Consider the following 144,046-nt stretch of genomic DNA (forward strand, 5'->3'; position numbering starts at 1 on the left):
CAAATGACAAATGGAAATATAACACGTATTTATGGATGGGAAGACTAAATATTGTTAAGATGGCAATACTTGGATAAAGAAATGTGGTACATAGACAAAACAGAAGAAAATTCTGTCATTTGCAACGATATAAATGAACCTGGATGTAAAATAAGCCAGGCAAGAAAAACAAACACCAAATGATTTGATTTATATGTGGAATCTATCTAATGAAGTCAAACGTATACAAGCAGAGAGTAGCATGAGGGTTACCAAGGGCTAGGGGAAGAGAGGACTGGGGATATGTTGGTTAAAGGATACACAATTTCAGATAGACAGGAGGAATTAGTTCAAGAGATCAATTGTACAACATGATGGCTATGATTAAAAAGAATGCACTGTACACTAGAAAACTGCTAAAAGAGATGTCAAGTGTTCTAACCACAAAAATGATAAATATATGAGGTAATGCATATATTAATTAGCTTGATTTAGCCATTCCACAATGTATATTCCAAAACACCATGTTGTACACCATAAATACATATAATTTTGTAATTAAAATAATTCAAAAATAAATAACTTTTTTTAAAAGGTAGCAATACTCCCCAAAGAAATCTACATATTCAATGCAATCCCTATCAAAATTCCAGTGGATTCATTGTTGAAATAAAAATAAAATTTCTAAAAGTCAAATGGCATTTCAAGAGACACTGAATAGCCAAAAAAATTAGAAAATTGAAGGACTCAAAATTTTAGGTTCAAAACTTACTACAAAGTTACAGCAATCAAAAACAACATGGTACTAATGTAAAGATAAAAATACAAATTAATGGGATACAATTGAGATTCCAGAAATAAACTGATAAATTTTTGATCAACTGATTTTTGAAAGGGCTGCCAAAAACATTCAATGGGGAAACTAGAATCACTTCAACAAATGATGTTGGGACAATTGCATAGCCACATGCAAAACTGTTTACAATGCAGTTGGACCGTTACCTCACACCATATACAAAATATATACAAAAATTAAGTCAAAGTTGATCAGAGTTCTCAATATAAGAGACAAAAATATAAAACTATTAAAAGAAAACCTAAGGGTATATTTTGTATGACTTTGGATTTAATAATGGATTCTTAAATATGACACTAAAAACACAAACAACAAAAAATAGACAAATTGGACTTCAAACCTTCAACTTTTGCACATGAAAAATATTTTATCAATAAATTTATAAGAAAAACCACACAATTACAGAAAATATTTGCAAGTCATATATGTGGTTAAGTGTCAAATAACCAGACTTTATAAAGATCTCCTTCAACTTAGCAAAAACAAAACAAAACAAAAAACATCAACTCTATTAAAAAATGGAGCAAAGGATTTCAGCAGACTTTTACCCAAAGAAGATATATAAATGGCAAATACATACACGAAAAGATGCTCACCATCATTATTCATTAAGAAAAATACAAATCAAAACCATAATGAATTACTACCTCATAGCCACTAAGCTGGCTATAATTTTAAAAATCAGAAAATAAGCAATGGTAAAGATGTGGAGAGATTGGAACCCTTCTATATTACTGGTTAAAGTGTAAAATGATGCAGCCACTGTGTAAACAACTCTTCCTCAATAACTTAAACTTAGAATCTCCTTGTTTCCCAGTAATTCCAATCCTAGATATACTTTTGAGAGAATTGAAAAGTGGTGTTCAAACAAAAGCTTGTACATGAATGCTCATAGCAGTAATATTCACAATAGTCCAAAGGTGAAAACAATCTAAATGTCCACCACTGGAACAGTGAATAAGCACAATATATTAAAATATGCCCATTCACTGGAATATTATTCAGCCATAAAAAGCAATGAAGTACTAATATATGTTAAAACATGGATGAACCGAAGATATCCTAAGTGAAATGCAAAAAGAACAAAGCTGGAGGCATTATGTTACCAGACTTCAAAATATACTATAAGGCTTTTATGAACAAAACAGCATGGTATGGGTACAGAAACAGAGACATAGACCAATGGAACAGAATAGATAGCCCAGAAATAATGCCACACACCCATAATCATCTGGTCTTTGAAAAAGTAAACAAAAACAAGAAATGGGGGAAGGACTCCCTATTCAATAAATGGTGCTGGGATAGCTGGCTAGCAATATGCAGAAGATTGAAACAGGACCTGTTCCTTATACCATACACAAAAATCAACTCAACATGGATTAAAGACCTAAATGTAAAATCTAAAACTATAAAAACCTGGAAGACAACCTAGGAAATGCCATTCTGGACATAGGACCCGGCAAAGATTTCATGATGAAGATGCCAAAAGCAATTACAACATAAACAACGTTAGACAAATAGGGCCTAATTAAACTAAAGAGCTTCTGCATAGCAAAAGAAACTAGCAACAGAGTTAACAGGCAACCTACAGAATTAACAGGCAACCTACAGAATAGGAGAAAATATTTTCAAACTACACATCCAACAAAAGTCAATGTCCAGAGTCTATAAATGACTGCAACAAATCAACAAGCAACAAACAAACAATCCCATTAACAACGGGCAAAGAACATAAATACACATTTTTTTAAAAAAGACACACACATGACTAACAAGCATATGAAAAAGTGCTCATCATCACTAATCATTACAGAATGCAAATCAAAATCACCATGAGATACCATCTCACATCAGTAAGAATGGCTATTATTAGAAAGCAATGCTGGCGAGGTTGCTGAGAAAAAAGAATACTTATACACTGCTGTTGAGAATGTAAATTAGTTCAGCCATTGTGGGAAGCAGTTTGGCAATTTCTCAAAGAGCTCAAAGTAGAATTACCATTCCACCCAGCAATCCCATTATTGGGATTATAGCCAAAGGAATATAAATCATTCTACCATACAGATAGATGCATGCGTATGTTCATCACAGTACTATTCACAATAGCAAAGATGTGGAATCAATCTAAATGGCCATCAGTGGTAGACTGGATAAAGAAAATGTGGTACATATACACCATGGAATACTATGCAGTCATAAAAGAAGAATGAGATCATTTCCTTTGCAGCAACATGGATGGTGCTGGAGGCCATTATCCTAAGCAAACTAATGCAGGAACAGAAAACCAAATACCACATGTTCCCACTTATAAGTGGGAACTAAACATGTGAGTACATATGGAAACAAATAATGGAACAACAGACAGCAGGGCCTACTTGAGGATGGAAGAAAGAAGGAAGGTGAGGATAGAAAAACTACCTTATTAGGTACTATGCTTATTACTTGGATGGCAAAATAATCTGCACACCAAACCCCATGGCATGCAACTTACCTATATAACAAATATGCACAAGTACCTCTGAACCTAAAGGAAAATTTTTAAAAAGAAAATATGCTTTGTGGAAGAATCAGACATAAAGATCACACATTGTATTACATTTATATAAAATATCCAGACTGAGAAGATCACAGGCTTTCCCCTCAGGCTGTTGCAAACAGAACATGGTTAGCTAATCAATGAAGGACTATTTTGGCACAGAGCCAATTGTGAAAAGTGGGAGAGGTGACTCTTTAAAAAATTATAATTGACACATAATAATTGCACATATTTATGTATTACAACATGATGTTTTGATACATGTATATATTATGTAATGATAAAATCACAGTAATTACCATTATCCATCACCTTAAACATTTATTATTTCTTTGTAATGAGAATGTTCAAAGACCTATTTTCTAATTATTTTGAAATATACAATGCGTTATTGTTAACTCTAATCATACTACTATGTAATAGAACACCAGAACTTATTCCTTCTAACTGTAGCTTCATACCTGTTGACCAATCTCTTCCCACCACCTCCCCTACATTTTTTTAGTGTGCAATTTTCAACAACAAAAATTCATGATGTATACAATGAAACAGGAAAGGACATAACCAATTCAAAGGATAAAAATGAAATGACAAAAGCAATCCCTGAGGAAGCACAGGCATAAAACTAGTCAAAAGACTTTAAAACTGTCATAAATATGCTCAAAGAACTGAAGGAAAACAGATAAAAAACTAAAGCTTTCAGGAAAACAACATATAAAGAACAAGAATATCAACAAAGAGAAATTATTTTTTAAAAAAGAAAAAATAAAAATTCTGGAATTGGAAAATATAATGACCATATTGATTGAAATATTTGCTAAGGGGTTCAACAGCAAATTTGAGTATGCAGAAGAAAGAATTGGTGAACTTGAAGAGAAGACATTGGGAAATTATCAAGTCTAAGAAGCAGAAAGAAAAAAGACAGGAGAAAGTGAATAGAGCCTAAGGAAGTTATGAGACATGATCAAGTGGACCAGTATATACATTGTGGTAGTTCAAAAGGAGAGAAAAAGAGATAAAGGCTATATAAAAAAATAATGGCAGAGAATTTCCTATATTTGAGGAAGAACATGAATAATCAAATCCAAGAAGCTCAACAAACTCCAAAAAGGAAAAACCCAAAAAGACCCACATTGAGACATATTACAATCAAATTGTCGAAAGATAAAGAGAGAATGTTGAAAGCAACAAAAGATACTCATACATAGCAAAGACCCTAAATGAAATTATTAGGTGATTTCTCAGCAGAAGCCTTAGAGGACAGAAGGCATGAATTAGAAAAGAGCAAGTAAATTACCTCTGTTTGGTGATATTAATAATATAATCTTATACCTAGAAATCCCTTAAGACTTTATCCAGACTCCTAGATTTGATAAATAAATTCAGTAAAGTTTCAGGATACACAATGAATATACAAAAATCAATTGCATTTCTATATAGCAATAACAATCAATCTGGAAACCAAATCAAGAAGTAAATCTGAACTACAATAGCTAAAAAAAAAAATAACTGGGAGTATATTTAATCAAGCAGGTGAAAGATATCTACAAGAAAACCTACAAAACACTCATGATAAAAATCATAGATGACACAAGCAAATAGAAAAACATCTCATGCTCATGAATTGGAATAATCAAAATCATTAAAATGACCATACTACCCAATGCAATCTACAGATACAATGCAAATCTTACCAAAATACCATCATTTTTCACAGAAATTAGAAAAAATAATCCTAAAATCTATATGGAACCAAGAAAGAGCCTAAATAGCCAAATCAATTCTAAACAAAAAGAACAAAGCTGGAGGCATCACATTACCTGACTTCAAATTATACTGCAAGCCTATAGTAACAAAAACAACATAATACTCACATAAAAATATAAATATAGTTCAATGTATATAAGCTCAAAAATAAAGCCACATAACATACCTAATGCCAACTGATTTTTAACAAAGTCAACAAAAACATACACTGGAGAAAGGACTCCCTATTCAATAAATGGTTCTGGGATAAATGGATTGCCATGTGCAGAAGAATGAAACTGGATCCCTATCTTTCACCATACGCAGAAATCAACTCAAGGTGGATTCAAGATTTAAAGGTAAGACTGGAAACTATTAAAATACTAGAAAAAACCTAGGAAAACACTCTTCCGGACATTAGCCTTGGCAAAGTATTTATGACTGAGACCTCTAAATCATAGGAACAAAAACAAAAGTAGGCAAATGGGAGTTAATTAAACTAAAAGCTTCTGCACAGCAAAATAAATCATCAACAGAATGAATGGACAATCTGATGTATGAGAGAAAATATATGCAAAATATGCAACTGACAAAGGACTAACATTCAGAATCTATGAGGAACTCAAACATTTCAATAAGAAAACAATAAATACCCCATTAAATAGTGGGCAAAAGACATGAGTAGATATTTTCCAAAAGAAGACATAGAAATTACCAATAAGCATAGGAAAAAATGCTCAACATCACTAATCATCAGGGAAATGCAAATTAAAACCACAATGAGATATCATCTCACACCAGTCAGAATAATGGCTATTATTAAAAAGTTAAAAAAAAACATATATTGGTGAGGATGTGGAGGAAAGGAAACACTTATATACTGTTAATGGGAATGTAAATTATTAAAACCTCAATAGAAATCAGTGTGGAGATTTCTTAAAGAACTAAAAATAGAACTACAATTTGATCCAACAATCTCATTACTGGGTATGTATCTGAAAGAAAAGAAATTATTATACCAAAATGATAACTGCACTTATATGTTTATTGCCACACTATTCACAGTAGCAAAGATATGGAATCAACCTAAATGTTCATCAATGAATGAGTGGATAAAGAAAAAAAAAATATATATATATATATCTCCCATGGAATACAACTTAGTTAAAAAAAATTAAATCATGTCTTGCAGTAGTGTGGATGGAACTAGAGACCATTGTCTTAAGTGAAATTACTCAGAAACAGAAAGTCAAATACCACATGTTGTTACTTATAAATGGGAGCTAAGTGATGCCTACACAGGAATATAGAAAGTGGAATAATAGATATTGGAGGTTCAGGAGGGTGGAAGTGTTGAAGGAGGGTGAGGGATGAAAAATTACTTAATGGATGCAATGTATACCATTGGGTTGATGGCTTCACTAAAAGCTCAGACTTCACCACTATGCAATATATTCATGTAACAAAACTGCACTTGTATTCCTTAAATCTATAATTTAAAAAATGGAGGTCTATGAACTGGCCACAAATAATTCAAAATAATCATGTTAAAGATGCTCAGCAAGCTACAAGAAAACAAAGATAGAAAATGAAACAAAAATCAGAAAAAATAATAAATAAATAATATCAGATGCTCAACAAAGAGATAGAAATTATAAAAGGAACCAAACACATATCCTGGAGCTGAAGAATACAGTGTCTGAACTGAAAAATTCAATAGAGAGCTTCAACAGCAAGCTCAATCAATCAGATGAAAGAATCAGTGAATTCAAAAACAGGTTATTTGAAATTATCCAATCAAAGAAACAATATAAAAATACAATTAAAATTAGTAGGCTGGTTTGAGTGCAGTGATGCTTACAACTAATTGATCACATCCAATTACAGATTTCTTTGCTCTTTCTGTACTCCCAGTGCTTCACTTGACTAGCCTTTAAAGAAAAAAAAAGTAAAGAAAGACTATGGGATATATGGGACATCATCAGAGGAATAAATATACACATTATGGAACTCAAAGAAGGGTAAGAGAAAGAGAAAGGGCAGATAGTTTATTTAAAGAAATAATGGCTGAAAACTTCCCACTTATGGTGAGGCAAATGGACATCCAAATTCATGAAGTCCAAAGGACTCCAAATATGTTGAATGTAAAGAGGTCTATGGAGATAGATATTATAATTAAATTATCAAAAGTCAAAGATAAGGAGAGAATTTTGAAAACAGCAAAAGAAACATGAGTCATCACATATAAGAGAATGTCCACACAATTGAGTGGATTTCTCAGCAAATAAGAAAATGTCCATACAATTGAGTGGATTTCTCAGCAAATAAGAAAATGTCCATACAATTGAGTGGATTTCTCAGCAAAAACCTTTCAGGCCAGGAAACAGTGTGATGCTATATTAAAAGTGCTGAAAGAAATTTAAAAATAAAGGAGAGGATGGGTGCAGTGGCTAACATCTGTAATCCTAGCACTTTAGGAGGCCGAGGTGGGCAGGTCACCTGAGTTCAGGAGTTCGAGACCAGCCTGGCCAACATGGCAAAACCCCATCTATACTAAAAATACAAAAATTAGCTGGGCACGGTGGCACATGCCTGTAATCCCAGCTACTCAGAAGGCTGAGGCAGGAGAATCGCTTAAACTCAGGAGGTGGAGGTTGCAGTGAGCCGAGATTGCACCACGGCACTCCAGCCTGGGTGACAGACACCATCTCAAAAAAAAAAAAAAAAGGAGAGCAAACACTTTCTGAGAAAAACAGAAATAGAAACTGAGGGGGTTTGTCAGCAATAGCACTTCCTTACAAGAAGTGATAAAGGGGCTGGGTGCGGTGGCTCATGCTTGTAATCCCAGCACTATGGGAGGCCAAGGTGGGTGGATCACTTGAGGTCAGGAGTTCGAGACCAGCCTGGCCAACATGGCAAAAACCCATCTCTACTAAAAGTACAAAAATTAGCCAAGCCTGCCAAGATCGTGCTACCGCACTCCAGCCTGGGTGACTGAGTGAGATTCCATCTCAAAAAAAAAAAAAAAAAAAAGCTAAACAGATACTTGTTGAAAGCATATGAAAATATAAGTCTCACTAGTAAAGCTAAATATACAAATACATAATCATTTCACTGTAGCAGTAGTGCATAAAACACATTAAATCCTAGAATATAACCATAAAAGTTTGTTAATGGATACACAATATAAAAAGAATTAAATTTTGGCTTCAATAACATAACATTTGGGTACAGGAGAGAATAAAAAGTATAGCGTTTTCACATGCAATTAAAGTTTAGTTATTATCAGCATAAAATAGATTTTTACAAGTAAATGAAATTTTGTGTAGTCTCATGATAACTACAAAGAAAAAAACCGATAGTAGATACAAAAAAAATACAAAACAATTCAAAGAATATCACTACAAAAATCCACTAATCATAAAGTAAGATTTCAAGAGAGGAAGATTAGACGAAAATGATTACAAAACACACAGAAAACAATTAACAAAGTGGCAATAATAAGTCCCTATCTATCGATAGCTACTTTAAATGTAAATGCATTAAATGCACAAATCCAAAGATATAGAATGGCTTAATGTGAAAAAACAAACCCAAAACCTGTCTATGTGCTGTTGACAAAAGACTCCTTTAGATTTAAGAACACATATAGGCTGAAAGTAAGAGGACAGAAGAAGACATTCCATGCAAACAGTAACCAAAAGAGAGCAGGAGTTGTTATACTTACATTAGATAAAATAGGTTATAAGTTGAAAACTGTCAGAAAAGATAAAAAGGTTATTACATAGTGATAAAGAATTGATTCAATAGGAATATATAACAATTACAAATATATATGCATCCAATATCAGAGTAACAATATGGTAAAGAATTGATTCAAAAGGAATATATTACAATTACAAACATATGTGCATCCAATATCAGAGTAACAATTTGAGTATATATGTGTGTGTGCATGCACATGTGTTTATATCAAACATTTATAGATCTGAAAAGAAGGAATACATAGAGGACTTCAATATCCCAGTTTAAATAATAGAAAAAACAAACAGACATAAAATTAATAAGGAAATGGCAGACTGCAACTTTATAGGTCAAATGGACCTAACAGACATGTACAGAACATTCCTTCCACCTGCTATGGACTGAATGTTTGTGTCCCCCCAAAATTCATTATCGAAACCTAATTCCCATGTGAAGATATTTGGAGGTGGAGCCTTTGTGAGGTGATTAGGTGATGAGGTTGGAGCCAGCAAGAATGGCATTAGTGCCCTTATAAAATACATTCTCACCCCTTCTGCCATGTAAGGACACAGTGAAAGGACAGGTATATGTGAACAAGGAAGCAGGCTCTCACCAGACACTGAATCAGCTAGTGCCTTGATTTTGGATGTCCCAGCCTGCAGAACTGTTAGAAACAAATTTCGGTTGTCTGCAAACCATCTAGTCTATGGTATTTTGTTATAGCCACCTGACTGGACTAAGACACTACCAATCAGCAATAAGATACACATTCTTCTCAAGTGCATCCTATACACTCTCCAGGGAAGATTACATTCTTGGTCACAAAACAAGTCTCAACAAATTTAAAAATATTAAGATCATTCCAAATACCTTTTCTGACCCCAGGGGAATCTAACTAGCAATCAATAACAAAAGAGAAATGGAAAAATTCACAAATATGTGAAAATTATACAGCACATTCTTGAACAACCATTAAATCAAAGAAAAAACCCAAAGGAAAGTTAGAAATTATCTTGAGAGAAAAGAAAACAAAAATACAACTCAACAAAACTTATTAGATGCAAAGAAGTGCCAAGAGAGAAGTTTATAGTGGTAAACACCAATATTAAACAAGGAAAAAAAATGTTAATAACCTAACTTTATACCTAAAAGGACTAGAAAATAACAAACAAAGCCCAAAGTTAACAGGAGGAAGAAAATAACAAAGATGAGAGCAGAAATAAATAGAAGACGAAAAACAATAGAAAAAAATTAATGAAACAAAGAGATGATTTATTGAAAAGATAAGGTCCACAAACACCTGGAACTATGAAGAAAGAGAGGATTCAAATAAATAAAATCAGAAATCAAAAAGAGTACATTGTAAACAATGCTACAGAAATTTTTAAAAGATCATAAACGATTATTATGAACAATTATAACCAAGAAATTAGATAACCTAGAAGAAAAGGATAAATTCATAGAAACATACATCCTACCAAACTTGAATCTAGAAGAAAAAAGAAAGCCTGGCCACAACAAAAAACAAATAATGAGACTAAATCAGTAATCATAAATCTCCCAAAAACACACGACCAGCTGGCTTCACAAATGAAATCTACCAAATATTTAAAGAAGAAACAATATCAATCACTCTTAAAGTCTTTCAAAAAAATAGAAGAAATAGCACTTCCAAACTCCTTTTATTAGGCCAGCATTGCCCTGATACCAAAGCCAGATAAAGACACCACCAGAAAACTACAGGCCAATATCCCTGATGAACAAGAGTACATATATCCTGAATAAAATATTAGCAAACCAAATTCAACAGCAAAATAAAAGTATTATATACCACACCCAGGTGTTCTTTATCCCTGTGATGTAAGAATGTTTTAACATATGCAAATCAATATAATACATCACATTAACAGAATGCAGGGGGAAAAGCACATGATCATCTCAATAGATGTAATAAAAGCCTTTGAAAAAAAACTCAACAACCTTTTTTCTTTTTTTTTTTACTTTTTCAATTTTACATTCTGCAATACATGTGCAGAACGTGCAGGTTTGTTACATAGGTATACGTGTGCTGTGGTGCTTTGCTGCACCTATTAACCCGTCATATAGGTTTTAAGCCCCGCATGCATTAGGTATTTGTCCTAATGCTCTCCCTCCCCTTACTCCGCATCCCCCAACAGGCCCCAGTGTGTGTTCTTCCCCTCCCTGTGTCCATGTGTTCTCTTTGTTCAACTCCCACTTATGAGTGAGAACATGCGGTGTTTGGTTTTCTTTTCCTGTCAACACCCTTTAAAGATTTTTTAAAAACTCTCAATAAATGAGTTATAGAAGGAACTTACCTTAGCACAATGAAGACTGTATATGAAAAGCTCACAGCTAACAACATGCTCAATGGTGAAGAGCTAAAAGCTTTCCTGTAAGATCTGGAACAAGTCAAGGAGGTCCACTTTCACACCTTCTATTCAAAATAGTATTGGAAGTCCCAGCTAAAACTACTTGGCAAGAAAAAGAAATAAAAGCCATTCAAATCAGAAGTGAAATTATCTCTGTTTGAAGATGACATGATTTTGTGTAGAAAACACTAACTCTGCAAAAACTCTGCAAAATATTTGTTAGAACTAATAAATAAATGTAGTAAAGTTGCAGGATACAAAATCATCATATGAAAATCAGTTGTATTTCTATACAGTAACAATGAATTATTCAAAAAGAAAATTAAGACAAAATTTCTATTTATAATAGCATCAAAAAGAATAAAATACTTAGGAAAAAACTTAACCAAGGAAATGAAGGACCTGTACATTGCAAACTATAAAACATGGATGAAACAAATTGAAGCACAAACAAATAAATAGAAAGATATATCATGTTTGTGGATTAAAAAATAATATTAAATGTCTGAATAGAGAACCCAGAAATAAGCTCACACATATACTGTCAATTGATCTTCAACAAGGGTGCCAAGAATATGTAATGGGTAAAAGATAATCCACTTTTGATACTTGCTGGGAAAACTGGACCCTTATCTTACACTATGTGCAAAATTCAACTCAAAATGAATTAAAGGTGTTAACATAAGATTGGAAACTATAAAACTCATGGACTAAAACATAAGGGAAAATCTTCTTGACATTGTCTGAGCCAATAATTTTTTTAACCCAAAAGCACAGACAACAAAAGTAAAAATGTCAAATGGAATTACATCAAACTAAGAAGCTCCTGCACAGCAAAGGAAATAATCAACAAAATGAAAAGTCAAACTACAGAATGAGAGAAAATATTTGCAAACCATATGTCTGATAAAGGGTTAATATCCAAAACACATAAGGAGCACCTACAACTTAATAGAAAAAAAGTCACCTGCTTTAAAAATAGACAAAGAAACTGAATAGATATTTCTCCAAGTAAGACATAGCAATGGCCAGCAAGTATATGAAAAGGCATTCGGCATCACTAATCCTCAGGACGATGTAAATAAAAACTACAATGAGCTATCACCTCATACGTGTTACAATAGCTATTATCAAAAAAAGGAAAGATACGTGTTTTCAAGAATACTGTCGATAGTGATGTAAATTGGTGCAGCCATTATTGAAAACAGCATGGAGGTTTCTCTAAAAATTTAAAATAGAACTACCATATAATCCAGCAATGCTACTTCTGAGTATATATCCAAAGTAAATGAAATCAATATCTTAAAGCAATATCTGCATCCCATGTTAATTGCAGCATTATTCACAATAGCCAAGATATGAATCAACCTAAGTGTTTGCTGATGGATAAATATATAAAGAAAATGTGATTATATGCAATCATGTGCCACGTAATGATGTTTCAGTTAATGATAGACCATATATGTGGTGGTGGTCCCATAGGATTATAATACTGTATTTTAACTGCGCCTTTTCCATGTTTAGATACACAAATACTTATCATTGTGTTACAATTGCCTATAATATTCAGTACAGTAGTGCACTGTACAGCTTTGTAGCCTAGGAGCAATAAGCTATAACATAAAGCCTAGACGTGTAATAGGCTATACCATCTAGGTTTGTGTAAGAACACTCTATGCTGTCTGCACAATGACAAAATCATCTAACGACACATTTCTCAGAATGTATCACCATCGTTCTCAATGCATGACTATATATATATATATATATATGTATATATATATACATTTTCTATAAAATAAAATATTATTAACCTTAAAAGTAAGAAATTCTGCCATTTGCAACAACATGGATGAACCGGGAGAACTTTATGCTAAGTGAAATAATTGAAGTACAGAAAGACAAAAGCTTTATGATCTTACTTATATGTGGAATCTAAAAATGTTAAACTCACAGAAGCAAAGAGTAAAATGGTGGTTGCCAGGGGCTGGAAATGAAGTGGGGAGATGTTGGTCAAAGGGTACAAAGTTTCAGTTAAGCAGGATGAATAAATTCTGCATTTCTAATGTAAATCATGATGACAATGATCAATAATACCCTGTTGTATATTCAATTTTGTTGAGACAGTAGATCTCAAATATTCTTCTCACAAGAGAACTATGTGTGATGAAAAATATGTTAATTAGCTTGATTATGGTAATCATTTCACAACGTATATCAAAACATCATATTCTACACCATAAATATATACAATTTTTATTTGTTAATATGGGTGGGGGAAAGAGAAAATATTGTCTAAACATACATTAGAATATTATTAGGCCTTTAAAGAGAAGGAAATCCTGCCATTTGTGACAACATGGATGAACCTAGAGGACATTATGCTAAGTGAAATAAGTCAAACACGGATGGACAAATACCATATGATATCATTTTGATGAGAAATCTAAAATAGTCAAACTCATAGAAGCAGAGTGTAAAATGGTGGTTGCCAGCAGGTAGGAAGAGAAGGAAATGGGAGATATTAATTAAAGGGTACAAAGTCTCAGTTATGCAAGATGAGTAAGCCCTAAAGATCTCTTCCTCACTATGCCTATAGTTAAAAATACCATATTTTATTGTTTAAAACTCCTTAAATGGTAGATTTCATGTTTTCTTTTCATACGCATACAGACAAAATAACAAAGAGGAGAAGGAAATTTTGAGAAGCGATGAATATGTTTATGGCATAGATTTTGGTGATGGTTTCATGATTGTATACTCATCTCCAAACTCATGAAGTCGTATATATCAAATATATATAGCATTTTGTATGTTAATCATGCCTCAATAAAGTAGTTTAATAAAAAAGAGGGTGGAGACATATTAACCAGTGAAATATAATAGAGTGCTAATAAATAAACCTTTGCATATATGGTCAAATGATTTTCAACGAGAGTGTCAAGATCATTAAGTGGGGTAAACGCAAACTTTTCAACAAAAGGTGCTGTGAAAGCTAGATATCTACTTGTAAAAACATGAAGTTGGACCTTTACCTAACACCATATACAAAAATTAACTGAAATGGATCAAAAGCTTATGCATAAGAGCTAAAACTATAAAAACCCTTAGTGAAATATAGTGGAAAAGCTTTATAAAATTTTCTTTAAAATTTCATAAAAATCACAATTTTTTAAATTCTACTTTTCTAATTGACTAAATGATACAGTCCATTTAAAAGACTGCCACCCTCTCATTTAAAGCTTATGCAGAGAAGCCTTCTTAAACCATGCCAGACCAGACGTTTCTCCCCCAAAAAGATAGAGCCCTAGCCCATGCAAGGGCTATCCACTGACAACTCAATGTGCAGTGTAAAGTGCTCTGGGTTCAGTGAGTCCTATCTGTCCCCTGACATAGTTGGCATCTACTGTTGTTTGATGCTAGTGAGCTTGAGCATTTGATTTCCTGGGACTGTTGACTGCTATTAATTGTCTGTTTACCACATAATTCTATGTACACGCCCAAAGGGAAGAGGGAACCCAGAGGCTGATTCTTGGGAGAACATCGGGTGAAACAAGTCTAAAAACTTTCCTTCAAGGTCTGAGTAAATTCTAAAAGGGGAGAATGATGTAGTGTCTGTGTAAAATATTAAAAATTTAGCATAACATTGCCCCAAAAAGGAGAAACAGTAGTTTACCCATCAACATAAAATGCATGAGTTATGAAGTATAATAATAACTTGGCGGTTGATAAAATTCATTTTCAAATTATGTTTAATTAAGAAATTAATATATACATCATGAAATGTAAGAATGGGAGTAATTGGTTTACAATAGACTAGAAATAAAATTACCAAATAAAGCACAAAACCAAAACTGTCTCCAAATTGTGAAAAGCAGCCCAAACTACTCACAAAATTTTACATGATTTTCTCTACTAATTCTTAATTGTATCAAACTCATAAATAATGGCTCAAATCATTTAATTTCTATCAATTTGACCATTGTGTAATTTCACCAATAGACTAAAAGACTGCTTAGAGAATGCTCAACAAATTACAAGGCATCTCCGGCCCAATAAAGGTCAACACTTCACAAACAAGTGTATTTATTTTTTTCCAGGATACGTCCAGAAATGGTTCCTAACTTTTGGTTGTATCAAGAATACTAGACATTTTGGAATAAGAGCACTGCCCCTCCCCCATCTCTACCTCAAACCCCACTTCCTCAGCTGAATGTCATGCCCTGTTGTAGGATGATTTGTAGCCTTGGTCATTTCTTTATGTATTTGGCCATCTAATGGTGAGCTTCTGATGCTGCTGTTGAGCATCTCCTTCATGTACAAGCCCAAAGATAGTGAGGAAATAACTATCTGAGTATGGGACTACAGTTAGATAAAGACCAGAACTCTCTTTGCTGGAGTGTAGGTGCACTCCCCTGCTGTAAGGGGAGGATGACATAGCAGTGACTGAGTGTAAACAGTAGTCACAATAGGAATGTAGGTGGCTTCATTGCCAGAGCAAAGTTATTCCTTCAGGATGTGAACAACACTCTTTTTTTCTGAGCACCCATCATTTGAGGTGAATGGATGGTGGAGGCCTATCTCAATTCCAAAATTGTCTTGATGAGTCACTTCTTTGAAAGTCAAATAAAATCTGGGAATTCTAGAACTGAAAAGTATAGTAAGGGAATCAATTCTGTAAGGAATAAGTCTTCATTAAAAAGTACTGCATGGTCTTGGGCTGAGGGGAGCTCTGTAGGAGAAAGGGGGCTGTCATGGTCAGTATGTCAACCAAGGGTAACAGTGCCCTACTAAGAATAGTACCCTCACTCTCCAAATCAGTTCTCATCTATACAAACTCTGAGGTGCTCCCAATATTCATCAGGACAGTACTTACATAAGCGTTTCTACAGAAATTATGTTTCTCCATCATTATGCCTACAGGAAGTGGCACATCTTGTTAATTTGTTGATGTTAAGTTAGTCCTTATGTCTTCCTTGAAATTTCAACAGAAATGATTATCATCTGGATTTTTTTTTTCTCGAGATAGAATCTCGCTCTGTCACCCAGGCTGGAGCGAAGTTGCACAATCTTGGCTCACCGCAACCTCTGCCTCCCGGTTCAAGTGATTCTGGTGCCTCAGCCTCCCGAGTAGCTGGGACTACAGGCGTGCACCACCACATCTGGCTAATTTTTTCGTATTTTTAGTAGAGACGGGGTTTCGCCATGTTGGCCAGGCTGTTCTCGAACTCCTGACCTCAGGTGATCCACCCACCTAGGCCTCCCAAAGTGCTGGGAATCCAGGCGTGAGCCACCGCGCCCAGCCACCTTTGCCCATTTTCGATCCTCTTTATTACTATAGTCGGGCTTCTATTTTATCTCGCCATACAGGGGTTTTCCTAATTTGTTACAAACAGGTCTCTGATACTGCAACCAATTCAGAGTCCTTTTTATTAACACAGTCAAACCCCTCTGCCAGCTCCAACCAGATAAATGTCTTCACCACCATCATTACAGGCAAGTCTTTGGACAGCCCCATCCCCGTCAAGTCCTTCTTATGATTGGCAGGCTTCTAGTTAACCCCATCTATAACCAAGGTTCTTCTATTCTTTATTCAAAGGCTTCTGTTCATTCCCTCTCAACCCAGGGTATTTCTTTTCCGTAGAAGCAGGCCTCTAGGCAGTTCCACCCACGTAAAAGTTGTTCTCATTTCTGTTGGTGAATCCCTGCCTATACTACAGGATCTTTCTCTGCAAGGAGTTCTTTATTCGTCTGAGTACACACCAGGTCCTTCCATTAAGCACACGGGCAGTTCTATGCTCAATCTTACCAACACCAGAGTGGTATTCTCATATTGGGAGGCATCTTAGTAGGCCTGCCCATGGCAATTATGTATTTTCTATTTATAGGCAGTCCACTGGACAGCCCTTCCCACATAAGGGTCCTCTATCGTACAAGCCGACATATGGGTGAACCACCCACTGTAGAGTACCTCGCATTTCTATTGGCAGGCTTCCAGTTGGCTCCACCCAGCATCATAATGTCTCTTTTTCATAGGTCAGTTCACTCACATAAGTTACTATGTAATACAGGAAGGCCTGTGGAGAGCTGCGCCCTGTGAGCGTGGTACTCTTTTGCGATGGCGGATGGTCGCATGTGTCGCCATAATAGGGTATTTCCCTTCTCTTGAGGCAGTCTTCTGGTCAATTCTGCAACATCAGGGTCCTTATCATCACTACAGGTAGGCTTTTGGTAATCACCACCTATGCCTGAATCCTCTCCTCAATACAAGTAATTCCTCTGGTAGATTCCGATAACCTACAACTTGATTTTTTTCACCAAACAGTTCTCCTGAACTGCGCTCAGTCTTCCTACAAAAGATTTTTTTTTTTTTGAGATGGAGTTTTGCTCTTGTCGCCCAGGCTGGAGTGCAATGGCACAATCTTGGCTCACTGCAACCTACGCCTCCCGGGTTCAAGAAATTCTCTTGCCTCGACCTCCCGAGTAGCTGGGATTACAGGCGCACGCCACCATGCCTGGCTGATTTTTGTATTTTTAGTAGAGGCGTGGTTTCACCATGTTGGCCAGGCTGGTCTCGAACTTCTGACCACAGGTGATCCGCCCAAAGTGCCTCGGCCTCCAAAAGTGCTGGGATTACAGGCATGAGCCGCCACGCCCGGCTTTTTTTAATTATTATTATTTTTAAAGCTACATAGTGCTCCTTAGTATAGTTTTTATGCTATTTAAGTCCCCTGTTACCATCCACATTGATGGATATTTTAACTATTTTCAGCATTTCAAGCAGTAGTGTGGGGCGCACCCTCTCCTGTTTCCTTAATCATAGTTACAAGTGTTTTCTAGAATACATGCCTGGAAGTAAAAACGTCAGAAACTTAAGGTACTCAAATTATAACTTGTAATAAACACTGACAAACTGCCTTTAACATGGTTGTACCAGTTTACACTCTTGCAACTAGTGGATGAGAGTATTTCCTTCCATTCTTGTCAAAGCTCGATGTTATTGTTTGCATGCTTTTGTGTGTGTGTGTGTGTGTGTGTGTGTGTGTGTGTGTGTTTTGCCAAAATGATGGATGCGAATTGGTATCTCATAATTGATGTATTTTTCCACATTACAGCCTCAATTGAAACTCCCTGTGAACTCCTCCCTAATCCTATTCTCTTTTCTCCCTTGGCATGGTTTTACACTTTCCCTATTTATTTTTAAATAATTAAAATAGTATTGTTTTGCAGCCTTTAAAGTTTCATTTAAATGATGGCATATGGTATATATTCATTTGCTTTTTTCATTCAAAATTTTCTTTTTGAAATTAATTCATATTGAAATGTGTAGCTTGGTTTACATGCTAATATTATAGTCTATTGCATATCCTTATATTTGCTATGGACATTAGGCTGTTAGCTATTTTTCATTTGTTTTGCCATTTCAAACAGTGCTGTTTTTCTGCTATATTTCTCAGTGTGCACATGTGAAAGAATTTCTCTAGAATATAACCTAAAAATAGAATCCCCAGGTTGTAAGTTTTAAGTATCTTTTAATTTACTAGCTATTTCTAATCTGATGGTGTGTAACATAACCTTATTTTGTTTTAATTTGCGTTTTTCTGATTACTATTGAGGTTGAGCATCTTTTGTGTTTTCTTGGCCATTTGGGGTTTTTCTTCTGTGAACTAGCCTTTTCATATCCTTTGCCTATTCTACTGTGTTATTTGTTCTTTTCTTGTTGATACACTGGAATTCCTCTTGTGTTCTTGTTTTATGTGTCTCATAAATCTTCCTGCAGTCTGTAGTGGCTTGTTTTTACCCTTTGTTTGTTACTTCTGTCTGTATGTGTGTCCATGAGTTTTAAGTTTTATGTAATCCATTTTTTTAATATTTCTAAGAAATTCTTCTCTACTCCAAGGACACAATCGTATTTATTCCCCTGTATTCTAAAGAATACCAGTTTTAGGCTGGGCATGGTGGCCCACGCCTGCAATCCCAGCACTTTGGGAGGCTGAGGCAGGCAGATCAATTTGAGCTCAGCAGTTCGAGACCAGCCTGAGCAACATGGCGAAAGCCTATCTCCACAAAAATTACAAAAATTAGCCAGGTGTGGTGGCACACACCTGTGGTCCCAGCTACTCGGGAGGCTGAGGTGGGAGGATTGCTTGAGCCTGGGAGGCAGGGGCTGCAATGAGTCTAGATCACCACTCCAGCCTGGGTGACAGAGTGAGACCTGGTCTCAAAAAATTAATTAATTAATTAATTAATTAATTAAAATTACAAATATCAGTTTTGATTTTCACATTTAGGTCTTATTCATTCAATAAATATTTATTGAGCCAGGGATTCTTCTGGGCACTGGGAATACTTCATCAAAACAAATGAAGAAATATAGGCAAAAATCTCAGTCTTTTTTTTTTTTTTTTGAGATGGTGTCTCTCTCTGTCACCCAGGCTATTTTTTTTTTTTTTTTTTTTGAGGTGGTGTCTCTCTCTGTCACCCAGGCTAGAGTGCAGTGGCGTGATCTCGGCATCTCGGCTCACTGCAAACTCCACCTCCTGGGTTCAAGCAATTCTCATGCCTCAGCCTCCCAAATAGCTGGGATTACAGGTGCTCGCCACCACGCCTGGCTAATTTTTGTGTTTTTAATAGAGACGGGGTTTCACTATGTTGGCCAGGCTGGTCTGGAACTCCTGACCTCAAGTGATCTGCCCGTCTCTGCCTTCCAGAGTGCTGGGATTACAGGCGTGAGCCACCGTGCCCGACCAAAAATTTCAGTCTTTACTGACCTTACAGTCTGTTGAACAAGACCATTAAATAATAGAATAGTGTATCATTTTAGGGAATAAGTGCTAAGGAGAAAAAGAGGGATAGAGAGTACAGATGATGCGGTTTGTTTCTGGACTCCTTTGTCTCTTTGGGCCTTCCCTTTGTTAATAACAGAGTTTTAATTTACTATAGCTTTATAATAAGTATAGGTGCCTAGTAGAACAAATCTCCTAATTGTATTTTCTGTAATATGTCTTAGATATTCTAGGGCTTCTGTTCCCCTCTGTAATATTGAGGATCAACTTGAAAAGTTGTTTTAACACTCTTTCTGGAATTTTGATTGGAATGCTATTCCATTTTTAAAGTAAAATGCAGAATGTTGATATCTTTATGAAACTGAGAATTTCATTATATTAGCATGGTATATCTATTCATTTATTAAGACCATATTTTATGTCTTTTATGAAGGTTTGTTAAGTTTGTTGGGTTTTTAATATTTTTGGTGAAAGACATCATTTGTAATGTGTTTTATTTTTGATTACAATTGTTCATTTGTAGCTATAAATACCTTTCTAAATGTCATTTTACTGCATCTCACAAGTTTCAGAATATAGTCTGTTCATTGCTGTTTAGGTTTGAATATCTTGTAATTTTCATTTTGAACTCTTCTTTAACAAATGAGATTTTAAAGAATGGTTTTTGATTGGGAGGCTGAGATGGGCGGATCAACTGAGGGCAGGAGTTAGAGACCAGCCTGCCCAACATGGGGAAACTCCGTCTCTACTAAAAATACAAGAAATTAGCTGGGCGTGGTGGCAGGCGCTTGTAATCCCAGCTGCTCGGGAGGCTGAGGCAGGAGAATCGCTTGAACCTGGGAAGCGGAGGTTGTGGTGAGCCGAGATTGCGTCACTGCACTCCAGCCTGGGCGACAAGAGCGAAACTCCATCTCAAAAAAAAAAAAAAAAAAAAAAAAAAAAAAAAGTTTTAGAAATTTGTAAGCATTTTTTCTTATTTTTACTATATTTCATAGTTAATTGCATTGTGATCAAAGAAAGTGAATATGTTACAGATTATTTGAAATTTTTAAGACATGGTAAATTTTGCAAATTCTTGAAAAAAATGAGATTATTTCTGGGGTGCAGGTTTTTATATATAGGTTAATCTTTAATTTTATTGGGGTTTATTTATTGGGACTTTTTAATTTATATGGGTTTGTTTCTTGACTCTATTTTTCCTTTGGGCCTTTTGTTTTCCCTTTATAATAACGGTCTTAATTTACTGTAGCTTTATAATAAGACTTGGTGTTTGGTAGGAAATATTGCTCCACTGTATTTTCTTTAATATGCTTTAGGGTATTCTAGGGCTTTTGTTCTCCCCTATAATATTGAGGATCAATTTGAAAAGGATTCCCATTCTTCTTATTTTTTCTCTGTTTCTAATATAATAGAGGAGAGTGTAATTATGTCTTTTTTGTAGATTCATAAATGTCAACTCGTAATTCTGTCGGTTTTTGTTTTATCTGTTTTGTTGCTACCTGGAGACATGCATCCAAGTCCATGATGCACTGTTTCTTTTATTATTTTGGAGTGTCCCTCTATTGATGCTTTTTGCCTTTAATTATATTTTCTCCAATATTTAATTTCTTGATGTTTTTTCTTTTAGATGTAGCTCTTAGAAATACTATATAGCTCGATTATTTAAAAATGATTCTGGTTATCTTGTCTTTATTAGATGAAGTTAACTTTTTTCATTATTATGTTTATGAATAGATTTTGACTCATTTTTACTATTTTGGGGGGTTTTCAGTTTGTTCGTTTTTTTTTTTCAAGACAAGGTCTTGCTCTGTCGCTCAGGCTGGAATGCAATGGCGCAATCATGGCTCACTGCAGCCTTGACCTTTTGGGGCACAAGCGATTTTCCCACCTCTGCCTGGCAAGTAGCTGAGACTACAGGCACATGCCACCACACCTGGCTAAGTTTTGTATTTCTGGTAGAGCTGGAGTCTCGCCATGTTGTCCAGGTTAGTCTTGAACTCCTGGCTCAAGTGATCCGCCTGCCTTGGCCTCCCAAAGTGGGAGGATTACAGGCGTGAGCCACTGCGCCTGGCCAGGTTTTCAGTTTAACATCACTTTTCTTGGCTTCTTTGTCCCTCATTTCCTCTGGTGCTTTGGATGCTGCAGATTATATTCTTACTGTGTTTGTCTTTAGATTTTTTAGATGTACACACAATTAATTTTTCTAACAAAATCTTTGGTTACTCAATATTTCCTATCCTTTTAACTATTGCAAAAGCCTTAGTATTCTGGAACTACCCATTGAACCCCTACTTATTATTTTTGGACACAGTTTTGTTTTTCTTTACCCTTTTAAACACACAAAAAATCAGTTATAATTTTATAGTCATAATAAACATAGTCTGTTAGTTTCTTTCTTCATTGTTGTTTCTCTTTCCCCTATATTTTCCCTCTGGCTTCACTGCTCATATTAAAAAACATTGTTTACCTGTGAGTGTAGTGATGATCTTTGGTTAACTCTAATGACGGAAAATGTCTTTATTTTGCTTTCACACTTGAATAATTGAGTACAAACTTATGAGTGACAGTTATTTTACTTCAACGTTTATAAGTATTTCTAGTATCCATTGTTTTTTGCCCTCAGTCTAGTTGATCTTCCTTTAGAATAAAGCTTTTTCCCCTCTAGTGGCTCTTAAGATTGTTGCTTTATTATGATTTATTATTAATGTCATATAATTCTTTTTACATAAAGTGCAAACACAAGCACAACTAATCTGTGATGATAGACAACAGAAAGTAGTTACAAGGGTGAGTGAAGTTTGGAAAGGGGATGAGAAAATCCTCTGGGGTGAAAGAAATGTTCCACTTCTCATGCTGGATGGTAGTTACATGGGTATAAATAATTGTCGAAGTTGATGAAATTGAATATGTACATTCTATGCATTTTAATGTATTTGAATTATTTCTAATTTTTAATGCTGTAGGGCTTCAGCAATTTATGGCAAACTTCTTGCAAAAAGCTCTCAGCATCCTCTGAGGCAGAGCCAATTGCTCAAACATCACGTTGTACCAAAGGTCCCAGAAGAGTTCATATGAAGCATTTGGCGATTATTTCAAAGGAATGAAGCATGGCATCTATACCTTCATCTTCTCTAAATTGCACAGCTAGGTTTGAATTTTAAAAAATTTCCAGTGTTATTGTTTTATTGCAGATGAGCCAGCAGTTCTGTGTCTGCACAGTAGCTTTATCAGTTAAAGTCTTATCAGCAATAGCCTACTCCTGACAATATCTACAATTTTCTCACTGCTGTGGGGCAATAGCTATAATTCTCTTTTCTATAGCTAGGCACACAGATAAGATACATCTGAAGTCTGTATACTAATGGTTATAAAACAAAGCTTGAGCATCTCTATGGCATATTGCACTTGAAATAATCTTGGAAATAATGAGGGAAAATTATTTTAGATAAGAAAGATATCAAAGACAGAAAATACCTGTGGCTTCTTGGAGATTATGAAAGCTGGCACACCTCAAGCAGTACCCAACTCAGCACCACTGCCATTGTATCGAGCACCCACCTTCCCTGACGCTTTATTCTTGATATTATAAGGTTTTATTCAGTGTGTCGTGGAGTGTGTTGACTTGTATTTACCCTGTTCAGTGGACTTTTTAATTTGAGAACTCATGTCTTTCTTCAAATCTGGAAAGTCATTAGCGATTTCTCCTCATTATTAATCCTTTATAATTCTCTATATATTCTTTTGAAACTTTTATTAGATGAATGTTGGAGTTTCTCAGTATACCTTCAATTTCTCTTCACTATTCTTTTGTATTTATATATACATACATATTTTTTATTTTACTTTAAGTTCTGGGATATATGTGCAGAACGTGCAGGTTTGTTACACAGGTATACATGTGCCATAGTGGTTTGCTGCACCTGTCAACCCGTCATATAGGTTTTAAGCCCCGCATGCATTAAATATTTGCTTTAATGCTCTCCCTCTCCTTGACCCCCACCCCACAACAGGCCCCAGTGTGTGATGTTCCCCTTCCTGTGTCCATTTGTTCTCATTGTTCAACTTCCACTTATCAGTGAGAACTTGTGGTGTGGTTTTCTGTTCCTGTGTTAGTTTGCTGAGAATGATGGTTTCCAGCTTGAACCATGTCCATGCAAAGGACATGAACTCATTCTTTTTTTATGGCTGTATAGGATTCCATGGTGTATATATTTCACATTTTCTTTATCCAGTCTATCATTGATGGGCATTCGGGTTGGATCCAAGTCTTTGCTATTGTAAATAGTGGTGCAATAAACATATGTGTGCCTGTGTCTTTATAGTAGAATGATTTGTAATCCTTTGGGTATATACCCAGTAGTGGCATTCTTGGGTCAAATGGTATCTGTGGTTCTAGATCCTCGAGGAATTGCCACACTGTCTTCCACAGTAGTTGAACTAATTTACATTCCGACCAACAGTGTAAAAGCGTTCCTATTTCTCCACAGCCTTGCCAACATCTGTTGTTTCCTGACTTTTTAACGATCACCATTCTAACTGGCGTGAGATGGTATCTCATTCTGATTTTGATTTGCATTTCTTTAATGACCAGTGATCATGAGCATTTTTTCATAAGTTTGTTGGCCACATAAATGTCTTCTTTTGAGAAGTGTCTGTTCATATCCTTCACCCACTTTTTGATGGGGTTGTTTTTCTGTTGTAAATTTGTTTAAGATGCCTCTAGAGTCTGGATACTAGACCTTTGTCAGATGAGTAGATTGCAAAAATTTTCTCCCATTCTGTACGTTGCCTATTCACTCTGATGATAGTTTAGTTTGCTTTGCAGAAGCTCTTTAGTTTAGTTTAAATCCCATTTGTCAATTTTGGCTTTTTTGCAATTGCTTTTGGTGTTTTAGTCATGAAGTCCTTGCCCATGCCTATGTCCTGAATGGTATTGTCTAGGTTTTCTTCTAGGGTTTTTATGGTTTTAGGTTTTACCTTTAAGCCTTTAATCCATCTTGAGTTAATTTCTGTATAAGGTGTAAGGAAGGGGTCCAGTTTCTGTTTTCTGCATATGGCTAGCCCGTTTTCCCAGCACCGTTTATTAAATAGGAAATCTTTCCCCATTGCTTGTTTTCATCAGGTTTGTCGAAGACCAGATGGTTGTAAATGTGTGGTGTTATTTCTGAGGCCTCTATTCTGTTCCATTGGTCTACATATCTGTTTTGGTACCAGTACCATGCTGTTTTGGTTCTGTAGCCTCATGGTATAGTTTGAAGACAGGTGGCGTGATGCCTCCAGCTTTTCTTTTTGCTTAGGATTATCTTGGCTATACGGGCTCTTTTTTGGTTCCATATTAAATTTAAAGTAGGTTTTTCTAGTTCTGTGAAGAAAGTCATTGGTAGCTTTATGGGAATGGGAATAGCATTGAATCTATAAATTACTTTGGGCAGTATGGCCATTTTCATGATATTGATTCTTCCTATCCATGAGCATGGAAGTCTTTTTCATTTGTTTCTCTCTTATTTTCTTGAGCAGTGGTTTGTAGTTCTCCTTGAAGAGGTCTTTCACGTACCTTGTAAGTTGTATTCCTAGGTATTTCATTCTCTTTGTAGCAATTGTGAATGGGCGTTCACTCATGATTTGTCTCTCTGTTTATCTAATGTTGGTGTATAGGAATCCTTGTGATTTTTGCACACTGATTTTGTATCCTGAGACTTTGCTGAAGTTGCTTATCAGCTTAAGCAGTTTTTGGGCTGAGATTATGGGGCATTCTAAATATAAAATCATGTCATCTGCAAACAAAGACAATTTGACTTCCTCTCTTCCTATTTGAATACCATTTATTTCTTTCTCTTACCTGATTTCCCTGGCCAGAACTTTCAATACTATGTTGAATAGGAGTGGTGAGAAAGGGCGTCCTTGTCTTGTGCCGGTTTTCAAAGGGAATGCTTCCAGTTTTTGCCCATTCAGTATGATATGGGCTGTGGGTTTCCAACAAACAGCTTTTATTATTTTGAGATATTTTCCATTAATCTCTAGTTTATTGAGAGTTTTTAGCATGAAGGGGTTTTGAATTTTATTGAAGGCCTTTTCTGCATCTATTGAGATAATCATGTGGTTTTTGTCATTGTTTCTGTCTATGTGATGGATTACATTTATTGATTTGCATATGTTGAACCAGCCTTGCATCACAGGAATGAAGCCGATTGACTGTGGTGGATAAGCTTTTTGATGTGCTGGTGGATTCATTTTGCCAGTATTTTACTGAGGATTTTCACATCGGTGTTCATCAGGGATATTGGCCTGAAATTTTCTTGTTTTGTTGTGTCTCTGCCAGGTTTTCATATCAAGATGATACTGGCCTCATAAAATGAGTTAGGGAGGAGTCCCTTTTTTTCCATTGTTTGGAATAGTTTTAGAAGGAATGGTACAAGCCCCTCTTTATACCTCTGGTAGAATTCGGCTGTGAATTGGTCTTGTCCTGGGCTTTTTTTTATTGGTAGGCTATTAATTACTGCATCAATTTCAGAACTTGTTATTGATCTATTCAAGGATTCAACTTCTTCCTGGTTTAGTTTTGGAAGGATGTATGTGTCCAGGAATTTATCCATTTCTTCTAGATTTTCTAGTTTATTTGCATAGATGTGTTTATAGCATTCTCTGATGGTAGTTCGTATTTCTGTGGGATTGGTGGTGATATCTCCTTTATCATTTTTTATTGTGTCTATTTGATTCTTCTCTCTTTTCTTCTTTATTGGTCTAGCTAGCAGTCTGTTTTGTTAACCTTTTCAAAAAACCAGCTTCTGGATTCATTTTTTTTTTTTGAAGGGTTTTTCGTGTCTCTATCTCCTTCAGTTCTGCTGTGATCTTAGTTATTTCTTGTCTTCTGCTAGCTTTTGAATTTGTTTGCTCTTGCTTTCCTATTTCTTTTAATTTTGATGTTCAGATGTCTATTTCATATATTTCCAGCTTTCTGATGTAGGCATTTGGTGCTATAAATTTCCCACTTAACACTGCTTTAGCTGTGTCCCAGAGATTCTGGTACTTTTTCTCTTTGTTCTCATTGGTTTAAAGAACTTCTTTATTTCTGCCTCAGTTTCATTATTTACCCAGTAGTCATTCAGGAGCAAGTTGTTCATTTTCCATGTAGTTGTGCAGTTTTGAGGGAGTTTCTTAATCCTGAGTTCTAAATTGATTCCACTGCAGTCTGAGAGACTGATCGATATGATTTCCATTCTTTTGCATTTGGTGAGGAGTGTTTTACTTCAAATTATGTGATCAATTTTAGAATAAGTGCTATGTGGTGCTGAGAAGAATGTATATTCTGTCAATTTGAGGTGGAGAGTTCAGTAGATGTCTGTTAGTGTTGCTTGTTTCAGAGCCGAGTTCAAGTCCTGTATATCCTTGTAAATTTTCTCTCATTGATCTGTCTAATACTGACAGTGGGGTGTTAAAGTCTCCGACTATTATTGTGTGGGAGTCTCTTTGTAGGACTCAAAGAACTTTCTTTATGAATCTGGGTGCTCCTGTATTGGGTGCATATACATTTAGGTTAGTTAGCTCCCCTTGTTGTATTGATCCTTTTACCATTATATAATGCCCTTCTTTGTCTTTTTTGATGTTTGTTGGTTTAAAGTCTGTTTTATCAGAGACTACAATGGCAACCCCTGCTTTCTTTTGCTTTACATTTGCTTGGTAAATCTTCCTCCATCCCTTTATTTCGAGCCTACTTGTGTCTTTGCACGTGAGATTGGTCTCCTGAATACAGCACACCGATGGGTGTTGACTCTGTATCCTATTTGCCAGTCTGTATCTTTTAATTGGGACCTTTAGCCCATTTACATTTCAGATTAATATTGTAATGTGTGAATTTGATCCTGTCATTATGATACTAACTGGTTATTTTACACATTATTTGATGTAGGTTCTTCATAATGTCATTGGTCTTTATATTTTGGTGTGTTTATCCAGTGGGTGGTACTGGTTTTTCCTTTCCATATTTAGTGCTTCCTTCAGGAGCTCTTGTAAGGCAGGCTTGGTGGTGACAAAATCGCTCAGTATTTGCTTGTCTGGAAAGGATTATTTTTTCTCCTTTGCATATAAAGCTTAGTTTAGCTGGATATGAAATTCTGGGTTGAAAATTCTTTTCTTTAAGAATGTTGAATATTCGTCCCCCACTCTGTTCCAGCTTGTAGAGTTTCTGCAGAGAGATCTGCTGTTAGTCTGATTGGCTTGCCTTTGTAGGTAACCTGACCTTTCTCTCTGGCTGCCATGAACAGTTTTTCCTTTGTTTCAACCTTGGTGAATCTGATGACTATGTGTCTTGGAATTGATCTTCTTGAGAAGTATGTTAGTGGTGTTCTCTGTATTTCCTGAATTTGAATGTTGGCCTGTCTTGCCAGTTAGGGGAAGTTCTCTTGGATAATATCCTGAAGTGTGTTTTCCAACTTTGTTCCATTCTCCCTGTCACTTCAGGTACACCAATCTATTGTAGGTTTGGTCTTTTCACATATTCCCGTATTTCCTGGAGGCTTTGTTCATTCCTTTTCATTCTTTTTTTTCTAATCTTGTCTTCATGCCTTATTTCAGTAAGTTAATCTTCAATCTTTGATATTCTTTCTTCCACTCAATTGATTTGGCTATTGATACTTGTGTATGCTTCACGAAGTTCTCGTACTGTGTTTTTCAGCTCCATCAGGTCATTTATGTTTCTCTCTAAACTGGTTATTCTAGTTAGCAGTTCCTGTAACCTTTTATGAAGGTTCTTAGCTTCCTTGCATTGAATTAGAACATGCTCTTTTAGCTCAGAAGAGTTTGTTATTACCCACCTTCCAAAGCCTACCTCTGTCAGTTCATCAAACTGATTCTCCATCCAGTTTTGGTCTCTTGCTGGAGAGGAGTTGCAATCATTCGGAGGAGAAAAGGCATTCTGGTTTTTGGAATTTTCAGCGTTTTGTGCTGGTTTTTCCTCATCTTCATGGATTTATCTACCTTTGATCTTTGAGGCTGATGACCTTTGGATGTGGTTTTTGTTTCAGGGTTCTTTATGTTGATGTTGTTTTCTGTATCTTTTTCTTCTAACAGAAGAAATTTGTTGGAGGTCCACTCCAGACCCTTTTTGCCTGGGTATCACCAGTGGTGGCTGCAAAGCAGCAAAGATTGCTGCCTGCTCCTTCCTCTGGAAGCTCCATCCCTGCAGGGTACTGCCCTGATGCCAGCCGGAGCTCTCCTGTATGAGGTGTCTGTCGACCCGTTTTGGGAGGTCTCTCCCCATCAGGAGGCAGGGGGGTCAGGGATCCACTTGAGGAGGCAGTCTGTCCCTTAGCAGAGCTTGAGCACTGCACTGGGAGAATCCTCCTTGTCAGTATCAGCTGCTCTCATCAGAGCTGGCAGGCAGGAGCTTAAGTCTGCTGAAGCTATGCCCACAGCTGTCCCTTCTTCACGTGCTCTATCCCAGGGAGATGGGAGTTTTTTCTATAAGCCCCTGACTTGGGCTACTGCCTTTCTTTCAGAGATGTCCTGCCTAGTGAGGAGGAATCTAGAGAGGCAGTCTGGCCACAGCCCCTTGCCAGGCTGTGGTGAATTCTGCCCAGTCCAAACATCCTGGCTTCCTTAGCACTGTCAGGGGAAAACCACCTACTCAAGCCTCAGTAATGGCGGATGCTCCTCCTTTCACTAAGCTCGATCATCCCAGGTAGACTTCAGACTGCTGTGATGGCAGTGAGAATTTCAAGCCAGTGGTTCTTAGCTTGCTGGCTCTGTAAAAGTGGGACCCCCCTGAGTGAGACCAGTTGGCTCCCTGGCTTCAAACCCCTTTCCAGGGGAGTGAATGGTTCTGTCTTGCTGGGGTTCCAGGTGCCACTGGGGTACAACAAAAAAAATCCTCCTTCTTCTAGTTTGGTGTCTGCCCAAACAGCCGCTCAGTTTTGTGCTTGAAACCTAGGTCCCTGATGGTGTAGGCATATGAGGGAATCTCCTGATATGCAGATTGCAAAAACTGTGAGAAAAGTGTAGTATCCGGGTCGGATAGCACATTCCCTTGCGGCTTCCCTTGGCTGGGGGAGGGAGGTCCCCAGATCGTTGCATTTCTTGGGTGAGACGATGCCCCACCCTGCTTCCACTCTCCCTCTTTGGGCTGCACCCACTTCCTAACCAGTCCCAATGTGATGAACATGGTACTTCAGTTGGAAATGCAGAAATCACCTGCCTTCCTTGTTGGTCTCTCTGGGAGCTGCAGACCAGAGCTGTTCCTACTTGGCCATCTTCTCAAAGGCACTTATTTTTATATTTTTATGACTACTGCATGTTGGATGTTCTTTAGTACTCTATCTTCCAATTAACCAATTTACTCTTTGACCATGTCCAACTGAGTTTGTCTCATCTATTGCATTCTTTAAATTTCAGTGACATTTTGTATTCAACATTTTTAATTGCTTTTTTATTTCTATCTGTATTGCTTTCCTTGCATATATTTTATTATATTCACTCTTTGTTGCTTTGACTATACTGACCATACTTATTTTATTATCCAGGTGGCTGTATAACATTATTGTTTTCTCGAGTGAATTCATTACCTAATTTTTCTTGTCATTAAATTTCTTCATGTATTTTTGGGATTTTGGTTTTCTGCCTGATTTGAATGGATAGTTTTGGTTCTCCACCTCTTGCCTACCTTTATTCATTAGCCTGTGTTCCCTCAACCCTTTCTAGAGGCTTTTTGGTTGCTTTCTCTCAGCACTCCAGGCTTCAATCCACTACCACATTTCAGAATGAAAGTTCTGAGTTACTGTCTCATGATGTTACAGAGAATACTACAGATCCAGTAGAATCAGTTACAATAGCTAGTGGGCTTGGCCCAAATTCTGGTTGCAAGGTTTCATCAGTGATGATCTTCTTTCCTAGACCTACAGTTTGCCAGGGTTTGGCAGCAATACTTTTTTAGCTTCTTTTCACAAGCAGAGGTAGTCCCTAGGATGGGGCTAGAATGCCACTGAATTTTGGTCTCCTTTCTTCCCCCACCAATAAAAAAAAATAAAAACTAAAAAATAAAACTCTGAACTTTCAATTCCTGCTTGAAAATCCAGAGTCCAGCAATCCAATGGCTTAGTTTCACTCATTATTTTGCTTTTTTCTTGTCTAGTAAGATGCTTTTTTTCCTTATATTTTGAGCTTGATTTTTTTATGGTCTATCTATCTGTGTAATTTTATTCCTTATATATTTGGAGCAAAAAGAAGAGGGTTCCTAAAGTGTATTAAATCAGCGTACCAAATTGACCTGGCCATAATATGTGTTTAATATATGTATGTTGGTGTGACTTGTCCTGAGAATAACAAAAAGCAGCTGAGATTATGTGAAACGTGTACTGGACCTAAAATCCTGACTCTACTCTCTGTATTCTGTATGTTCCTGACATGCCATTTAATTCATATTGCAGAATAGATTCATTACATTAAGCTGTGCAAAACTTGACCCAGGATATAGCCATCTCCGCAAGGTTTTTATCTGATTTTATGTTTTCTTTTTTTTTGCAGACAGTCTCCTTCCCCTTTCCAGGCACTTGAGGCTGAACCCTTGGAAAGAAAAACAAGCAGTAAGTGACAATTAACAAGGGGTTATTGCCTTTTAAAGCATCTCAGAACACTTGATAAAAAGTATTCCAAATAAAAAGGTAATTTTCTCCCGCAAATTCAAAACTCTCGAAGCCTTGGAATAAAGTAAGACTCCAAATTTTGTTGGATTGAGGATTTTAGTTCAAATCGCAGCTCCTAAAGGATTAAAATTCAATCTGAAGACTCCCAAGTAAGCTTTCCATGCATAGTTATTAAAATCAATCCTCTTTGTTTGTCACTATCATTTCTGTGTGATATATTCAAGTTTAAGAACCAGTGTTGCCCTTAGAATAACATAACATAATAAAAGTTTACATTTATGGAACACTATAATTGTCAAACACTAAACTTAGACCTTGATATACACGATACATAAATTAATGATACACATTAAAGTATTTCTTTTGATATTCTCAATAACTCATTGAGGTAGGACTTTTTATTATCTTCATTTTACAGATGAAGAAGCTTAGTAAGGTGTGGCAGAAACAAGTTGGTGAGTCTATTAGCAATCACTTATTCCAATAGCCTACTTTAGTTTGCTACATGCACAGCTACTTCAAACATAACATTTCCAGAATTGAACTATTTCATTTTTGGTGCGTGTGAGAATGCTGAAGAGTTCTCCAGAAACTCGAAAAGTTAATCTGATTGCTAAAGAGAAAAGCTAAAGAAAATAGTGTTAACATAATAAATCCTTTCATAGATTCTTGGGTGTCCAGTGGCTTTTGTACATGGATATAAATACTTACTACTACTTGTTCTTTGCCTACTGCTCAATTTTATGAAATTCGAATAACTTATAAACAAAGATTTTAAAACTAATTTTTATTGACCATCTAAACATTGGTTACCAATTTGATGAATTAAATTTCCTAAAAGTTTTAAACTGCAATTACAAATTTGACGTGGCCTTTTCTGAAACACTTCAAACAGCTTGACTGGTATATGAAATCTACACAAATACAATGATTAAAAATATATCCATGCACTTACATTTAAAGTTACTCTAAAATATGAACACCACAGGTTTAATTTATTTCCTCTTTATTTCCAGCCTTGCATATTTTTCTTCCTTGGACTAACTTATTTTATCTTCCCAGGATTTTAGTAATTTTGTTCCTTTTTACATTTTCCTAGGGTTTCAATAATCTTAGCCAACTGAGAGGAAAAGAGAAATACCATTTCAGACATGCCAAGGTAACAGAATACAGGTTACCGGGTAAATTGATTCTTGGGGCAAGGGGATCATAAGACATGATTGGGTAGTTCAAAATGATTTAACCATAAGGTATTGGCTGAAGTCCTTTTGATAACAATTTTTAATTTATTATCTCATGGTACTAATTCCCTGTCTGTCACACAGAGGTTTGGTTTTGTTTGTTTGTTTTTTGTTTTTTTGTTTGTTTTTGCAACTTGTCTTTAACAAAAATGAAGCATTCTTTAATTTATACATGTTTGGTAGTATCCATTATCCTGTCCTGTCTTCTTGCCATATTTACCTAATCTAAGGTTTATGTATTCCTTATTAATATTTTGTTATAATTATTAGGACTTTTGAAAGGATTCATTTTTTAGAAGGTAAGGGATTGAGTTTTCTTAGGTAGTTCTTTTCTTTTTTTTCTTTTTTATTTTTTTTGAGACAAAGTCTTGCTCTGCCACCAGGCTCGAGTGCAGTGGTGCAATCTCCGCTCACTGCAACCTCCGCCTCTCAGGTTCAAGTGATTCTCCTGCCTCAGCCTCTCGAGTAGCTGGGACTGCAGGTGTGTGCCACCACGCCCAGCTAATTTTGTATTTTTAGTAGAGACGGGGTTTCACTGTGTTGGTTGGGATGGTCTCGATCTCTTGACCTCGTGATCAACTTGCATTGGCCTTCCAAAGTGCTGGAGTTATAGGTGTGAGGCACTGTGCCCAGCTGGTAGTTCCTTTCTTTAAGTCATGTTGTTAATAATCTTGCAACACCCTATTGGACCTATTTCTACGTGATTATTACTTGTGACCATCAGTATTAATCTGTCTTACTAGTTCTTGGTATACGTGGTGGCTGGTCTTTGTGTGAATTAGAATAAAGATGTCCTGTCTAGGAGGATACAGTTTAGCCACATGGTGACCGAATGGCTCCTCTGAGTGAATTAAAAAGAGATACCACTTTGGGATTGACACAGCCCCAGAACCAGAGTACATGGTTTGGAAAACAGAGCTCAGGCTGAATTTCATGCTATCTGGTTGGGCACTGTATTAGTCAGGGTTCACTAGAGGGACAGAACTAATAGGAGATATATATATATATATATATATATATATATATATATATATATAAAGGAGATATATATGGATATATATGGATATATATAAAGGACATATATATGGATATATATATAAAGGACATATATATGGATATATATATAAAGGACATATATATGGATATATATATAAAGGACATATATATGGATATATATATAAAGGACATATATATGGATATATATATAAAGGACATATATATGGATATATATATAAATGATATATATATGGATATATATAAAGGATATATATATGGATATATATGGATATATATATAAAGGATATATATATGGATATATATAAAGGATATATATATGGATATATATAAAAGAATATATGGATATATATATGGATATATATGGATATATATATGGATAATATATGGATATATATGGATATATATATGGCGATATATATGTGGAGATATATACATGGAGATATATATATGGAGATATATACGTGGAGATATATACGGAGATATATACGGAGATATATATACGGAGATATATATAAGGAGATATATATATGGAGATATATATATGGAGATATATATTATGGAGATATATATATGGAGATATATATTATGGATATATATATGGAGATATATATTATGAAGATACATATATAAAGGATATATATATGTGGAGATATATATATAAAGGATATATATATGTGGAGATATATATATAAAGGATATATATGTGGAGATATATATATAAAGGATATATATATGTGGATATATATATATAAAGGATATATATATGTGGATATATATATATATAAAGGATATATATATGTGGATATATATATAAAGGATATATATATGTGGAGATATTTATATAAAGGATATATATATGTGGAGATATTTATATAAAGGATATATATATGTGGAGATATATATAAAGGATATATATATGTGGAGATATATATATAAAGGATATATATAAGTGGAGATATAGATATAAAGGATATATATATGTGGAGATATAGATATAAAGGATATATATATGTGGAGATATAGATATAAAGGATATATATGTGGAGATATATATATATAAAGGATATATATATGTGGATTTATATATATAAAGGATATATATATGTGGATTTATATATATAAAGGATATATATGTGGATTTATATATAAAGGATATACATATGCGGATTTATATATAAAGGATATACATATGTGGATTTATATATATACAGGATATACATATATGGATTTATATATATAAAGGATATATATATGTGGATTTATATATATAAAGGATATACATATGTGGATATATATATAAAGGATATACATATGTGGATTTATATATATAAAGGATACACATATGTGGATATATATATAAAGGATATACATATGTGGATATATATATAAAGGATATACATATGTGGATATATATATAAAGGATATACATATGTGGATATATATATATAAAGGATATACATATGTGGATATATATATAAAGGATATACATATGTGGATATATATATATAAAGGATATACATATGTGGATATATATATAAAGGATATACATATGTGGATATGTACATAAAGGATATACATATGTGGATATATATATAAAGGATATATATATGTGGATATATATATATGGGATATATGAACTTTAAAGTAGTTTTTTCCAATTCTGTGAAGAAAGTCGTTGGTAGCTTGATGGGGATGGCATTGAATCTGTAAATTACCTTGGGCAGTATGGCCATTTTCACCATATTGATTCTTCCTACCCATGAGCATGGAATGTTCTTACATTTGTTTGTATCCTCTTTTATTTCCTTGAGCAGTGGTTTGTAGTTCTCCTTGAAGAGGTCCTTCACATCCCTTGTAAGTTGGATTCCTAGGTATTTTATTCTCTTTGAAGCAATTGTGAATGGGAGTTCACTCATGATTTGGCTCTCTGTTTGTCTGTTGTTGGTGTATAAGAATGCTTGTGATTTTTGCACATTGATTTTGTATCCTGAGACTTTGCTGAAGTTGCTTATCAGCTTAAGGAGATTTTGGGCTGAGACAATGGGGTTTTCTAGATATACAATCATGTCATCTGCAAACAGGGACAATTTGACTTCCTCTTTTCCTAATTGAATACCCTTTATTTCCTTCTCCTGCCTAATTGCCCTGGCCAGAACTTCCAACACTACGTTGAATAGGAGTGGTGAGAGAGGGCATCCCTGTCTTGTGCCAGTTTTCAAAGGGAATGCTTCCAGTTTTTGCCCATTCAGTATGATATTGGCTGTGGGTTTGTCATAGATAGCTCTTATTATTTTGAAATATGTCCCATCAATACCTAATTTATTGAGAGTTTTTAGCATGAAGGGTTGTTGAATTTTGTCAAAGGCTTTTTCTGCATCTATTGAGATAATCATGTGGTTTTTGTCTTTGGTTCTGTTTATATGCTAGATTACATTTGTTGATTTGCGTATATTGAACCAGCCTTGCATCCCAGGGATGAAGCCCACTTGATCATGGTGGATAAGCTTTTTGATGTGCTGCTGGATTCGGTTTGCCAGTATTTTGTTGAGGATTTTTGCATCAATGTTCATCAAGGATATTGGTCTAAAATTCTCTTTTTTGGTTGTGTCTCTGCCCGGCTTTGGTATCAGGATGATGCTGGCCTCATAAAATGAATTAGGGAGGATTCCCTCTTTTTCTATTGATTGGAATAGTTTCAGAAAGAATGGTACCAGTTCCTCCTTGTACCTCTGGTAGAATTCGGCTGTGAATCCATCTGGTCCTGGACTTTTTTTGGTTGGTAAGCTATTGATTATTGCCACAATTTCAGATCCTGTTATTGGTCTTTTCAGATATTCAACTTCTTCCTGGTTTAGTCTTGGGAAAGTGCATGTGTCGAGGAATTTATCCATTTCTTCTAGATTTTCTAGTTTATTTGCATAGAGGTGTTTGTAGTATTCTCTGATGGTAGTTCGTATTTCTGTGGGATTGGTGGTGATATCCCCTTTATCATTTTTTATTGCGTCTATTATGTGGATATATATATATCAGGGATGTATATATGTGGATATATATATAAGGGATATATATATAAGGGATATATATGTGGATATATATAAAGGATATATATATGTGGATGGATATATATAAAGGATATATATGTGGATATATATAAATAAAGGATATATATGTGGATATATCTATATAAAGTATATATAAATGTGGATATATCTATATAAAGGATTTATAAATGTGGATATATCTATATAAAGGATAAATATAAATGTGGATATATATATAAAGGATAAATATAAATATGGATTATATATATAAAGGATAAATATAAATATGGATATATATAAAGGATAAATATATATATGGATATATATAAAAGATATATATATAAAGGATATATATGTATATATGTAAAGGATATATATGTATATGGATATATATATATAAAGCATATATATGGATATGGGTATTATATATAAAGGATATATATATAAAGCATATATATATGGATATATATGTAAAGGATATATATATGGATACATACATATAAAGGATATATATGGATATATATAAAGGATATATATATAATATATATACATATATAAAAGATATATATGTATATGGATATATATAAAAGATATATATGTATATGGATATATATATAAAGGATATATATGTTTATGGATATATATAAAGGATATATATGGATATGTATATAAAGGATATATATATATCGATAGATATATAAAGGATATATATATGGATAGATATATAAAGTATATATATATATAAAGGACATATACATATCGTTTATATCCTTTATATATATAAATATATATCCTTTATATATCCTTTTTATATATATATCCTTTATGTATATATTCTTTATATATATCCTTTATATATATATCCTTTATATATGTGTATATATATCCTTTATATATATATATCCTTTATATATATATCCTTTATATATGTATATATATATCCTTTATATATGTACATATATGTCCTTTATATACATATATAGAGCTCCAGAGGGAGGAACGATGCCAGCAGGAAACAACAACGAATCCATTCAACTGGAAGTTAAGATTGCCACCTGGACACTTTGGGCTCCTCCTATCTTTAAGTCAACAGGCTAAGAAGGGAGTTACAGTGTTGGCTGGGGTGACAGAGCTGGACTATCCTATATATATGTATCCTTTTATATATATATATCCTTTATATATATATATATATCCTTTATATATATATATATATCCTTTATATATATATCCTTTATATGTATGTATATCCTTTATATATACATCCTTTATATATATATATCCTTTATATATATATCCTTTATATATATAATATATATCCTTTATATATATAATATATATCCTTTATATATATATAATATATATATATGGAAATTTATTATTTACTCAGACGATCGCAAGGTCCCACAATAGGCCATCTGCAAGCTGAGGGGTAAGGAGAGCCAGACGGAGTCCGACAATTGAAGAACTTGGAGTCTGATGTTCAAGGGCAGGAAGCATCCAGCATGGGAGAAAGATGTAGGCTGGGAGGCTAAGCCAGTCTATTCTTTTTATGTTTTTCTGCCTGCTTTATATTCTAGCTGAGCTGGCAGCTGATTAGATGGTGCCCACCCAGATTAAGGGTAGGTCTGTCTTTCCTAGCCCACTGACTCAAATGTTAACCTCCTTTGTCAACACCCTCACAGGCACACCCAGGATCAGTACTTTGCATCCTTCAGTCCAATCACGTTGATACTCAGTGTTAACCATCACAAGTCCACCCTTTGTCAACTTGAGCCCATACACATCTCCTGAGATCATACATAATCTTCAAATTAAAACAAAAATAAGGTCATAATTATGACTAACATAATACCACTATCCTTTGTACACCTGAAAAGGCACCAATCCCCAACCCAAACACTATTACATAAAGTTAACAGTACTTAAACGCTGATATGAAGTCAATAAATCTTATGTCACATGAGAAAGGAAAAAGGAAATAAAATTAAGATATTTTCTTAGTACAAGTGTATACATGCACAAACATGTTTTTAACAAAAGAAGGAGGAAATACCCATGACAATTACAGTCCTCATTTCTGCAGCTGGTCATGTGGTCATAGCTGGTACTGATGACTACCTCCTTCTACTACCCATTCTTTATTCCCTTTACCTTTAGCAAGCACCTCAGCAGGTCATGGGTTTTTTTCCTGGTGGAGTGACCCAAACCTTCATTCCCGAAGGTCTGGGCCATTTATAGTCCTGCCTGGATTTGGCTGTTGTTGTTTCCCATTGACCTTAATCATGGGGCATAGTAATACTAAGAGATGCCCTAATGGATCTCTTGTATTCCATACATACACTTCCTTACCTCCGTTGTGGAGTAAAAGACTGATTTCATCTTGATAGTCCGGGTCTGTCACCCCAACCAACACTGTAACTCCCTTCTTATCCTGTTGACTTAAAGATAGGAGGAGCCCAAAGTGTCCAGGTGGCAATCTTAACTTCCAGTTGAATGGATTTAATGTTGTGTCTCCTGGTGGCATTGTTCCTCCCTCTGGAGCTAAGACCTCTAGACCAGCAGAATGTAATGTCATGGGAACAGGAAGAAAAAATTTTGCTAGTGGATTATTAGGTGTCATGGTAAGTGGTGCCACTTCTGCTTCCACCACTTGATTCCTGGACCCATGAATCCTGGCTGTGGGAGAAACTATCATATATTGGACGCTGATTCAGAGTATACATGGCCTTCTGGAGAACTTTGCTGCAGGCTTGCAAAGTATTGTCACCTAGTTGGCATTGTAATTGTGACTTCAAAAGGCCATTCCACCATTCCATCAATCCAGCTGCTTCAGGATGATGAGGAACATGGTAAGGCCAGTGAATTCCGTGAGCATGAGCCCACTGCTGCACTTCTTTAGCCGTAAAGTGAGTGCCTCGGTCAGAGGCAGTGCTGTGTGGAATACCATGATGGTGAATAAGGCATTCTGTGAGCCCACGGATGGTAGTCCTGGCAGAAGCATTGGGTGCAGGATAGGAAAACCCATATCTGGAGTAAGTGTTTATTTCAGTGAGGACAAATCTCTGCCGTTTCCATGATGGAAGAAGTCCAATATAATCAACCTGCCACCAGATAACTGGCTGATCACCCCAAAGAATGATGCCATATTGAGGGTTCAGTGTTGGTTTCTGCTGCTGGCAAATTGGGCACTCAGCAGTGGCAGTAGCCAGGTCAGCCATGGTGAGTGGAAATTCATATTGCTGAGCCCATGCATAACCTCCATCCCTGCCACCACGGCCACATTGTTCATAGGCTCATTGGGCGATGACAGGGGTGGCTGGGGAAAGAGGCTGAGTGGTGTCCACAGAACAGGTCATCCTAGTCACTTGATTGTTAAAATCCTCCTTTGCTGAGGTCACCTGTTGTTGAGCACTCACATGGGATACAAATATCTTCACAGTTTTTGACCACTCAGGTCCATCCACATACCTCTTCTCCAAATTTTTTGTCACCAATTTTCCAGTCATGCTTCTTCCAACTCCCTGACCATCCAGCCAAACGATTGGTACACCCCATGAATCAGTGTATAATCCCACATCTGGCCATTTCTCCTTCCATGCAAAGTGCACAACCAGTTACACTGCTCGAAGTTCTGCCCACTGTGAAGATTTCCCTTCACCGGTGTTCTTCAGGGATGTCCTAGAAAGTGGCTGTAGTGCTGCAGCTGTCCACTTTCAGGTGGTTCCTGCATATCATGCAGAACCATCTATGAACCAGGTTCTAGTCTTCTCTTCCTGTGTCAACTGATCATAGGGAACTCTCCTTGAGGCCATTGGTGCAGGCTTGGGGAGAGAAGGCAGGGTGGCAGGAGTGGAGACCATGGGCATTTGAACCACTTCCTCATGTAACTTACTTGTGCCTTCAGGATCTGCTCAAGCCCAATCACGAATATACTTCTTCCATTTGATGATGGAATGCTGCTGTGTACAACCCACTTTATGGCTAGATGGGTCAGAAAGCACCCAGTTAATGATAGGCAGTTCAGGTCACATGGTGACTTGATGACCCAGAGTCAAATGTTCACTTTCCACCAAAGCCCAGTAACAGGTCAAAAGGAGAGTAGTTATCTACAGAAGATGGCAGGGCCTTGCTCCAAAATCCTGGTGGCTTCCACTGTGATTCATCTATGAGGGCCTGCCAATGGCTCCAAACAGCATCCCTGTCTGCCACTGACACCTCAAGCACCATTGGATCTGCTGGGTCCTATGGCCCAAGTGGCAGAGCAGCTTGCACAGCAGCCTAGACCTGTTGCAGAGCCTTCTCCTATTCTGCCTCCCACTCAAAACTGGAAGCCTTTTGGGTCACTGGATAAATGAGCTGGAGTACCACACCCAAATGAGGAATGTGTTGCCTCCAAAATCCAAAGAGGCTCACTAGGCGCTGCGCTTCTTCTTGGTTGTAGGAGGGGCCAAATGCAGCTACTTATCCTTCACCTTAGAAGGAATATCTCGACAGGTCCCATACCACTGGACTCCTAGAAATTTTACTGAGACAGAAGGTCCCTGAATTTTAGTCAGATTTATTTCTCATACTCTAGCACTCCAAAGTCTCACCAATAAGTCCACTGTGTTTGCTACTTCTTGCCCACTGGATCTAATCAGCATAATGTCATCAATATAATGGACCAGTGTGATATCTTGCGGAAGTGAAAAGTGATCAAGGTCTCTTCAAATAAGATTATGACACAAAGCCAGAAAGTCAATATACCCCTGAGGTACGACAGTAAAGGTATATTTCTGGCCTTGCCAGCTGAAGGCATATTGCTTCTGGTAGGCCTTATGGACAGGAATGGAGAAAAAAGCATTTGTCAAGTCAGTGGCCGCATACCAGGTACCAGGAGATGTGTTAATTTGCTCAACCAATGAAACCACATCTGGTACAGCAGCTTCAATTGGAGTCACCACTTGGTTAAGCCTACTATTATCCACTGTCACTCTCCAAGATCAATCTGTCTTCTGCACAAAACAAATGGGAGAGTTGAATGGGGATGTGGTGGGAATCACCACTCCTGTGTCTTTCAAGTCCTTGATGGTGGCACTAATGTCCACAATCCCTCCAGGGATGCGATATTGTTTTTGGTTTACTATCTTTCTAGGTAGAGGCAGCTCTAATGGCTTCCATTTGGCCTTTCCCACCATAATACCCCTCACCCTACCAGTCAGGGAGCCAATGTAGGGGTTTTGCCAGCTGCTAAGTATGTGTATACCAATTATACACTCTGGCACTGGGGAAATGACCACAGGATGAGTCCGGGAACCCACTGGACCCACTGTAAATCGGACCTGAGCTAAAACTCCATTAATTACCTGACATCCATAAGCCCCTACTTTAACTGGAAGACCACAATGACGTTTTCGGTCCCACAAAATCAATGTCAGCTCAGAGCCAGTTTCCAGTAGTCCCCAAAATGTCTGATCATTTCCGTTTCTTCAATGCACAGTTACCCTGGTAAAAGGCCGGAGGTCTCCTTGCGGAAGGATGGGAGAAAGATTAACAGCATAAATTGTCAGTAGTGTAATGGGGTCCTTCCTCAAGGGGACTCGGCCTCCTCTTCATTCAAGGGGTTCGGGTCTGTAAACTGGCTCAAGTCTAGAAATTGATTGAGAGGCCGTGATTTTCTGTTTTCATAATTCAAATTAGTCTTTTGTCCATTCGACCTAGAAGTTTTCTGCTTATATAAATTAAGTAGGAATGCAGTAGGCTTCCCATCAATTTCACTTCTAGAACACCATGATTAATTAGCCAATGCCAGAGCGCTCTCTGTCTCCCCACCTCTCTGTCTCGCTATATATATATATATATACACACACACACACACACACACACACATGCACAAAGGGGAGTTTACTAAGTATTAATTCACACTATCACAAGCCCCACAATAGGCCGTCTGCAAGCTGAGGAGCAAGGAGAGCCAGACCGAGTCCCAAAACTGAAGAACTTGGAGTCTGATGTTCTAGGGCAGGAAGCATCCAGCATGGGAGAAAGATGTAGCCTGGAAGATTGGGTCAGTCTAGTCTTTTTATGTTTTTCTGCCTGCTTTATATTCTAGCCACACTGGCAGCTGATTAGATGGTGCCCTCCCAGATTAAGGGTGGGTCTGCCTTTCCCAGCCCACTGACTCAAATGTTAATCTCCTTTGTCAGCACCCTCACAGATACACCCAGGATCAATAATTTGCATCCTTCAATCCAATCAAGTTGACATTCAGTATTAACCATCACAGGCACCCTTGGGCTGCATGCAACCTATACAACTATACACAGCAGCCATTGGTATTGTACCTGTTTTTCTGGAACCACATATAGCTTACTCATCGTTTTTCCTGTATTCTTTCCTGATTGCCCATTGATGGAAACAAGTACATATCTATGCTTTACAAAAGACATATACTTAAAATGAAAAAAAGTACCCATGAATATTTAGCAGTTTCATATATAAAAGCAACAAATCTTAAATATCCTATGGCATTTTTTTTTTCATTACAAGTACCTTTTTTTCTTTTTTTTATAAGAGAAAAGGTCTTATTCCACTGACCAGGCTCGAGTGTAGTGGTGCCATCACAGCTCACTGCAGCATTGAACTCTTGGGCTGAAGCAATCTTCACACCTCAGGATTCTGAGTAGCTAGAACTACAGGCGCATGCCATCATGCACAGCTGATTTTTTAAAAAATTATAGAGGCAGAGTCTCACTCTGTTGCCCAGGCTGGTCTCAGACATTTGGCTCCAAGCAATCCTCCTGCCTTGGCCTCTCAAAGCACTGGAATTACAGGCATGAGCCACTGCACCCAGCCCACAACTACCCTACCTTTTTTATTTTTAGGAGTATCATCATGTACTTACAGCATTTAACAGACTAAAATAGTTTCAATTAATCATAGCATATGTGGTAAAATAAAAAGTTACAATTTGGCAGTGAGAGCCCCTTTAAGGTGACTTTTCATCCTTTCAACACTGCTCCTGACATTCTTGAAAGAATTTTTATTGTAACAAGAGTCTTTATTAATATTGCTGACTTTTTTCTGCCCAAAAATGTGTATCAGCTACACTCCTTATCAGTCCTTTGAGTGGGGACCAAAATCTGGGCACAGGAATGCTTTTGAAAATTGAAGGCAGGTAACAGCACTGCTTCTACTGCTGCTCCTGTTGTTGGGTGTATTAGTCCGTTCTCACACTGCTATAAAGAACTACCTGAGATTGGATAACTTATAAAGAAAAGAGGTTTAGTTGATTCACAGTTCCACAGGCTGTACAGGAGGCATGGCTGGGGAGGCCTCAGGAAACTTACAGTTATGGCAGAAGGTGAAGGGGAAGCCAGCACATCTTCACATGACAGCAGGAGAGAGAGAGAGCAAAGGGGGAAGTGCTACACACTTTCAAAAAAACAGATCTTGTGAGAACTCAATATCATGAGAACAGCAAGGGAGAAATTCATCCCCATTATACAATCACCTCCCACCCTGTCCTTCCTCCAACATTGGATTACAATTCAACATGAGGTTTAGGTGGGGGACAGAGCCAAATCATACCATTGGGACTGCGTGTGTGTGTGTGTGTATGTGTATAAGAGAGCAAGCATAAGCATGCCCATGCTGAAGAGGTGTTTCTAAGGTCATTATGAGTTCCCACCACTTTTTCCAACTTATTATGTTGTTGTGCCATTTTTTGCTTATAACATATGGTTTCATCAACCGCTGACATTTTTGCCTATATCAACACTCGGGATAGGTTGGGACCTGGGAAACAGGCTACCCACAAATATGAGTTTCAGTACTTTTCCAGAACATGTGCAAAATGTCCCTGTCTCCTTTCCTGGAGCACACTTAAGCAAGATTGGGTTCTAACATGTGTTTGAGATTAACGGAGGCCATCTTTTGATGGTTAACATCTTACTCTAAAACTCATATAGTTTTATGGGTTTTGCTTTGTATAGTACATATACTGTGTTGAATGTGTACCTGGTTGGCATGTGCTAGCCTGTTCTCCATATCTCTGCTTCTGGGTAACATGTCTTTTAAGCTTAAATAATATCTTCCATGAGATCCCTTTTGATTCCTATTATCTGGGTTAAGTTGTTCCTCTCTATGTTCTTCTATTGAAGTATCTAATACTCATCACACTGTATTTTAACCTTTTGTTTACTTCTCTGTCTTTCCGCATTACTCTGTGATATCCTCTTGGGTTGTGTCTTACTCATCTGCCAGACCTATTACATACTTCTTGGAACATGGTGGATGCTCAATACGTAAATATTGAATGTTACTAAATGAGGCCCAAAGAAACAATACACAGTGATAACTTGGTTTTACTAGCCAATATCTAAGGATTGGAGCACTCTCCCAGGTGAAGATGGAGGAGAAATTCTGTAACACTAGAGCCCCCATTTAAGGAATAAAAGACTGCTGAGCACTAAAATGCTTCCAGGCTCTCCATGGTTGGCATAATAAGCTAAATATTTCAAGTTAATCTCCTGCTTTTCCAAGATCAGTGCCCCACTGGAAGGAGATCCATTAATTCCCTATGGGGAGATGGAAGCAGCGTTTTTATTAGAGAAGGCTTTCTGTTGTCTTAAAAGATGAGTAGAGGTTAGTTAAGTCAAGGCAATGGGTAGTAAGCCATTTTAAGCGAATGTTTTTGAGCAAAGGGACATGAGAAAAAAACGGGTGTGTGGTGAAGATCCCAGCATTTCAGTACTTTTTGGACGTGAAGTATGAAGCAAGAAAGCTAGGGTGTTAAGTTACCCTGGAAAGGTAAGCAGGGGTGAGATTTTGGAGGGCCTTTTATGTTGCATTAAGTTATAAGATTTTATGTTATAACACCAAAATAGAGAAGATTGGTATAGTTAGTAAAAGCTTGTGTTCTGCAGTCAGGTTGCCTATGTTTGAAAGTCAGCTCTGGCCTTTACTAGCTCTGTGACTTAGGCTTTTTTGTGCCTTATGTTTTTTACTCTGTAAAGGAAGAATAATAAGAGTACCTACTTCATAGGATTATTTTGAAGATTTGAGTTAGAGTGCTTACAGCATTCTGTAATAATTAACAGTTGGTACAACTGTTGTGTTGTTTTTTGTATTTATGCTGTAGAAAGACAACTCAGGCCACTTGTATGAAAGATTAGAGTAGAAGAGAACCAGAGTATGGAAACAATATGGAGATTAAAGTGCCTCTCCAATAGCTCCCATTGACATTTGCTGGATATGTTTGCAACATAGTCCTATGTAGTGATTTTAATGATATCGCATAGTTTACACATGGATTTTGTGCAAACTGAATTAAAGGAAACCTTGCCATTTTATTTTTCTTACAAATGTCCTGGGTGTGAACTTACTGGAAATAGAAGCTCTGGGGCTTTCAGGACCTTGCATACTGTGGCTAAATTTTGGTCCTACTGTTCAGAGTATAGTTCAGAACTCATTTCCTAAGAAGGTGACCTGGAGAGAGGAAAGCCAGCTGTTTCCCAGAAAAGGATTGAAAACGGCAGCAAGGTTAGATTCTAGTATCAGTATGAGAATAATAGAGGACATGTTCTGATAGTTACCATCTTACTATAAAACTCAGGTTGCACATATTATTGCCTGTTGTATATCGTATGTTGAGTATGATCAAGAGGCAATGCGTATAGTGAAAATAAAAGATCTGGGCTGTGGATCTAGCTCTCCTACTTACTCATGTCTGTATATCTCAGTTGCCATGTCTGTGACATGAGGTTAATAATACCATGTTATCTTGCAGGGCTGTGATGAAAATCAGTTGAGATCATCTATGTGAAAGCACTTAACCGAAATCCAAAGGCACTCGATGAATGAAATGATTTTTAAAACCATTAAGGAAGACTCAGAAATATAATGTGATCTATACATATGTTTTTCCCTTCCTTAAATGAACTCATCAAGGGTTTAAATATGTGCCAGATGATCACCTATTATGCAAGTCACCGTAGTTTGCACATAATTCAGTTTATGATTCCTCTTGAAGTGACTTTCTGCTTCCAATCAAAGCTCAAGAATTCCACCTAAAAATGTTTTTCTGCTCAAAAGCTCCTTTTTATTATTTCCATGTTTTGAGCCTTGTTCCAGAAAGCTGAGGTTTCTCCAGGTCTGACCACTAATCAGTGAGACATTGGTGCCTCTTTCTTCAGTGCTTCTAGCAGGCCTACTGATAAGCTCCCTAGATGAGATACACTGCATAAAAAATTGATGCCCAAACGACAGCTTTAAGTGCCTGCTAGATATCTGTTCTTTCAGAAGTCTCTCTCCACCTATCTCTCCAGTAAAGATGGACTTAAAACTAAAAGACTGTGAATTTTGGTACAGTCTCCATGGCCAGGTCCCAGGGCTGCTGGACTGGGACATGAGGAATGAGTTATTTCTGCCTTGTACCACAGACCAGTGCTCTTTAGCTGAGCAAATCCTTGCCAAATACAGAGTCGGAGTAATGAAGCCCCCAGAAATGCCTCAGAAGAGGATATCCAGTCCTGATGGAGATGGTCCTCCCTGTGAACCCAATCTGTGGATGTGGGTGAACCCCAATATCGTGTGCCCCCTTGGCAGCCAGGAGGCCCCAAAGCCCAGTGGAAAAGAGGATCTGACAAACATTTCTCCTTTCCCTCAGCCCCCACAAAAAGACGAAGGGTCTAACTGCTCAGAGGACAAAGTGGTAGAGTCTCTGCCATCTTCCTCCAGTGAGCAGTTTCCTTTACAGAAGCAGGGTATCCATTCCCCCAGTGACTTTGAGCTCACAGAAGAGGAGGCTGAGGAACAAGACGACAACTCCCTCCAGTCCCCTGAAATGAAATGTTTCCAGAGCCAGAAACTATGGCAAATCGACAGCCAACAGAAGTCCTGGCAAAGGCCCCCTCTCAATTGTAGCCACCTTATTGCCCTAGCCTTAAGAAACAACCCCCACTGTGGCCTCAGTGTGCAGGAGATCTACAATTTCACCCGACAGCATTTCCCCTTTTTCTGGACAGCTCCGGATGGCTGGAAGAGCACCATTCATTACAACCTCTGCTTCCTGGACAGCTTTGAGAAGGTGCCAGACAGCCTTAAGGATGAAGATAATGCAAGACCTCGCTCTTGCCTTTGGAAGCTCACTAAGGAGGGGCACCGCCGCTTTTGGGAGGAGACTCGTGCCTTAGCCTTTGCTCAAAGGGAGAGAATCCAAGAGTGCATGAGTCAGCCAGAGTTGTTGACCTCTCTCTTTGATCTTTGAAATGCCATTGCTCCCTTTTGGAACACCGCCTCCCTTACTGTGCCTACTTATCCCCTGACATTCATTAATCTCTAAACTTACCCAGCCTGGTTGGTGCCAAGTCTGTCTTTAGCTACTGTTACAATAATGGTGTTAAGTAAAGTTAGAGGTGGGTACAGGGGAGACAGAACTTAAATCCAGGTGGAGAGTCATGGAAAGTCGCACGAGGAGAGTGGCTGTCGTTCCAAATTTTGAGCAAAGGAAAAGAAATCCTAGAAACAATGGCATAGAAACTAAGGAAAGAAGGGTGTGTTTTGTGAAAGAAAGGAATTTTGTTTATAGAGAGTATTTTCACACATGAAAGTGAACAGTGGAATATAAAGCATAAAAGGTAGGATGGAGCCGAGCCATGGAGAACCTCGAGTGCCATGTGAAGAGAATTTGACTTGTGATGAAGAATCAAGTTTCCCCCTCTACCATTCATCAGCTACATCTCCTTTTTAAGTAACCCATTTTATCCTTCAGAACCTCACTTTTCTATTTCTGGCCCTGGACTTCTAAGCCTTGTTTCTTTGTCATCCAATTCCAATACTGACAAATAATTCTAAACAGCTACTTTTAGTTTGTATGTTTAATGTCCTGTGAAATATTCCTGTATTAACCCCAAGCCTTTTGATGATAAAGCTTTATTTTCTATTATTTTTAGTTCTCAAGATTTTATTGAGGATATGCTAATGTGTCAAGGTCCATCTTAGATGCTGAGGATAAAAAGCTGAGGGATACTAGTGGGAGACATATTTATAATGTAAATATGATGAAACAGATGTGAGAAATTGACATGGAAATGGGGAGACATTCTTCCTGGGAAAGACATGAAAGGGCATTGGAAAAAATACATTTTGAGCTAGTTTTGAAGAATAAATGGCAAACTGGAGTACAGGCATTACAGAGACAACAATGTGAACAAAGTGGATGGAGTATTTGGGGGAATGGCATGAAGTTCAGTGTGACTTAACTACATGAGGACCGTGAGTGACTAAGAGAAAACTATTAGGTGTTTGGACTTCATCTTGTGGGTTTTTAGGAGCCAAGAGACATCAGTGGAGTTTTGCTAAAAAACAAAAAAAGAAACAAGCCAGCAGCAACAACAAACACTACAGCATTTGTTTTTCTAATTTCAAAATTATCTTTAACATCTTTTTTATGCAAATAAACTTTTGTTTATCAGATTTAAGCATAGCTTTTTGCTTCAATGATATTAACATATATCCAGGAGAAAATAGATTTTTAGGTATAAATTTAGTTGCAAAACCTTCATAATGGGGGTACAAAAACGCCTGTAAGCTACAAAAGCAATTAATTCAATATAATTGTAACTATTTTCAAAGTTCACATTTTTGTAATGATGTATTATACCTCATACAAAATTGTATATTTAGGTTAAATCACAAAACAACATATGCAAACAGTATTTTTTGAAAAAATTTGTAAATGCTACTTCTGTATCATAAGGCAAAGACCAAGTTAACAGAATACCTTGGAATTAATAAAATATTCTGCATATAAGTAGTCACCAGTTGCTTCTCATTTTTCTCCCAGATTAACACTTACTAGTAAAAGAGCTGGATGCGAAATTAATGAGACTATTTTTATCACAAACTACACTTCTAATATGCCTAGTCTGTAAACTTCTCAAACAAGGCAAGCTTTCATTTTTAGAACTAGACCTGGATTTTTCTGCTGCAACCTGGTACCTCTGAGCTTTGAACTCTATTCAGTATTTTCTGATCCTTATTTCTGCTCTCTGGTTGCATGAAAAAAAGCAGTGGCTGGATATGGTGCTTCTTCAGTAATGTCATGATCCAGATATACCTTCAGAGGAACTTTTTTAAAAAATTATAAATTGCTGTAATCGAGTGCAAAATAAAGGAAACTTGAGTTGCTTCATTCAGCTTCCAATTTCTGGGAGGCTTAAGAATCATAAGAATTCTGGATAACAAAAGAAAATAAGACTGTGTTTATAGAGCTTGTTCTGCCGTATTTTTTCTTAATGATTGCTATTTTATTGTTGCTTTTCCTGTTACATGTGATGTATGCATCAGGTGTTAAAAGGTACAATACTTTCTACAACTGAGCACCTTTTTCTGTAACTGAACAAGCAAAGAAATTACACTGAACATCTGCATCTGGCAGTATGTTTTGGAAAAATGACTAAAAATGGGTTTAAATTTAACACTATTAAATCACATCTAATATTTGATACTACACGATTCAATACAGCTACAAAATACAATTATACAAAATATGTTAACATCAAAGAATACAACTAAAATTAAGATAGCAAACAAAACCTATATAACTTCTTTTTATAGGAAAATATTTTTGAAGTATGCATGTAGCTGCCCATTCTTTTAAAGAAAATGTACTGCAAGCAAACTTATCAAACTCCAGAAAAATCACACATAGCATTACTAAGCATATCCCCCAAAAGTGTACAATATGCACATTCGGAAAACACAAAATTTAAAAAATTGTAAACAACAGGTGAGCTTCGTATTTACAACAATGTGAAAAGAAGTCCCATTTTTAACACTGTTGTATAAAGAATTGTCTTTATATGAAGACCAAATCTACGTTTGATTGGTGTACCTGAAAGTGATGGGGAGAATGGAACGAAGTTGGAAAACACTCTTCAGGATATTATCCAGGAGAACTTCCTCAACTTAGCAAGGCAAGCCAACATTCAAATTCAGGAAATACAGAGAACACCACAAAGATACGCCAGGAGAAGAGGAACCTCAAGACACATAATGGCCAGATTCACCAAGGTTGAAATGAAGGAAAAAATGTTAAGGGCAGCCAGAGAGAAAGGTCGGGCTACTGACAAAGGAAAGCCCATCAGACTAACAGCAGAACCATCGGCAGAAACACTATAAGCCAGAAGAGAGTGGGGGCCAATATTAAACATTCTTAAAGAAAAGACTTTTCAACCCAGAATTTCATATCCAGCCAAACTAAGCTTCAAACTAAGCTGAGAGATTTTGTCACCAGCAGGCCTGCCTTATAAGAGCTCCTGAAGGAAGCACTAAACATGGAAAGAAACAACTGGTACAAGCCACTGCAAAAACATGCCAATTTGTAAAGACCATCAATGCTAGAAAGAAACTGCACCAACTAACGGGCAAAATAACCAGCTAACATCATAATGACAGGATCAAATTCACACATAACAATATTAACTGATGAGTCAAGACCCATCAGTGTGCTGTATTCAGGAGACCCAACTCACGTGCAAAGACACACATAGGCTAAAAATAAAAGGATGGAGGAAGATCTACCAAGCAAATGGAAAGCAAAAAAAGCAGGGGTTGCAATCCTAGTCTCTGATAAAACAGACTTTAAACCAACAAAGATCAAAAGAGACGAAGAAGACCATTACATAAAGGTAAAGGGAACAATTCAACAAGAAGAGCTAACTATCCTAAATATGTATGCACCAAATACAGGAGCACCCAGATTCATAAAACAAGTCCTTAGAGACCTACAAAGAGACTTAGACTCCCACACAATAATAATGGGAGAATTTAACACCCCACTGTCAACATTAGACAGATCAACGAGACAGAAGGTCAACAAGGATATCCAGGACTTGAACTCAGCTCTGAAACAAGCAGACCTAATAGACATCTACAGAACTCTCCATCCCAATTTAACAGAATATACATTCTTCTCAGAACCACATTGCCCTTATTCCAAAATTGACCACATAGTTGGAAGTAAAGCACTCCTTAACAAATGTAAAAGAACAGAAATCACGACCAACTGTCTCTCAGACCACAGTGCAATCAAATTAGAACTCAGGATTAAGAAACCCACTCTAAACCACACAACCACATGGAAACTGAACGACCTGCCACTGAATGACTACTCAGTAAATAACGAAATGAAGGCAGAAATAAAGATGTTCTTTGAAAACAATGACAACGATGACAACATATCAGAATCTCTGGGATACATTTAAAGTAGTATGTAGAGGGAAATTTATAGCACTAAATGCCCACAAGAGAAAGCAGGAAAGATCTAAAATTGACACCCTAAAATCACAATTAAAAGAACTAGAGAAGAAAGAGCAAACAAATTCAAAAGCTAACAGAAGGCGAGAAATTAAGATCAGAGCAGAACTGAAGGAGATAGAGATACAAGAAAACCTGCCAAAAATCAATGAATCCAGTAGCTGGTTTTTTGAAAAGATCAACAACACTGATAGACTACTAGCAAGACTAATAAAGAAGAAAAGAGAGAAGAATCAAATAGACACAATAAAAAATGATAAAGGGGATATCACCACCAATCCCACAGAAATAGAAACTACCATCAGAGAATACTGTAAACACCTCTATGCCAATAAACTAGAAAATCTAGAAGAAATGGATAAATTCCTGGACACATACACCCTCCCAAGACTAAACCAGGAAGAAGTTGAATCACTGAATAGACCAATAAGAGGCTCTGAAATTAAGGCAATAATTAATAGCCTACCAACCAAAACAAGTCGAGGGCCACACGGATTCACAGCTGAATTCTACCAGAGGTACAAAGAGGAGCTGGTACCATTCCTTCTGAAACTATTCCAATCAATAGAAAAAGAGGGAATCCTCCCTAACTCATTTTGTGAGGCCAGCATTATCCTGATACCAAAGCCTGGCAGAGGAACTAGAAAAAGAGACTTTTAATCCAATATCCATGATAAACATTAATGAGAAAATCCCCAATAAAATACTGGCAAACTGAATCCAGCAGCACATCAAAAAGCTTATCCACCATGATCAAGTGGGCTTCATCCCTGGGATGCAAGGCTGGTTCAACACATGCAAATCAATAAACATAATCCATCACAAAAAAAGAATCAACGACAAAAACCACATGATTATCTCAATAGATGCAGAAAAGGCCTTTGACAAAATTCAACAGCCCTTCATGCTAAAAACTCTCAATAAACTAGGTATTGATGGAACGTATTTCAAAATAATAAGAGCTATTTATGACAAACCCATAGTCAATATCATACTGAATGGAGAAAAACTGAAGTCATTCCCTTTGAAAACTGGCACAAGGCAGGGATGCCCTCTCTCACCACTCCTATTCAACATAGTGTTGGAAGTTCTGTCCAGGGCAATCAGGCAGGAGAAAGAAATAAAGGGTATTCAATTAGGAAAAGAGGAAGTCAAATTGTCCCTGTTTGCAGATGACATGATTGTATATTTAGAAAACCCCATCTTCTCAGCCCCAAATCTCCTTAAGCTGATAAGCAACTTCAGCAAAGTCTCAGGACACAAAATCAATGTGCAAAAATCATAAGCATTCCTATACACCAGTAACAGACAAACAGCCAAATCATGAGTGAACTCCCATTCACAATTGCTTCAAAGAGAATAAAATACCTAGGAATGTAACTTACAAGGGACGTGAAGGACCTCTTCAAGGAGAACTACAAACCACTTCTCAACAAAATAAAAGAGGACAAAAACAATGGAAGAACATTCCATGCTCATGGATAGGAAGAATCAATATCTTGAAAGTGGCCATAATGCCCAAGGCAATTTATAGATTCAATGCCATCGCCATCAAACTACCAATGACTTTCTTCACAGAATTGGAAAAAAACTACTTTAAAGTTCATATGGAACCAAAAAAGAGCCTGCATTGCCAAGACAATCCTAAGCCGAAAGAACAAAGCTGGAGGCATCACGCTACCTGACTTCAATCTATACTACAAGGCTACAGTAACCAAAACATCATGGTACTGGTACCAAAACAGAGATATAGACCAATGGAACAGAACAGAGGCCTCAGAAATAACAACTCACATATACAACCACCTGTCTTTGACAAACCTGGCCATAAAAAGAAATGGGGAAATGATTCCCTATTTAATAAAAGGTGCTGGGAAAACTGGCTAGTCATATGTAGAAAGCTGAAACTCGATCCCTTCCTTACACCTTATACAAAAATTAATTAAACATTAGACCTAAAGCCATGAAAACCCTAGAAGAAAACCTGGGCAATACCATTCAGGACATAGGCAAGAGCAAAGACTTCATGACTAAAACACCAAAAGAAATGGCAACAAAAGCCAAAATAGACAAATGGGATCTAATTAAACTAAAGAGTTTCTGCACAGCAAAAGAAACTACCATCAGATTGAACAGGCAACCTACAGAATGGGAGAAAATTTTTGCAATCTACCCATCTGACATAGGGCTAATATCCAGATCCAGAATCTACAAAGAATTTAAACAAATTTACAAGAAAAAAACAACCACATCAAAAAGTGGGCAAAGGACATGAATAGACAGTTCTCAAAAGAATACATTTATGCAGCCTCATCATCACTGGTCATCAGAGTAATGCAAATCAGAACCACAATGTGATACCATCTCACACCAGTTAGAATGGCAATCATTAAAAAGTCAGGAGACAACAGATGCTGGAGAAGTTGTGGAGAAATAGGAATGCTTTTACACTGTTGGTGGGAGTGTAAATTATTTCAACCATTGTGGTAGATAGTGTGGCGATTCCTCAAGGATCTAGAACTAGAAATACCATTTGATCCAGTGATCCCATTACTGTGTATATACCCAAAGGATTATGAATCATGCTACTATAAAGACACATGCACATGTATGTTTATTGCAGCACTCCTCACAATAGCAAAGACTTGGAACCAACCCAAATGTCCATCAGTGATAGACTGGATTAAGAAAATGTGGCACATATACACCATGGAATACTATGCAGCCATAAAAAAGGATGAGTTCATGTCCTTCGCAGGGACATGGATGCAGCTGGAAACCATCATTCTCAGGAAACTATCACAAGGACAAAAAACCAAACACTGCATGTTCTCACTCATAGGTAGGAATTGAACAATGAGAACACATAGACACAGGAAGGGGAACATCACACACTGGGGCCTGTCAGGGGGTGTGGGGCTGGGGGAGGGATAGCATTAGGAGAAATATCTAATGTAAATGATGAATTGATGGGTGCAACAAACCAACATGGCACATGTATACCTATGTATCAAACCTTCACATTGTGCACATGTACCCTAGAACTTATAGTACAATAATAAAAAAAGAAATTAATTCTAGACAAAGGAAAGACTATAACCTTCCTAAGAATACGGTTGAGGCTGCTTCAACAGGCTCCTGGAAATAGAGTGAAAGCTATCTTTCAATGTAAATGGTCTAATGGAATGGTTCAGCAGTGTAGAGTGAAAGCATTTAGGTAATTTCTTCCCTAAATATGGAGTGCTTCCTTGAAATTCCGAAGCTCTTCTAATTAACAGTCAGCAATTTGGAAAATATGTGTAAAAGATACTTTTGTCGACTACTCATGAATTAGGACGTTATGGTCTTTGAACTTTAAATTGTATCATCTGATGTCTCAAGGCAGAAACCTGTAATATGTAACCTATGATAGGGTTAGAGATGATTCTATCATATGTGCCTTCAATCTAATTACACACAGTAGCTCATGAAGACTGACAGGAAGACAGGGAGCATGCTTAGCACAGGCATCTTATACCCACCTTGAACATCACTGACCTACATGCATGCTCCCTACTACATCAGCCACAGAAACCTGACTGTCTCTTGCCATTTTATTATTCAGTCACTCAAGGGTTCACTGCAGAAAGGATTTAAAATGCAATTATTCTTTAAGAGCCAGAGAATTTAAAATTTAACAAAATCCAAGAACAGTCATTTGGGTCTTCATACAGGAAAGAAAACATCAAGCAGGTTGCTCACTTAGGAACCATGAAATCTCAACTCAGATATTATAACCGGAGTGAAATTGATTGTTAGGAAAAATCATAACTTTGTATTCTATCCAACAGAACATGAAAATACGGAAATCAACCTTGAAACAGATTTTAATATACCTGATTTGCGTTTACTATTTTCAATAACAGAAAAAGATGGGTGTAGAATTTATGGAATTCACCCAAAATCTCACAAATTGTGTTAGATCTGGTACTAGAACCTCCTTCAGTACTCAGCATATTTCACACAAAGTGGTATTACAAATGTATTATATATTTATTAAAAGCAGAAATTAGAAAATAATCTGAAAATTGTTAGCTGTTGGTTATAGTCACAAGTAAGAAAATGCTTTCATATTTGATGATTCAATATGGCTTTGACCCCATTTGTTTCTGTATCTGATAGCGTTTAAGTCTTCCAGTCAGGCATTTGGGGTCGGAACAACTTTTCAAAGAAAGCCTGCATTTGAATTGTGTTTTTAAAGGGGCAGTAATATTCTCTCTTTTTATTATCAAAAGTATAGTATTGTGAAAAACAGAAAGCATGTAATTTTGCCTCTTAATGGATAGCATACCTCCTTCTGGCATTTTAAATTACTCTAAATTTAGCAGAATTTTCTCCTGGACATCAGGACCATCTCTGCATTCATCCCCAGTCTTTGACTCAGACATCTCCTGGAGATCAGTTTCCAGGTCAGGCACTAAAAAATACAAAGATTCTTGATTGAAGCAGGCAAACAAGAAAGGCAAATAAGGAAATGATAGTATTCTTTTCCTCAGCGTTATGAAATAAAAGCCCGTGGACTACTGTGCTAATAAATGTCATGTAAAGATGTCACACTTTTGTTTTCCTGTATTATAAGATCTTATCTTAAATGACAGTCTGAGGATAAATCACACCACACCTACATTTCGCATACTTTACCATTGTGTATTATGAACAGTGAATATCGACTAAGAAATCTGAAGTCTGGATAAATTTTAATCATAAATGAAATGCAATTTTCTAAAAGATTAGATCAATGTATTTGGCTGCTTATGAGAAATCTTACAATTGAACTCCCATCCCTTGTTGAGGTAACTTGAAAATTATTTGGATAAAGTTAGTTAACGTTATGCTTAGGTTCAAGGGCCCTATATGTAACTTTATATAAATGAATCACATTTAGAATAATGTACCAAAATAACAGGAAACTAACTGTCTTCCAGTGAGGGCACAGGAAATTGAGTGCAAAGAAATTAGTGGTCATCATTGACAGTTATATTCTGGAAACCTCTTAACAATGAATTGCTAAAATAATCCACGTCCCAAATTCTGCCAATGTTTAGTGTGAAAATGGTATCCACTGAGTAAACAACTTCTGATTCAACTTATGGTACTTTGAGTTTTCTAATTATGAAAATGCTTCGGAAACTTTTAAAAGCCCCTTCAAAATCATACTAATATAGCGACCTGTATGCCAGTGTCCTGAATTATCCACCTTTTACCAAACATCCTGAAAAAATACCAATCAAAGGATACCACTCTAAGAGTGGCTGTCATTTATTGAGCTCTTTTCTGGAGTTGCTATTCTGCTTCATTGGACTGTGTTTTGTCCTGAGCCAATACTGAAGTACCTTACAGTACACACACATTCAAAAAGTATCTTAAGCAAAACCACTGACCTTTCTTATTACAACATGGATAACACAAACCTTGGGACAAAATATGAATTTTGTCTCCATGAGTCAAGGGTTCTTGGTAAACCTCAATCCCTGAGCCTCAATTTTCCTATTTATAAAATGGGGCTAACATCCCTATGCAAATGGGCTTTATTCAGGGTGTTACAAGGTAGGATGACTTGGCACTCTACATGCTATTAAAGGGTGTTTATAGCACTGTTGATGCAATGGCTTAGAAGATCATAAAGCAACATTCTAAGAAGAACACATTAAACAAGTGAAATACTGCATATTTTTATACATAAAATTAAACTGCTTCATCTGATTTAGCAAGGACTATATTTTCAAGCATACAAAATACATCCTGAAGAAAAAGAAAATATTCGTTACATCCAGGGACTGCATGAAGCTGCAAACTATACCCTTTGCTTTTCCAGCGAACTTTCAGCAAGTGTTTGAGATCCTTTCCTAATGTTTTCTTTCCTCCTGTTACTGGTCATGACGTAAGGCATGATGCACACATAGGCCTCCTCCCCACCATAGACATTCTTTCTTTCCCTTCCCAGCACCTTGAATCTCAGCTGCACCCTGATCTTCTCTCTCCTGACCAGGTGTAGGATCCCAACTTTCAGTGGGTGGTTCTTGTGGTTGAGGCTCCTCATCACTGGGCTCCTGGGACCATGGCTGCATGTGTACAAATAAAAAGTTTTGTTATCAATACATGTCAATAATGTAAATATACAGAATACATAGATATTTCTGATCATAAGTAAGTCTAAAGACATTTCTCCAACACTATTCCATGTACTTATTATTCATAAAGTTATTCTTCCCACAGAGAGGTTACTCTAAGACAGAATTACCCTCAAGGGCTTTGGAAAGTGATTTAATCTATGTTGGGATGGATGTGTGCAATCTGTTATGAATAAGCATACGGAGGAAGTCATGGGCAAAATCTGGGGAACACAGGGTTATCCATCCAGGCAAAACCAGAATGTATGCCAGGTACAGTGGCTCTGGCCCGTAATCCCAGCACTTTGGGAGGCCGAGGCAGGTGCATTCCCTGAGCTGAGGAGTTTGAGACCAGCCTGGGCAACACGGTAAAACCCTGTCCCCCGTCTCTAGTAAAATACAAAATGAAATTAGCTGGACATGGAGGCATGCGCCTGTAGTCCCAGCTACTCAGGAGGCTGAGGCAGGAGAATTGCTTGAACCCGGGAGGCAGAAGCTGCAGTCGCCAAGCCTGGGCGACAAAGCAAGACTTCGTCTCCAAACAAACAAACAAACAAAAACAACAACCAAAAAAACAAAACAAAAAACAGAACATAATCCTCTTGGATTGGTCTTTCCTTCATGAGATGCCATGATCATTGTTTATCAGCTTGGAAGACCTTTAACAGTGTATATATACTAGTTCAACAACACTATCACAAAAAGAAATTTCTGCTAATAGAAAACAACGAATGTTAAAGCACTCACAAGCATAGGCCTAATCAGCTCAGGAGTTTGTAAACTTCATCTTGGTCTAGGCCTACATGTTGATCTTCCTCACCAGATTATATTTCACTCTGCAAAGAGAATACAAAAATACTGTGATTGGGAAAATGGACTTGAGAGGATAGCTATATTTGAGCACTTCCATGGCCAAATGTTAACTTGTCATTTTTTTAAAGTTTGGAAATACTTTGAAGGTAAGTCCCAGGGCAAGTATAACTTTGTGTGCCTTCTGAATAGAATGCTTGCACAGTCACTTAAGGTGGTGAAGCTAGCCAAGTAATGCCTTAAGGCTCCTGGCAAGAGTCACTGGATATCTCTGATGTGGTTTGAGGCATTTCTGGGACTCAGATACCTCCAACAGCACCCACAACACGTGCCCCATTTTAACCCGATCCCCTTCGCACCAAGGCCCTCCTTCCTTCCTAGTTGTGGCCCTGACAAAAAAGAAGGCCCCTGGCTGTGGCGCCATGTGAAAAGGATGAAGACCTCCAGGCCCTTCTCCCTCTGAGTCTCCCTCCCCCTGATGACCCTCTGGAAGCCTGCTGGCTCCTCCTCACCCTCACTCACACTTCAACTCCCAGTTGGATTGGCCTGTGGACCTACCTGCTGCATCTCAGTAGGAGAGAAAGAATCCAGACCTCAGGAACTTGACCTCACAGCTCCAGGGAATTCACCACGTGGGCGAACGGGTAGAGTAGAAGACGCCCAGTGAACATGCGCACTGAGGTGGGCGCCCAAAGAGCATGCACAGTGAGATGTGTGCTTGCCTTAAGGGCTGTGGTGTCCCTCCTTGTTCCCCCTACCCCTGCTCTTTCCTCCATCGCTTCCTAGGACCCCACTAAGGACTTTGGAATCCATCCTCCCTTGTGTGTTTTTTTTATGCCTCTGAGACTCAAATATCTCAATATCACCATTCAAAACTCACTCTGTGTTCACCTGACCCTCCTGCCCTCTATGGCCCTTGTTCCTCCCTTGTCTGGGCCCCTCAAGGGAGCAAGTGCATGGTGGTGTTGCTGACTTCTAGTAGAAGGATGAGGATCTCTATCAGGCCGTGGACCAAGTGGCCCAACCCATAGGAAGTCTGCTCACTTTCCCTCATGTTCACTCACACTCAACTTTTGGGAGGACTGATCTATGGACCTATCTGATGTGTTATAGTTAGCAAGAAATAAGTCACAACATTTCCTCCCACAGCTCTGCAGGGACAGAAGGCAGAGAGCATGGCCCACAGGGAACAGGAATTTGCATAGGAAGGGACATGCACATTGAGCCAGGGACTTTCAGGGAATGCCAGAGTTTTCCCTCTGTCACCATGATAGCAGCAGCCACTGCCATCATACTGGCTGCAGCAGGGAAGCCCAGCAAGAGCTGCATGCTCTGTGGAGCCAGCAAAAGCCAGGGACAAGTGGGATCCCCACCTTTTACAAGTTGGGGAGGGAGCCCCTGGGTGCCCCTGCAGCCACCCAAACTGCAGTTGAAGACCCAGACTTCTGGCTCTATGGAGCAGGCAGGATCCCTGCCCTCCTGGGTGCAGCTGTAGCCACTGGATCCATGGCTGCAGACCCAGGAGCTGGGGACAAGTGGGAGCCCCAACCCTTCAGAGTTGGCGGGTCAGGAGCTCCTTGGGTGCAGCTGCAACTCCCCTCCAAGGCGCAGGACCCAGGTGTGTCTGCAGCCTGCACTCTCTGAAGCCTGGGAAGGCCCCCACTGTCCCTGGGGAGCAGGGAACAGGGGACACTGTCCCTGGGGAGCAGGCTCAGAGGTGTCTGCTCCCACTACCTGGTCTCTCCCTGCTCCCAGCACCCACTATGATTTCAGAGCAGGTTGTGGGCTGAGCCCCTGCACTCTCACAGCTCAGATGGGCTTGCACATGGGCAGGTCAGCCCTGGAATGCCAGCCCCCTGCCACCTCAGACCCCTCCAGAATTTGGGTGCCAAGAAACATGAGAGGGGAAGCCAAGGGGGTGCTGAGGGCAGCTGGGTAGTGCTCTGCAGGTGCGAGCAGCCTGGGCACCATGGACTGCAGTGGGAGGCAGACAGGGTCCAGAGCAGAAGGGGGTGGTCCTAGGTAAGGCCCCACCTTCAGGCCAGGGATGGGCCAGGCTGCCAATCCCAGAGACCAGAGTATGGACTTGTGGTGCCTTTTCTAGGCCCACCCATGGACTAATGTACATGCACTTTCTCCCCTCTGAGGTCCGTAAATGCCTGGGACTCAGCCAGAGCAGGGCAGAGGATGGGAGACAATGGGACAACCAGCTGCAGAGAGGAGCTACCCTCTCCAGGGCCTCCTCTCTGCTGAGAGCTGCAGATGTTGGAAAGACCTGCCTGCAGAGAGGAGACACACTCTTCAGGGCCTCCTCTCTGCTGAGAGCTGAACACTTGACCTGACGACCTGCCTAAAGAGGAGCTACTGACTGTGGATCTCCTCTGAGCTGTTCTAACACTCAATAAAGCTCCTCTTTGTCTTGTTTACCCTCCACTTGTTTGCATACCTTATTCTTCCCGGATGCATTAACAAGAACTTGAACAAAGGTGCCACCAGACACAGAGGTTTCCAGCCAGAAAATTGACTGCCCAAAGATCCCATATAACCCGTACCCACATCCACAGGGCATTTTTTAGTAAAAAAAAAAAAAAGGAGGGGGGACTTAAGAGAGCTTTTGTTTCTTTGCCCAATCTCCTGCATTGAGAAACACTGGAAACACGCAGTCCCACGTCATCCTTAGTGGAGGATATATTTCTTTTGTGACAGAAATAAGGAATTTTATGTCTGTATTTACACGTGCTTTTTTCTAAGGATATTGCTCTGTTGCCAAGGCTGGAGGGCAGTAGTATGACCATACCTTTCTATGCAGCCTCCAACTCCTGGGCTCAAACAGTCCTCATGCTGCAGTCTCCCAAGTGGGTGGTACTACAGGTGTGGACACACCTGGGCAATTGATTCATTTATTTTTAGAGAGTGGTCTCACTATGTTGTCAATGCCAGTCTCAAATTCCTGGGCTCAAGCGATCCTCCCACCTTGGCCAATTTTTATACATGGTTTGATTAATGACTTTTTTCTGTGGTTCTGAGTTTTCTGCCATGCTTCCAGTAATGTAACAATAAAAGATCTTACAGGACAATAGTCCTACTGCATTTTATTTATTTATTATTATTATTATTATTATTATTATTATACTTTAAGTTTTAAGGTACATCAGACTAACAATTATTACACGTCAGATTTTATGTCACCATTATGCTTAAATGACACATTGACCAAGACATAAAATGAAAGATTCTGAGATTTTGATATTTTTAACAAATCAACTTGAGAAATATACAATCATGGAATATCAGGAAAATTCTCCCCTTGAAGCTCATGCAGGATAGGTGAGCCCCAAAGTTGGAGCTTATTCCAGGAGAGTTCTTGGCTTTGCCTTGGAGAGAATTTAAGCATGAGCTGGTGGTGTTATACAGCAATACTTTTACTGAACAGTATGACTCCTTTCTGAACAGGGCTAACCCACAGGCAGTGAGCCAGCAGGCAGCAACCTATGGGCTCTTGACAACTGTATTTATATTCATGTATACTCACTTTCAGTTCCATGTAAAGGGGTGGGTTAATGCAAATTGAAGGGTGAGTTATTTAGAACTGTCTAGTAATGCAGGGAGGCAGAGGAGGGTGAACTTCTGGTTCATTGCCATGGCAGTTGTAAACTGTCATGGCGCTGGTGGGAGTATCATGTGCTAGTGAGCAATGAGGGCAGCTAAAGATTGTGATCATCTCTATCTGCGGGTTCATGTGGGTTCCTTCACCCTATCCTGTGGGGACCATGATTTAAGTCCTGTCAGGACCTGGAATTAAATCCTGTGTGTCTTCTACTTCAAAACTACAAGAGAATGCAGGAGTTTCTTTCTCATTAAAATCAGGTATCCCTTTAGTCATTCCAAGCATATTTTTTATTGCATGCAGCCATTCAAAGTTTGCTTTTTCACAAATGCTTAGCCTAAATCTTCTATTCAGCTTCAGTTTCAGCTTAGGATGTTTAGGAAGACCAAGTAGCCAAATTCTATGCCAACAAGATTTCTGGCATCCCTATACTACTTTGTGATCCTGCTAATTCTTATGTGACCACAATATCTAACCAATAACACATCATCAGTACTATAAACAAGCCATAACATTTGGAGTCATGGTTATCATGTGAACTTTCTCCTTCAATAATAGGTAATATTTTTAGATGTAACTTTGAATAAAAATCTATTTATATGATTAATATATTGATATACTGCTAGTCAGTGAAGGTACAAATGTATATTAATCATCGATAGAGTAATAATCTGCCATAATTAATGATAATTGTAAAAACTCCTAATATTATGTGTAGAAACAAAGAATAGTCTTTCAGATGAGTAGTTAGGACATAGATTGAGAGTTCAATAAAAAGAGAGCATACGTAAGTTAGAAAATATCTGGAAGAATGTTATATTCTTCTTGATTAGACCCATGTTTATATAAATGTATGCATTATAACATAAATATGTATTTACATTGATACAAATTCTTGGTAAACATAGTGAAAAACATTCATTTATATCATGTTTTTAATGTTGCTTGTTGAAAAATTACAAAACACAGAAAATCATAAACAAAAATCTCAGCAATGGGAGATTTATAAAAGTGCCCATTTAACTGCAGCATTATTAAGAATATCCATGGGTATTCCTTGTTTATTCAAAAATAAGTGTTTTCTAACTTGATGGAGAAAGTTTCAATTCAAATGTTGCTTTATTTTTCATTCTGAAATTACTAGAAATTGCATAAGTGTTTCTATATCCTTATAGTTTGAACTGTTTTGGTGCTAATTTTTCATTTTATTCTTATATTTATTTATCATGTTATATCCATACTGTTTTAAATTTTTTCATCTCAAAAGTTTTTGTGTGTACCAAGAATATTAACTCTGTCACGTTATATAAAGAATAATTTTTCTGTTGATACATTGTTTCAAAATTGTTTATACCTTTCATTATTTTTTCTTCTTTAAAAATGTTTACTTAACAACTAATAATTACACATATTTATGGGGAACAGTGTGATAATTTGATATATGTATACAATTTAAGATATGGGTGAGTTATAAAAGGGACTGGATAGATGTGCAACAAATTATTTACCTCACATTGTGAAATTGTGGCTGTTAGTTTTTATTCTGCTAGTCCACATTTTATAATTTTCTATAAAAAGCATCTACTACTTTTTAATCAGAAAAGAAATATTTTACATCAAGAAAATTAATATTAAATTCCTTTAGAGAGAATATACAGTCACAAATCTTTGATAAAATAAATAGCAATATGCTATTTACTTTATTATGGTGAACTTCTGGTTCATTGCCATGGCATTTATAAACTATCATAGCGCTAGTGGGAATGTCCCATGCTAATAAGCAATGAGGGCAGCCAGAAATCACCCTCACAGCCACCTGCTGGTTTCTGCCAGTTTCACTATCAGATCCTGTTTGGATCAGATCCTGTTTTAGTCAGTAGGGTTATGACCAGAAAACAAGTCCTGCTGGTCTCCTACCTCACGTACATGTTTGTGTATTCACATGAGCCTTGGGCCAAGTTCCCCTGACTGAAACTATGGTATCATAAAGCTGGATGATTTCTTGAGGGGATATAGTAAGATAAGAAAGTAATCCATACTTTTCAATCTGTGAGTAAATAAATTAAATAATGGATGAAAAAATGTATACAATAATGCAAAGCAGAATAATACATATTAAATTAATATGAAGTTGCAGCAAATTTTTCTTTATCAGACCCAATAATAAATATTTCAGTCTTTGTAGGCCATGTAGTTTCTGTGTCATATTGTTGTGTTTTTTAGAAATAATACTTTAAAATGTAAAAAGAAAAAAATGCTTATTCAAAAGCTATGCAAAAATAAGCCACAGGCTGGAATTAGCTTTCAAGCCACAGACAGCTAGCCACTGGATTATCTTTAATTCAAATATTTGAATACTGTATTTTTGTACCAGTAGTCAAAATATTAACAAAGGAGAGTTATACCCCAAGTAAGATTTTGAAAGTCTCAAGAGAAAGTCACTCTAGCCCTGAAAATGAGAAAAAGCCTAATAATCTGAAAGAATACAGGGGATTTTTAAGATCATGATCTAAAAAAGACCATCAGGGTAACAAGGCAGCCATGGGAACTGATACAAAAGGGTGACTAGTCCCTCTAAGGAGAGATGAGGCACACAAACTGTGTCACCTCTGGCAGAAAATGTGTGGAAGAAGTGGCAATCATAAAAGTGGGTAAGAAGGAAACAACTGAAAATGTAACAAATTCATAAAGGCCAAACATATGCAATTGAGAGAGCTGGAATCCCTGGAAGTCTCAGAGACAAGTGGAATTCACATCCACAGGCAGAGTGAGATCCTGTCTCAAAAAAAATTGTCTGAGTTTATAAGACTGGATAAAAAAGCAAGAACGAAAATAACAGATGCTGGTGAGTTTGTGTAGAAAAAGCAACACTTGGCACCCTGCGAGTTGGAGTATAAATTAGTTCAACCGTTGTGGAAAGGAGTGTGGCGATTACTCAAAGATCTAAGAATAGAAATACCATTTTGATGCAGCAATCCCATTGCTGGGACTCTACCCAAAGGAATAAAAATCTTTCTATTATAAAGACATATGCACATGTATGGTCATTGCAGTACTATTCACAATAACAAAGACATGGGATTAACCTAAATGCCCATCAATAGTAGACTGGATAAAGAAAATGTGGTACATATACACCATGGAATACTATGCAGCCATTTAAAAAAGCGAGATCATATCCTTTGCAGGAACATGAATGGAGCTGGAGGGCATTATTGTTAGCAAACTAATGCAAGAAATGAAAACTAAATACCACATAGTCTCACTTATAAGTGGGAACTAAATGATGAGAACACACAGACACATAGAGGGGAAAAACACACACTGGGGCCTATTGGAGGGTAGAGGGTGGGAGGAAGAAGAAGATCAGAAAAATATTTAATGAGTACTGGGCTTAATACCTGAGTGATGAAATAATCTGTACAGCAAACCCCTGTGACACAAGTTTACCTAGGTAACAAACCTGCACATGCACCTCTCAACACAAAATAAAAGTTTCAAAAAAAATCACGAAAAATTGTGAAATATTCTGATCTTTCTATTGAGAAAAAAAATCAGTTCATTTCTTTTTATTAAGGAAGGAAGGAAGGAAAGAAAGGAGGGAAGGAAGGATGGAGGGAGGAGAGAAGGAGAAGAAAACAGAAAAGAAAAACAGGGCTGAACAAATGTGTCTGTGTCTACCTGATAAGAAGGCACTTTGAGCAACTTGAGTGAGAAGTAACATAAATCAGAGGATCACAAACAGCCTTTGAAAAGTTATTCTGGCTGGTTTTTCTGAGCGATTCAATCCTGCCTTGGGTTCCATTGAATCCATGTATTGTCCTGAAGGGTACCTCTTCCCTGGATTAACAGCCCAGCTGAGGACCAACAGAGACTGGTTAGTTTAGGAAAAAAGGAAAAGGAAAATACAGAAGACCAACATATTCCCCTCCCCCATGATATTGTTCTCCTTTTTACGTTTCCCACTCAATCTACAGAAGGATATTTGAACACCAAAATGTCAAAGCTAAGAGAGCTCTGAGAGACCAACCAATATTGTCATTTTTCAAAGAACTTTTAGCCAGAGAACACTTTTGTAAAATGAAGTTTTATCCAAAACCCTACTGCAGAAAATGGGGGGATAAAATGATATTTTTATACAAATATATCGCTTTAGTTTCAAGTTATCTTTCTATAAAGGCTGTCAAAGAGTTTGATTGAGGTTCTTTTGCAGAACCTAACAAATTATTCTGTGGATTTCTGCATAACACTTCAGTTCTATATTAACTTCTGCATCTAATTTTTTGGTATTATAATTGTTGTGGCACAGCTGCAAGAAGATCTTGATTTTTACAATATATTTATCAGTAATCTGTATCTTGAAAAAACCCCACTTTAAAAATAAATAAGTTATAAGTAAAGGATAGAAGAAGATATAACCCCACAAATATGAATCAAATAAAAACTGGAGGTATTAAATTAATAACTCACAAAGCACATTTTATAGTGGAGATTATTACAAGAGACAAAGTGGGACATTACATAATAATCATAGAGAGGTGCATTGATTCAGAAGACAGAAACACCATGAGTATGTATGCACCTTTGAAATACATGAGGGAAAAAACCAATACATCAGAAAGAAGAAATAGACACATATGCATTTATAGTAGAAGACTTCAACATTCCTCCCAGCAATTGGTAGGAAACGTGTACCAAAAAAAAAACCCCAGGATATATAAATGCAAAAGGCTTAAACAACATTATCAAACAACTTGGACTAATTGATATTCATAGAACAACAGCAGAATGCACGTTCTTCTCAAGTGCTCATGGAATGTTCACCAAGATAAACCATATTATGGGCCAAAAAACAAATTTCAGCAAATTCAACAGGAGTGAAATCTTATAAAACATGTTTTGTGACCACAAAAGGATTGAAATAGAAACTAGTTGTAGAAAGATACCTGGAATCCATGAAATATTGGAAATTAAACAACACTTTTAAGTAATGCAGGGATAAAAGAAGAAATTGTAGGGAAAATTTTAAAATGAAAACGAAACATATCAAACTTTGCAAGATGAAACTAAAGCATAGCGGGGAGATGTATACCATTCAATACTCACATCAGAAAGGAAGAAAAGTCTTAAATTGGCCAGGCGCGGTCAGGCGCGGTGGCTCACACCTGTAATCCCAGCACTTTGGGAGGCTGAGATAAGAGGATTGCTTGAGGCCAGGAGGTCAAGACCAGCCTGGTCAACACAAGGAGACCCTATCTCTAATTTTTAAAAAAAAAAAATGCATCATAGAACTAAATGTAAAAGCTAATGTTACAACACTTCTAGAAGAAAATTTATGAGGATCTGTGGCATCATGTTAGACAAAGATAGATAGGATACAAAAAGCACAAACTATGAAATAAAAAATTCATACTGTTTTTAAATTTATATACCTATGTCCAATCATTACCCAGTGACTACTTACTTCTCAAAGCATTATACAAATCAAAGGAAGAGGTCACTAGAGGTCTAATTGCCTAGACAAATTTCCATGCAGATTTTTCCCACAAGATCATGATGACTAAACCCCACCATAGCATTTAGGTTCCTTGAGTCCCTGAAGAGCTGAAGAGATAATCCAAAGATCAGCCAAGGGGTCAAAGGTAGTCTTGACGTTGTATCTCTGGAACACGCTCCAGGAAAATGTGGGAACAGCAACAATATTAACAGCAAAAAAAATAACAGCTAGAATTGATTGGAAACTTACTATATGCCAGGAACTGTTCTGACAACTGTACTTGTCTTCACATAGTCAGTGCTCTAAACTGCCTGCAAGAAGTAGATGACTTTACTAGTACTATTTCCAAAGAACTAATGGAGAAAGGAGGCAAGAGATGTTAAGTAGTTTTCTCAGTGTCACCCAGCAGTGAGTGCTGGAGCCGCGTGGGTCAGAGGCATCATGAAAACATCTACTATGCTTACATATTTATGCAATCAAGGACAAGACCCAAAGGCAACTGCAAAATATTTATAATTTTACAGCAAGGAACTGTACAGTGAATGGAAATTTGATTTCTTCAGAAATCATTTAGAGATGGAGGCTTGAAAGGACTAGTCTGGGTATCATTTGGAGATGGTGTCCTGAGAGCATCATTAGAGTAACAGGCAGCATGTGAGTGTTGGTCTCCTCACTTGAAGATCCTGAGTTTATACATCAGAGAACACTCCAAACCTGTCCCTTCTGTACCTTCACAAAGGAGAAAGAAGCTGTGTGGCTGGGAAAGGAGACTATTCCCCTCCTCTAGTAGTTCTCAAACAAGTTTCTATGAAAGTTGGAACCCAGAATCTTTTAAAAATGCAGGCTCCAGGATTCACACCCAATGAATCTCATGTAGTGTGGCCATAATGGTGCCCTAGGATCTGGGAATTTACCGCCCAGCCTAGGGAACTTTCAGAAACCTTATTAAATCCCTTAGGTAGCAAGACTGTGTGCACTCTTGCTACCCACTCTTCCCAGGGCAGACAGGAGGTTTAGAAGAGCAACCTCAGAGCACACAGGAACTCAGGATAAATGAACACAGTGTGAGTCACCATAACGGTAAGGCAGTGCATCTTATGAGAAGACCTTGCAACTCCTACTGGCCTTTCTCCCTGAAGGACTCAGTTTATCTCAAATCCCTTCTCCTCATGGGTAGTGGATGGAGGGGTGTCAGGAAATGACCTTTTAGATCACAAAAGGGCATAGGCTATTCTCAAGGACCATTGAACACATTGGATGGGAGGTGATGAAAGCTATGGTCCCCCTCCCACCAGCCTTGGTTTCATTCTTCATGTCCTTCCATGGGAACCTGGAGCAATGTCAGGACTTAAGGCCAATGTCTTCCCTTCACTAACAGACTCCAGCCCTTCACCTGAGGAGTTCGTCTCCCCTCTCCTCCCTTCAGCTGTCCTTCTCCTGGTCTCATCTGCGAACCCACAGCAGATAGCTGTCCTTAGCAGCCTGACGACCTAGCCTGGCCCCTTCCTCCTGTGTCCCAGCCTGGAGAGGGCTGTCCTCGCCGAGGGGAAGGACACCAGTCCCAGGATCCCAGAGCCATGACTACTACAGAACCATCCTGAGCATCAATGTCCCATGGCAGTGGTTGACCTGTGAAATGAAGCTCCACCACACACCCCAGCTGGCCCTGAAATACTTCCTTTTCTTTTTGTCTTATTTGAGACAAGGTCTCATTGTTGCTCAGCTTGGAGTGCAGTGGAGAAATCATAGATCACGACAGCCTCCCATCTCGGCCTCCCAAGTAGATGGGATCTCCCTATGTTTTGCAGGCTGATTGCGAACTCCTGGGCTCAAGCAGTCCTCGCACCTCGACCTCCCAATGTGCTGGGATTAGAGGGCTGAGCCACCTCTCTTGGTCCTGAAAAACTTTCTTATCACAGAAAGTAAGACAGAGGAGGAAGGTGCCTGCAACCCCTCCTGGGGAACATTGTGTTCTTTTCCATGGTAGAGAGCTATTTACTCTGTATTGACCACAACATTCCTATTCTTTTGATGTAAATAAGAAGATTGAGGGTACTTCCTTTCAGTCCTAAATATGTAATTTATAACTAGAATATCATTGCCTATTTTGGGACATTTAGGAAATTTTTGAGGGCAGCTTTGGTTGTTGGAATGATTGGCAGAGGCTACTGTCATTTGGGGACTGAGTGTTACAGGGAGGCAAATGACTTTTTCCAGAGTCTTAAATAAACCGGATTTTCCATATATGTCACTCCCTGTAAACTGAGAAAAGCTTGTAAATGTTGCTTCATCTGGGAACTCACAAAGACTTATTGACTGCTTTGGCAATCACATCACTGCAGAGCATTCCATTCTTAGATTGCACTCTGACACAACATACCAGTATCAATTTGTTTTGTAGCTCTGCATGCCTGGGGTAAACAATGAGGGGAATCCAACTTACCTACTAAAGGGATTGTTTCCAGGATGAGCTGTTAGTTGATGGGGAAAATCAAGCGGGAGATGTTGGTAGTGTGATCTCTCATGAGTTTGGTGAACACACCAGCTATGCCTGTTGCTGTTACTGCACTGAAGTTCTCTTTGCAGGTGTATCTCCCTCACCAGGCTCTCTGGTCTCTTCTGGAAGGCTGGAAACATACTCAGTAGATCCCTGTGTCTTCAGGATGAGATAGTTGACCTCACAGGCATAAGGGAGTCAGGGAACACTTGTGGAATTGTAGTGATCTCTACATGGTTGGAAGAACAAACCCTGAGTCACAGTGATGAGCCACATGGATGTCAGTCTGTACAGGGTGGGAGGAGAATGCCACAGGCCTCTGTCTTAGGAGCCATGCAGCAGAGTGAGACCAACCTGCAGTACTGATCTCAGTTATGCCCTTTAAGGGTCCCAGATGTAAGCAGCCTATTAGTTAAGGCTCCCTGTGTGTGTGTGTGTGTGTGTGTGCACGCGCGCGTGCATGCAGAGAAAGAGAGAGAGAGAACTTGATTTTGAGGAAGTGGATCATGCAAATATGGGGGCTGGAAAGTACAAACCTTGCAGAGCAGGATGTCAGGCTGGAGTCCCATGGCAGAGGTGATACGATCACTCAAATTTAAGGGCAGTGTAGAGGCAGAATTTCTTCATCTTGAGGAGAACTTCGGTCTTCTTTTCTGAAAGCCTTCAAGTGACTGGATGAGGCCCACCCATATTGTAGAGGGCAATTAAGTTTACCCAGTGTCTGTTTATTTAACTGTAGTCTCAGCTGAAAAACACCCTCAGAGAGACACCTACCCTGGACAAAGTGAACAATTTTGTCTCGATCGTGACTGAGCCAAGTTGACAAACCAGATTTCCCATCATAGCCATCTTATACAAATCCTATTAATTGTGAAGGTCTATCTGACAAAGGCAGGTGACTTCCTAACTAAGATTCTATATTAACCTTTTTTGTCCAGCCCAAGCCTCTATTTCAGGCCCGGTACAATTCTGACCAGGAAGCTGAGGCTGATGTAAATGCCTTCCAGGGTTCAGGCAGGGTCAGGATAGTCAGGGTGCACATGCAAGTACAATCCCAGAGGGCACAATTGATACCCCTGGACTCTAAGAGTTTACCCTTGTTAGGGTACCCCCAGCAGGATGTACATTAGTTAGGCAGGAGCTGGCCAAGGCTCCCAATGTGGCCTCCCACTGTGTGACCTTTCCCTCTGGGGTTTCTTATCCAGTCCAAACAATTCATTTGCATCTTTGGTTTAGGGGAACTGTCAGAAGGCAGTCAGTTCAGGGTAGTCATTGACACAAGTTCCTCCACTTCAAAAGCGTGGATGACATCCCCAGGTGTTGTGCCTGGGATGATCAGGAGCTGGGTTGCCCCTGCTGTCCCATAGTTGCAGCTGTGTTAGGTGTGATCTTGGGTTTAGTATTCAGTGTGATTTCAACCTTGGCCACAGGGTATGACTGTGGTCTCCTCACAGGCAGAGAGACCCACCATCTGTGCTGTCACTGAGTACCTCTGATTCAGTGTCATACTGTGAGACTAGGACACAGTGCTGACACAATGCCGATCTTACTTTTGCTGTGTATGCAAGCAATCAACCACTTGGATCAATTTGGGCTCATTTTCTTCTTACCGGCCAATCTATGGATATGCGACAAGGCAAACTAACAACAGCACTGGTGAACCTTGTAGCCATGTTAGCCACAGCAGGGCTGTTTAGGAAATGCTTGAGCAATTGACACACTATTGTACTGAATTGTGTGTAGTGTTGCCTGGCCAGAACATTGACTAATTCCTCCTGGCATCACACGGAGCAAGAAGCAGTTTTCAGCACATACCATTGACTTAGGTTTGGCCTTTTCAGTTGGGTATTCACAAACAGACTTTAGAATTCATTCTACATCTGATACAATTAATTAACGTATTTATTTAAATCAAATAAGTTTTGGAAGCCAAATGCATTTTAAAAGGTAGCTTGGTATTTTTACTTGCATTCCAAAAACAGTTATTACTTTATTATAGATGTAGTTGTAAATGTAAATTGAATGAAAAAATAGATTTTGAACAAAAAGCAGAAATGTAACTAGTAAACCAAATTTGTCTGCAATGTAATGCTTACTTCCTCTATTATTTCATTTATTCTTCATAGCAAGTATTTAGTGTAAATATTCTAATTTCTACTTTAGAAATGGGGAAACTGTCCCACAGGATATAAGTATCTTGCCCACCCTCTCAAGGCCAGTGCGTGAGAGGCAGGATAGAAACCCATGGCTATTTCATGCCATAGCCTATAAAGAGACAATATTGCTAGGACCCAAGTCATCTCTCATCAGCAAGTTGCCCTGGTTACTTTCCCCTGTCTACTACCTAGGCCCTAATTCTTTCATCCAGCTCTGCAGCCTAGGAACTTCTCACAAACTTTGTGGCAAATGGGATCCCCTACATTTAATCTCACTTTTTATTTGAATCCTAGCTTTTCAGTCCTTTTGGATAAAAAAAATTTTACAATCTCTGTAATAGGGAGAAATAATTGCTTATTATAATTTCCTTCCCCTCCTTAAGCAGTATGGATTCTGAGTAGGGTCCTTTGTTGCAGAATTCTCTTTGTGGCTATGAAGATACAAATGGAGCTCAGAGTTGAAATTCCTGTATTACGTATAGTAAGAGGGGTATCAGGCTGGATGTAGGAAGCTTCAGGGGCTTCTGAATGAGATGTGGTGACTGTCAGACTGATGGAGTTTTATGTAGATGAAAAATAAGGTTTGCATGTAATACTATGCAGCCATAAAAAAGAATGAGATCAAGTCCTTTGCAGGGACATGGATGAAGCTGGAAGTCATCATCCTCAGCAAACTAATACAGGAACAGAGAACAAAACACCGCATGTTCTCACTCATAAGTGGGAGTTGAACAATGAGAACACATGGACACAGGGAGGGGAACAACACACACTGGGGCCTGTTGGGGGGTCAGGGGCAAGGGGAGCGAGAGCATTAGGACAAATATCTAATGCGTGCAGGGCTTAAAACCTAGATGATGGGTTGATAGGTGCAGCAAACCACATGGCACATGTATACCTGTGTGACAAATCTGCACATTCTGCACATGTATCCTGGAACTTAAAGTAAAATTAAAAAAAAAAACGAAAAGTTATTTAAAGAGGAAGCAGAATTTCTTTTAGAAATACAGAAGACGAAGCTCAGCAGCCTAACTACATTAAAGAAGGCTTCATAGAGAAGGTAACACCTGAGCAGAATAAGGGAGCATAAATGGGAGTTACTCAAGTAAAGAAAGAGGGGTAAGCACATTCCGGGCAGAGAAGACAACATATATATATACAGACAGGGAGGAATAAAATAGCATTGTATGTGGTTGAGAAGTATGAGCAGTCCTTGACAATAGAATGTAAAATGAAAGGTGGAAAGTGGTGGTGATTGAAACTAGAAAGATCATAGGAGGGTGGAAAAGAGGAAATTTTGTATGTCGTGTTGAAAACTTGGAATATATCATACAGAAATATAAAATCAGTGCTAAGTTTTGAGTGATGGGGTTCAGGATACACTACCCCAGAATATGGGGGTATTTAGAAAACAGCAGAAACAGGAAGGTAGCTCTCACCTTCCCCCAACTCTTCTTCCCTGAAGCAGGTCATAAAATCCTCAGTTGACAGGTGCTGTCTCTATACCCAGAGGAAATGAACATCTGTATATCTCCAAAAACACAAGGTCACTGACAGCAGTCTAAACAAACAGGCATAGCTGAGTTCTCCCCAGTTAACTATCATTAGATCATGCGTTTTTATCCAATCATACTTCTCCATCACAATGCACTTCTCCATCAAATCTAGAATAAATATACACAAGTTTTCCTGCTTCTTTGTGTTTTCCTTTCCCGATGTAAAACTTATATTAAATAAATGTGTGTACTATTCTAAAAAAAAAAAATGAGGTTTGGTGCTTCTCCTTCCCTGGCTCTTAATAACTTTTAAAGAAAGGTCAGATGTGTTTGCAGGAGACGTTGTGGCATTTTCCATAGGGAATGAGGCATCAGTTCTTCTCTCCATGCTCCCACAAACTATTCCAAATGACTTTAGTATTCAAGTTATATTGTTCTGTAGCACAATAAAATAGGTATGTTATCATTACTTTTTAAAATGTTTTTGTACCAATGGTTTCATCTCGGAACGCTTGTTAGCTCTATGTGCCATATTTTGGAAAACCCCTCCTTCAATAAAAGAACAAAGCCTTTCATCTTTAACAATGAAAAAATATACATCTTATATATTAACACAGATTTATATAAAAAATGAGATTACCACTAAAGTCAACATATACAACACCAGTTCTACATTCAATGCTGTCAGAAACATTTGCTTTGAGAAAGCGCAGACTGTGAACTTAGAACTTGAATCCCCATATCTGCTTCTTACTAGAGTCATTTATTGTAAATTTTATGAAAACTCTGACTCACCTTTTTAAAGGATTAAATGAGGTCAGAAACAATGAAACATAGCTCAGAGAAGTGGCTAATGGATAACACATACTATATAAATGTGACTTATTATTATTCTTGTTTTTCTTAAAGAACTCAATAAATGGAGCTATTGTCATAAATATACACACCTTTGGTTATTCAACCCATTCACAACCACATACCACAGATCAAAATCATGTAGGCAGGCCCAGCACAGTGGCTCCCACCTGTTATCCCAGGATGTTTGGAGGCCAAGGAGGGAGGATCACTTGAGCCCACGAGTTCAAGATGAGCCTGGGGAACACAGCGAGAACCCATCTCTTAAAAAATTTATGTAGGCAAATTAATAGAATTGCAACTTTTAACTTTTTTTGTACAGAGGTTAATATCAGTACAGAAAAAGGAGCAGGTAGTTTTCAGAGTGACAGCATCATTAGAGGCATCACTGGAGGAAAGACAGCCACCTTATAATGTTGGGAGCCAAAAGTCTGAGAGTAGTGACCAACTCAACATTCCACTGGAGGCTATATGATCAAACAGCAAACTGCACCTGCCACCAGAAGGTATGCTGAAGGAAGTCACTCCCTGGTGCCGTGCTCCTTGAGGTTATCTACTGGAACATCTGGAGCCTACTGTTCAAAGAATGCAGACATGGAGGCCTGCACTAAGTCAAGCAGCTGACTGACAACCACCCACTTCTCCCTATCTCCTTTACTCAATAAATACGAAGGGTTTAGAAGCTCAGGGCCCTTGTTCACTAAAAGCAAGGAGCCCCTGACCCCTTCTTCCAAACATACTCTTTTGTCTTTGTCTTTATGCCCGTGTTCATCCTCCTTTGTTCAGTCCAGCAAGGTCTGCAGCATTATAAAGTTCAAAGGCATGGGAACCTAGAGCTGCCCCTTCTGTCTTTCTTTTAAGTAAGGTCCAAAGGTGAAAAGGAGATTCAATCCAGAAACAAAAGAACATGGTAAAGGCTATCCCCAAGTTATTCAGTCTTGCAGAAATTTCAGTTTCAGAGAATAGAAAGAGGACTTATATCCCAATTCATTTCATGAAGATAGTGTAACCTAGATACCAAAGTCCAACAGAGAGAATACAGATGCCCCTGACTTATGATGCTCCCACTTAAAATTTTACAGCTTTACAATGGCAGATAAAAGAAATGCGTTCAGTGGAAACAGTACTTTGAGTAGCCATATAACCATTATGTTTTTCACTTCTAGGATAGTATTCAATAAATTACATGAGATATTCAAAGTTATGATAAAATAGACTTTGTGTTAGATGATTTTGCACAACTGTAGGCTAGCGTTAAGTGTTCTGGGCACATTTAAGGTAGGCTAAGCTAAGCTGTGATGTTTGCTAAGTTAGGTGTACTGAATGCCTTTTCAACTTACAAAATTTTCAATAAATTATCAATTTATTGGGACATAATTCTATGATAACTTGAGAAGCAGCTCTACATAAAATAAAAATATAGGCTAATGTCACTTCTGAGAACACACATACAAATCCTAAACAAATTAGTAATACATAGATTATTCAAAAAGGATAATGTGTCATGACCCAATGTTCCCCCTAGGAATGCAACGTTGGTTTAAACATAGCAACTTACCAATGTAATTCACAATGTTAACAGATTAATAAAGGAAAAAGTCCTGTAATCACCTACACGGATGCATTACAAGTGCTTCATGAAACTCAACATATATTCAAGATAGTCTTAGCAAATGGAAAATAGAATGGAACTTCCTATTCTAATAAAATGTATCTATTTTAAAAAGCACAGCAAACATGGTAAAATGTTAAAAAAAATTTCCAGTACCTACTAGGTATAAGAGAAGGATGGCCACAATTACTGGTTCTAATCAGCATTGTATTGGGTGGGTCCGTCCGATGTTGTGAAATAGGAAAAAGGAAAAAGTATACTGTTTGAAATGTCAGAAACAAGCTGTTGTTATTCAAAGATGATATGATTGTGTATGTTGAAAATCAGAAAGGACTTAGAGATAAATTTGGAGTAAGGATATTTAGCAAGGTTAGTGCATAGAAAATCAATATACAAACATGATACCTGTGGGTTGAGTGGAAGAAAAAAGTGTTTTCTCTGTTCTTGCCCTACAGCCAGTAACATGAACGACTTCTGTGACCAAATACATGGGGGATTTTCTCCACACACCAGGCAAGCAATCAGTTTTGCAGCATACACCAGCTGGGTATCTTCTCATTCAACTCCAATAGGATGTACCTGGAGATAGCATCAGATCGCACAGGTTGAGGGCTCAGTCCCACAAGAGGGCCCTGCCAATTGCCTCAAGCCCTAGGTTGTTTTACTGTGTTTGTGACCCACCAGTTATAAATTGAATTTCCCATGACTCCTACTCGGGTTCAATTAACTTGCTAAAGCATCTCACGACTCAGGGAAACATATACGTTTATGGGTTGATTAAAACAAGGTATTAGGGCTGGGCACGGTGGCTCACCCCTGTAATCCCAGCACTTTGGGAGGCTGAGGCAGGCAAATCATGAGGTCAGGAGATGGAGACCATCCTGGCCAAAATGGTGAAATCCTGTCTCTACTAAAAATACAAAAATTAGCTGGGTGTGGTGGCACGTGCTTGTAATCCCAGCTACTTGGGAGGCAGAGGCAGGAGAATCTCTTGAACCTGGGAGGCGGAGGTTGCAGTGAGCCAAGATTGCACCACTGCACTCCAGCATGGCGACAGAGTGAGAGTCCATCTCGAACAAAACAAAACAAAACAAAAAAACAAAAACAAAACAACAACAACAACCAAAAAAAACCCAGGATATTAGAAAGGATGCAGTTAAAGAGATGCATAGGATAAGGAAAGGGTTAATGGGCAGGGAGCCATGCCCTCTGTGGAAATGCTATCCTCCATGTGTGCAGCTATCCAGAGGCTCTCTGAACCCTGTCCTTTTGGGTTTTCATGGAGGTTTCCATTATGCAGGCATGATCGATTAAACCACTGGCTGGCCATTGGTAATCAACTTAACCTTCAGCTCCTCTCCCTTTCCTGAAGGTTTCCTGAAAGTCCCAGCCCTCTAATCTCCCATCATAAAGCTACCTAGGGGCTGCTAGGCATCAGTCATCTCATTAGCATACAAAAAGACATCACTTTGTGGAGATTCTAAAAATATTAAGAGTTGTATGCTAGTATACAGGGTAGAGGACCAAATATATATTTATATATTTCATAATATCACAAGTGTGTATACCAGTGTAATCAGAATACAAAATTTCAAAAATGATACTTTTCCTTTTTTTTTTTGAACAGAGTCTCACTGTCACCCAGGCTGGAGTTGCAGTGGCCTGAACATAACTACCTGCATCCTTGACCTCCTAAGTTCAAGAGATCCTCTCACCTTAACCTCAAGAGTAGCTGGGACTAAGGCTACATGTGTACATGCATACATTCATGCATTCATTCACTTATTTTTGGAGTGAGGGGATCTCACTATGTTGCCCAAGCTGTTGTCAGTTTCCTGGGCTCACGAAATCCTCCTGCCTCAGCATCCCAAAGTGCTGAGATTACAGGCTTGAGCCACCACACCCGGCCACCATTTTCAATAGTTTCAAATATTTTGGAATAAAATGAACAAAAGATGTGCAAGACTTCTTTGGAGAGAGCTGCAAAAGTTTATTTAGATATTTTTAAGTCAAATATCTTAGATAAAAACAGTTTGTGTTGTTTCAGCTTGTCTTTGTTTAAACTTGTGGTTGCCTGTCACCTATAATAGAAACATAACAGGAGGGAACATTAGTAGCAGAACTGTATTCAGATGACATTAAAAGTATGTGAAGGACACCAAAGTTTTGGTTTTATACCGTGGATTAAACCAGAAGCCTAAGAGTAACCTGATGGCTAACATTAGTTAAACCTCTGTAGAGACTTGAAGATAGGCTTCCAAGTATATACATTAGCAACATTTTTAAAACACCCTGCTTCCTGTAGTTCAAATAAACCAAAAACTGTCCAACTTCAGAACACATTAAATCAAGTGAACCTGTTAAAAGGTGTCTGAAGTGAAAAGCAAACACTGTATAGTTTTAATAAAAATATAACCAACACACAACAAACCTAAGAAATAAAAGGAATTTACAAACAATGTATAATGTAATGTAATGTTTTGGCTTGAAATAATAGCCTGGATGTTCAACAAGCTCCTGGGAAACAGTTAATGTCACATTAGGAATTGCATAAGTGCAGTGAATGGAAAGCCCAGTACTGCATTTGTTTTTTCTCTGTTGCACACAAGTGCAAAAATGTTGCTTGGGGCTAGTTTACCTTCTGTGGTCTTTCAGGTATGGTAACCATTTGTCCAAGATTTTCACCTATCATCCTGATATCAATATGAAGAGTCTCTCTTTTTATACTTGAAAGTATTCCCGTTGGTAAAATAAAATCTTACATGGTCAGATTCGGTTTCACCTATCACTATTATTTTTAACATCAAAATGGGAAAGAGATATATATCATGAACAGTGGGGCAAAAGAAAAAAAAGAAATGGAGGGAGAGGAAAACAGAAAAGGAGAGTAAAATATCTGGAAAAGCCAAATATTTGTTTCTAAAAGTTGTGTTTTTGAGGGATAAGTGGTAAGTTTCAGAAGTTCTTCCACAGTTTTTGTGATGTTTAGATATTCAGGTATTACTGGAATAGATTAACTAATGTATGTGTCCCTAGCATATCAATCATTTCATTCATATTTTGAAAATATTAGAGTTCAAGAATGTATTCACTTTTGATTATACCATATATTCAGTATCTGTTAGGGTCTTGTTCATATTCCATGTTGAGCTTTTTCCATTTTCTTCAAGAGTATGTAAACTATTATGCTATTCACAGGTATTTTTCAAAAGAACAATCTTTTAAATTTATTACTTTTGGATTACATTTCCTTTTACTAATGATTCATAGCTGTCTTTTAGTAAGTACCTCTTTTCCCTTAGATTTATTCTATTGCTCTTTATTATTTTCATTTTTTATTACTTTCCTTTCTCATGTAATTTGCTAACTATTTTAACAAGATAATCATTTAAGACTATAAGCTTCCTAAGAATGAAATTGAGGCTTGTTCAACGGGCTCCTGGAAATAACTGAAAACTATCTTTCAATGTAAATAGTCTAATGGAATGGTTCAGAAGTGTAGAGTAAAATCATTTAGGTAATTTCTTCCATAAACATGGAATACTTCCTATAAATTCAGAAGCTCTTCTGATTAACAGTCGCCAAGTTGAAAAATGTGTGGAAAAGATACTCTCATCAAGCAAGTTGCCCACTCGTTTTCTCTCTTTCCTTTTTTTTTTTTTTTTTTTTTTTTTTTGACAGAGTCTTGCTCTGTCGCCAGACTGTAGTGCAATAGTGCGATTTCGGCTCACTGCAACCTCTGCCTCCCAGGTTCAAGCGATACTCCTGCCTCAGCCTCCCTAGTAGCTGGGACTACAGGCATGCGCCACCACGCCCAGCTAATTTTTGTATTTTTAGTAGAGACGGGGTTTCACCATGTTGGCCAGGATGGTCTCGATCTCTTGACCTTCTGATCTGCCCTCCTCAGTCTCCCAAAGTGCTGGGATTACAGGCGTGAGCCACTGCGCCCGGCCTGCCCACTCATTTTCTTAGGAACCATGAAATTTCAACTCAGATATTATAACTGGAGTGAAACTGATTGTTATGAAAAACAAGTCATATCTTTGTATTCTATCCAACAGAACATGAGGATACAGAAATCAACTTTGAAACAGATTTTAAATATCTTATTTGCATTTACTATTTTCAATAACAGCAAAAGATGGGTGTAGAATTTATGGAATTCATCCAGAATCTCACGAATAATGTCAGAGCTGGTACTAGAATCTGCTTAGGGTGCTCAGGATATTTCACACAAACTGGTATTAGAAATGCATTATGTATTTGTTAAAAGCAGAAATGAGAAAATAATCTGAAAATTGTTAGTTGTTGGGTATAATCAGAAGTAAGAATATGCTTTCATATTTGATGATTCAATATGGCTTTGACCCAATTTGTGTCTGTATCTGACAGTGTTTAAGTCTTGCGGTCAGGCAACTGGAGTCTGAACAACCTTTCAAAGAAAGTCTGCATTTGAACTCTGATTTTAAAGGGGTAGTAATGTTCTCTCTTACTATCAAAAGTATAATATTGTGGAAAACAGAAAGCATATAATTTTGCATCTAAATGGATAGCATACCTCCTTCTGGCATTTTAAATTGCTCTGATTTTGGCAGAATCTTCCCCTTGTCATCGGGACCATCTCTGCATTCATCCCCAGTCTTTGACTGAGACAGCTCCTGGAGATCAGTTTCCGGGTCAGGTACTTAAAAATACAAAGGTTATCGACTGAAGCAGGCAAACAAGAAAGATAAATAAGGAAATGATAATATTCTTTTCCTCAGCGTTATGAAATAAAAGGCTGTAGGCTACTGTGGTAATAAATGTGATGCAAAGATGTCCCACCTTTGTTTTCCTGTATTATAAAATCTTATCTTAAATGACAATCTGAGGAAAAATCAGACCACACTTACATTTCCTATACTTTACCATTGTGTATTATAAACAGTGAGTATCAGCTGTCTAGGAAATCTAAAGACTGCTCAATGGATAGCATTTTAATCATAACTTAAATGTAATTTTCTGAAAGATTAGATGAATGTATTGGTAAGCCTATGACAAATCTTACAGTCCTGACACTCATCACCTGTTGAGGTAACTTGAAAATTTTTTGGTTAAAATTAAACAAACTTAGGTCCAAAGGCCCTATATGTAACTTTCCATAAATTAATCCCATTCAGAAAAAAATACCAAATACAACAGCAAAATCACTGTCTTCCATGAGAGTACAGGAACTTGAGTGAAAAAAAATTAATGGGTATTGTTGACAGTCATATTCTGGAAACCCCTTAACAGTGAATTGCTAAAATAATCCATGACCCAAATTCTGTCAATGTTTAACTTCAAAATGCTATCTGTTGAGGAAATAATTTCTGTTTCATGATAATCTTATCATATTTTGAGTTTTCTAATTATAAAAGTATTTAAACAACCGTTAAAAAGTCCCTTAAAATCATACTAATATAGCTACCTGTATGCCAATGTCCTAAATTATCCAACTTTTACCAAACATACTGTCAAAAATACAGAGCAAAAGAAACAGCGGCTGTCATTCATTGAGCTCTTTTCTGGAGTTACTATCCTGCTTCACTGAACTGTGTTTTGTCCTGAGCCAATACCGAAGTACCTTACAGTAGAGACACATTCGAGTATGAACATTTTAAGCAAAATAATTCACATTTTCTAACACAGTTGGTAGGAAGAACACAAACCTTGGAATGAAATATGAATTCCTTCTCCATGAGTCAAGTGTTCTTGGTAAGCCTCCATTTCAGAGCCTCAGTTTTCTTACTTATAAAATGGGGCTAATATCCCTATGCAAATGGGCTTTATTCAGGATGTTATAAGGTAGGGTGACTTGGCATTCTACATGCTATTAAAGGGTGCATACAATACTGTGGACACCACAGCTGAGAAGATCAGACAACATTCTAAGAAGATCAAACTAGTGAAATTTTGTACACCACATTAAAGAGTTTCATCTGATTTAGCAAGGACTGTATTTTCAAGCATGCAAAATAAACATCGAAGAAAAAGAGAAGATTCATCGTATCCAGGGACGGCATGAAGCTGCAAACTGTACTCTTCACTTTTCCAGCCAACTTTGAGCAAGTGGTTGAGATCCTTTCCTAATGTTTTCTTTCCTCCTGTTACTGTTTATGGCATAATGCATGATGCACATATAGGCCTCTCCTGCCCACCCCCCAACCATAGATATTCTTTCTTTCTCTTCCCAGCACCTTGAATCTCAGCTGCACCCCTGATCTTCTCTCTCCTCACCAGGTGTAGGATCCCGACTTTCAGTTGGTGGTTCCTCTTGCTGAGGTTCCTCATCACTGGGCTCCTGGAACCAGGGGTGTGTGTGTGCAGATAATTTATCAATACATTTCAATAATATAAATATACAGAATACATAGACATTTCTGATCATAAGTCTAAAGACATTTCTCCAGCACTCTTCCACATACTTATACATCATAAAGTTACTCTTCCCACAGAGAGGTTACTCTAAGACAGTTGCCCTCAAGGGCTCTGGAAACTGTTTTAATCTATGTTGGGATGAATGTGTGTAATCTTTTGCAAATAAGCATGAGAAGGAAATCGTGGGCAAAATCTGGGGAACACAAGATCATCCATCCAGACAACAGAAGAACTTAATCCTCTTGGATTAGTCTTTCCTTCATGAGATGCCATGATCATTTTTATCAGCATGGAAGACCTTTATTGGTGAATCCATACTGGTTCAACAACAATTACAAAACATAGTTTTGTAACAACAAGTTACAAAAATAACTTTCTGCTAATAGAAAACATCAAAGGTTAAGACACTCACCAGCATAGGCCCAATCAGCTCAGGAGGTGGTACGCTTCTCCTTGGTCTAGGCCTATATGTTGATCTTACTCTCCAAATCATATTTCACACTGCAAACAGAATACTGTGAATTGGTAAATGCACTTGAAAGGACAGCTATATTTGACCATTTCCATGACCAAATGTTAACTTGTCATTTTTTTAAAGTTTGTAAATACTTTCGAACTAAGTCTCAGGGTAAGTGTAAGTATGTGTGCCTTCCAAATGCTCGCAAAGTCACTTAAGTTGGTCAAGCTAGCTGAGCAATGTCTCATAGCTCCTGGCAAAAGACACAGGATATTTCCGATGAGGTTTGGTTTCACAACTGAACTCTCCTCCGTGGAGGCATTTAGGAAAATACAGCCAGAGAATTAAAACTGCAGTGACCACGACTTTTGTCACCACCCATTTGCTAGGCCCATTTCCCCCCAAAATCAAGTTTTGTTGGAACACAGAGCCCCACCCATTCAAATCTCCACAGTGGAGTTGAGAAGTTGCCACACAGCACTGGGCCCTCCTCACTGTACACCTCTGCCAGGCGTTCTACAGACCTCAGGGCCATGGTCACCAACCTGCAGTGTTCCCAGTTCCCTTCCTTAATGCCCACCCCGCTCCTTCCTGGGTCGCCACGGAGGAGTCTGGAATCTGTCCTCTGTCGAGGGTTTCAGGGACTCAGATACCTGCCCCAGCACCCCCAGCACTCACCCCATCTTCATCTGACCCCTCTCAACTACTCGGTCCACCTTCTTCCCTCGTTCTGACCCTACCACAACAAGGCCCACAGCGGTGCCACCTCACGAGAAGAAGGACGAGCACTTTGAGACCCTTCGGCCTCTGAGGCCACGTACCACCCTGCCCCACACTCAGGACGGCCGCTGGCTCCTCCTCACACTCACTCACACTTCAAGCCCTGGGAGGACTGGCCTGTGGACCTACCGGCTGCGTCTCAGCAGGACAGAAAAAGTCCCGACAGCAGGAACGCGATCCTCAAGCCTTCACAGCTCCCTGGCGTTCACCACATGGGCAAAGGGGCCGAGGGGAAAATGCCCAGTGAACATGCGCAGTGAGGTCGGTGCCTGCCTGGTGGGCTGTGGCACCCCTCCTCGCCCCACCCCATCCCGCACCGCGCAGTCCTCTGCCTTCTCCCAGGTTTCCGCTGAAGACTTCGGAATGTGTCTTCTGTGGGCGGTTTCATATGCCTCCGGGACTCAAATACCACAAATAGTTTCCCCCTTCAAAACTCACTCCATGTTCACTAGGTCCTCCTCCCCTCTATGGCCCTCCTTCCTCCCCTGTCTGGGACCCCCACGACAGCAAGGCCATGGCTGTGTCACCACCTGTTAGGAGAGGGACAGGAACCTCAAGGACCTCCCCGTCGGAGGCCATAGACCGCGCCGCGGGCTCCTCCTCACAGTCTCTCCCACTTCAACTCTGGGAAGACTGATCTTCGGACTTACTGGCTGACTCCTAGTCAGCAGCACAGAAGGAAGTCATGATGTCTCCTTGCACAGCTCTGCAGGGACAGAAGGCAGACAGCAAGGCACATGGACAAGGGACTTGGGCAGCAAGGGATGTGCACACTGAGTCAGGCACATGCAAGGCCAGCCGGGGTTTTCCCTCTCTCCCCAGGCTCACATCCCTAAGGTGTTTGTAGTAGAAGGAAAGGGACTAAGAGGCTTTGTTCTCTCTCTTGCCCTACCATTCTCATGCATCCAGAAACACTGGGAACAGACAGTCCCATGTCACCATTAGTGGAGGATGTGGCTCAGAAAGACCTTTTGTGACAGAAATAAATTACTTTAATATCTCTATTTATACATGCTTTTTTCTCATTTATATATGCATGGGTGCCTGCCATGTTGCAGGAAATATCTGGGATGCTGGAAATGTGAAGACCAACGAACCACACGTGGTATGTTCCATGGAGGCTACCACACTGTGGTGGGGAAGACAGACAGTTAAACTGAACAGCAGTTGAACTGCAAAGGAGAAACACGGGGAACAGACCCAGGGGAGTAAAGAACAATTAATGTAGTGGCCAAGAAGCAAGGGAGAAAACAACACAATTTCTCAAGAAGATAATATTTCTCCATTGCCTTTGCACCTTTTTTGAAAATGAGTTTATCATGTCTGTGAACCTATTGCTGGACTCCATTCTGATCTGTTGATTTTTCCCCAGTACCACATTCTCTGGATTACTATAGAATTAGCATGACTCTTGATATTAGGTAGTGTGAGTTCCCCAAAGTTATAGTTCAGAATCGTTTTGGCTGTTCTGATTCATTTTCCTTTCTATGTCATTTTGAAAAATGACTCTAATGAAGTGGGTTGTATAAATTCATGCAGTTTCCCTTTGAAGGGCAGCAGATAAATGTGTTAGTGGCTACAGGAGGACATGGGGGAAGAAGGTGAGTTCCCCCTTAGCTTGGGGAATTATCCCATTTAGAGGGAGCAGTTGGTGGTTCAGGAGAGAGGAATGATCATTGTAGGAACAAAGCCCCTGAGAAGGTGAGAGGCATGGGATCCTGAGCTGAGGTGAGGGGCTGGCATCAGTTAGGAGCATTTGTATGCAGAAAGGCGGTGGAGAATGCCAGGGCAAGCATGGGCAAACTGGGTTTGGGAAGCTCTAAGAGTTCCCAGCAGATCGCTTCTCTCCTCTGAATGAATCATTATAGGAGGTCATTCAAATGGAGGAGAGTTTGTAGCATTGTGTGGGTGTTTATATAACTATAGAGAAAGTTTCTGTCATCTCAGAGAATACATCCATCATCATGAACAGAATATTCCTAGAAATATGAATGTTGAAGGTGCTTCTGGTGAGCACTCAGACAGGAATGGGGAACACGTTATTGGAAACATGTGGACACATAGTCCTTGTAAGAAAGTAGCAGAGAATTTGGCTAGAATGCATTCTCTTAGATGCAAATTAGAACTTGTAAGTGATGAAATTGTATATGTAGCTAAGAACATTTCTAAGCAAAGTATTGAAGTTGTGGCCTGGTTTCTCCTTGCTGCTGGTTGCAAAATGCAAGGGAGGAGAAATAAATCAACGACAGAACTGCTGAGCAAAAAGGAATCAGCCCTTGATTATTTAGAAGATTCTCAGCCTATCCAGATAGCAAGCTCTGGAAATAGGGCCAAGGGTGTAGTGGGACAACTGATTGCTAAAGAGATGAGGTATGTGAGTCGTGGATCCAGTCAACCATCTCAGCAGAATGCAGAGAAGGAGATGCATTTATCCAGGAAAGATCTGTGGAGGACTCAGGGTCTGTTGGCATGGATACCATGAATTACATCAGAGGCCAACATGTTTTGAGGATTTTATACCAAAAGAAGCACAGCCAGCCTGGAATAAAAGAAACAGAAATGGGACAAAATAAAGGAAGAGTGACTTTGAGAGGAGAGCTACAGATGCAGAGGCTGGCAAGCTGCCACTGCCTCTGTAGGCCCAGAGAGCAGCGACCTGGGGAACAGGAATACAGACACTTCCTCCTGAGCTCCAGATGGCAGAGCCACCTCCTCGATTTCAGGGAACAGGGCTTCTGCCCAGGGTCGAGGGAGCAGGGCTAACACTCAGGTCCAAGAAGGCAGAGATGCCACCACACTAGGCCCAGAGGACACAGCATCAAGCCAAAGAGGACCATTCTGAAGCCTTAAAATCTCATGGAATTTGCCCTGCTAGGTTTCAGACTTGCTTGTTCCCCACGACTCCTTTTCTTCTTCCATCTTCTCCATTTTGGAATGGGAATGTTTCTCCTATGCCTGCACCTTCATGCTGTTTGGAAGCAGATAATGTCTTGTCTGGTTTCACAAGTTCACAGATGGAAAAAATTTTGTCCTAGGATACAACATACTCTGAATCTCACCGTTTCCTGATTTTGATGATATTTGAATGAGATTTGAGATTTAGAGCTGATGCTAGAAAGAATTTCGAGGATGTTGAGATGAAGTGAATGCATTTTAGATGTGAAAGGACATGAATTTTGAGGTGCCAGATCATGGATTTTTACATGTTAAATTATATCCCCTTCAGAAATTTATTCATGCATAAAACATAGATACTGTACTGTTCCAGACCACAATAAACAAGTCACACACATTTTTTGGTTTCCTAGTGCATATAAACGTGATGTTTATAGTATGTTCTCACTCATAAGTGGGAACTAAGCTATGTGGATGCAAAGGCATAAGAATGATACGATGGACTTCGAGGACTCAGGGGAAAGGGTGGGATGGGGGGTGAAGGATAAAGGACTACAAATTGGGTTCAGTGTATACTGCTCGGGTGATGGCTGCACCAAAATCTCACAAATCACCACTAGAGATCTTACTCATATAACCAAATAACACCTGTTCCCCAAAAACCTATTGAAATAAAATATTTTTAAAATAATAAAAAAAAAAATAAAAGTGAAGTTTACACTACCCTATAGTCTGTTAACTGTGCAATAGTACTATGTCAAAAAAAGTACAATGTATCAAGCTTTCTGTATATGTTTGCTACCTTAATTGGAAAATACTGTATTGCTAAAACATGCTAAAGACCATCTGAGCCTTCACTGAGTTGTAACTTTTGGGCTGGTAGAGGGTCTTGCCTGGATGTACATGGCTGCTGACTGACTAGGGTGCTGGTTGTTGAAAGTTGGGTGGCTGTGTCAATTTATTTTCTTTTTTATTTACTTTTTAACAAGCTAATACTACATGGAAGGCTGTGGCAATTTCTTAAAATAAGTCAACAATGAAATTTCCTCCATTGATGGACTCTTCCTTTCACGAAAGATTTCTCCGTAACAGACAATGCTGCTTGATAGCATTTTACCTAAAGTAGAACTCCTTTATAAATTGGAGTCAGATCTCTCAAATCCTGCCATTACCTAATCAACTCATCCTTTGCTGTCATTTCCACAGTGTTCACAGCATCTTCACTGGGAGTAGATTTCATCGCAAGAAACTATTCTCTTCATTCATCCATAAGAAGCAACTCCTCACAGGTTAAAGTTTTATCATGAGATGGCAGCAGTTGAGTCACCTCTTCACGCTCCACCCTTGTTCTCTTGCTGTTTCCACCATGTCGGCAGGTACTTCATCCACTGGAGCCATGAACCCCTCAAAACCACCCATGAGGGAATACACGGTCTGCTGTCGTTATGAGGAGTTTTCTTTACGTGTCATTTAGATCCAAATAGTCCATGGTACCATTCAGTTCATCTATATGTTGCTGACTTTTTTCCATTGGTTCTGTCTGATTTGATTATGTATTTTAAAGCTTTGTAGTTGAGTTCTGTGCAAAAAAGAGGTAATATAGCAGGTCTGAAACTACTATCCTTAGAAAGGCCAGCTTGCAAGACTGGCCCTTGCCTGGCATCTGTGAACTTGATTTTGGGATGTTTCCCACCATTATCCATCTGATAAGAGTGGTTTACTCATCCGAAACTGTTTGTTCAAGAAGTATGTTTTGTGCTGAACACCAGCTTCCCTTCTGAGTATCTGAAATGTTGTTGCCTGTTAGGCAGAGAGTGCCTTTGTGACAAGTCCCTAGTAAAAACCTGGGGCACTGAGTTTCTAATGAGCTTCCCTGGTAGATAACATTTTACGCATGTTGTCATGATTCATTGCTGGAGAGACAAATTGTGTGACTCCATTGGGAAGGGACTCTTGGCAGCTTTTGCTGGTTCCCACCAGACTTTGCCCAGTGGCCTTTCCCCATTACTGATTTAGCTCAGTATTCTTTTGCTGTAATAAGTCTTAGTCATGAGCACACCTATACATTGGGTCCTCATAGACAATCACTGGAAGTGAGGGTGGTCTTGGGGATCCCTGACACACTGGCAGCAACAGTGTGATTCACCAGCAAGACCCTGACTCACTAAAATATGTTGAAAGAATTCTTTGAATAAAGAATGAAGAAGCAGACATGACGAAGCTGTAACACCTGGGAGACTGTGGATTTGCCCATAATAGGAAGCAGCAGCCGAGCTCTTTTGTCTGTTGTGAAAAATACATGTACTCACAGCATTTCACAGTAATCCCTCCAATGGCAAGAGAGTTGGCCCACTGGATCCCTGCACCGCTGTTCTATGCTGAATAATGCAGTGGCGAGGAGGGGGTGGGGGAGGTGCAGCCAGGTGCTGCCTTTGGCTTTTGTTTTCTCCTTCAGGCAGAAGGAGAAAGTACTAGAATGTTGCCAAAGCTGAATTTTGAGTAGGCAAAAATCCTGAAAGTTTGATTGCTCTTTCCTCCAAGTGGAAGAGAAAAAATCAGTTTTCTGGGCTGGAGCAAAGACTTAGATAAAGGAAAAAAGGGGAGGGGGCAAACAGGCCAGGTGCAGTGGCTCACACCTGTAATCCCAGCACTTTGGGAGTCTGAAGCAGGACAATCACTTGAAGCCAGGAGTTTGAGACCAGCGTGGACAACATAGCGAGACCTCACATCTACAAAATTTTAAAAATTAGTTTAGCATGGTGGCACGCATATGTAGTCCCAGCTACTGGGGAGGCTGAGGCAGGAGGATCACTGGACTGCAGAAGGTAGAGGCTGCAGTGAGCTGTTATAATGCCACTACACTCCAATCTGGGTGAGGCAGCAAGACTTTGTCTCAAAAAAATAAATTCATTGGTAACCTAGTAAAAGACCAATGATATGAATATTTTCTGAGCTAAGTCATGAGAAGATGGTATCAATTTATTCAGTTCCAGAGTCAGAGGAAATGGACAATAGGGAAAGATAGTGGAGTGTGGAGGGGAGGTGAAGGTGTGCGGGGCAGGGAGAGAGGTCTGGGGCAGACAGGGTTGAGGAATAATGGGGAAGAGCAGAAAGCAGAAGTTCAGAGATCTGATAATAGAAGTTCACACTTCTGGATACTTACTCTAAGCCATATGTTTTAGCGCACTTTCTTTCTCTCTCTCTCTCTCTCCGTTTATGTGTGTATATATATACTATATTTTAAAATTATATATATATGTATATATAATAACAGTCAGTTAGTGCTCATAGCAACACTGTCAGGTGTGTGTTACAAATGTTATCATCTCTCATTATGGAATAGGAAACAGAGACACGTTAAGAGACTAAGGAACATGCCCAAAGTCACCTCGCCAGCAAGGGCAGAGTCAGATTGGTACCCAGGCTGGAGAGGGGTGTACAGACACATGCAATCCGACCCTGACACTCTAAAATGCGCTGCAGTGTGGAATGGTCCTCCAGATCACAAGACAGGTGAAAGTGTCCAGCAGCATTTATGATATGACATTATCTGCTTGTGGATTGAACATGAGGTCTCTTGACTGTGTTTGATAATACAGGGTGATGAGTCAATACCAGGAAAGCACAAAGGCAGTATCTGGTCCATATTAAGCTTTCTGTATGTGTTTGCTACCATGGATGTTAGCAGCAACATCCCTGTCACTGTCATTATGGGAAATAGCTTTGGTATAATATTAAACAAAACAACAGATGCAGTTTTTTATTATTATTTTATTTTAAGTTCTGGGATACATGTGCAGAATGTGCAGTTTTGTTACATACGTATACACATGCCATGGTGGTTTGCTGCACCTATCAGCCCGTCATCTACATTAGGTATTTCTCTTAATGCTATGCCTCCCCTAACCCCCGACCTCCCGACAGGTCCCAGTGTCTGATGTTCCTCTCCCCGTGTCCATGTGTTCTCTTTGTTCAACTCCCACTTATGAGTGAGAACATGCAGTGATTGATTTGCTGTTCCTGACTTAGTTTGCTGAGAATGATGGTCTCCACCTTCATCCATGTCCCTGCAAAGGACATGAACTCATCTTTTTTGTGGCTGCATAGTATTCCATGGTGTATATGTGCCCCATTTTCTTTATCCAGTCTATCATTGATGGGCATTTGGGTTGGTTCCAAGTCTTTGCTATTGTGAACAGTGCCGCAATAAACATCTGTGTGCATATGTCTTTATGGTAGAATGATTTATAACCCTTTGAGTATATACCCAGTAATGGGATTGCTGGCGCAAATGACATTTCTGATTCTAGATCCTTGAGGAATCACCACACTGTCTTCCACAATGGTTGAAATAATTTACACTCCCTCCAACAGTATAAAAGCGTTCCTATTTCTCCACATCCTCTCCAGAATCTGTTGTTTCCTGACTTTTTAATGATCACCATTCTAACTGGCATGAGATGGTATCTCATTGTGGTTTTGATTTGCATTTCTCTAATGACCAGTGATCACGAGCGTTTTTTCATATGTTTGTTGGCTGCATAAATGTCTTCTTTTGAGAAGTGTCTGTTTATGTCTTTTGCCCACATTTTGATGGGGTTGTTTGTCTTTTTCTTGTAAATTTGTTTAAGTTCTTTGTAGATTCTGGATAATAGTCCTTTGTCAGATGGATAGATTACAAAAATCTTCTCCCATTCTCTAGGTTGCCTGTTCACTCTGATGATGGTTTCATTTGATGTGCAGAAGCTCTTTAGTTTAATTAGATCCCATTTGTCAATTTTGGCTTTTGTTGCCATTGCTTTTAGTGTTTTAGTCATGAAGTCTTTGCCCATGCCTATGTCCTTAATGGTATTGCCTAGGTTTTATTCTAGGGTTTTTATGGTTTTAGGTCTTACATTAAAGTCTTTAATCCATCTTGAGTTAATTTTTGTATAAGGTGTAAGGAAGGGATCCAGTTTCAGTTTTCTGCATATGGCTAGCCAGTTTTCCCAACACCATTTATTAAATAGGGAATCCTATCCCCATTGCTTGTTTTTGTCAGGTGTGTCAAAGATCGGATCGTTGTAGATGTGTGGCATTATTTCTGAGGCCTCTGTTCTGTTCCATTGGTCTATATAGCTCTTTTGGTACCAGTACCATGCTGTTTTGGTTACTGTAGCCTTGTGGTATAGTTTGAAGTCAGATAGTGTGATGCCTCCAGATTTGTTCTTTTTGCTTAGGATTGTCTTGGCTATACAGGCTGTTTTTTTGGTTCCATATGAAATTTAAAGTAGTTTTTTCTAATTCTGTGAGGAAAGTCAATGGTAACTTGATGGGGATAACATTGAATCTATAAATTACTCTGGGCAGTATGGCCATTTTCACCATATTGATTCTTCCTATCCATGACCATGGAATGTTTTTCCATTTGTTTATATCCTTTCTTGTTTCCTTGAGCAGTGGTTTGTAGTTCTCCTTGAAAAGGTCCTTCACATCCCACGTAAGTTGTATTCCTGGGTATTTTATTCTCTTTGTAGCCATTGGGAATGAGAGTTCACTCATTATTTGGCTCTCTGGTTGTCTATTATTAGTGCATAGGAATGTTTGTGATTTTTCCACATTGATTTTGTATCCTGAGATTTTGCTGAAGTTGCTTGTCAGCTTAAGGAGATTTTGGGCTGAGACCATAGGGTTTTCTAAATATACAATCATGTCATCTGCAAACAGAGACAATTTGACTTCCTCCCCTTTTATTTGAATACCCTTTATTTCTTTCTCTTGCCTGATTGCCCTGGCCAGAACTTCCAACATTATGTTGAATAGGAGTGGTGAGAGAGGGTATCTTTGTCTTGTGCCAGAATAAAACCGATTTCTTTGAGAAATTGCCAAGCTGCTTTCCACAATGGCTGAACTAATTTACATTCCCACCAGCAGTGTATAAGCAAGCATTCCCTTTTCTCTGCAACCTCGTCAGCATCTGTTATTTTTTTACTTTTATTATAGCCATTCTGACTGGTGTGAGATGGTATCTTAATGTGATTTTCGTTTGCACTTCTCTGAATGATTAGTGATGTGCATTTTTTCATTTGTTGGCTGTATGAATGTCTTCTTTTTAAAAGTGTCTATTCGCGTCCTTTGCCCAGTTTTAAAGGGTTGTTTGTTTTTCACTTGTAAATTTATTTAAGTTCCTTATAGATTCTGGATAGTACACCTTTGTCAGGTGCATCGTTTGCAAATATTTTCTCCCATTCTTTAGGTTGTCTGCCTCTTGATTATTTCTTTTATTGTGCAGAAGCTCTTTAGTGCAATTAGGTTTCACTTGCCAACTTGTGTTTTTGTTGAAATTGCTTTTGGACTCTTCATCATTTAATAAAGTTTCAGGATACAAAATCAGTGTACAAAAATTAGTAGCATTTCTATACACCAATAATGTCCAAGCTGAAAGCCAAATCAAAATACAATTCCATTCACAATAGCCACAAAAAATCATAGGAATACAGCTAATCAGGGAGGTGAAATATCTCTAAAACAAAAATTACAAAACACAGCTGAAGGAAATCAGAGATGACATAAACAAATGGAAAAACATTCCGTGTTCATTGGTAGGAGTATCAGTATTGTTAAAATGGCCATAATACCCAAAGTAATTTACAAATTCAATGCAATCCTATCAAACTACCAATTACATTTTTTACAGAATTAGAACAAAGTATTCTAAAATTCATATGGAACCAAAACAGAGTTGGAATAGCCAAAGCAATCCCAAGCAAAAAGAACAAAGCTGGAGGCATCACACTACCTGAATTCAAACTATACTACAAGGATACAGTAACCAAAACAGCATGGTACTGGTACAAAAACAGACACATGGGCCAATAGAACAAGTTATGGAGCCCAGAAATAAAGTCACACACCTACAACCATCTAATCTTCAACAAAGCTGACAATGACAAGCAATGAGGACAGTACTCCTTATTCAATAAATGATATTGGGATAACTGGCTAGCCATATGCAGAAGATTGAAACTGGACCCTTCTTGACACCATATGCAAAAATCAACTCAAGGTGGACTAAATACTTAAATATGAAACCTAAAACTATGAAAATCCTAGAAGAAAACCTGGGAAATGTCATTCTCAAAAAAGGACCTGGCAAAGATTTCATGACAAAGTTTGGATTTCTTTTTCAGACAGTTTGCTATTCCAGTGTAGACACAGTACTAATTTTTGTACATTGATGTTGTCTCTTGCAAATTTCTAAATACACCGATTAATTCTAATAGTTTTTTGGTGGCATCTTTACAGTGTTCTATGTATATGATAATATTATCTACAAATAGGAATTATTGGACTTCTTCCTTTTTAATTTAAATGCCTTATATTTCCTCTTCTTACCTAAATGCTCTGGCTAGAACATACAGTACTATGCTGAATCAAGTGATGAAAATGGGTATCCTTGTCTTGTTCCAAATCTCAGAGAAAAAGTTTCAATTTTTTCCCATTCAGTATGGTGTTAGCTGTAAGTGTGTCATATATGGCCTTTATGGTATTGAGGTATGTTTCTACTATACCTAGTTTTTTAGGGTTTTTATCATGAAGATATGTTGAACTTTAATGCTTTCCAGCATCTTGAAATGATGTCATCATTTTTGTCCTTGCTTCTGTTAATGTGATATATCACATTTATTGATTTTCTTTTTTATATATACTTTAAGTTCTGGGTTACATGTGCAGAATGTGCAGTTTTGTTATACTGGTATACATGTGCCATGATGGTCTGCTGCACCCATCATCCCATCACCTACATTAGGTATATCTCCTAAAGTCATCCCTCACCTAGCCTCCCACCCCCCACAGGCCCCAGTGTGTGATGTTCCCCTCCTTGTGTCTGTGTGTTCTTACTGTTCAACTCCCACTTATGAGTGAGAACATGCAGTGTTTGGTTTTCTGATCTTGTGATAATTTGCTGAGAATGATGGTTTCCAGCTTAATCCATGCCCCTGCAAAGGACGTGAACTCATCCTTTCTTATGGCTGCATAGTATTCCATAGTGTATATATGCCACAATTTCTTTATCCAGTCTGTCATTAATGGGCATTTGGGTTGGTTCCAACTCTTTGCTATTGTAAATAGTGCCACAATAAACATATGTGTACAAGTGTTTTTATCATAGAATGATTTATAATCCTTTGGGTATATGCCAAGTAATGGAATTGCTGGGTCAAATGGTATTCCTAGCTCTAGATCGCTGAGGAATCACCACACGGTCTTCAACAATGGTTGAACTAATTTACACTCCCACCAACACTGTAAAAGCATTCCTATTTTTCCACAACCTCTCCAGCATCTGTGCTTTCCTGACTTTTTAATGATCACCATTCTAACTGGTGTGAGATGGTATCTCATTGTGGTTTTAATTTGCATTTCTCTAATGACTAGTGATGATGAGCATTTTTTCATATGTCTGTTGCCTGAATAAATGTCTTCTTTTGAGAAGTGTCTGTTCATATATTTTGCCCATTTTTTATGGGGTTGTTTGCTTTTTTCTTGTAAATTTGTTTAAGTTCCTTGTAGATTCTGGCTATTAGCCCTTTGTCAGAAGGATAGATTGCAAAAATTTTCTCCCATTCTGTAGGTTTCCCGTTCACTCTGATGATAGTTTATTTTGCTGTGCAGAAGCTCTTTAGTTTAATTAGATCTCATTTGCCTATTTTGGCTTTTGTTGCCATTGCTTTTGGTCTTTTAGACATGAAGTTTTTGCCCATGCCAATGTCCTTAATGGTATTGCTTAGGTTTTCTTCTAGGATTTTTATGGTTCTAGGTCTTATGTATAAGTCTCTGAACCATCTTGTGTTGATTTTAGTATAAGGTGTAAGGAAGGGGTCCAGTTTCAGTTTTCTGCATAAGGCTAGCCAGTTTTCCCAACACCATTTATTAAATAGGGAATCTTTTCCCCATTGCTTGTGTGTGTTAGGTTTGTCAAAGATTGGGTGGTGGTAGATGTGTGGTGTTATTTCTGAGGCCTCTGTTCTGTTCCATTGGTCTACATATCTGTTTTAGTACCAGTACCATGCTGTTTTGTTTACTGTAGCTTTGTAGTAAAGTTTGAAGTCAGGTACCATGATGCCTCCAGCTTTGTTCTTCTTGCCCTGGATTGTCTTGGCTATGCTGGCTCCTTTTTGGTTCCATATGAACTTTAAAGTAGTTTTCTCCAGTTCTGTGAAGAAAGTCATTGGTAGCTTGATGCGGATGGCATTGAATCTATGAATTACTTTGGACTGTAAGGCCATTTTCACCATATTGATTCTTCCTATCCATGAGCATGGACTCTTTTTCCATTTGTTTGTGTCCTCTTTTATTTCATTGAGTAGTGGTTTGTAGTTCTCCTTGAAGAGGTCCTTCACATCCCTTGTAAGTTGGATTCCTGGGTATTTTATTCTCTTTAAAGCAATTGTGAATGGGAGTTCACTCATGATTTGGCTCTCTGTCTGTTATTGGTGTATAGGAATGCTTGTGATTTTTGCGCATTGATTTTGTATCCTGAGATTTTGCTGAAGTTGCTTATCAGCTTAAGGAGATTTTGGGCTGAGATAATTGGGTTTTCTAAATATACAATCATGTCATCTGCAAACAGAGACAGTTTGACTTCCTCTTTTCCTAATTGAATACCCTTTATTTCCTTCTCCTGCCTAATTGCCCTGGCCACAATTTCCAATACTATGTTGAATAGGAGTGTTGAGAGAGCGTATCCTTGTCTTGTGCTGGTTTTCAAAAGGAATGCTTCCAGTTTTTGCCCATTCAGTATGATATTGGCTGTGGGTTTGTCATAAATAACTCTTATTATTTTGAGATGCATTCTATCGATACCCAGTTTATTGAGAGTTTTTAGCATGAAAGGCTGTTGAATTTTGTCAAAGGCCTTTTCTGCATCTGTTGAGATAATCATGTGGTTTTTGTCGTTGGTTATGTTTATGTGATGGATTATGTTTATTGATTTGCATATGTTGAACCAGCCTTGCAATCCAGGGATGAAGCTGACTTGATCGTGGTGGATAAGCTTTTTGATGTGCTGCTGGATTCTGTTTGCCAGTATTTTATTGAGGATTTTCTCATTAATGTTTATCATGGATATTGGACTAAAATTCTCTTTTTTTCTTATGCCTCTGCCAGGCTTTGGTATCAGGATGATGCTGGCCTCATGAAATGAGTTAGGGAGGATTCCCTCTTTTTCTATTTATTGGAATAGTTTCAGAAGGAATGGTACCAGCTCCCTCCTTGTACCTCTCGTAGAATTTAGCAGTGAATCCATCTGGTCCTGGACTTTTTTGGTTTGTAGGCTATTAATTATTGCTTCAATTTTAGAACCTGTTATTGGTCTATTGAGACATTCAACTTCTTCCTGATTTTGACTTGGGAAGGTGTATGTGTCCAGGAATTTATACTTTTCTTCTAGATTTTCTAGCATATTTTCATAGAGGTGTTTATAGTATTCTCTGATGATAGTTTATATTTCTGTGGATCAGTGATGATATCCCCTTTATCATTTTTTATTGCTTATATTTGATTCTTCTCTCTTTTCTTCTTTATTTGTCTGGCTAGTGGTCTATCTATTTTGTTTATCATTTCAAAAAGCCATATCCTGGATTCATTGATTTTTTGAAGGGTTTTTTGTGTCTCTGTTGCCTTCAGTTCTGCTCTGATCTTAGTTATGTCTTGTCTTCTGTTAGCTTTTGAATTAGTTTGCTCTTGTTTCTCTAATTATTTTAACTGTGGTGTTATGGTGTCGATTTTAGATATCTCCTGCTTTCTGTTGTGGGCATTTAGTGCTATAAATTTCCCTCTACACACTGCTTTAAATGTGTCCCATAGATTCTTGTACGTTGTGTCTTTCTTTTCATTGGTTGCAAAGAACCTCTTTATTTCTGCCTTCATTTCGTTATTTACCCAGTAGTCATTCAGGAGCAGGTTGTTCAATTTCCATGTAGTTGTGTGGTTTTGAGTGAGTTTCTTAATCCAGAGTTCTAATTTGATTGCACTGTGGTCTGAGAGACAGTTTGTTATAATTGCTGTTCTTTTACATTTGCTGAGGAGTGCTTTACTTCCAACTATGTGGTCACTTTTGGAATAGGTGCTATGTGGTGCTGAGAAGAATGTATATTCTGTTGATTTGGGGTGGAGAGTTCTGCAGATGTCTATTAGGTTGGCTTGGTTCAGAGCTGAGTTCAAGTCCTGGATATCCTTGTTAATTTTCTGTCTTGTCAATCTGTCTAATATTGATAGTGGGGTATAAAGTCTCCCATTATTATTGTGTGGGAGTCTAAGTCTTTTTGTAGGTCTCTAAGGACTTGCTTTATGAATCTGGGTGCTCCTGTATTGGGTGCATATATGTTTAGGATAGTTAGCTTTTCTTGTTGAATTGATCCCTTTACCATTATGTAATGGATGGCCTTCTTTGTCTCTTTTGATCTTTGTTGGTTTAAAATCTGTTTTATCAGAGACCAGGAATGCAAATCCTGTTTGTTTTTGTTTGTTTGTTTGTTTGTTTTTCCATTTGCTTGGAAGATCTTCTTCCATCTCTTTATTTTGAGCCTATGTGTGTGTCTCCATGTGAGATGGGTCTCCTGAATACAGCACACTGATTGGTCTTGAATCTTTATCCAATTTGCCAATCTATGTCTTTTAATTGGGGCATTTAGCCCATTTATATTTAAGTTTAATATTGTTATGTATAAATTTGATCCTAGTCATTATGATGCTAGCTGGTCTTTTCGTCTGCTAATTGTTGCCATTTCTTCATAGTGTCAATGGTCTTTACAATTTGACATGTTTTTGCAGTGGCTGGTACTGGTTGTTCCTTTCCATGTTCAGTGCTTCCTTCAGCAGCTCTTGTAACGCAGTCATGGTGGTGACAGAATCTCTCAGCATTTGCTTGTCTGTAAGGGTTGTATTTCTCCTTCACTTATGAAGCATAGTTTGGCTGGATATGAAATTCTGGGTTGAAAATTCTTTTCTTTATGAATGTTGAATATTGGCCCCCACTCTCTTCTGGCTTGTAGGATTTCTGCAGAGAGATCCGCTCTTAGTCTGATGGGCTTCCCTTTGTGGGTAACCCGACCTTTCTCTCTGGCTGCCATTAATATTTTTTCCTTCATTTCAACCTTGGTGAATCTGACAATTATGTGTCTTGGAGTTGCTTTTCTCGAGGAGTATCTTTGTGGCGTTCTCTGTATTTCCTGAATTTGAATGTTGGCCTGCCTTGCTAGGTTGGGGAAGTTCTCCTGGATAATATCCTGCAGAGTGTTTTCCAACTTGGTTTCATTCTCCCCATTCTTTTCAGGTACACCATTCAAATGTAGATTTGGTCTTTTCACATAGTACCATATTTCTTGGAGGCTTTGTTCGTTTCTTTTTATCTTTTTTCTCTAATCTTGTCTTCTCACTTTATTTTATTAATTCGATCTTCAATCACTGATATCTTTTCTTCCACTTGATCGAATTGGCTATTGAAGCTTGTGTATGCTTCATGAAGTTCTTGTACTGTGGTTTTCAGCTCCATCAGGTCATTTAGGGTCTTCTCTACACTGATTATTCTAGTTAGCCACCCATCTAACCTTTTTTCAAGGTTTTTAGCTTCCTTGCATTGGGTTCAAACATGCTCCTTTAGCTCAGAGAAGTTTGTTATTACCAACCTTCTGAAACCTACTTCTGTCAACTCATCAAACTCATTCTCCATCCAGTTTTGTTCCCTTGCTGGTGAGGAGTTGTTTTCCTTTGGAGGAGAAGAAGAATTCTGGTTTTTGGAATTTTCAGCCTTTCTGCTCTCATTTCTTCCCTTCTTTGTCATTTTAACTACCTTTGGTCTTTGATGATTGTGATCTACTGATGGGCTTTTGGTGTAGATGTCCTTTTTGGTGATGTTGATGCTATTCCTTTCTATTTCTTAGTTTTGCTTCTAACAGTCCCCTCAGCTGCAGGTCTGTTGGAGTTTGCTGGAGGCCCACTCCAGACACTGTTTGCCTGGGTATCACCAGTCGAGGCTGCAGTACAGCAAATATTGCAGAACAGCAAATATTGCTGCCTGATCCTTCCTCGGGAAGCTTCGTCCCAGGGAGACATCCACCTGTATGAGGTTCTGTTGGCCCCTACTGGGAGTTGTCTCCCAGTGAGGCTACAAGGGGGTCAGGGACCCACTTGAGGAGGCAGTGTGTCTGTTATCAGAGCTCAAATATAATGCTGGGAGAACCACTGCTTTCTTCAGGGCTGTCAGGCAGGGACGTTTAAGTCTGGAGAAGCTGTCTGCTGCCTTTTGTTCAGATATGCCCTGTGCCCAGAGGTGGATTCTAGAGAGGCAGTAGGCCTTGCTGAGCTGCAGTGGGCTTCCCCCATTCGTGCTTCCCACCACTTTGTTTACACTGTGAGCATAGAACTGCCTACTCAAGCCTCAGCAATGGTGGACATCTCTCCCCCCGCCAATCTCCTGCATCCCAGGTAGATCTCAGATTATGGTGCTAGCAGTGAGCAAGCCTCTGTGGGCATGGGACCTGCCAAGCCAGGCATGGGAGGGGAATCTCCTGTTCTGCCAGTTGTGAAGACCATGGGATAAGCACAGTATTTGGGTAGGAGTGTACTGCTCCTCCAGATACAGTCACTCACAGCTTCTTTTGGCTAGGAAAGGGAAATCCCTTGACCCCTTGTGCTTCCTGGGTGAGACAATGCCATGCCCTGCTTCAGCTCACCCTCCATGGGCTGCACCCACTGTCCAATGAGTCCCAGTGAGATGAACCAGGCACCTCAGTTGGAAATGCAGAAATCACCTATCTTCTGCATCAATTTCGCTGGGAGCTGTAGACCACAGCTGTTCTTTTTCAGCCATCTTGTAAGCCACCAGATGTAAGCCATTTTTAAGTCAGGTGGGATAATATCTCATTGTAGTTTTGATTTGCATATCTCTAATCAATGATGTTGAGCACATTTTAATATGCCTTTTTGCCATTTGCATGTTATTTTTTGAGAAATGTCTATTTGAATCTTTTGCCCACTTTTTAATTGGCTTGCTAGATTTTTTTCCTGTAGAGTTATTTGAGCTTTTCTATATTCTGGTTATTAATCCCTTGTCAGATAGGTAGTTAGCAAATATTTTCCCAAATTGGTGGGGTATCTCTTCATTTTGTTGGTAATTTCCTTTCTTGTTCAGAAGCTTTTTAACTTGATGTGATCCCACTTGTCCATTTTTGCTTCAGTTGCATGTATTTGTGAGGTATTAATCAAGAAATTTTTGCCCAGACCAATATCCTATAAAGTTTTTCTGATGTTTCCTTGTAGTAATTTTATAGTTCAAGATCCTAAACTCTTTAATTTATTTTGATTTGGTTTTTGTATATGGTGAGAAATAGGGGCCTTGTTTCATTCTTCTGCATATTCATATTTAGTTTTTATAGCATAATTTATTGAAGAAATTGTCTTTTTCCCAGTGTATATTATTTGAGCCTTTGTCAAAAATGAGTTCAGTGTAAATGTGAGAATTTTTTTCTGTGTCTTGTATTCTGTTCCATTAGTCTGTGTCTGTATCAGTGTCCTCTATTCTGTTCCCTTAGTCTGTGTGGCTACAGCTGTGCAGTGACCAATCAATGGATTGTTTTTTGAAGACTGGCAATAAAGCTGTCCATTCAATTCGGAATACTGGTTTTAAGGTATAGCTGCTGATATTCTTTCATGTTTAGAAATTCTTTCTGTTATTATTCAAAAAATGTTTTTAATCATGCTAATAAACTTTTTTGGAGATGAAAAAAAAGTCAGGTAATGTGATTTCTCCAGTTTTGTTATTTTTGCTTAGGATGGCTTTGGCTATTCTGGGTCTTTTGAGGTTATATATAAATTTTAGAATTGTTTTTTCTATTTCAGTGAAGACTGTCATTGGTAATTTGATAGGGATTGCATTGAATCTGTAGACTGTTTTGGGTATTATGGACATTTTAACAATATTAGTTCTTCCAATCCATAAATATGAAACATCTTTCCATTTTTTGGTGTCTTCTTCAATTTCTTTCATCAGTGTTTTAAGTTTTTTGTTTGTTTGTTTGTTTGTTTGTTGAGGCAGAGTCTCACTCTGTAGCCCAGGCTGGAGTGCAGTGGCATGATCTCAGCTCACTGCAACCTCCAGGTCCCAGTTCAAGCAATTCTCCTGCTTCACCCTCCCAAGTAGCTGGAATTACAAGTGCATGCCATCATGCCCAGTTAATTTTTGTATTTTTAGTAGAGACAAGGTTTCATCATGTTGGCCAGGCTGGTCTTGAACTCCTGACCTCATGATCCACCTGCTTCGGCCTCCCAAAGTTCTGGGATTACAGGCATGAGCCACCGTGCCCAGCCTGTTTTATAGTTTTTATTTTAGAGATCTTTCACATCTTTGGTTAATTCCTAGGTATTTAATTTTAAGTGGCTATTGTAAATGGGACTAATTTATAAATTTCTTTTTCAGATTGTTTATTGTTTTCATATAGAAATGCTACTAATTTTTGTATGTTGATTTTGTATCCTGCAACTTTACAGAATTTGTTTATCTGTTCTAGGAATTTTTTGATGGTGCCTTCAGGTTTTACCAAATACAAGATTATATTATCTGCAAACAAGTATAATTTGATTTCTTCCTTTCTAATTTGGATGCCATTTATATTTCTCTTGTCTGACTGCTCTAGCTAGGACTTCCAGTACTATGTTGAATAACAGGGCTGACACTGGGCATCCTTGTCTTATTCCAGATCTTAAAGGAAAGGCTTTCAGCCTTTTTCCATTCAACATGATACTATCTGTGGGTCCATCAAACTTTGCTTTTATTATGTTGAGGTACGTTTCTTCTATACCCAGTTTTTTGAAAAATTTTATCATGAAAGGATGTTGAATTTTATCAAAAGATATTTTTGCATCAGTTGAAACTATCATATGCTTTTTGTCCTTTATTCTGCTGATATGATATATCACGTTGATTGATTTGCATGTGTTGAATCATTCTTGCATCCCAAGAAGAAATCCCACTTGGTCACAACGAATAATCTTTTTAATGTATTGTTGAATTCCGTTCACTAATATTTTGTTGATAATTTTTGCATCAATATTCATCAGAGATATTGGCCTATAGTTTTCTTTTTTGATGTATCTTTACCTGGTTTGTGTATCAAGCTAATACTGGCCTAACAGAAGTTTGAAAGTATTCTTTTCTTTTTTATTTTTTGGAATAATTCGAATTGATTGCTCTTAGCTCTTCTTTAAATGTTTGGTAGAATTCTGCTGTGAAACCATCATGTCCCAAGCTTTTCTTTAGTAGAAGACTTTATATTATGGCTTAGATTTTGTACTTGTTATTGGTAGAATTTGGCTTAAATTTCTTCTGCTCCTGGGCTTTGTTTGGTTGGTAGGCTATTAATTACTGCTTCAATTTCAGAACTTTTAAAATTATTATTATACTTTAAGTTCTAGGGTACATGAGCACAGCGTGCAGGTTTGTTACATAGGTATACATATGCCATGCTGGTTTGCTGCTCCCATTAACACGTCATTTACATTGGGTATTTCTCCTAATGCTATCTCTCCCCTAGACCCCCACGCCATGACAAGCCCCATTGTGTGATGTTCCCCTCCCTGTGTCCAAGTGTTCTCTTTTTTCAATTCCCACCTATGAGTGAGAACATGCAGTGTTTTGTTTTCTGTTCTGGTGATAGTTTGCTCAGAATGATGGTTTCCAGCTTCATCCATGTCCCTGCAAAGGACACGAATTCATCATTTTATGGCTGCATAGTATTCCATGGTGTATATTTGCCACATTTTCTTAATCCAGTCTATCATTGATGGACATTTGGGTTGGCTCCAAATCTTTGCTATTGTGAGTAGTGCCACAGTAAACATACGTGTGTATGTCTCTTTATAGTAGCATGATTCATAATCCTTTGGGTATATACACAGTAATGGGATCACTGGGTCAAATGGTATTTCTATTTCTATCCTTGAGGAATCACCACACTGTCTTCCATAATGGTTGAACTAATTTACACTTCCACCAACAGTGTAAAAGCGTTCCTATTTCTCCACATCCTCCCCAGCATCTGTTGTTTCCTAACTTTTTAATGATCACCATTCTAATTAGTGTGAGATGGTATCTCATTGTGGTTTGATTTGTATTCCTCTGATGACCAGTGATGATGAGCATTTTTTCATTTGTCTGTTGGCTGCATAAATGTCTTCTTTTGAGAAGTGTCTGTTCATATCCTTTGCCCACTTTTTGATAGGGTTGTTTGATTTTTTCTTGTAAATTTGTTTGAGTTCTTTGTAGATTCTGGATATTAGCCCTTTATCAGATGGGTAGATTGCAAAAAATTTCTCCCATTCTGTAGGTTGCCTGTTCGCTCTGATGGTAGTTTCTTTTGCTGTGCAGAAGCTCTTTAGTTTCATTAGATCCTATTTGTCTATTTTGGGTTTTGTTGCCATTGCTTTGGTGTTTCAGTCATGAAATACTTGCCCATGTCTGTGTCCTGAATGGTATTCCTAGGTTTTATTCTAGGGTTTTTATGGTTTCAGGACTACATTTAAGTCTTTAATCCATCTTGAATTAATTTCTGTATAAGGTGTAAGGAAGGGATCCAGTTTCAGCTTTCTACATATGGCAAGCCAGTCTTCCCAGCACCATTTGTTAAATAGGGAATCATTTCCCAATTTCTTGTTTTTGACAGGTGTGTTGAAGATCAGATGGTTTTAGATGTGTGGTGTTATTTCTGAGGGCTCTGTTCTGTTCCATTAGTCTATATCTTTTTGGTACCAGTACGATGCTGTTTGGTTACTGTAACCATGTAGTATAGTTTGAAGTCAGGTAGCGTGATGCTTCCAGGTTTGTTCTTTTTGCTTAGGATTGTCTTGCCAATGTGGACTTTTTTTTTTCTTTTTTTGGTTCTATATGAACTTTAAAGTAGTTTATTCCAAGTCATTAGTAACTTGAATCTATAACTAGATGGCGTTGAATCTATAACTTACCTTGGGTAGTATGGCCATTTTCACGATATTGATTCTTCCTATCCATGAGCATGGAATGTTCCTCCATTTGTTTGTGTCCTCTTTTATTTCATTGAGCAGTGGTTTGTAGTTCTCCTTGAAGAGGTCCTTCACATCCCTTGTAAGTTGGATTCCTAGGTATTTTATTCTCTTTGAAGCAATTGTGAATGGGAGTTCACTCATGATTTGGCTCTCTGTTTGTCTGTTATTGGTGTATAGGAATGCTTGTGATTTTTGCACATTGATTTTGTATCCTGAGACTTTGCTGAAGTTCCTTATCACCTTAAGGACATTTTGGGCTGAGATGATGGGGTTTTCTAAATATACAATCATGTCATCTGCAAACAGGGACAATTTGACTTCCTCTTTTCCTAATTGCATACACTTTATTTCTTTCATTTGCCTGATTGCCCTGGCCATAACTTCAAACACTATGTTGAATAGGAGTGGTGAGAGAGGGCATCCTTGTCTTGTGCCAGTTTTCAAAGGGAAGGCTTCCAGTTTTTCCCCATTCAGTATGATATTGGCTGTGGGTTTGTCATAAATAACTCTTATTATTTTGAGCTATGTTCCATCAGTACCTACTTTATTGAGAGTTTTTAGCATGAAGAGCTATTGAATTTTTTGAATGCCTTTTCTGCATCTATTGAGATAATCATGGGGTTTTTGTTTTTGGTTCTGTTTATGTGATGGATTACATTTATTGATTTTCGTATGTTGAACCAGCCTTGCATCCCAAGGATGAAGCCGATTTGATTGTGGTGGATAAGCTTTTTGATGTGCTGCTGGATTTGGTTTGCCAGTATTTTACTGAAGATTTTTGCATCCATGTTCACCAGGGATATTGGTCTAAAGTTCTCCTTTTTTGTTGTGTCTATACCAGGCTTTGGTATCAGGATGATGCTGGCCTAATAAAAAGAGTTAGGGAGGATTCCCTCTTTTCCTATTGATTGGACCAGTTTCAGAAGAAATGGTACCAGCTCCTCTTTGTACCCCTGGTAGAATTTGGCTGTGAATCCCTCTGGTCCTGAACTCTTTTTGGCTGGTAGGCTATTAATTATTGCCTCAATTTCAGAGCCTGTTATTGGTCTATGCAGAGATTCCACTTCTTTCAGGTTTAGTTTTTTGAGGGTGGATGTGTCCAGGAATTCATCAATTTCTCCTGGATTTTCTAGTTTATTTGCATAGAGGTGTTTATAGTATTTTCTGATGGTAGTTTGTATTTCTGTGGGATAGGTGGTGATATCCCCTTTATCACTTTTTATTGCGTCTATTTGATTCTTCTCTCTTTTCTTCTTTATTAGTCTTGCTAGCAGTCTATCTATTTTGTTGATCTTTTCAAAAAAACAGCTCATGGATTCATTGATTTTTTTGAAGGGCTATTTGTGTCTCTATCTCCTTCAGTTCTGCTCTGATCTTAGTTATTTCTTCTCTTCTGCCAGCTTTTGAATTTGTTTGCTCTTGCTTCTCTACTTCTTTGAATTGCGATGTTTGGGTGTTGATTTTAGATCTTTCCTGCTTTTTCCCGTCGGCATTAAGTGCTATAAATTTCCCTCTACACACTGCTTTAAACGTGTCCCTGTGATTCTGGTACGTTGTGTCTTTGTTCTCACTGTTTGCAAAGAACATCTTTATTTCTCCCTTTATTTCATTATGTACCTAGTAGTAATTCAGGAGCAGGTTGTTCAGTTTCCGTATAGTTCTTTGGTTTTCAGTGAGTTTCTTAATCCTGAATTCTAATATGATTGCACTGTGGTCTGAGAGATAGTTTGTTGTGATTTCTGTTCTTTTACATTTGCTCAAGAGTGCTTTACTTCCAACAATGTGGTCAATTTTGGAATAAGTGCGATGTAGTGCTGAGTAGAATGTATATATTCTGTTTATTTAGGGTGGAGAGGTCTGTAGATGTCTATTAGGTCTGTTTGGTGCAGAGCTGAGTTCAAGTTCTGGATATCCTTCTTAAACTTCTGTCTTGTTGATCTGTCTAATATTGACAGTGGGGTGTTAAAGTCTCCCATTATTATTGTGTGGGAGTGTTAGTCTCTTTGTAGGTCTCTGGGGACTTGCTTTATTAGTCAGGTGCTCCTGTATTAGGTGCATATATATTTAGTATAATTAGCTCTTCTTGTTGAATTGTTCCCTTTACCATTATGTAATGGCCTTCCTTGTCTCTGTTGATCTTTGATGGTTTAGTCTGTTTTATCAGAGACCAGGATTGCAACCCCTGCTTTTTTTTTGCTTTCCATTTGCTTGGTGGATCATCCTCCATCCCCTTATTTTGAGCCTATGTGTGTCTCTGCATGTGAGATGGGTCTCCTGAATACAGCACACCAATGGGTCTTGACTCTTTATCCAATTTGCCCATCTGTGTCTTTTCACTGGGGCATTTAGCCCATTTACATTTAAGGATCATATTGTTAGGTGTGAATTTGATCCTGTCATTATGATATTAGCTGGTTGTTTTGCCTGTTAATTGATGCAGTTTATTTTTTTATTATTATTATACTTTAAGTTTTAGGGTACATGTGCACAATGTACAGGTTAGTTACATATGTATACATGTAACATGCTGGTGCACTGCACCAACTAACCCGTCGTCTAGCATTAGGTATATCTCCCAATGCTATCCCTCTCCCCTCCCCCCACCCCACAACAGTCCCCAGAGTGTGATGTTCCCCTTTCTCTGTCCATGTGTTCTCATTGTTCAATTCCCACCTATGAGTGAGAATATGCAGCGTTTGGTTTTTTGTCCTTGCTATAGTTTACTGAGAATGATGATTTCCAATTTCATCCATGTCCCTGTCAAGGACATGAACTCATCATTTTTTATGGCTGTATAGTATTCCATGCTGTATATGTGCCACATTTTCTTAATCCAGTCTATCATTGTTGGACATTTGGGTTGGTTCCAAGTCTTTGCTATTGTGAATAATGCCGCAATAAACATACGTGTGCATGTGTCTTTATAGCAGCATGATTTATAGTCCTTTGGGTATATACCCAGTAATGGGCTGGCTGGGTCAAATGGTATTTCTAGTTCTAGATCCCTGAGGAATCACAACACTGACTTCCACAATGGTTGAACTAGTTTACAGTCCCACCAACAGTGTAAAAGTGTTCCTATTTCTCCACATCCTCTCCAGCACTTGTTGTTTCCTGACTTTTTAATGACTGCCATTCTAACTGGTGTGATATGATATCTCATTGTGGTTTTGATTGGCATTTCTCTGATGGCCAGTGATGGTGAACATTTTTTCATGTGTTTTTTGGCTGCATAAATGTCTTCTTTTGAGAAGTGTCTGTTCATGTCCTTCACCCACTTTTTGATGGGGTTGTTTTTTTCTTGTAAATTTGTTTGAGTTCATTGTAGATTCTTGATATTAGACCTTTGTCAGATGAGTAGATTGTGAAAATTTTCTCCCATTTTGTAGGTTGCCTGTTCACTCTGATGGTAGTTTCTTTTGCTGTGCAGAAGCTCTTTAGTTTAATTAGATCCCATTTGTCAATTGTGTCTTTTGTTGCCATTGCTTTTGGTGTTTTAGACATGAAGTCCTTGCCCATGCCTGTGTCCTGAATGGTAATGCCTAGGTTTTCTTCTAGTGTTTTTATGGTTTTAGGTTTAACATTTAAGTCTTTAATCCATCTTGAATTGATTTCTGTGTAAAGTGTAAGGAAGGGATGCAGTTTCAGCTTTATACATATGGCTAGCCAGTTTTCCCAGCACCATTTATTAAATAGGGAGTCTCTTCCCCATTGCTCGTTTTTGTCAGGTTTGTCAAAGATCAGATAGTTGTAGATATGCGGCGTTGTTTCTGAGGGCTCTGTTCTGTTCCATTGGTCTATATCTCTGTTTTGGTACCAGTACCATGCTGTTTTGGTTACTGTAGCCTTGTAGTATAGTTTGAACTCAGGTAGTGCAATGCCTCCAGCTTTGTTCTTTTGGCTTAGGATCGACTTGGCGATGAGGGCTCTGTTTTGGTTCCATATGAACTTTAAAGTAGTTTTTTCCAATTCTGTGAAGAAAGTCACTGGTAGCTTGATGGGGATGGCATTGAGTCTATAAATTACCTTGGGCACTATGGCCATTTTCACGATATTGATTCTTCCTGCCCATTAGCATGGAATGTTCTACCATTTGTTGGTATCCTATTTGATTTCACTGAGCAGTGGTTTGTAGTTCTCCTTGAAGAGGTCCTTCACATCCCTTGTAAGTTGGATTCCTAGGTATTTTATTCTCTTTGAAGCAATTGTGAATGGGAGTTCACTCAGGATTTGGCTCTCTGTATGTCTGTTGTTGGTGCATAAGAATGCTTGTGATTTTTGTACATTGATTTTGTATCCTGAGACTTTGCTGAAGTTGCTTATCAGCTTAAGGAGAGTTTGGGCTGAGACAATGGGGTTTTCTAGATATACAATCATGTCATCTGCAAACAGGGACAATTTGACTTCCTCTTTTCCTAATTGAATACCCTTTATTTCCTTCTCCTGAATAATTGACCTGGCCAGAACTTCCAACACTATGTTGAATAGGAGTGGTGAGAGAGGGCATCCCTGTCTTGTGCCAGTTTTCAAAGTGAATGCTTCCAGTTTTTGCCCATTCAGTATGATATTGGCTGTGGGTTTGTCATAGATAGCTCTTATTATTTTGAAATATGTTCCATCAATACCTAATTTATGGACAATTTTTAGCATGATGGGTTGTTGAATTTTGTCAAAGGCCTTTTCTGCATCTATTGAGATAATCATGTGGTTTTTGTCTTTGGTTCTGTTTATATGCTGGATTACATTTATTGATTTGCATATATTGAACCAGCCTTGCATCCCAGGGATGAAGCCCACTTGATCATGGTGGATAAGCTTTTTGATGTGCTGCTGGATATAGTTTGCCAGTATTTTATTGAGGATTTTTGCATCAATGTTCATCAAGGATATTGGTCTAAAATTCTCTTTTTTTGTTGTGTCTCTGCCAGGCTTTGGTATCAGAATGATGCTGGCCTCATAAAATGAGTTAGGGAGGATTCCCTCTTTTTCTATTGATTGGAATAGTTTCAGAAGGAATGGTACCAGTTCCTCTTTGTACCTCTGGTAGAATTCGGCTGTGAATCCCTGTGGTCCTGGACTCTTTTTCGTTGGTAAGCTATAGTTTATTGCCACAATTTCAGCCTGTTATTGGTCTATTCAAAGATTCAACTTCTTCCTTGTTTAGTCTTGGGAGGGTGTATGTGTTGAGGAATTTATCCATTTCTAGATTTTCTAGTTTATTTGCGTAGAGGTGTTTGTAGTATTCTCTGATGTTAGGTTGTATTTCTGTAGGATCGGTGGTAATATCCCCTTTATCATTTTTTATTGCGTCTATTTGATTCTTCTCTCTTTTTTTCTTTATTAGTCTTGCTAGTGGTCTATCAATTTTGTTGATCTTTCCAAAAAACCAGCTCCTGGATTCATTAATTTTTGAAGGGTTTTTTGTGTCTCTATTTCCTTCAGTTCTGCTCTGATTTTAGTTATTTCTTGCCTTCTGCTAGATTTTGAATGTGTTTGCTCTTGCTTTTCTAGTTCTTTTAATTGTGATGTTAGGGTGTCAGTTTTGCATCTTTCCTGCTTTCTCCTGTGGGCATTTAGTCCTATAAATTTCCCTCTACACACTGCTTTGAATGAGTCCCAGAGATTCTGGTATGTTGTGTCTTTGTTCTTGTTGGTTTCAAAGAACATCTTTATTTCTGCCTTCATTTCTTTATGTACCCAGTAGTCATTCAGGAGCAGGTTGTTCAGTTTCCATGTAGTTGAGCGGTTTTGGGTGAGATTCTGAATCCTGAGTTCTAGTTTGATTGCACTGTGGTCTGAGAGACAGTTTGTTATAATTTCTGTTCTTTTACATTTGCTGAGGAGAGCCTTACTTCCAACTATGTGGTCAGTTTTGGAATAGGTGTGGTGTGGTGCTGAAAAAAATGTATATTCTGTTGATTTGGGGTAGAGAGTTCTGTAGATGTCTATTAGGACTGCTTGGTGCAGAGCTGAGTTCAATTCCTGGGTGTCCTTGTTGACTTTCTGTCTCGTTTGTCTGTTTAATGTTGACAGTGGGGTGTTAAAGTCTCCCATTATTATTGTGTGGGAGTCTAAGTCTCTTTGTAGGTCACTCAGGACTTGCTTTATGAATCTGGGTGCTCCTGTATTGGGTGCATATATATTTAGCATAGTTAGCTCTTCTTCTTGAATTGATCCCTTTACCATTATGTAATGGCCTTCTTTGTCTCTTTTGATCTTTGTTGGTTTCAATTCTGTTTTATCAGAGACTAGGATTGCAACCCCTGCCTTTTTTTTTGTTTCCCATTTGCTTGGTAGATCTTCCTCCATCCTTTTATTTTGAGCTTATTTGTGTCTCTGCACATGAGATGGGTTTCCTGAATACAGCACACTGATGGGTCTTGACTCTTTATCCAATTTGCCAGTCTGTGTCTTTTAATTGGAGCATTTAGTCCATTTACATTTAAAGTTAATAGTTGTTAGCTGGTTATTTTGCTCGTTAGTTGATGCAGTTTCTTCCTAGTCTCGATGGTCTTTACATTTTGGTATGATTTTGCAGCAGCTAGTACCGGTTGTTCCTTCCCATGTTTAGCGCTTCCTTCAGGAGCTCTTTTAGGGCAGGCCTGGTGGTGACAAAATCTCTCAGCATTTGCTTGTCTGTAAAGGATTTTATTTCTCCTTCACTTATGAAGCTTAGTTTGGCTGGATATGAAATTCTGGGCTGAAAATTCTTTTCTTTAAGAATGTTGAATATTGGCCCCCATTCTCTTTTGGCTTGTAGAGTTTCTGCTGAGAGATCCGCTGTTAGTCTGATGGGCTTCCCTTTGTGGGTAACCCGACCTTTCTCTCTGGCTGCCCTTAACATTTTTTCCTTCATTTCAACTTTGGTGAATCTGACAATTATGTGTCTTGGAGTTGCTCTTCTCGAGGAGTATCTTTGTGGCATTCTCTGTATTTCCTGAATCTGAATGTTGGCCTGCCTTGCTAGATTGGGGAAGTTCTCCTGGATAATATCCTGCAGAGTGTTTTCCAACTTGGTTCCATTCTCTCCGTCACTTTCAGGTACACCAATCAGACGTAGATTTGGTCTTTTCACATAGTCCCATATTTCTTGGAGGCTTTGCCCGTTTTTTTTAAATTCTTTTTTCTCTAAACTTCCCTTCTCGCTTCATTTCATTCATTTCATCTTCCATCACTGATACTCTTTCTTCCAGTTGATCGCATTGGCTCCTGAGGCTTCTGCATTCTTCACGTAGTTCTCGAGCCTTGGTTTTCAGCTCCATCGGCTCCTTTAAGCTCTTCTCTGTATTGGTTATTCTAGCTATACATTGTTCTAAACTTTTTTCAAAGATTTCATCTTCTTTGCCTTTGGTTTGAATGTCCACCCGTAGCTCGGAGTAATTTGATCATCTGAAGCCTTCTTCTCTCAGCTCGTCAAAGTCATTCTCCGCCCAGCTTTGTTCTGTTGCTGGTGAGGATCTGCGTTCCTTTGGAGGAGGAGAGGCACTCCGCTTTTTAGAGTTTCCAGTTTTTCAGCTCTGTTTTTTCCCCATCTTTGTGGTTTTATCTACTTTTGGTCTTTGATGATGGTGATGTACAGATGGGTTTTTGGTGTGGATGTCCTTTCTGTTTGTTAGTTTTCCTTCTAACAGACAGGGCCCTCAGCTGCAGGTCTGTTGGAGTACCCAGCCGTGTGAGGTGTCAGCCTGCCCCTGCTGGGGGGTGCCTCTCAGTTAGGCTGCTCCAGGGTCAGGGGTCAGGGACCCACTTGAGGAGGCAGTCTGCCCGTTCTCAGATCTCCAGCTGCGTGCTGGGAGAACCACTGCTCTCTTCAAAGCTGTCAGATAGGGACATTTAGTCTGCAGAGGTTACTGATGTCTTTTTGTTTGTCTGTGCCCTGCCCCCAGAGGTGGAACCTACAGAGGCAGGCAGGCCTCCTTGAGCTGCGGTGGGCTCCACCCAGTTCGAGCTTCCCAGCTGCTTTGTTTACCTAAGCAAGCCTGGGCAATGGCGGGCGCCCCTCCCCCAGCCTCGCTGCCGCCTTGCAGTTTGATCTCAGACTGCTGTGCTAGCAATCAGTGAGACTCCGTGGGCATAGGACCCTCCGAGCCATGTGTGGGATATAATCTCCTGGTGTGCCGTTTTTTAAGCCTGTCCGAAAAGCGCAGTATTTGGGTGGGAGTGACCCAATTTTCCAGGTGCCATCTGTCACCCCTTTCTTTTACTAGGAAAGGGGACTCCCTGACCCCTTGCACTTCCTGAGTGAGGCAATGCCTCGCCCTGGTTTGTCTTGTGCAAGGTGCGCACACCCACTGACCTGCGCCCACTGTCTGGCACTGCCTAGTGAGATGAACCCGGTACCTCAGATGGAAATGCAGAAATCACCCTTCCTCTGTGTCACTCACGCTGGGAGCTGTAGACCGGAGCTGTTCCTATTCGGCCATCTTGGCTCCTTCCCGATGCAGTTTCTTAATAGCATCATGTTTGCTATTTTGACATGTTTTTGCAGTGGCTCCTACCAGTTGTTCCTTTCCATGTTTAATGCTTCCTTCAGGAGCTCTTGTAAGGCAGGCCTGGTGGTGACAAAATCTCTCAGCCTTTGCTTGTCTGTAAAGGATTTTATTTCTCCTTCACTTATGTAGCATAGTTTGGCTGGATATGAAATTCTGGGTTGAAAATTCTTTTCTTAAGAATGTTGAATATTGGCCCCCACTCTCTTCTTGCTTGTGGAGTTTCTGCTGAGAGATCCACTATCAGTCTGATGGGCTTCCCTTTGTGAGTAACCCGACCTTTCTCTCTGGCTGCTCTTAATATTTTTTCCTTCATTTCAACCTTGGTGAATCTGACAATTATGTGTCTTGGGTTGCTCTTCTCGAGGAATGTCTTTGTGGTGTTCTCTGTATTTCCTGAATGTGAATGTTGACCCGCCTTGCTAGATTGGGGAAGTTCTCCTCCATAATATCCTGCAGAGTGTTTTCCACCTTGGTTTCATTCTCCCCATCACTTTCAGGTACACCAATCAAACGTAGATTTGGTCTTTTCACATAGTCCCATATTTGTTGGAGGCTTTGTTCATTTCTTTTTACTCTTTTTTCTCTTAACTTCTCCTCTTGCTTTATTTCATTAATTTGAACTTCAATCACTGACACTTTCTTCCACTTGATCAAATCGGCTATTTAAGCTTGTACATGCATCACATAGTTCTCGTTCCATGGTGTTCAGCTCCATCAGGTCATTTAAGGTCTTCTCTACACTGTTTATTCTGGTTAGCCACTCATCTAATCTTTTTTTCAAGGTTTTTAGCTTCCTTGCCATGGGTTTGAACATCTTCCTTTGGCTAGGAGAAGTTTGTTATTACCGATCTTCTGAAGCCTACTTCTGTCAAGTTGTCAAAGTCATTCTCTGTCCAGTTTTGTTCCATTCCTGGTGAACAGCTGTGATCCTTTGGAGGAAAAGAGGCACTCTCGTTTTTAGAATTTTTAGCTTTCCTGCTCTGGTTTATCCCCATCTTTGTGGTTTCTTCTACCTTTGGTCTTTGATATTGGTGATCTACAGATAGGGATTTGCTGTAGATGTCCTTTTTGTTGATGTTGATGCTATTCTTTCTATTTCTTAGTTTTCCTTCTAACTATCAGGTCCCTCAGCTGCAGGTCTGTTGGAGTTTTCTGGAGGTCCACTCCAGACCCTGTTTGCCTGGGTGTCACCAGAGGAGGCTGCAGTACAGCAAATATTGCAGAATAGCAAATATTGCTCCCTGATCCTTCCTGTGAAATCTTTGTCCCAGGGGGGCACCCACCTGTATGAGGTGGCAGTGGACCCCTACTGGGAGGTGTCTCCCAGTTAGGCTACATAGGTGTCAGGGACCCACTTCAGGGGGCAGTCTGTCCATTCTCAGAGCTCAAACACCAGCTTGGAGAACCACTGCTCTCTTCAGAGCTCTCAGACAGGAACGTTTAAGTCTGCAGAAGTTTCTGCTGCCTTTTGTTCAGCTATGCCCTGCCCCCAGAGGTGGAGTCTATAGAGGCAGCACATCTTTCAGCGCTGTGGTGTGCTCCGCCCAGTTCGAGCTTCCTGGTAGCTTTGTTTACCTACTCAAGCTTCAGCAATGGCAGATGCCCCTCCCCTGCCAGGTTGCTGCTTCGCAGGTCGATCTCAGACTGCTGCCCTAGCATTGAGCAAGGTTCCATGGGCATGGTACCCGCTGAGCCAGAGGCAGGATATAATCTCCTAGTGTGCCGTTTGCTAAGACTGTTGGAAAAGTGTAGTATTTGAGTGGGAGTGTCCCGTTTTTCCAGGTACAGCCTGTCATAGCTTCCCATGGCTAGGAAAGGGAAATCCCCTGACCACTTGCACTTCCCAGGTGAGGTGACGCCCCACCCTGCTTCGGCTTGCCCTCCATGGGCTGCACCCACTGTCCAACCAGTCCCAATGAGATGAATCAAGTACCTCAGCTGGAAATGCAGAAATCACCCATCTTCTGCGTTGATCACACTGGGTGCTGCACACTGGAGCTGCTCCTATGTGGCCATCTTGGTATGGACCCAATTTCAGAACTACTTATTGGTCTATTCAGGGATTCAATTTCTTCCTGATTTAGTCTTGGGAGGTTGTATGTGTCCAGAAATTTATCCATTTCTTCTACATTTACTAGTTTATTTGCGTAGTTCTTAGAGACCAACAAGGAGGCTTAGACTCCCACACAATAATAGTGGGAGACTTTAACACCCCACGGTCAATATAAGGCAGATCAATGAAACAGAAAATTAAAAAGGATATTCAGGACTTGAACTCAGCCCTGGACCAAGCAAACCTAATAGACATCTACTGAATTCTCCACCCTAAATCAACAGAATATACATTCTTTTCAGCACCACATCACACTCATTCTAAAATTGACCACAAAATTGGAAGTAAGCACTCCTCAGCAAATGGAAAACAACAGAAATCATAACAGTCTCTCAAACCACAGTGCAATCAAATTAGAACTCAAGATTCAGAAACTCATTCCACACTGCACAGCTACATGGAAACTGAACAACCTGCTCCTGAATGACTACTGGGTAAATAACAAAAAGAAGGCAGAAATAAAGATGTTCTTTGAAACTAATGAGAACAAAGACACAAGTGTACCAGAATCTCTGGGATATATTTAAAGTACATGTAGAGGAAAATTTAGAGCACTAAATGCCCACAAAAGAAAGGAGGAAAGATCTAAAATTGATACCCTAACATCAAAATTAAAAGCAATAGAGAGGCAAGAGCAAACAAATTCAAAAGCTAGCAGAAAACAAGAAATGACTAAGATCAGAGCAGAACTGAAGGAAATAGAGACAGGAAAAACCCTTCAAATAATCAATGACATCAGGAGCTGGATTTTTGAAAAGACCAATGAAATAGTTAGACCACTAGCCAGATTAATAAAGAAGAGAACAGAGAAGAATTAAATAGATGCAATAAAAATTAATAAAGGGGATATCACCACTGGTCCCACAGAAATACAAGCTACCATCAGAGAATACTATAAACACCTCTACGCAAATAAACTAGAAAACCTAGAATAAATGGATGAATTCCTGGACACATACACCATCCCAAGACTAAACCAGGAAGAAGTTGAATCTCTGAATAGACCAATAACAGGCTCTGAAATTGAGGCAGTAATTAATAGCCTACCAATAAAAAAAGGTCCAAGACAGGATGGATTCACAGCCGAATTCTACCAGAGGTACAAAGAGGAACTGGTACCATTCCTTCTGAAACTATTCCAAACAATAGAAAAAGGGAATCCTCCCTAACTCCTTGTACGAGGCCAGCATGATCCTGATACCAAAGCCAGGCAGAGACACAACAAAAAGGAAAATTTCAGGCCAATATCCTTGATGAACATCAGTGTGAAAATCCTCAATAAAATACTGGCAAACGGAATCCAGCAGCACATCAAAAAGCTTATCTACCCTGATCAAGTGGGCTTCATCCCTGGGATGCAAGGCTGGTTCAACATATTTAAATCAATAAACATAATCCATCCCATAAACAGAACCAGTGAAAAAACACATTATTTTCTCAATAGATGCAGAAAAAGCCTTTGACAGAATTCAACACCCCTTCATGCTAAAACTCTCAATAAACTAGATATTGAAGAAACATATCTCAAAATAATAGGAGCTATTTATGACAGTCCCACAGCCAATATCATACTGAATGGGCAAAAACTGGAAGCATTCCCTTTGAAAAGCAGCACAAGACAAGGATGCCCTCTCTCACCACTCCTATTCAAAATAATATTGGAAGTTCTGGCCAGGGCCATCAGTCAAGAGAAAGAAGTAAATGAGTTCAATTAGGAAAAAAGGAAGTCAAATTGTCCCGGTTTGCTGATGACATGATTGTATATTTAGAAAACCCCATCATCTCAGTCCAAAATCTTCTTAAGCTGATAAGCAACTTCAGTAAAGTCTGAGGACACAAAATTAATGTGCAAAAATCACAAACATTCCTATACACCAATAACAGACAAACAGAGAGCCAAATCATGAGTAAACTCCTATTCACAATTGCTACCAAGAGAAAAAATACCTAGGAATACAACTTACAAGGGATGTGAAGGGCCTCCTGAAGGAGAACTACAACCCACTGCTCAAGGAAATAAGAGAGAACAAAAACAAATGGAAAAATTTTCCATAGTCATGGATAGAAAGAATCAATATTGTGAAAATGGCCATACTGTCCAAAGTAATTTATAGATTCAGTGCTGTCCCCATCAAGCTACCATTGATTTTCTGCACAGAATTGGAAAAAACTACTTTAAATTTCATATGGAACCAAAAAAGTGCCCACATAGCCAAGACAGTCCTAAGCAAAAAGAACAAACCTGGAGGCATCACGCTACCTGATTTCAAACTATACTACAAGGCTATGGTGACCAAAACAGCATGGTACTTGTACGAAAACAGATATATAGACCAATGGAACACAACAGAGGCCTCAGAAGTAACACCACACATCTACTACCATCTGATCTTTGACAATCCTGACAAAAACAAGCAATGGGGAATGGATTCCCTATTTAATAAATTGTGTTGGGAAAACTGGCTAGCCATATGCAGAAAACTGAAACTGGACCCCTTCCTTACACCTTATACAAAAATTAACTCAAGATGGATTAAAGACTTGGATGTAAGACCTAAAACCATAAAAACACTAGAAGAAAACCTAAACAATACCATTCAGGACATAGTCATGGGCAAAGACTTCATGACTAAAACACCAAAAGCAATGGCAACAAGAGCCAAAAATTGACAAATGGGATCTAATTAAACTAAAGAGCTTCTGCACAGGAAAAGAGACTATCATCAGAGTGAACAGGCTACCTACAGAATTGGAGAAAATTTTTGCAATCTATCCATCTGACAAAGGGCCAACCTTCAGAATCTACAAAGAATTTAAACAAATTTACAAGAAAAAGAAACAATCCCATCAAAAAGTGGTTGAAGGACATGAACAGACACTTCTCAAAAGAAGATACTTATGCAGTCAACTAACATATGAAAAAAAGCTCTTCACATTGGTCATTAGAGAATTTCAAATCAAAAGCACAATGAGATACCATCTTATGCCAGTTAGAATGGTAATCATTAAAAAGTCAAGAAACAACAGATGCTGGAGAGGATGTGGAGAAATAGGAATGCTTTTACATTGTTGGTGGGAGTCTAAGTTATTCCAACCATTGTGGAAGACAGTGTGGCGATCCATCAACGATCTAGAACCAGAAATACCATTTGACCCAGCAATCCCATTACTGGGTATATATCCAAAGGATTATAAATCATTCTGCAATAAAGACACATGCACCTATATGTTTATTGTGGCACTGTTCACAATAGCGAAGTCTTGGAACCAACCCAAATGCCCATCAAAGATAGACTGAATGAAGAAAATTTAGCATATATACACCTTGGTATACTATGCAGCCATAAAAAAGGATGGGTTCATGTCCTTGGCAGGGACATGGATGAAGCTGGAAACCATCATTCTCAGCAAACTAACACAAGAACAGAAAATCAAACACCGCATGTTCTCACTCATAAGTGTGAATTGAGCAATGAGAACACATAGACACAAGGCAGGGGCATCACACACCAGGGCCTGTGGGGGGATGGGGGACTGTGGGAGGGATAGCATTAGGAGAAATACCTAATGTAGATGACGGGTTGATGAGTGTAGCAAACCACCATGCCACGTGTATACCTATGTAACAAACCTGCACGTTCTCCACATGTATACCAGAACTTTAAGTATATATTTTTAAAATTCCATTTGTTGGTGTCTGCTTTAATTTATTTTATCAGTGTCTACAGTTTTCAGTGTGTAAGTTATTTCCTTGGTTAAGTTTATTCCTCAGTATTTTATTATTTTGATGTTATTGTAAATGAGATTGTATTCTTTATTTCCTTTCTGGAAAATTCATTGTTATTAAATAGAAATTCAACTGATTTTTACATGTTGGCTTTGTATCACTCAATGTTTCTGTATATATTAATTTTTTTACCAGATCATCACATAAGTGTATTTCTGATGTAACAGCAATGTTAAAATTGTCATGTTTAATTCTTAACAGAATTCTAGGTTGATGTATTTTTTTCTCAAAAACTCTAAATATTTCACTCCACACTCTTGCTTGCATGGCTTCTGGGAAGAAGCCATATGTAACTTTTATTTTTGTACCTCCATGGCGAGGTATGTTTTTCTTCTGGCGTCTTTCAATATTTTTTCTTTATTTTTGATATTTTGAAGTTTAAATATAATTTGCCTGACAGTAGTTTTTTGGCATTTATCCTGCTTCTTGTTTTCTGAACTTTATAGATCTATGGTTTGCTGTCTGACATTAATTGGGAGAGAGGGGCAACTTTCAGTCACATTGCTTCAAATATATCATCTGTTTTTTTTTTCTCAATGTATTCTCCTTCTGGTATTTGTATTACATGCATGTTACACCTTTTGTAGTAGTCTTACAATTCTTGGACTTTTGAGGTTTTTTTTCAGTCTTTTCAGCTTTGCTTTTAAGTTTTGGAAGTTTTTATTGTCATATCCTCAAGCTCAGGGGTTTTTACCTCAGCTGTGTTTTCTAATAATGAGTCCGCAATTTTTTTTGTGGGCTCAATTATTTTACAGTGTTTTTTATCTCTAGCATTAAAAAAAACTAGAGATGGGATATTGCTATGTTGCCCAGGCTGGAGTGCAGTGGCTATTCACAGGCAGAATCATAGTGCACTACAGTGTTAAATTCCTTGCCTCAAGCAATCCTCCTTCCTCAGCCTCCTGAGTAGCTGGGATTACAGTCATGTACCACTAGGCTTGGCTTTCTAGCATTTTTAAATTCTTAGAATTTTCATCTCCCTGTTTACATTATTTGTCTTTTCTTGCATGTCATCTGCTTTTTTTCCCATTAAAGTCCATAGAATATTAATCATAATTTTAAATTTTCTGGTCTGATAATTCCAACATTCCTACCCTATCTGCCTCTGGTTTCCATATCTGTTCAGTTTATTCAAACTGTTTTTTTTCTTGCGTTTTAGTATGCCTTCTAATTTTTTGTTGAAATGTGGAGACATGATGTACTGGGTAAAAGGAACTGCAGGAAATATGCCTTTATTAAATGTTGTTAAAAGAAAAACTTCAGCTTAATTAAATGGCGCTTAATTAAGTTGTGAACGATTTGCAAATTGGGCAGTCCCCAGAATCACAATAGATTCAGAAACTCTGGGGGTGCCTTGTGGTCAGAACAAATTTATAGACCAAAAAAAAATAAAGTAACATATAGAAATAGGAAGTGAGGAACAGAAACAGCTGGATTGATTACAGGTTGGCATTTGCCTTATTTGAATACACTTTGAACACTCAGCAGTGTATGAGTGGTTGAAGTATGGCTGCTGGGATTGGCCAAGATTCAGCCGTTGTTACAGGAGCATACTCCTAAATTAGATTTTCAATCTTGTCTACCTATTAAGTTAGGTTGCAGTTTGTCCACAAGGACTCAAATATAGAAGCACAGAGTCCTTCTCAGGCTTTATTTAGTTCACTTTAACAATGTGTAAATAAGGTGTGGAAGATGGGAAATTCTACAGTTCTATAACTATGTCTCAGTCTTTGGTGAGCTTGTGCCCCTGGACTATGAACTTCAACAGAGCTTCTCAGTTAGGTTATCCCTTTAGGTGGGGCAAGATGGCTAGAGTGGGCTGGAGTTGAGCATTCCCCTTTTTCCAGATAGAAAAGGCCCTGATAATACCCTAGCAGGTTAGGCTATGGTAAAAAATAAAAATAAAAAGAAAAGAAAAATTAATCCTTGAATAATGTGGAGATTAGGAGTGCTGACCATCTGGACAGCAAAAAACTGATGTATAACATTTTACTCCCCCAAAACTTAACTACTCAGCCTACTGTTGATGAGAAGTCTTACTGATAACATAAACAGTTGATTAACATATATTTCATGTATTTTATGTATATATATATATGCTATAAACTGTATACTTACAATAAAAAAGCTAGAGGAAAGAAAATATTATTAAGAAAATCATAAAGAAGATAAAATAAATTTACTATTCATTTAGTGGAAGTGGATCATCATAAAGGTCTTCACAGTGACTAGGCTGAGGGGGAGGAGAAAGAAGAGAGGTTGGTCTTGCTGTCTCAGATGTGGCAGAGATGAAAGAGGTGGAGGAGATGAAAGGTGAAGCAAGAGAGGCAGGTATATCCTGTTTAACTTTAGAGAAACACATCATAATTTCTGCCTGACTGTATTAGTCTCTTCTCACATTGCTATAAAGATACTACCTGAGGCTGGATAATTTATGAAGAAAAGAGGATGAATTTGACTCACAGTTCTGCATGTCTAGGGAGGCCTCAGGAAACTTACAATCATGGCTGAAGGTGAAGGGGAAGCAAGGCATGTCTTACATGATGGCAGGAGAGAGAGAGATCATGCAGGGAATACTGCCTCTTTTAAAACGATCAGATTGTAATTGCCCAATGGGTTCACCTAGCCCACTGCCTGGACAGAGCCAGTTTATCAAGACAGGAGAATAGCAATTGAGAAAGAGTAACTCATACAGAACTGGCTGTGTGAGAGACTGGAGTTTTATTATTACTCAAATCAGTCTCCCTGAGCATTCGAGGATCAGAGTTTTTAAAGATAATTTGGTGAGTAGGGGCTGGGGAAGTAGGGAGTGCTGATTGGTCAGGTTGGAGATGGAATCACAGGGGAGTCGAAGTGAGTTTTTCTTGCTGTTTTCTGTTCCTGCGTGGGATGGCAGAACTGGTGGAGCCAAGTTACTGTTCTGAGTGGTGTCAGCTGATTTATCGTGTGTAAGGTCTGCAAAATACTGAAGCACTGATTCTTGGTTTTACAATAGTGATGTTATCCCCAGGATCAATTTGGAAATGTTCAGATTCTTGGGGCCAGAGGCTGCATGAACCCTAGACTGTAATTTCTAATCTTGTAGCCAATTTGTTAGTCCTGCAAAGGCAGACTGGTTCTCAGGCAAGAAGAGTTTTTTCTGGGGGGAAAGGGCAATTATCAATTTTGTTTCAGAGTCAAACTATGAACTGAATTCCTTCCAAAAGTTAGTTCGGTCTATGCCTTGGAATGAACAAGGACAGCTTAAAGGTTAGAAGCAAGATGGAGTCTGTTAGGTCTGATCTCTCTCACTGTCATAATTTCCTCAGTTATAATTTTGCAAAGGTGGTTTCAAGACCTTATGAGAACTCAGCATGGGGGATACCGCCCCCATGATCCAATCACCTCAGGTCCCTCCCTTGATATATGGGGATTACAATTTGAGATGAGATTTGGGCGGGGATGCAGAGCCAAACAACTGACATTTTTGCTTTTTCATTTATCTAAAAATGTTTCTCTATGGTGCCAATCCTTCTTCTATTGTTTGCTTTAGTTTCAGTGCCCATATAATAGAAGAGTACATATTGTAAAAGAAGCCAAAACTGTCTCAAGTAATCAGAACCTGTGTGCCAGATTGTCTAATGTCAGTTTGTTTTCTTCCACAGGTTCTTCTAAGTCTTCTTCCTCACAATCTGGAACTGGTTCTAAAGCACTCATCTCCATCAAATTGTCATCTGGTGTGGGTGGTATCTATTAGCTTTTGAATTTCCGTATGATACACATCTTGAAAACTTTCACTCCCCATCATTTTTTTTTGCCATGTCCACAGTCTCTTTCATGATTTTCTTGATTGGCTCTGTCATAAATCCTGAGGTCATGCACAACATCTGGACACATTGTTTTCCAGCAGATATATATTGTGTTGGGCTCGATGGCTTTCATGGCTCTTTCTATAGCAACAATAACATCTTCTATGGTGTAATTCTTCCAGACTTTCTGGATGGTTTCTCTATAGGGGTTCTCTTCTGTAGCATAGGCAAACCTTTCCATAGAGTACCATGTGTAATGAGCCTTAAAGGTCCTTATAATCTTATGATCTAGAGGCTGAATTAGAGATGTGTTTGGGGGCAAGTAGACCACCTTGATGCCTTTGGTGTGGAACTCATGAGGTTCTTGGTGGCCAGAAGCATTGTCCAATATCAAAATAACTTTTTAAAAAAGTCCTTTACTGGCAAGATATCTCTGAATTCAGGGACAAAGCATCAATAGAACCAATCTAGAAAAAGTGTTCTCATTGTCCAGGACTACTTGTTGTACAACCAAAAGACTGGCAGCTGCTGTTTATCTTTCCCTTCATTACTCGGGATTAGCAGCTTTATAGATAAGGGCAGTTCTGATCATAAGCCCAACTGCATTTGCACAAAACAGTAGAGTTAGCTTATCTCTTCCTGCCTTAAATCCTGGTGGTGGTTCTCTTTCTTACTAATAAATATCATTTGTGGCTTTTTCCCCCAGAATAGGGCACATTCATTGCATTAAAAGTTGTTTAGGCAGATATCCTTCCTCCTCAATGATTTTCTTAATGTCTGGGACCTCTGTGTCTGTTGATTGTCAGAAGCTGCTTCTCCTGTTATCTTAACATTTTAGAAGGCAAACTTCTTTCTAAGTTTATCAAGCCATTTTTTACTGGCATTAAATTCTTCAGCTTTAGATCTTTCACCTTCCTTTTGCTTTAAGTTGTTAGATCATATCGAAGTCTGTAGGAATGCAATGCTTATAGCAACACTGCGCCCAAATAAAAACTGTATTTTCAATACAATATAAAAAGGTATTTTGCAAAAAGTGCAAGGATTTCATGCGTGCTGGCATAGCTCCAGCAACAGCTTCATGAGATTTCTTTTCTTTTTTTATTTTTACTGTGGTCTTTACACTGGATTTATTAATCTTGAAATGGTAGGCAACCACAGCTTCAAACCTCAATCTGTGGTATACATCAAACAATTCCGCTTTTTCTTGTAATGTAATTATTTTTCTATGTTTCCTGGGAGCACTTCCAGCATCGCTATTGGCACTTTGTATAGGTCCCATGGTATTATTCAAGGTTTACAATTAAAACTGCCTTTGTAAAAATTATATCAGTGAGAAAATTATGGAAGTGGGGGAGATCTGATCTAGCCAACCCTCCTCTGGCCTTTAGCCTTCAAGCTGCCAAGCTAGCTTTGGAAAACATTTAGGTTATAGTATAAATGATAATTGCCCTTCCCTGAAACTCAACTGCCTTTGTAAACCTAATGAGAGACCACTAGGCTAGGAGGAGGAAAGGAGCCTGAATTCTGCTGAGGTGTGGACATAAAAGATTGCAAGCCATTATTCCAGAGGTCACAAGATAACATCACTAATGTAGAATCTAAGATTGGCCTTTTGAGATACCTTTTCAGGCTTTGTGTATGTCTGAAACCCATGGCTCCACCTGGACCCACCAAATGATGGCTCTTGTGGCCCTACCCAGAAGAAATTCAGCCTGAAGAAAGATCATTTCCCACACCCCTGTAATTGCACTCCAACCAATTAGCAGCAAGCAACCATTTCCTAGCCACCTCCACCCCTTCCCCCAAACTGCCTTGGAAAAACCCCTAACCTAGGAGCCTTCCAGGAGATTGATTTGGGTAATAACTCAGTTTCTGATGTGGCATGTCAATTAAACTCTTTCTTTATTGTAGTGCTGTGGTCTTTGTGCAGTGGGCAGGAAGAACTTGTCGGGTGGTTACACAATACTGCACTAAGCACGATAAAAAAATTAGTGAGAACTCTGACAGATCACTTTTTACTTTGTTATCCAATTTTCTGGAGAGATAAACTGCTTATGCAGAGATAATTAGTGTCACAGGGCATTTTAAGTGATAAAACACTTGAGCCCACTGGAAAGACAACAGGAGGTGACTATGAAATTATTATAGTAGTACAGGATTGTAACACAGTTAATTTTATGCAGATATGATTTGATTCTGTATCTTCACATTTGTTTACATTTCTCTCAACTGAGAATGGTGTCATGTATGGTTTATGTTTGTAAATTTTGATAAATTTGAACCTTTAATAATAGATTTGTGAATATTTTATGGTAGCAAATGATAAAATAGACTAGTATCTACATATATTAATATTTTGTGCATTCATGACTTACCATTTTGTTTTTTTGGAGACTCAATCTGTCACCCAGGCTGGAGTGCAGTGGTGCTATCTCAGCTCACTGCAACCTCTGCCTCCTTGGTTCAAGTGCTCCTCCTGCCTCAGCCTCTCCAGTAGCTGGGAATACAGGCACATGCCACCATGCCTGGCTAATTTTATTTTATTTTATTTTCAGTAGAGATGGGGTTTTGCCATGTTGGCCAGGCTAGTCTTGAACTCCTGATCTCAGGTCATCCACCCACCTTGGCCTCCCATAGTGTATGACATACTTTTTTCTTAATTTTTTTGATAGTTCTCGGCTATGAAGTTCATCTGCAAGTTTTTTCAAATTGTCACAAATCTCCAAAAATTCTTCCAATATGTAACACTTACAAAAAAAATCCACATATAAGTAGATCTGTGCAGTTCAAATCCATGTTGTCTGAGGGTCAATTGTAGTTTCATCTTCTATTAAGTAAAACAAAAATGGAGTACTCTGATGTGTTTCAAAATAGTGACTTTTTCACTCCCCCTGTCAGAAGCTAGATGGGATTTTTCTCTAATGTTCACTGTGAGGCAGAGCTGGTAGAGTTCCTGGAGGGCACAAAATGGTGCCCCTTCTCCACTCCATGCCTGGTCTCCTTGGAGTTTTTAACTCTCAGTCTTGTCCACTTAGAGCTTCCAGCAACTCATCAATTATAGTTCTGTTACAGGAAAGCAGTTCTGATGCAAACCACAAGAAAGAGTTCTTGGTTCTCTCACAAGAAAAAATTCATAGCAAGTCCATAAAGTGAAAGCAAGATATTAGGAAAGTAAAGGAATAAAAGAATGGCTACTCCATAGACAGGGCAGCCCTGAAGGCTGCTCAGTACCCATTTTTATAATTATTTCTTGATGATATACTAAACAAGGCGTGGATTATTCATGCATCTCCTTTTTAGACCTTATAGGGTAACTTCCTGACATTGCCATGGCATTTGTAAACTCTCATGGTGCTGATGGGAGTGTAGCAGTGAGGGCGACCAGAGGTCACTCTCATCGCCATCTTTGTTTTGATGAGTTTTAGCTGGCTTCCTTACTGCAACCTGTTTTATCAGAAAGGTCATTATGACTGTATCTTGTGCCAACCTCATATTTCCTCCTATGACTTAGAATGCCTTAACCACCTGGAAATGCAGCCCAGTAGGTCTCAGCCTTATTTTACCCAGTCTCTACTCAAGATGGAGATGCTCTGGTTCAAACACTTCTGACATTTCTCCCCTCCCTTTTATAAGAGAATCCATAATTCTAAGAGTTGCAGAGGGATGAAGATCCATGATCTGTAACTTCTTCAGGCTGAATAGGGGCAATGATATTCCTACCTGAATATTAGGGTCTCTTGTGTTCAGGGTAGAGAGCTCAGTCAGAAAGCATCAGTATGGTGAGGGCCAGTCATAACTCTGAGTTTTGACAAAAGGTGCTATCTAAAAGATTAATAAGTATTCAGTTTAAGAAAATGTTGAGTAAGCTTATCCTGCATTCCTATACAAAGACTACAACAGCAATATATATCACAACAGTAAAGAGAAATAAGTAAAATTATTTCAAGTAAACTAAATTAGAAGGTTTTCCATGAACTGGGCAACTGTTGACACCAAGCTGATATGGGGTTGCTAGATGATTCCATTATGTGCCCAGGATTAGAATATTGATCCAGATTTTTACATTACCCAACCCTCTTGTTTCTTCTGAGTAGCAGCCAGAGATCACTGGTTCATTCATCGGGATAAGCAGGGTTAGCCTAAATTGCAGAAACAAACTTAAACAAAACTAATAAGGCTATAATTTAATAACAAGTGTACCATAGTACTTGAAACATAATATTTCTCTTTCCAGTTTCTCATTTTTGGTAAAAACAAATTATGGTAAGACTGAGGTGCTTTATTATACAAGGCCTGATTATTTGTCTAAAGTGCAGCAAGAATAATAATTTTTCACAAAGACTTTTTAACTGGCTTTGATGGGACTCTGTTCCATAGAAAAAATCTTAGATAAGACTTTTTTTAGAGCCGAGTCCTGCCATGGCTTTGAGTCCTTAAATACCTATGAGTTGAGTAAATTCCTCTCATCTTCATGTTACAGGATAACTTGGGGCTTCTGGGCTTCTGAGAAAGTGACACTCTTTACTTACTATAGGTCAGAAACCCTGTACGGGGACTCCTAAAATGCAGCATATGAGGCCAGTTCCCCAAGGGGCTTTTATTGGTTCTACAAGTCAAAATTGATTTCTTAAAGGAAAGCAGACCATTCCAGTCAAAGCCTTTGCAAAAATAAGCAGTTTCTCCAATTGTGTTCATTACAAATGAAAACAGATTTCTATTGCACTTATGCAAATAACTATATTGCCATAAATTAAGAATACTCACAAATAGTTTCCAAGTTGTGGAGAAATTAGGTAGAGAGAAACAAAATGTTCCAATTTTTTTTTTACAGGAATACTTTACTCAATTGCTTAAAGTTATAAATAGCTCAAAATAAGTTTTCTTGACTCTGAAAAACAAAACAAAGAACCAGCAACATTTTAAGCACAGTTAAAAACTTCCTCAGTTTAGTCCATGCAGTTAATTTCTGTTTGATATTCATGAATATTTCAGCTTTCCATGAGAGTCCTGAAAGTTTTTCCCTCTATTCTAATGTCACAATTTCCAAAATTATCAGAAACCTGCATTTAAGAACACCTGTTAGAGTTCTATAGCTGACTATAAACCACCTTCTAAAGAGGACCAAAACAAGACAATCATTTGTGGATGACAAAATGTCTTAATACAGCCACAGTTAAAAACACGATTCACAGGATTTGTTGGCAAGATGGCTGAATAGGAACAGCTCTGGTCTGCAGCTCCAAGTGAGATTGATGCTTAAGGCTGGTGATTTCTGCATTTCCAACTAAGGTACCTGGTTCATCTCATTGGGACTGGTTAGACAGTGGCTGCAGCCCACAGAGGGTGAGCAGAAGCAGGGTGGGGCGATGCCTCACCTGGGAATTGCAAGGCATCGGGGAATACTCTCCCCTACCCAAGGGAAGCTGTGAGGAACTGTGCTGTGAGGAACAATGCACTCTGGCCCAGATATTGCACTTTTCCACAGTCTTTGTAACTCACAGACCAGGAGATTCCCTCTGGTGCCTACACCATGAGGGCTCTGGGTTTCAAGCACAAAAGTGGGTGGTGGTTTGGGAAGACATCGAGCTGGCTACAGGAGGTTTTTTCCATGCCCCAGTGGCACCAGGAATGCCAGTGAGACAGAACCTTCCACTCCCCTGGAAAGGGGGCTGAAGCCAGGGAGGCAAGTAGTCTGGCTCAGTAGGTCCCACCCCTATGGAGCCCAGCAAGCTAAGACCCATTGGATTTAAATTCTCACTGCCAGTTCAGCAGTCTGAGGTCAACCTGGGATGCTCAAGCTTGGTGGCGGGAGGGGTGTCCACCATTGCTGAGGTTTGAGTATGTAGTTTTACCCTCACAGTGTAAACAAAGCTGCTGGGAAGTTCAAATTGGGTGGAGCCCACTGTAGCTCAGCAAGGTCGCTGTGGCCAGACTGCCTCTCTACATTCCTCCTCTCTGGGCAGGGCATCTCAGAAAAAAAGCAACAGCTCCAGTCAGGGACTTACAGATAAAACCCCCATCTCCCTAGGACAGAACATGTGGCGGAAGAGGCAATTGTGGGCACAGCTTCAGCAGACTTAAACGTCCCTGCCTGCTGGCTCTGAAGAGAGCAGCGGATCTCCTAGCAAAGAATTTGAGCTCTGATAAGAAACAGACTGCCTTCTCAAGTGGGTCCCTGACGCCTGTGTATCCTGATTGGGAGACACCTCCCAGTAGGGGCTGACAGACAACTCATATGGGAGAACTCTGGCTGGCATCTGGCAGGTGCCTCTCTGGGATGAAGCTTCCAGAGGAAAGAATGGGCAGCAATATTTGCTGTTCTGCAGCCTCCGCTGGTGATGCCCAGGGAAAAACAGTCTGGAGTGGACCTCCAGCAAACTCCACCAGACCTGCAGCAGAGGGACCCAACTGTTAGAAGGAAAACTAACAAACAGAAAGGGATAGCATCAACATCAACCAAAAGGATGTCCACTCAGAGTCTCCATCTGAAGATCACCAACATCAAAGACCAAAGGTAGATGAATCCATGAAGATGGGAAGAAACCAGCACAAAAAGGCTGAAAATTCCAAAAACCAGAACACTTCTTCTCCACCAGGGATCAAAACTCCTTGCCAGCAAGGGAACAAAACTGGACAAAGAATGAGTCTGATGAATAGACAGAAGTAGACTTCAGAAGGTGAGTAATAACAAATTCCTCTGAGCAAAAGGAGCATGTTATAACGCAGTGCAAGGAAGCTAAGAACCTTGAAAAAAGGTTAGAGGAATTGCTAACTAGAATAACCAGTTTACGGAAGAAAGTAAATGACCTGATTGAGATAAAAAGAAAAAAAAACACAGCATGAGAACTTCATGAAGCATACACAAGTATCAATAGCCACATCAATTAAGAGGAAGAAAGGATATCAGAGATTGAAGATCAACTTAATGATTAAAGTGAGAAGATAAGATTAGAGAAAAAGGAATGAAAAGGAGTGAACAAAGCCCCCCCAAAATATGGGACTATTTGAAAAGAACAAATCCATGTTTGATTGATGGACCTGAAAGTGACAGGGAGAATGGAACCAAGTTGGAAAACACTCTTCAGGACTTTATCCAGGAGAACTTCCCCAAACTAGTAAGGCAGGCCAACATTCAAATTCAGGAAATGCAGAGAACACCACAAAGATGCTCCTTGAGAAGAGCAGACCCAAGACACGTAACTATCAGATTCACCAAGGTTGAAATGTAGGAAAAAATGTTAAGGGCAGTCAGAGAGAATGGTCGGGTTACCCACAAAGGGAAGTCCATCAGACTAACAGTGGATCTCTCTACAGAAACCCTACAAGCCAGAAGAGGGTGGGGGCCAATATTCAACATTCTGAAGAAAATAATTTTCAATGTAGAATTTCTTATCCAGCCAAACTAAGCTTCATAAGTGAAGGAGAAATAAAATCCTTGACAGACAAGCAAATGCTGAGAGATTTTTGTCATCACCAGGCCTGCCTTACAAGAGCTCCTGAAGGAAGCACTATATATGGAAAGAAAAAATCAGTACCAGCCACTGCAAAAACATACCAAATTGTAAAGACCATCAACACATGAGGAAACTGCATCAACTAACGGGCAAAATAACCAGCTAGCATCATAAGGACAGGATCAAATTCACACATAATGTTAACCTTAAATGTAAATGGGCTAAATGCCCCAATGAAAAGACACAGATGGGCAAATTGGATAAAGAGTCAAGACCTATCAGTGTGCTGTATTCAGGAGTCCCATCTCACATGCAAAGACACATATAGGCTCAAAAAAAGGATGGAGGAATATTTACCAAGCAAATGTAAAGCGAAAAAAACAGCAGAGGTTCCAATCCTAGTCTCTGATAAAACAGACTTTAAACCAACAAAAATCAACAGAGACAAAGAAGGGCATTACATAATGGTAAAGGGATCAATGCAACAAAAAGAGCTAACTATCCCAAATATACATGCACCAAAAACAGGAGCTCCCAGATTCACAAAGCAAGTTCTTAGAGACCTACAAAGAGACTTAGACTCCCACACAATAATAGTGGGTGACTTTAACACCCCACTGTCAACATTAGACAGATCAATGAGACAGAAAGTTAACAGGGATGTCTAGGAAATGAACTCAGCTCTGCACCAAGCGGACCTAATAGACATCTACAGAACTCTCCACCCCAAATCAACAGACTATACATTCTTCTCAGCAACTCATTGCACTTATTCTAAAATTGGCCACGTGATTGGAAGTAAAACACTCCTCAGCAAATGCAAAAGAACGGAAATCATAGCAAACAGTCTCTCTTACCACAGTGCAATAAAATTAGAACTCAGGATAAGGAACTCACTCAAATCCGCACAACTATATAGAAACGGAAAAAACTGCTCCTGAATGACTACTGGGTAAATAATGAAATGAAGGCTGAAATAAAGATGTTCTTTGAAACCAAGGAGAACAAAGGCACAATGTACCAGAATCTTGGGGACACATTTAAAGCAGTGTGTAGAGGGAAATTTATAGCACGAAATGCCCACAAGAGAAAGCAGGAGAGATCTAAAATCGACACCCTAACATCACAATTAAAAGAACTAGAGAAGCAATAGCAAACAAATTCAAAAGCTAGCAGAAGACAAGAAATAACTAAGATCAGAGCAGAACGGAAGGATATAGAGACAGGAAAAACCTTCAAAAAACCAATGACTCCAGGAACTGGTTTTTTGAAAAGATTAACAACATAGATAGACCACTAGCCAGACTAACAAAGAAGAAAAGAGAGAAGAATCAAATAGATGCAATAAAAAATGTAAAGGGGATATCACCACTGATCCTGCAGAAATACAAACTACCATCAGAGAATACTATAAACACCTCTATGCAAATGAACTAGAAAATCTAGAAGAAATGGACAAATTCCTGGACACACACAAACTCCTAAGTCTAAACCAGGAAGAAGTTGAATCCCTGAATAGACCAATAACAAGTTCTGAAATTGAGGCAGTAATTAATAGCCTACCAACCAAAAAAAGTCCAGCAGCAGACGGATTCACAGCCAAATTCTACCAGAGGTACAAAGAGGATTTGATGCCATTTCTTCTGAAACTATTCCAAACAATAGAAGAAGAGGGACTCCTCCCTAACTCATTTTATGAGGCCACCATCATCCTGCTACCAAAACCAGGCAGAAACACAACAATAAAAGAAAATTTCAGGCCAATATCCCTGATGAACATTGATGCAAAAATCCTCAATAAAATACTGGCAAACCAAATCCAGTAAGACATAAAAAGCTTGTCCACCATGATCAGGTTGGCTTCATATGTGTGATGCAAGGCTGGTTCAACATAAGCAAATCAATAAATGTAATCCATCACATAAACAGAACCAATGACAAAAAAACAAGATTATCTCAATAGATGCAGAAAAGACCTTCAACAAAATTCAACACCCCTTCATGCTAAAAACTCTCAATAAACTAGGTAATGAGGGGACATATCTCAAACTAATAAGAGCTATGTATGACAAACCCATAGCCAATATCATACTGAAGGAGCAAAAGCTATAAGCATTCCCTTTGAAAATGAGCACAAGACACGGATGCCCTCTCTCACAGCTCTCCTATTCAACATAGTGTTGGAAGTTCTGGCCAGGGCAATTGGGCAAGAGAAAGAAATAAAGGGCATTCAAATAGGAAGAGAGGAAGTCAAATTGTCTCTCTTTGCAGATGACATGCTTGTATATTTAGAAAACTCCATGGTCTCAGTCCAAAATCTCCTTAAGCTGATAAACAGCTTCAGCAAAGTCTCAGGATACAAAATCAATGGGCAAAAATCACAGGCATTCCTATACACCGATAACAGACAAACAGAGAGCCAAATCATGAGTGAACTCCCATTCACAATTGCTACAAACAGAAAATACCTAGGAACACAACTTACAAGGGATGTGAAGGGCCTCTTCAAAGAGAACTACAAACCACTGATCAAGGAAATAAGAGAGGACACAAATAAATGGAAAAACATTCCATGCTCATGGATGGGAAGAATCAATATCGTGAAAATGGCCATACTGCCCAAAGTATTTTATAGATTCAATGCTATCCCCATCAAGCTACCAACGACTTTCTTCACAGAATTGGAAGAAACTTCTTTAAATTTCATATGGAACCAAAAAAGAGCCTGCATAGCCAAGATAATCCTAAGCAAAAAGAACAAAGCTGGAGGCCTCACACTACCTGACTTCAAACTGTACTACAAGGTTACAGTAACCAAAACAGCATGGTACTGGTACTGAAACAGATATGTAGACCAATGGAACAGAACAGAGGCCTCAGAAATACCACCACACATCTACAACCATCTGATCTTTGCCACACCTGACAAAAACAAGCCATGGGGATAGGATTCCCTATTTAATAAATGGTGTTTGGAAAACTGGCTAGCCATATGCAGAAAACGGAAACTGGACCCCTTCCTTACACCTTATACAAAAATTAACTCAATGTGAAATATAGACTTAAACATCAGACCTAAAACCATAAAAACCCTAGAAGAGAACCTAGGCAATACCATTCAGGATATAGGCATGGGCAAAGACTTCATGACTAAAACAACAAAAGCAATGGCAACAAAAGCCTAAATTGACATAAGGGATCTAATTAAACTAAAGAGTTTCTGCACAGCAAGAGCAACTATCATCAGAATGAACAGGCAACCTACAGAATGGGAGAAAATTTTTGCAAAGGGCTAATATCTAGAATCTACAAGAAACTTAAACATATTTACAAGAAAAAAAACAACCCCATCTACACATGGGCGAAGGATATGAACAGACATTTCTCAAAAGAAGATATTTATGCAGCCTACTTACATATGAAAAAAGCTCATCATCACTGGTCATTAGAGAAATGCAAATCAAAACCACAATGAGATACTATCTCCTGCCAGTTAGAATGGCAATCATTAAAAAGTCAGGAAACAAGAGATGCTGGAGAGGATGTGGAGAAATATGAACACTCTTATACTGTTGTTGGGAGTGTAAATTAGTTCAACCATTATGGAAGACAGTGTGGTTACTCCTCAAGGATCTGGAATCAGAAATACCATTTGACCCAGCAATCCCATTACTGGGTATATACCCAAAGGATTATAAATCATTCTAATATAAAGAAACATGAACACGTACGTTTATTGCAGCAGTATTCACAATAGCAAAGACCTGGAACCAATCCAAATGCCCATCAATGATAGACTGGATATAGAAAATGTGGCACATATACACTATGGAATACTATGCAGCCATAAAAAGGATGCGTTCATGTCTTTGCGGGGACATGGATGAAGCTGGAAACCATCTTTCTCAGCAAACTAACAGAAGAACAGTAAATCAAACACTGCATGTTCTCACTTGTAAGTGGGATTTGAAAAATGGGAACACATGGACACAGGGAGAGGAACATCACACACTGGGGCATGTCCAGGCATGGGGAGCCAGGGGAGGGATAGCAGTAGAAGAAATACCTAAAGTAGATGACGGGTTGATGGGTGCAGCAAACCACCATGGCATGTGTATACCTATGTAATAAAACTGCACATTCTGTACATGTACCACAGAACTTAACGTATATTTAAAAAATAAAAATAAAATAAAATACAATAACACAATTCACAAAGAAATTTGATTACCTCTGTGATGTAAAATGATTTTATGTAACAAATATAATTATTAATAACATATACAAAGTCATATCAGAATTATAGTTTTCCATAATTTTATAACATATGTCAAAAACACATTTATAGAATTACAGCTCAAAGAAAGCCAAATACCATTTCATATTTGACAATGCTTCCTGTATAAGTTTTACACAAAATAGGCCAAATGTCACTATTGCATTAGTGCATTATTGATGTCAAACCCCGTTTTATTTTATTTTATTTTATTTTACTTTATATTGTTTTTTAACATACTTTAAGTTCTGGGATACATGTGCAGAAGATGCAGGTTTGTTACATAGGTATATATATGCCATGGTGCTTTGCTGCACCCATCAACCTGTCATCTAGGTTTTAAGCCCTGCGAGCATTATGTATTTGTCCTAATCCTAGCCCTTCCCTTGCCTCCCACCCCCTGACAGACCCCGGTATGTTATGTTTCCTTCCCTGTGTCCATTGTCATTTTTCAACTCCCACTTATGGGTGAGAATATTTGGTGTTTGGTTTTCTTTTCCTGTGTTAGTTTGCTGAGAATGATGCAAACCCAATTCTTAATAAAACTTTATAGACAAATATAATCAATCTTAATCAGTTTGACCATAAGGTAAGATTTTCAGAAAACTTTTAATACCCTTTTCAAATTTTTGTTTAAGAGCAGATCATAAGCATGTTTTTGCTCTAAGAAAAACCTGTTGTGCTTTTATTCCAATGCTAAATTTACAGAAAAACTGAATAATACTCCTTTAATTTTAGGCAATGTCCACATACAGAATCTCTTTTACAAATAGTTTTTCACAAACCTTCCACAACTTGCTTAAACCTTTAGCTTTATCATAACTTAAAACAATCCTTTAACCCTTTTGGCAAAAAAAAAAAAAAATCCACATTTCCATGACTTTTTATAATTTTTTTTTTTTTTACCAAAAACACAATTCACTTTCCTTACAAGCCTTAGATGTAGAACTGTTTCTTTAATAGTCTTAATTACATGTTACAGTGTTAACTTTTGGCAATTTTTACTTTCGATGAAAACCTTGGTAAGTTTAGGATTTTAATTATGTACTAGATGTGGAGCCTAGGACACAGATAGAAGTGCAGATAAGGTATGACTCTTTCTAGTCTCTAACTTCATGTGTCCCAGGCCTTACCTAGCTGTAAAACAGGCAAGTTGTACAGTTAAGAGTCATAGTGGCATTTTATGAAGTATTTAGGAGGGCTAATCACCTTTAAATTGCACATTTCTTGCATAAATTCCCTTTGCAAATTCTTTCATGACTTATACAGACCATCTATGACATGCTTGGACTTTCTGACTTGTCCTAAACATTGCTCTTGTTAAACAACTATTCGTTTTACTTTAGGACAAGAATTTACCATACAACATCCTTTGTTTTATAAAATGTCTTTTCTTTATAATTTTCTTTGCATAGCTAGGGAGCATGGCTAATTCAACTTGTCCCCAGGCCTTATCTAGAATCTAATGTCCAAGTTAGGTAAATTGAACAATTTTCAAAAGTCAAAGAAGCAGTTTATGGACTTAAAGCATTTAGCAAACTTAATGTCTAACCTGCTTAATTTAGACCAAATGCTTACATTTTTGAAGATATTTTTATTTTACCAATAATCTTTAAAAAGGTCTTTATTTCCCAAAGATTAAGTCACATGAACTAAAGAAAAGGCATTACACTTTTACTTTTCTGACAAAATATTTAATTTAAGCTCTTATTATTATTAAACCAATTAATTAATGCTCTTTTATATTACACACACATAACACATATAATTATACAGACAGACAGAAGATAAAGGACTCATTCTGCAAGCCAGGAATTAAAACCTGAACCTGGGCTACTATTGTAAAAAGAGAAAGCATGGCCACGTGGTTATAATGTCAAGCTTCCAAGGACATAAAAGGCAAGAGGGAAACCTCATCCAGTTTTTTTTCAGGGAACTGCAGCAAAGTTTGTAACCAGTTTTCTGGGCCATCTTGAATAGTGGGCTCTGGGGTCCTAGGGCCATGTTCCATCCCAAGGTACTCCGCTTTTATGACAGAACAATACAGAAAGACATACAAAGAATGCCAGATTTGCTACAGCTTAAAACTAGCCTCACAAATCCTCATAAATCCTTTTTATCCATTAATCAAACATTACACAGGAAATAAACAGTGATTTTTACCATTCTTTCAACTGGTTTGCACGGGGGAGCGGGGGGAGAGAGAGAGAGACCAGAAGTCTGACTCATAAGAAATTCTTGCCCTTTTGCCCGCATGCCAGGCTTCTGGGTTTCCTTTCCCTGATTCAACCTAGTGACCTGGCTTCCTGCACCATAGCCCTGGGGGCCAAGCTGCAACACAAAGGAAAATTATCATTTTCTGTTCTGGCCAGAGCAAAATACATATGACAAAACATAGACATTAGCCACTGTGCAATATCAAACTGGCAAGGCCCAAACTTGCCCCTGGTTGGGCCCCATTATCATTAATCCAACCTCTGACCAGGAGTTTCAACTTGTGGTCTCTGGGCAAGATGGTCACCCTGAGTAATAGAAAAGATAGGAAAGAGAAAGGAGAGAAAGAAAAGCATTGCCTGTGGCAGGGTGGGGAAGGTGAAGAACTCAGGGAGGTAAAGCAAAAGACCCACCCCCTGCAGCCACACTGAATCAAAAGTTCAGATGGGCGCTTTTCAGTTGTGAAGGCATATTTTCCAGCAGTCCCATCAGCTCTCAACTTTCTCGTTTTTGGGGAGAAAAAAGCTCCCCATATCCCACTATCCTGTACATGCCTAATCCTGTCACCCACAGCAAAGGGTGCAAGGCAGATTATTCCAAAGATAATAGCAGTTAACATCCTGTAGTGCCAAACTCATTCTTAGCCAAAAGGGAATTTACTGAGAGGAGCCTCTAACCCCCTAAGTCTTAGAAGGGAACCTAATTCTCCTAAGTTGGGCCTCTAACCCAAGGTTGGTCAAGTGTCCTTGCCTTTTATTAAGAGGGGCCTCTAACCCACTCTGTCTTATGAGAGACTTTAACTTCTCTAAATTGGGCCTCTAACCCAATCACGTCCTTTACCTGGGTACCCCACCACTTACCCAAAATGGGACAATCAGTGCTGCAATTTATTTCCTTTTGGTCGGGTTGTTTCTTCAGTATTGTCCCTTCGAGGTTTGTCAAAAAGATGTTACTAGACCCCACCACTTACCCAAAGTTAGTCTTTGGGTTAGGTGTTTCTGCAGTATAGTCCCTTTGGTGGTTGTAAGAAAAAATTCAGGACAAGTCCATAAAGTGAAAGCAAGATATTAGGAAAGTAAAGTAATAAAAGAACAGCTACTCCATAGACAGAGCAGTCCCAAGGGGCACTGGTTGCCCATTTTTATGGTTATTTCTTGATGATATGCTAAACAAGGGGTGGATTATTCATGCATCCCCTGTTTAGACCTTATAGAGTAACTTCCTGACATTGCCATGCCATTTGTAAACTGTCATGGTGCTGGTTGGAGTGTAGCAGTGAGGGCAACCAGAGGTCACTCTCGTCACCATCTTTGTTTTGGTGAGTTTTAACCGGCTTCTTTAATGCCACCTGTTTTATCAGCAAGGTCTTTATGACCTGTATCTTGTGCTGACCTTGTATCTCATCCTGTAACTTAGAATGCCTTAATTGTCTGGGAATGCAGCCCAGCAGGTCTCAGCCTTATTCTACCCAGCCCCTACTAAAGATGGAGTTGCTCTGGTTCAAATACCTCTGACAGTTCAGGTTTTTCTACCTAGGTAATGGTTCCCAGGGAGGCTTCTGCTCATGGAATTTTGGTCTGGAAACTTGTCATTATCTGTATTTGCCTCTCTCCCCAATTCTGGCAGCAGCTGTGTGTCCTGTGGCCTCACTTCTCTAAAGGAATTAAGACTAATTGTTGATTTTTCAGTTTGTTCAGTTTTTTACTTATTGTTAACATGGAGTGGTGACTTTTAAGCTCCTTATATGTAGGATTGGAAACTGAAAGTCCCCATATTAAGTTTTCATCAATCAAGTCGTTAAATCTTGTTAAATAGAACATTTTGTGATATTTTAAGCCATGATGTGGGAATGGGGAGAAAAGAGCTGCTAGCAGTATGTAGGAGTAAACTTAAGGAGCTCTGGGAAGTAGCAGTGAGCTATGGAAAAAGAGGAAGAAGGGAAAGGTGGAGGAGGAGAAGGGCAGGCAACTTACGAGTGACAGTTTGAGTATTGGAGACTCAGGAGTATGTTTGCAGATACAGGTAACTAGACTGAATTTAGGGCATAAAAGGAAACTTATTAAAGGATTTGTTGGGGGCCTGTATTACTTTTTCTTGCTGAGATGGATGGTTAAAAAAATATATGTGTTGGGATCTAGACAAAGGGAATGCTGATGTTTGTGTGAGTATAGTGGAGCTGAGGTGTTAAGACAGAAGCATCTGACAGGCAGTGGAACCTGAAATAGAGTGATGTTTGTATCCCTGCTGTCCAACACAGTTCCTGGCACCGAAAGGCTGCTCAATAAACATTTGTTGAATGAATGTGTGAGTAATAGAGCTTAGTTCACACTTTCTGAAAAGAACCTATAATTAAATGTTTAAAAATTAATTCAACAAAAATAAAAAGTGACCTCCGCTTCCTATGTATGTAAGGGTTTTTTTTTTTTTTTAAAGAATAAAAATGTGAAAAATAAGCAGCCAAAGGTACCTGGGTAGAAACCAGAATCTGAACTGCTGGACTATATAGTGTCAACAAAGAGTCAAACTCTGGAAAACATTTGATGAGATTTATTCTGAGCCAAATAGGAGTGACCATGGCCTGTGATACAGTCCTCAGGAGATCCTGAAAACAAGTGCCCAAGGTGGCTGGGGTGCAGCTTGGTTTTATACATTTTAGGGATACAAGGGACTTCAGTCAAATACATGTAAGAAACATATGGGTTTGGCCCAGAAAGGTGGGACAACTCGGAGTGGGGGTGGGAGGGGGGCTTCCAGCTTATAGGTAGATTGAAAAAATTTCTGGTTGACAATTGGTTGAGTTTAAAGACCTAGGATCAATAGAAAGGAATGTTTGGGTTAAGATAAGAGGTTGTGGAGACTAAAGTTTAATCATGCAGATGAAGCCTGCAGGTTCAGAGAGAATAGAATGTAAATGCTTCTTATCAGATTTAAAGGTCTGTGTTGATGTTAAAGCTGGAGAAATATAATGAGGCATGTTTGACCCCTACTTCCTGTCATGGCCAGAAAGTCACTCAGGATACATTTTTAGAGAGTGCCCTGGCCGAGGAGAAAGCACATTCAAATGGTTGAGGAACCTTGGTATTTTATTTTTGATTTACAATAGGAATGCACTGCACATTGGCCCTATTCACCATTATTTGGAATCTACGCTTATTTGATTTAGTTTCTCAATCCTTTTCCACTACCTTTCTTCCATTCCCTTCCTCCTACCCCTATTCCTCCTTTTTCCTCTTCTCCTTACCCCTCTATTCCTTCCCTCTTTCCCATCTCCCCACTTCTCCCCCTTTTCTTCTTCATCCCTCCCCTCCCCTTCTTTATCTGTTCCTTCCTCTTCTTACTTCTTGCCTCTTGGCACTTTGAGGCAACTATCAGCAGTTCCTTATGAAGCTTGTGAGGTAGTGAATGTGGGTAGAGAAATATAGCTCGTGAGTTGCTATAGGCCAGATCTTGAAGGTCCTTGTATTGACACACTTTTTCCTTAAGTTATGGGAGGATTTTAAAGTAGAGAAGTAGTCTCCTCCGATTTGTGGTTTAAAAGATTACTCAAGTTGAGGTTGCAGTGAGCCATGATTGTGCCACTGTACTCCAGCTTGGGTCAGAGAGCAAAACCCTGTCTCAAAAACAACAAGAACAACAACAACTACAACGACGATAAAAAGAAATTTGATCGCACCTGTAATCCCAGCACCTTGGGAGGCCAAGGTGGGCAGATCCCTTGAGGCCAGGAGTTTGAGTCTGGCAACAAAGTGAGACCCAGTCTCAACAAAAACTAGTTAATTAATTAATTAAAATAAAGGATCACTTGAGCAGCTTTTAGAGAGGATGGATGGTTTGAAGGAGGGGGAAAAGGATACCAGCAGCAACAGGGAGACAGTATTTTTTTTTTGCTTGCTTTGTTGCCCAGGTTGGAGTGCAGTGGTGCGATCTTGGCTCACTGCAACCTCCGCCTCCTGAGTTCAAGCAATTCTCCTGCCTCAGCCTCCCGAGTAGCTGGGATTATAGGCGCGTGCCACCACACCTGGCTAATTTTTGTATTTTTAGTACAGATGAGGTTTCACTATGTTGGCCAGGCTGGTATCGAACTCCTGACCTCAGGTGATTCGCCCACTTCGGCCTCCCAAAGTGCTGGGATTACAAGTGTAAGCCACCGCACCTGGCCGAGACAGTACATTTTTATAAAAGAGTGGTTTAAGGGGCCAATTTGGCTGGTGAAGCCTGGGGGCAGTAGGTGTTGGAAGACATATTTGAAAGCTGCCTTTAGAAAGCAAGCACATATTAATTACGTCAAATGTTTTGGGGGATGAGATGACTAATGAAGATCAACTCACTCACTCCCAACCCCTTTGGAGCTGCCACTGTGGGAAAATCACTTAGTAGGCTATTGTGGATATCTAGGCCAGAGATTATGACAGCTGGAACAAAAAGAGTGGCAGTAAGAATAAGAGCAGGCAGGTAGTAGAAAATAGACTGATCATGACCTGGTCTCATTGACACGTATGGAGGGCAGTGAATCTAAGGTGACTTCCTGGTTTGGGACTCAGGATCTTTCATCAGACAAGGAAAGCCAGAATGGAAGCTTGTTTGGGGGTAGTTGGTTGGAAGGAGACAAAAGATTAGCTAGTGATAGAGCGAAGGATCACTAATCAGAGTAGAATAACTTTTTTCTTGAGGCAAGGCAGTTGTGGAGAAAAGGAATCACACAGGACCTCAAGTGGAAAGTGTGGGAGCAGACAGTGTAACTGCCCAACGGGTTCACCTTGCCTGCCGCCTAGACAGAGCTGATTTATCAAGACAGGGGAATTGCAATGGAGAAAGAGTAATTCATGCAGAGCCAGCTGTGGGTGAGACTGCAGTTTTATTACTCAAATCAGTCTCGGGGGATTGAAATTTTTAACAATAATTTGGTGGGTAGGGGCTTGGGAAGTGGGGAGTGTTGACTGGTCAAGTTGGATATGGAATCATAGGGGGCTCTAAGTGAGTTTTTCTTGCTATCTTCTGTTCCTGGGTGGGATCGCAGAACTGGCTGGGCCAGATTACTGGTCTGGGTGCTGTAAGTGAAACGAGGGAAGTTCCCCTATCCCCCTTGCAGGGCATGCCACAGCGGGAGTGGCTCACTGCTTCACAACCTCTAGGGGGAGCATGCAGAGGGGCAGGCTGTGGGGCTCCGACCCCATGGCAACCTCTAGGGGTGAATATAACATTTGGGTGGGAAGGCAGGAGTGCCTATCCTCACCTAGGTCCATGGGCACAGGCCCCAGGGTGGAGCCCTAGCCAGGGACCCGCCTTTCTCTGCCCAGCACTTTCCTGCCCCGCTCCTGTATCATAAGCTGGTGCATCTGAATGCAGGGTCTGCAAAACATATCAAACAGTGATCTTAGGTTTTAAAACAGTGATGTTATTCCTGGGAGCAATTTGGGGAGGTTCAGACTCTTGCAGCTGGAGGCTGCATGACCCCTGAATTGTAATTTCTAATCTTGTAATCTTGTAGCTAATTTGTTAGTCCTGAAAAAGCCGACTGATTCCCAGGTAAGAAGGTTTTTTTTTTTTTTTTTAGTGGGGGGCCGCGGGAGGGAGAAAGGGCTATTATCAATTTTGTATCAGAGTTAAACTATAAACTAAATTCCTTCCCAAGGTTAGTTCGGCCTACGCCCAGGAATGAACAAGGACACCTTAAAGGTTAGATGTAAGATGGAGTCGGTGAGGTCTGATCTCTTTCACTGTCATAATTTCCTCAGTTACAGTTTTTGCAAAGGCAGTTTCAATAATGGTACTCTGTTTCCTGCAGTTTCTCTTCCTTCCTTCCCTTTTTTTCTTATCAAAGTAATATATGTACACACTTACGTGTAAATAATACATGTAGTATATCATATATTAATTATAAATAATATAATTAAGCTACACATTTATTTAAAATAACATATTTATAACATATTTAATTATTAGTTGATTATATTAAATATAATTAAATGTCATATTAATCTTATTATTATATATCATTTATACATTATAGAAATATATATAGCACAGAAGGGCTTCAGAGAAAAAATAATACTCCCCTGACATATCACGTCCTATCCCCTACCCCATTCTCCAGAAGGAACATCTTTGAACCCCTCTGGGCATTTTTCCTGGTGTGCATATCCCTACCAGTAGTCTTTCTGTTCTCAATTCTAGACTTCACTTATTTATAGATGGGGTCTCGCTATGTTGGCCAGGTTGGTCTTGAACTCCTGGCCTCAAGTGATCCTCCCTCCCCAGCCTCCCAAAGTGCTGGGATTAAAGGCATGACCCACCACTCCCAGCCCTAGACTTTATTTATTGACTTCTTACTATGGTACTTCCTTCACTTCCTGTTTTAAACAAGTGGGAAGATGAATGTGTGT

At 38.7% G+C, this 144,046-nt stretch overlaps 1 protein-coding gene and 1 pseudogene across 2 annotated transcripts; one reads left to right on the plus strand and one right to left on the minus strand.

Moving 5' to 3' along the window:
- Positions 1 to 17,299: 17,299 nt before the first annotated feature.
- FOXR2 (forkhead box R2) lies at positions 17,300 to 61,716 on the plus strand. Of its 2 annotated transcripts, none has more exons than XM_016944361.2 (4): positions 17,300 to 17,471; positions 31,552 to 31,610; positions 32,770 to 32,829; positions 46,742 to 49,771. In XM_016944361.2, the coding sequence occupies exon 4, from the start codon at positions 47,285 to 47,287 to the stop codon at positions 48,218 to 48,220; it is 936 nt and encodes a 311-aa protein (XP_016799850.2). In that variant the 5' UTR covers positions 17,300 to 17,471; positions 31,552 to 31,610; positions 32,770 to 32,829; positions 46,742 to 47,284; the 3' UTR covers positions 48,221 to 49,771. The 2 variants fall into 2 exon arrangements, 1 of the variants encoding a protein (XP_016799850.2); XR_001714196.2 differs by lacking the exon at positions 46,742 to 49,771 and adding an exon at positions 61,379 to 61,716 and having other exon boundaries at positions 17,329 to 17,471.
- Positions 61,717 to 79,009: 17,293 nt separating this feature from the next.
- LOC743614 (X antigen family member 3-like) lies at positions 79,010 to 83,843 on the minus strand (annotated as a pseudogene).
- Between the last annotated feature and the right edge of the window lie 60,203 nt (positions 83,844 to 144,046).

The sequence above is a fragment of the Pan troglodytes genome, chromosome X (genome assembly GCF_028858775.2).
Source record: "Pan troglodytes isolate AG18354 chromosome X, NHGRI_mPanTro3-v2.0_pri, whole genome shotgun sequence".
NCBI classification, from domain to species: Eukaryota; Metazoa; Chordata; class Mammalia; order Primates; family Hominidae; genus Pan; species Pan troglodytes.

What these genes read in the sequence shown, in the direction of transcription:
- FOXR2 (XM_016944361.2), top strand. Translation starts at nt 47,285, where the DNA reads ATGGACTTAAAACTAAAAGACTGTGAATTTTGGTACAGTCTCCATGGC.